At 37.9% G+C, this 126,495-nt stretch overlaps 3 protein-coding genes and 1 non-coding gene across 5 annotated transcripts in view; 3 read left to right on the top strand and 1 right to left on the bottom strand.

Moving 5' to 3' along the window:
* The window catches only part of SLC39A6 (solute carrier family 39 member 6), a 22,873-nt gene extending 14,085 nt beyond the window's left edge, over positions 1 to 8,788 (top strand). The window contains exons 7-10 of the mRNA XM_077753797.1: positions 3,325 to 3,702; positions 4,887 to 4,967; positions 6,243 to 6,433; positions 7,591 to 8,788. Of these exons, the coding sequence (XP_077609923.1) occupies positions 3,325 to 3,702; positions 4,887 to 4,967; positions 6,243 to 6,433; positions 7,591 to 7,743 (803 nt within the window). The 3' untranslated portion in view covers positions 7,744 to 8,788. The remainder of the gene's footprint in view (positions 1 to 3,324; positions 3,703 to 4,886; positions 4,968 to 6,242; positions 6,434 to 7,590) is intronic.
* Positions 8,789 to 32,450: 23,662 nt separating this feature from the next.
* RPRD1A (regulation of nuclear pre-mRNA domain containing 1A) lies at positions 32,451 to 105,378 on the top strand. Its single transcript, XM_077753798.1, has 7 exons — positions 32,451 to 32,770; positions 60,645 to 60,774; positions 63,886 to 63,992; positions 64,072 to 64,169; positions 67,095 to 67,221; positions 67,330 to 67,505; positions 101,875 to 105,378. Exons 1-7 carry the CDS (start codon positions 32,620 to 32,622, stop codon positions 102,022 to 102,024), a joined length of 939 nt encoding a protein of 312 aa, XP_077609924.1. The 5' UTR covers positions 32,451 to 32,619; the 3' UTR covers positions 102,025 to 105,378.
* Positions 105,379 to 109,860: 4,482 nt separating this feature from the next.
* On the bottom strand, positions 109,861 to 120,911 carry RMP24 (ribonuclease MRP subunit p24). 2 transcript variants are annotated; one of them, XM_077753800.1, is made up of 5 exons: positions 120,727 to 120,911; positions 120,620 to 120,642; positions 117,789 to 117,985; positions 116,636 to 116,832; positions 109,861 to 110,569 (listed from the first exon to the last, which is right to left on the bottom strand). In XM_077753800.1, exons 1-5 carry the CDS (start codon positions 120,801 to 120,803, stop codon positions 110,467 to 110,469), a joined length of 597 nt encoding a protein of 198 aa, XP_077609926.1. In that variant the 5' UTR covers positions 120,804 to 120,911; the 3' UTR covers positions 109,861 to 110,466. The 2 variants fall into 2 exon arrangements, with proteins under 2 accessions (XP_077609926.1, XP_077609925.1); XM_077753799.1 differs by lacking the exon at positions 109,861 to 110,569 and adding an exon at positions 114,528 to 114,732.
* A 2,911-nt stretch (positions 120,912 to 123,822) lies between these two features.
* Positions 123,823 to 123,930, top strand: LOC144223170 (U6 spliceosomal RNA). The gene has a single exon (XR_013332600.1). It is a non-coding gene; the product is annotated as a U6 spliceosomal RNA (small nuclear RNA).
* The last annotated feature ends 2,565 nt before the right edge of the window (positions 123,931 to 126,495 follow it).

Below are 126,495 nucleotides of genomic sequence, written 5' to 3' on the forward strand. Positions count from 1 at the left end.
TTGACTGTTAGCTTGTCATTTCTTGTTGGAAAGATTGAGTTAAGAGTAAGTTTTTAAGCCAGACTCCTTGCCGTGACCTTCATGGTCTGACCTTGCTGTCAACTCTCATTGTTCATTGTGTCCAGTTTCACTGGCCGCCTTTTCATTCTGTGAGCACACCAGGTTTATCTCAGAGCCTTGCATCCACTGTTTCTGCTTGGAAGCCTCCTTTCAGATCTTCACACAAATTCCTGCTCCTATCATTTGGGGTCAGAGGCCTTCCTTCAAAAGTCTCCCAGTCACTGTCCTTCACATTTTTTGTCCTTCATGTTTTTGTCCTTCACTTTTCTGGGTTTTTTGCATGCTTTCTGGTGCCTTAAATGACCTTATTTATACATGTGTTTTCCTTATCAAATATGGCTGTCACCCCACAAGAACAGAACTTCCTTGAAGTTAGGGACTTTGTCATACTCCATCCCCAGTGCCCAGCAGAGTACCTGGCCAGGGTAGGTGCTCACTACATAGCTGCCAACTGACAAGGGAGAGAAAACTACTTTTTTGCTACTGTCTGCTTATAAGGTTTCCTGCCCACCCTTTGTTTTTTCACATGGTTTTTTCTCTAAAGAGTAACTGAAATGTTCTTGCTCTTTTTCTTAAGTCGCTTCTCTCTTCAACCTTTTAATGGAGTCCAGTGAAATATATAGCGTTGAGTGGAAATAGCTGCCCTACAGTTGGACCACAATGTCAGGAATGTTCCCAAGAAAAGTGTTTATCAGTGGACAGGACAAAGGGAAAAAAACAAAACTTTATTGTTGCAATTTACTTCTCTTCGCACAAGTAGATAGTAAATGGTCCTTGGTGATCATTGTATTTCGAATCGAGTACTTGTTTTTCCTTGAACTTTGCCCTCAAAACAGAAGAAATTGGATGATAGGATTAAAAGTATGTGGTGCTTTTATAAACAGGAAAACAGTCATCTTTCAAAAATGTAAGAAGGCAGATATTGCACTGTATGGTAACTAACTGGAATTTAAATGAAAGCTTGAAAAAGAAAAAACAAATGTAAGGAGGCAGAAGAAATCAAGGGAGACTCTGGGCAGTTGTTATTGAAGGCTGAAGTTTAAAATTCATTCTTAATCTATGTGGCCATTTAATTTCTTAAAATTCATTGACATCTGTTATTGTCTATCTTGCTTTCTTAATTTACATCCAAGTTAGTTAGCATATAATACAATTCTATGTTTTGCTTCCCTTCCCTTATGTTCATCTGTTTTGTGCCTTAAATTCCACATCTGAGTGAAGTCATACAGTATTTGTCTTTTTCTGAATGGCTAATTTCACTTAGCATAATACCCTCCAGTTCCATCCACATAGTTGCAAATGGCAACTATGAAAAGATTTCATTCTTTTTGATTGCCAAGAAATATTCCATATATTTTATAATATGTGTATACGCGCGCGCGCGCACACACACACACACACACACACACACACACTGCATCTTTATCCATTCATCTGTCAATGGATATTTGGGCTCTTTCCATACTTTGGGTCTTGTTGATAGTGCTGCTATAAACATTGGGGTGCATGTGCCCCCTTTGAAACAGCTTCCTGTATCCCTTGGATAAATACCTAGTAGTGCAATTGCTGGGTCATAAGGTAGTTCCACTTTTAATTTTTTGAGGAACCTGGCTATTCCAGTTTGCATTCCCACTAGCAGTACAAAAGGGTTCCTCTTTCTCTGCATCCTCACCAACATCTGTCATTGCCCGAGTTGTTAATATTAGCCATTCTGACTGGTGTGAGGTGGTATCTCATTGTGGTCCCTGATGATGAGTGATGTTGAGCATCTTTTCATGTGTCAGCCATCTGTATATCTTTTTTCTAAAAGTATCTATTCATGTCTTTTGCCCATTTCTTCACTGGATTATATGCTTTTTGGGTGTTGAGTTTGGTAAGTTCTTAGTCTTTTATCCATTTTGAGGTTTTTTTTTGTGTATGATGTAAGAAAGTGGTGCAGGTTCATTCTTCTGCATGTCGCTATAAAGCCTGTTGATGTTTTTCATCAACAGCACTCTGTGTAGTACTTGCCATGCTCTAAGATCTTTTTTGACTTTGTCAGTGGGACTGTTTGAAATGTGATGAATGAAACAGTGTTAATGAAACAGCACATTAGCAAAGCTTTCTGACTCTGTCCCAATGTCCTTTGTGTTTGTACCTAGGGCCTGAAGGCTATTTACGAGCAGACTCACAGGAGCCCTCCCACTTTGATTCTCAACAACCAGCAATCTTGGAAGAAGAAGAGGTCATGATAGCTCATGCTCATCCTCAAGAAGTCTATAATGAATACGTACCCCGAGGGTGCAAGAATAAATGCCATTCACATTTCCATGATACGCTTGGCCAGTCAGACGATCTCATTCACCACCATCATGACTACCATCATATTCTCCACCACCACCACCACCAAAACCACCACCCCCACAGCCACAGTCAGCGTTACTCTCGGGAGGAGCTGAAAGATGCTGGCATTGCCACATTGGCCTGGATGGTGATAATGGGCGACGGCCTGCACAATTTCAGCGANGCACACACACACACACACACACACACACACACTGCATCTTTATCCATTCATCTGTCAATGGATATTTGGGCTCTTTCCATACTTTGGGTCTTGTTGATAGTGCTGCTATAAACATTGGGGTGCATGTGCCCCCTTTGAAACAGCTTCCTGTATCCCTTGGATAAATACCTAGTAGTGCAATTGCTGGGTCATAAGGTAGTTCCACTTTTAATTTTTTGAGGAACCTGGCTATTCCAGTTTGCATTCCCACTAGCAGTACAAAAGGGTTCCTCTTTCTCTGCATCCTCACCAACATCTGTCATTGCCCGAGTTGTTAATATTAGCCATTCTGACTGGTGTGAGGTGGTATCTCATTGTGGTCCCTGATGATGAGTGATGTTGAGCATCTTTTCATGTGTCAGCCATCTGTATATCTTTTTTCGAAAAGTATCTATTCATGTCTTTTGCCCATTTCTTCACTGGATTATATGCTTTTTGGGTGTTGAGTTTGGTAAGTTCTTAGTCTTTTATCCATTTTGAGGTTTTTTTTTGTGTATGATGTAAGAAAGTGGTGCAGGTTCATTCTTCTGCATGTCGCTATAAAGCCTGTTGATGTTTTTCATCAACAGCACTCTGTGTAGTACTTGCCATGCTCTAAGATCTTTTTTGACTTTGTCAGTGGGACTGTTTGAAATGTGATGAATGAAACAGTGTTAATGAAACAGCACATTAGCAAAGCTTTCTGACTCTGTCCCAATGTCCTTTGTGTTTGTACCTAGGGCCTGAAGGCTATTTACGAGCAGACTCACAGGAGCCCTCCCACTTTGATTCTCAACAACCAGCAATCTTGGAAGAAGAAGAGGTCATGATAGCTCATGCTCATCCTCAAGAAGTCTATAATGAATACGTACCCCGAGGGTGCAAGAATAAATGCCATTCACATTTCCATGATACGCTTGGCCAGTCAGACGATCTCATTCACCACCATCATGACTACCATCATATTCTCCACCACCACCACCACCAAAACCACCACCCCCACAGCCACAGTCAGCGTTACTCTCGGGAGGAGCTGAAAGATGCTGGCATTGCCACATTGGCCTGGATGGTGATAATGGGCGACGGCCTGCACAATTTCAGCGACGGCCTCGCAATTGGTACGCATCTGTACATTTACTTGTTACTGGTTGACTCCGGAAACATCACATTAAATACCAGTCCAATTTTAACAAAGAATAGGTTGATTTTGATACTGCTGTCAACTTCTAAAATTATCAAAATGTTATTTCTTCTGTAGCTACTTTGACAATGAAGTTCCAATAAATGTTCAGTAAGGTTAAGTGCTACAGACTGCCTAGCCCATTACCTAACTTATAACTATCAAAAGTTATTTTAATTTGCAGTCTTAAGATCAAGGTCTAACGTGTACAGAGCATGTGTTTTTGTTTTTGTTTTACGTTTAAGTTCCCTTATCTATACAATAAACCGTATTAAGGGAAGAGAATCTTCATCATCTTTTATACCAAAATCATCATGGCATATCATAAATTCAGTTACCAATCTTTATCCAAAAAACTAGAGTTTTTGCTATTAAATTGTTATGTCACAATTAGAGATACTAGAATACTTACGAATTTTAGTAACTTGATGCTGGAAGGAGTGATGGAAACAAGTACGCGTTAGGCATCTGGGGCCTGGCAGTGCAAACCGCATGACCCAGGAAGCAGTGCGGTTCTGTAGCCAGGCAGAGATGAGCCCTGGCCTTTGCCCCCTGGAAGCCTGGTGCTCTTCCTCCTATATGTCCTGTGCACGCAGCAAAGAAGGACGTGCAGGTGCTCAGTCACACTTTATAAGCAGTCAGTTACATGTAGTGTTAGCTTTTAAAATGGTGGGAGCTCTTTGTGTTAGATTGTCCTTGGTAGACAAAAAAGGATGAATGTAAACAAGTCTAATTCCATAGTGAATTCTTCTGAGACCAGTGAAACATATCTGTACTCTTGACTGCTGTGTTTTCTTTTAAACCTTTTAAATCAGTTTATTTCTTACATAAATGTTTTATGTGGTTGCAGTTACTTCTCAGGTCTGTGAGAAGATCCTGTAATCACTGTGAGGCATAGTGGAACTTTCCCTTCTCTAGCGTACCTGCTTATGTTCCCCTGGGAAACTTACACCTAATTGAATGTAGTCTAACATTACTTGTAAAGGAGACATGGAGTGCAGCTGAGAAAGTTCTGTTTATTCACAACCAGAATATAGTTCAGATCTTTTACCTCATTCTGTAAGCTGGTAATTAAAAAAAAAAAAAAATAATGTGGCCAAACTTTCTCTGATTTTTACCCAGGGGCTGCTTTTACTGAAGGTTTATCGAGTGGCTTAAGCACATCTGTTGCTGTGTTTTGTCACGAGTTGCCTCATGAATTAGGTAAGAGAACCACATCAATGGCATTTTCCAGCAGGGTAAAGCATCCTCGTGTCGCTAGCTTTTGCTGTTGAGTGTTTCGGCAAGCTTCCTTCTAACTTTGATGCCTTCTTAGAAGTCCGCTGACCTGGCTAGCTTTCTCCTCTTACTGAGTACTAGTTTGTTTCCAGCCAAAACTCTGGCCCTACAAGTATAATTACACACTTGTCCATTTGGGGTTGCCGGAGAGAAACCTGGGCCTCCTCTCATGTCCCCTTTCCCTACCAGCATACTGGTGACATCAGTGATCATTATCTTCATACCTACAATATGAATAAGACCACAGGAATCAAAACAGTCATCTTCTGTTCACAGAGATAAGTTGCCAAAGAGACTCGTTGGAGCTGAAGAAAAAGGAAGTTGATGACTTTTGTTTTGAATATTTTTCTATTCTGTCACCAGGACTTAAAACCTTCCCACAGTTGTTCTGGATCCCGGTTCATGTGCTTGTTTTTCTTTTTATAGACACGTATTTGCACACACCTGTGATGCCATTTTCACTTTCGTTCCTTGGCATGCGTTCTGCCATTCACAAGGCCTCCCATCTGCCTACTCAGTGCTTGTAATCCTCAGCATCTGGTTTATGTTCCACATTCTAGATCCTTCATGCTTTTTGAAGCCTCTCTCAGCTATTCCTATCTTAATTTGTTTTTTTCTCCTTTTATAATGATAACATTAGACACTTTAGCTCTTAATTATAAGTTGCCTTTATCATATGCTCATCATTTCATGTGTGTTATCCACCCTCCTCTTCTTGGTGGCCAGTAACAAGCTTATTGAAGACAGTGCAAGAGCACAGATAGTAGGCTCATGGTATTTATCATTCATCAATGAAGTGAAAGCCATAACAAAAACAGGAAAAAATAATTTAGGGGGCCTGGGTGGCTCAGTCGGTTAAGCATCCAACTCTTAATTTCAGCTCAGGTCACGATCTCATAGTTTGTGAGTTTGAGCCCAGCATTGGGCTCTGTGCCGACAGTGTGGAGCCTGCTTGGGATTCTCTCTCCTTCCCTCTCTGCTCGCTCACTCACTCTCTCTCGCTCTCTAAATAAATATTCATTTATAGAGCTGTTAGGATGATTTATACTAACACTGTTACCCCTGGGTAATTCTTCAGTTTGCTGCTTTTTCTTTTCCCCTCAAAAAAAATTAGAGAATTTCATAAATTGGGAAGTTTCTTGGGTTTGTGTCTTAAAAGTCACTTTTCATTACTTAGTCCCTTTTTGTTTTCTATTAAAGGTGACTTTGCTGTTTTACTCAAGGCTGGCATGACTGTTAAGCAGGCTGTTCTTTATAATGCTTTGTCAGCCATGCTGGCGTATCTTGGAATGGCAACGGGAATCTTCATTGGTCATTATGCCGAAAATGTTTCTATGTGGATATTTGCACTTACTGCTGGCTTATTCATGTATGTGGCTCTGGTTGATATGGTAAGTTTTTAAGAAGTTTAATGACAGTGTTGATGAATGATAAAATAGAGAAAGTGTTCAGTGAAACTTCATTTTTATAAAGGCTTTAGATCAGGGGGTGTCTGGGTGGCTCAGTCAGTAGAGCATGTGACTCGATCTCAGGGTTGTGAGTTCAAGCCTCACATTGGGCATAGAGCTTACTTTTAAAATAAATAAATAAAATTAATAGAAATGCTTTAGATTAAATGCAGTAGTGGTAAGGGAGTCTATATTTTAGTAGGTAACATAGAAAATGCAGGCTTTTTAGAGTTTATCTTTTCGGATTGTTGCTCATAAACACATTCATCCTGCCTAATATGTATGAGAATACACAGAAATATCTACCCCTTTCTGATGTGTCTTCTTGAAAGTAGAATCTCAGTAATCAGGTATTGAGCCATGCATAGATTTGTAGGAAACCCAGCCTGTGCCACATTTTGTTGGCATATACCTCAGAATGCTCATGAGTTCCTTATTAATGGACAAAGGAGTTACCTTTTTTTTTTTGTCACCAAAATCCACATAACAATCCCAATTAATCTGATTGCTGAACTTTTAGATAATGTAAAATTCCCAGATCTCTGAACTTAGGTAAGCTACATGTCATGTACAGTTTAGCTACACACAGTAACTGAGGCAGAGTAATCAGTATAGTTCTTCATTTTAATAGTGGAGCAAACTGGACTGATACAGATTGTGGCTTGTTGAGCTTACTGTGAATAATCATTATTAATTAAACTGCTGGGAGGGGCGCCTGAGTGGCTCAGTTGGTAAAGCATCTGACTCCTTGATTTCAGGTCAAATCATGATCTCATGGTTCATGGGATCAAGCCCTACATTGGGTTCTGTGTGATAGTGCGAGGCTTCCTTGGTATTCTCTCTCTCCCTCTCTCTCCCTTCCCTGCTCACGTACGCACGCGGTCTCTCTCTCAAATAAACTTTGAAAAAGATAAACTGCTGAGGAATGCTATGTGGCATTGTTAGCTAGAGTCAACACATCCTGTTTTAAGGAGTTTCAGGAGTCAACTCAGTATATATCCAGCTACATCTACAGCTAATATTACTGCCCTATAAGTCATATAAAAACAACTCTGTGGTTCTGAAAACTTAAACGTTGCTCTTTTTTTCCCCCCTTTAAGGTACCTGAGATGCTGCATAATGATGCTAGTGACCATGGATGTAGCCGCTGGGGATATTTCTTTTTACAGAATGCTGGGATACTTTTGGGTTTTGGAATTATGTTGCTTATTTCCATATTTGAACATAAAATTGTGTTTCGTATAAATTTCTAATTAGGGCATAAATGCTAGAGTAGCTTAAAAAATATTGCTGTCTAGTTTGAATAGGTCATAGGGAGATGAGAGTTCATATGCTGTGATATGCAGACTTTAAGGTTAGTGGATTTTGTGATTTTTTTTTTTAATTGACTATTTCCATTTGTTGTGCTTATAAGGTCAACTTTGGTGGTAACATAAAGGTACGTTTTAATATTTAAGTTATTCTATTTTGGGAATATGAGCTATATGTGCAATTTACCAGTTTTACCAGTTTATTGTATAAACAAGAGATTTGGCATGATGTATTCTATATATTTCAGGAGAAATGTCTTGAACCCTTTTTCTAGAACTAATTTAACACAGTAAGCCCCGTGCTAAGGGTTAGGCCTTTGAAGAACTGGTGTTGAGAGCAAGGACACACGCAAAGCCTAAGATACCAATAAAGCTTGTACTGAATTTAAGCTAAGGAATAAAGAGAAGAATATAAAAATAAGGAAGGAATGGATTTCTTACCCATAAAAGTCATAAAACTGGTTATAAAAGAGAAGGAAATCTTTGAATTAAAAAAAGCAGTATTAGAATAAAATACACATTCATAAACATTTTTGTCAGACTAAAATAAACCACAGTGAGCACTTTTTACTAATTTAGCTGTACATTTAACTTTGTATAATAGAGAAGTCTAAGTATATTTAATGAACTCATGCATATATAGCTTAACCAAGAAATTGGAATCTTAAAATATTTGTAGGAGATATGCTGGATGAGTATGAGGAAGTTCATGTGTGGCCAGAAAACTTGGCCATCGACTGTTCTGGTTATCTGGTTTGCCAAATGTCAGCATATTAAAACTTGGAGATTGGGAAGGACATGAAAACCATTCTGAGTATAATTTGACTGCGTGGATTCAGAAAGTACTTTGGTATCTTTCAGTGCTTCAGTGTTGTCATTTTGAGCAATTATCATGTTTATATGTAGTACTTTAGACCTACTAGGGCTGTCTGTGGCATTCTCTAGATGTTGCTTTTCTACAAAATAAATTCCCCATGTCAGCTTGGTATCAGAGATCTGATTTTCTTTTCTTTTACCATCGTAAGCATTTGTAAGTATACAGTTTATTAGTTTTCAATATATTCACACTGTTATGCAGAGGGTCTCCAGAGCTTTTTCATCTTGCAGAAGTGGATCTCTGTACCCATTAGGTAACAGCTCCTCGTTTCCTCCTCCCACAGCCCCTGGTAACCACCATCCTACTTTCATCTCTATGAATTTTAGAGGTCTGATTTTAAGTACAATCTGAATTATACTATACCTATCAACTCATTTATATTATTAGGTGGCCTTAATCAGTTTGAAATTCTTTTCCACAAAGACACTTCAAAAAATAATGATCCACAGTCTGTTCCAAGCTGCCCTTAGTTTTTCTTTTATAACAACCAGAGCCTTAAGTTTGAGAAGAAGCATTGATACCCTACATTCTAGAGAATCAGAAGAAAACTGGACAAGACCCTATGACCTACTGAGAGTCCATTGGACCATCATTTCTATTCCCCAAACCAAGTGTAAGGGATGGATATGGGTGACCAGAGAATGATCTGGATTGAAGGTGCCTCCAAGGATGACATGAGGCATCTCCTCTTGCTCAGTGAATTCTTCAGAATTCTGTCCACAGACCTACCTTACTGCTACTGCTAAATCAGTGCAAGATGTGGACGTTCTGGAAAAGCTGGAAATGTTCCTCAAGTTTGGGCAACACAGACTTTTGATAGATTCTGAAGGTGGAAGGTGTGCAGAACCAGCCACAAAACAATGAACTGGAAAGAATTCCTACTCCAGGTTGAATTCCTAAGTAGATATGTGGAAGATTTAAGTTGTTTCCATGGCTCCACAGAATGGAGATTAGAAGAAAATGTAGGAGCTATAGAATAAGGAACAAAAGCTGATCAGACAGGGGGGAAGGGGTGGGGAAGAAAAAAACTTAAAAGACTGATAGAAAAAGACACAAGTAATACCTTGAATGAAAAAAGCCTAGAGTAGATTATGTATACCTGAGAACTTTATGGATTAATTTTCTGGAAAAATATAAATGGTCACCCAAGAAAACAGTCAATTACTGTTAAAATAATCCTATCCCCCCTTCCTCCTCCCAAACAAGGCATTTTTTTGCTTTGAATTTTATCAAAACTTCAAGCAGCACATAAATGCCTAACTTATTTAAATAATTTCTGGGATTAGAAAAAAGAATGTTCATCATGTTAATTGAGGGTACTATAAGCTTGAAATAAAACCATGCTGGGAAAGGCAATCTACCTGGGACCCTAAGACTCCCTACATTCTTGCTAGCTAGGTCAAGAATGGAGGGCCCTGGCCACTCTGCTCGGGCCATTTCTCTGAACAACATTGCAGGATGAGGTCAGAGACGAAGATCAGGCTTGTACACGAGGTGAATTCCCCAGGCTTCGCCACTGCACAGATTTACAACATGTGCAGCATCCACCAGAGACCTTTCACTTTCCTACTGTGGGATCTAGGGTCAAGAGGTACCAATGCAGATGCTGCTCATGCCACTTGCTATGCTGTGAGCAGTAAAATCCTTTGTGTCCGGGAGTCTCATGTCTTCAGCCATTATCCCTGAGACATCACAGGCTTGCTTGTGGCTTCTAAATTGGATAAAATTTCAGACCCTCACAAAACCATAGAATCATGTAGAAAAAGAAATGAATACAGGTACATGAATCCTAAATAGCAAATCAAAGTTGGTTTATAACATCAGGTAAGAGGATCTAAGGAATGTAGGCATGGTTCATCAGAAAACCTGTTGCTATCATCTATTATGTTAAAGAGAGAAAAGAAAAATATACAGTCATAACTGGATCAGAAATTGAATAATTCAGGGACACCTGGGGGGCTCATTTGGTTGAGCGTCTGACTTCGGCTTAGGTCATGATCTCGCAGTTCATGGGTTTGAGCCGTGCATCAGGCTCTGTGCTAACAGCTCAGAGTCTGGAGCCTACTTCGGATTCTGTGTCTCCCTCTCCTGCTTGTACGCCCTCTCCCTCTCCCTCTCCCTCTCTCAAAAATAAAGACTAAAAAAAAATTGAATAATTAAGGGGGCACCTGGGTGGCTCAGTTGGTTAAGCATCTGACTTGAGCTCAGGTCATGTTCTCATGGTTTGTGAACTCGAGCCCCACATCAGGCTCTGTGCTGACAGCTCAGAGCCTAGAGCCTGCTTCAGATTCTGTACCTCCCTCTCCCTCTCCCTCTCTCAACCCCTCCTCTACTCGTGTTCTCTTTCAAAAATAAACATTAAAACAATTTTTTAAAGAAATTGAATAATTCAGGATTAAAGGAAAATATTTTAGCATATTAAGAGTACAAAAATGTTTTGGAATTCAGGAAGTCTTTTAAAAACTTGTCTCCTTTTTAGTATCCCCATCCTATGAAGTCAAGGTCTTGAGAAAGAAGAGGAGAGGGCCACCTGGCTGGCTCAGTTGGTTAAGCATCTGACTCATTTCAGCTCAGGTCATGATCTTAAGGTTCACTTCGTGAGATCGGGCCCCACATCAGGGCTGTCAGCACAGAGCCTGCTTGGGATTCTCTCCTCTCTCCCCACCCCCCCACTCGTGCACATGCACCCACATGCTCTCTCTCAAAATAAAAATAAATATTTTTGTAAAACAAAGAGGGGAGGGGAAATGTGCAAAGAAGGAGGAACTAATGTAGACCAAAAAGAGAGAAACTACAATTCCAAAAACAGTGGACTGTTGGAAGCTTGAACTTCCTATATAAAGTATACAAAGTATAGTGAAAAAGGAAGTAGCAAATTACCACAATTTCACAGCTGTCATCATAAGCACTATGCTGTTGATAACTATAGAGAATTTTTCCTTTTAAAATACTTCTGGTTAAATAAACATAACATAAAATTTACTATTTTAGGAGTACCTGGGTGGCTTAGTCGGTTAAGTGTCCAACTTCAGCCTCAGGTCATGATCTCACGGCTTGTGAGTTCAAGCCCTGTGTCAGGCTCTGCCGACAGCTCAGAGCCTGGAGCCTGCTTCAGATTCTGTGTCTCCCTCTCTCTGCCCCTTCCCCAGCTCACACTCTGCCTTTCTTTCTAAAAAGTAAACATTAAAAAAACTAAAATAAATTTACTACTTTAACCATTTTTAAAGGTTAACAGTTCAGTGACATCACCTATCTTTATGTGTTGTGCAGCCATCACCATCATCCATCTCCAGAACTTTCTCATCATCCTGTACTGAAACTCTGTAGCTTTTAAACAGTAATTCTACATTCTCCTCTCCAGCCCCTGGTAACTACTATCCAACTTTTTTTTAAATCTCGATGTATCTGACTATTTAGGTATACCATATAAGTGAAATCCTACAATTTGTCCTTGTGAGTCTAGCTTATTTTGCTTAGTATGTCTTCAAGTATCATCCTTGTTGTAGCATGTGCCAGAATTTCCTTGTTAAGGTTGAATCTTATTTCATTGTATGTATGTACTACATTTTGTTAGTCCATTTATCCATTGATGGGCATTTGAGTTATTTCCACCTTTTAGCTATTGCAAGTATGTTGCAGGGAACAGGGGTACAAATATCTTGTTTCCCTACTTTCAGTTCTTTCAGAGTATATGCCCAGAAGTGGAATTGCTGGTTGTATGGGAATTCCAGGTCTCGTTTTCTGAGGAACTGCCATACCATTTTCCGTAACAACTGCACAATTTCACATTCTCCCTATCAGTGCACAAGGGTTCCAATTTCTCCACATCCTCACCAACGTTTGTTTTCTGGTTTATTTGTTAGTTTCTGGTAATAGCCATCCTAATGGATGTGAAGTGGTGTCTCATTGTGGATTTGATTTGCATTTCCCTTATGACTAATCATACGCATCTTTTCATGTGCTTGTTGGCTATTGGTCTATCTTTGGAGAATTGTCTATTCAAGTTCTTTGCCTATGTTTTAGTTGGGCTGTTTGGGTTTTGCTCATGTTGAGTTGCAGGAGTTCTTCACATATTCTGAATATTAACCCTTTATCAGATATGTACTTTACAAATATTTCCCCCCATTCTACGAGATTTTTACTCTGTTAAATTGTCCTACAGTGCACAAAGATACTCAATTTTGATTAAGTCCATTTTGTTTATTGTTGTTGTTGTTGTCTGTACCTTTGGTATCATATCTAAGAAACCAGTGACAAATCCAGTGTCACAAGGCTTTTCCTCTCTGCCTTCTTCTAAGAGTTTCATAGTTTTAGCTCTTATTTCTTTGATCCAGTTTGAGTTAATTTTTGTATATGGTGTTAGGTAAGTGTACAACTTCATTCTTTTGAATGTGGATATCCAGTTTCCTAGCACCATTTGTTAAAAAGACTGTCCTGTCCCTATTGAATAGTCTTGACCCTTGTTGAAAATAATTTGACCATATACACAAAATCTCTATTCCATTGGTCTGTTTATCTGTCTTTATGCAGTACCACACTGTTTTGCCTATTGTAACTTTCTGGCTATATTTATTTGAATCTGTTACTGAAGTTTCTATTCTGTCTTGATTACTGAATTTTTTTAATTTAAAATAAATTTTTTTTAGAGAGCACACGAGAGCGAAGGAGAGGGCAGAGGAGGAGAGAGAGGGAATCTCAAACAGGCTCCATGCAGCATGGAGCCTGTTGCAAGGCTTTATTCTATGATCCTGGGATCATGACCTGAGATGAAATCAAGAGTCAGATGTTCAACTGACTGAGCCACCCAGACGCCCCTTGAATTGTTTTTAAGTTTATTTATTTAAGTAATCTCTACACCCAATGTGGGGCTCAAACCTATGACCCTGAGATCAAGAGTCACATGCTCTAATGACTGAGCCAACCAGGTGTCCCTAAATTTTCATAAATTTGAAATCATGTCTTGAAATCCTGACAAATCCAATTTTGTTTACTTTTTTTCAAAAATGTTTATGATTAAAAGTGTTTAGGATATTCTAGTCCTCATTTTCCCATAAAGATTTTAGAATCACTTTTTGAATATTCAAAAATATTCTGCTTGGATTTTGACTAGGATCAGGTTAAAACTATAGATAAACTCAGGAAGAATTAACAGCTTAACAATATTGAGTTTTCTAATCAATGAAGAACCATGATTATCCATTTCTTTAGGTCCTTAAAAATTTTTTTTCATCAATGTGTAGTGTTTAGCATGCATAACCCTCCACACATTTTGCTAGATTTATACCTAAGTATTTCATGTTTTGGGTACCATTATAAATCATTCTGGTTTTTATTTTATTTCTAATTTATTTTCTAGTATACAGAAATAAAATTTTTTTCTGTGTGTTAACCTTATATCCTGCAACCTTCCTAAACTCATTTATTCTACGAGATTTTTAAAGATTTTTTTTTATCTCCAAATTCAACTACACCCAACATGGGGCTCACACTCACAACCCTGAGATCAAGAGTCACATGTTCCACTGACCAAGCCAGCCAGGTACCCCTATTCTAAGAGATTTTTGTAGATAGTTTGGGATTTTCTGTGCAGTAATGTCAGCTATGAGGAGATCTTACTATATTCCTTTCTTTCCAATCTGTATGCCTTTTATTTATTTTCCTTTAATTATGACACTACATTACACTAGGACTTCTCTATGAGGTTGAATAGGGATGGTGAAAATGGACATCTTTGCTTTGTTCTCATCTTGGAGAGGCATTCAGTATTTCACCATCAGATAAAGTGTTAGCTGCAATTTTTTTGTAGATGTCCTTTACCAAATTGAGGAAATCCATTCTAGTTGGCCAAGAATTTTTATAAATGAATGTTGAATCTTGTCAAATGCTTTTTTGGTATCAGTTGATATTATAACATAGTTTTAATCGGGTCGATTAAATTAACTAATTTTTAAATGAACCAGCCTTGCAGTCTTAAACTAAATCCCGTTGAACATGATATGTTCTCTCTCTCTTTTTTTTTTTTTTTGTGAATTGCTGAGATCACTGTGCAAATATTTTATTGAGTATTTCGTTCTGTATTCATGATGGATATTGGTCTGTAGTTTTCTCTCACTGTCCTTGTTTGGTGCCAGTGTTAGAATAATGCTGGCTGCATAAAATGAATAGGAAAGTGTTTTCTCCTTTTTATTTGCTGGAAGTGTTTGTAGAAATGGTATTGGTATTTCCTCCTTAAAATATTTGTTAGAATTCACTGCTGAAATAATCTGACCCTGGAGTTTTTGACCTGTGTATTCAATTAATTTAATCGATACAAAAATATTCAGATTATTTATTTCATCTTGAGTTTTGGTACTTTGTGTCTTTTGAGGGATTAGTCCATTTCCCCTAAGTTGCAAATTTATAGGCATAGCGTTTTTCATAGTATTCCCTTCTCCTCCTAATAACAGCAGGAAGTTATGTAGTGATACCATTGCTGCTATTGATAATGTGTCTCTTTTCTCTTTTCTTCTTGATGAGTCTGATGACAGGTTTGTCAATCAATCTTTGTGATTTTCACAAAGAATACACTTTTTGATTTTATTGATCATCTCTATTGTTTATCAGTCTTCAGTTGCATTAATTTCGGCATTTATTTTTGTATAAGTTTTGGGTTTGTTTTGTTTCATAATTTATGTGGAAGGTTAGTTTATTGATTTGAAATCTTTCTACTTATCTTCATTTAATATTATAAATTTCTCTAAATACTGTTTTAGCTGCAACCTACACATTTTAATATGTTGCATTTTCATTTTTAGTTTAAAATAAAAGGATCAGGGAAAACTATATTCACAAAAATTTGGCAACTTACAGCAGATGGACCAATTCCTAAAAATCTACAAATTACCAAAATTCACCCAAGATGAATAAGCAACCTAAATAGTACCATAACTGTTAAAGAAGTTGAATTTGTAATTAAAACCTTCTGAAAACAAATATTCCAGGCTGAGATCATTTCAGTGGTGAATTCTCCCAAATATTTAAAGAAGAATAATACCAACAGGAAATGATCTCCCTTAGAAAATAGGAGGGAACACTTCCCAACTCATTTTATGAATTCAACATTACTCTGATACTAAAGCCAAGAAAACTACAAGAAAGGAATGATCATATCAACTGATGCAGAAGTGATATTTGACAAAGGTTAACAACCATTTATGATTAAGAAAAAAATTAAATGATAGCTCACATCATACTTATTAGTCAAAGAATGAATGCTTTTCCCCTAAAACTGGTTATTAGGCAAGATGTCCACTCTCAGCACTCATTTTCAACATCTTGCTCTAAATCCTCGCCAGTACAATAAGGCAAGAAAAAAATTAAAATGCATATGGATTGTAACAGAAGAGATAAAATTTTTTCTAATCACAGGTGACATTATCTGCATACAAAATTCCAAGAAATCTACAAAAACACTTTCTAGAACTAATAAGCAGTTTCAGCAAGGTATACAGTGTCAACAAATAAAAGTTAACTATATCTCTATTTTTGGCAATGAACAACTGGAAACTGAAATTTAAAAATGAAATTCCACTTACAATAGCTCCCCTCAAAACGCAACCCTGGGGCGCCTGGGTGGCTAAGTCAGTTAAGCAACTGACTTCAGTTTGGGTCATGATCTCAAGGTCCATGGGCCTGAGCCCCATGTCAGGCTGTGTGCTGGTGGCTCGGAGCCTGGAGCCTGCTTTGGATTCTGTGTGTGTTTCTCTCTCTCTGCCCCTTCCCTGCTCTTTTTCTGTTTCTCAAAAATAAATAAATGCTAAAAATTTAAAAAAAAACACACACACACACAACCCTTAGTGACAAATCTAACAAAATATGCTGAAAACTAGAAAATGCTGAAAAGAAAAAACTAAGAAACATACCATTTTCATGGATTGGAAAGTTCTACATAAAAGTAAGTCCATTTCCATCAAAATCCCAGCAGTATCTTTTTAGGTAGACAAGCCGATTCTAAAATGTATTTAGAGGACCACCTGGGTGGCTTAGTCGTTTAAGTATCTGACTCTTGATTTGGGCTCAGGTCATAATCTTCGTGGTTCATGAGATCATGCCCCATGTCAGGCTCTGCATTGACAGAACAGAGCCTGCTTGGGATTCTCTATATGCCCTTCCCCCACTCATGGGTGAGTGTTCTCTCTCTCTCTCTCTCAAAATAAGTAAACATTAAAAAATGAAATAAAATTTATTCAGAAAGGCAAAGGAACTAGAATAACCAAAATAATTTTGAAGAAGAATAAAGTTGATGGAATTATACTATCCGACTTTATGACTTACTGTAAACCTACTATAATCAATACTCTGATATTGACCTATGGATAAACACATAAATTAATGAAATAGAATGGAGAGTCCAGAAATAGACCCATACAAAGATGGCCACTTACTGTTTACAAGAGTGAAAAGACAATTCAATGGAGAATTCAGTAGTCTTTTCAACAAATTGTTTAGGAACATTTGAGGTAAAAATAAATAAACATCTACCTAAACCTCACAGCCTTCACTAAAATTATCCCAAATGGGTAATAGATATAAACTATTGAAACTTTTAGAAGAAAATACGGAAGAAAATCTTCATGACCTGAATTTAGGCAGTGTTCTTAGACATGACACCAAAGCACATACATACATGCATATATGTGTGTGTGTGTGTAACAGATTATTTGAACTTTATAAATATTGAAAAATTTTGTTTGTGACAATCCAAAGAAACTTACTGGGAGAAAACTTACTGGGAGAAACTTACTGGGAGAAAAATATTTGCAAATCACATGTTCAAAAAGGTACTTGAATTTGGATTGTGTAAAGACCTCTCATAATATAAATGGGGGGAAACACAATTTTTTAAAGTGGATAGAAGACTCGAACAGATATTTTATCAAAGAGGATGTATGGTGGCAAATAAGGGCATGAAAAGATGTTGAACATCATTAATCATTAGGAAAATACAAATTGAAACCATAAGTAAAAACCAGTGAAAGAGAAAATAGATGAATAATAGATAAAATGAATAAAACCGAAAGCTGTTTTTTGAAATTTTTTATTTTAGAATGAGTGAGCAGGGGATGGGACAGAGGGAGAGAGAGAGAGAGAGAGAGAGAGAGAGAGAGAGAATCTCAAGCAGGCTCCACACTCACTACAGAGCCCAACTCAGGGCTCCAGCCCATGACCCTAGGATCATGACCTCAACTGAAATCAAGAGTCAGATGCTCAGCCAACTGAGCCACCCAAGCACCCTAAAAGATCTTTCTTTGTAAAGATCAATTAAATTGATAAGCTCCCTAGGCAAACTGATCAAGGAAAAAAAAAGATGACAGAAATTTCCGATGTCATAAATTAAAGAAAGGATAGATCCTATGGACGTCAAAGGGGTAAGAGAATGTTATAAGCAAAATTATGGCAATAAATTAGACAATTTACATAAAATAAGGAAATAGTATAGAGGTTCTCCAACAGCCCAACAGTAATGTGTCACATTGTTGCTATTAGTTAAGAGGCTTTGTACAAGTAACATCTTTCCAATGATAGTTAATCTAAAGTAACTTACTTTTAAAAAATAAATTGGGAGAGGATTTACAGCCAACCCTATAACATTATGAAATTACATTTAGTAATTTATGTACATACAGCACTGGGAAGGATTAGAAGTTATAGTCTATCTTACTTAATGTCTCTGATACTACTTCGGAGTGTGTCCCACACTCATCCTTCTGTCATGGGTGGTAGCAAAAAATAATGTTCAAATATCTCCCAACTGTGGAAGTATCATATACAAATTAGTAAATCATGTCAGGGGCAGAACAAATTTTTTGAAATGTTATTGGTGGTTTTGGAAGAAGTTCTACGGAGGTTTAAAACCAGTAGCATATTTCTAGTGGCAAGGCTTAAGAAATGCCAAGTTTTTGTATCTATAAAAAACTAGAAATACAACGTAAATGCTGTATACTAAGTTGAAAGGGTAATGCTAGCCTCTAAGAAAAATTTCCTCCTCTGCAGTTTTCTGGAACAGTTATTGTAGATTTTGTATTATGTCTTTTTTATTAATGTTTTTTAAACATTTCTTTATTTCTGAGAGACAGCGCAAGCAAAGGAGAGGCAGAGAGAGGGAGACAAGAATCCCAAGCAGGCTCCGCACTGTCAGTAGAGAGCCCAACATGGGGCTCAAACTTTGAAACTGCGAGATTATGACCTGAGCAGAAACCAAGAGTCAGACACATAGCCAATGAGCCAGGCCACCCAAGAAAAATTATTTCTTATCAAAATATTACCTTTGAAGATCCATGGCACACAACTTAAAAAAATGATTTTTAAGGGGGCCTTGGTGGCTCAATTGAGCGTCTGACTTTGGCTTAGCTTATGATCTCATGGTTCATGAGTTCAAGCCCTGCACTGGGCTCTGTGCTGACAGCTCAGAGCCTGGAGCCTGCTTCAGATTCTGTGTCTCCCCGTCTCTCTGCCCCTCCCCTGCTTGCACTCCGTCTCTCTCTCTCTCAAAAATAAATAAACATTAAAAAAAAATTAAAAACAAAAAGTGATTTTTAAAACCCATGGTGAGATATCACTACTCACCTACTAGAATGGCTAAAATAAAAAGTACTGGCAGGACACCTACGTGGTTGAGTTGACTCTTGATCACAGGGTCGCACATTTGAGCCCCACGTGTGGTGTAGAGTTCACAATAAATAAATAAAAAGCAATTACTGGCAAGGATATAAAACAACTGGAACTTTCATACATTGCTGGTGGGTATGCAAAGTGGTATGAGCCACTATGGAAAACCCTTTGGCAATTTCTTATGAAAGTATACACGCACCCACTCTATGACCCAACAATCCCTGTCCTGTGTATTTACCCTAGAGTAATTGAAACATATTTACATAAAAAACTATATAGCAGTTCTATTCATAACTGCAGGAAACTGGAAACCACCCAAATATCCCTCAGGTGTTGAATGAATAAACAAAACTGTGGTGTATTTGTTCAATGCAATACTGGTCGGTAATAAAAAGAATGAACAATTGATATAGGCAACAACGTCCAAGAATATGAAAGGCATAGTGCTAAGCAGAAAAAGAGATACAGAAGGTTACATATTGGATGTTACCATTTACATAACATTCTGGAAAAGACAATAAGATAGGGAGAATATATCAGTAGTTTCCTGAGGTTAGTGTTCAGGGGGAAAGTATGACTGTGAATTGGTAGCACAAAGAATTTTTTGAAGTGACAGAACCATTCTGTATCCTGATTCTTGTGGTAGTTACACAAATCTATATGTGTATTAAAATTAATAGAACTCTGAGAATTTTTAAAGTAAATTGTCCTGTATGTTTAACTTATTTTGCAGGAGGAGGGGGAGAGGGGGATGGTGCCTGGGTGGCTCAGTCCTTTAAGTGTCTGACTTTTGATTTCAGCTCAAGTCATGATCTCACCATTTGTGAGATAGGGCTTGAGTCAGACTCTATGCTGATAGCACAGAGCCTGCTTGGGACTCTGACTCTCCATCTGTCTCTGCCCTAGCCCTTTCTCTCTTTCTCTCTCTCAAAATAAAAAGATAAACTTAAAAAAAACAAAACAAAACAAAAAAATTTTAAAGACTTTATTTTTAAGTAATCTCTACACCCAGTGTGGGGCTCAAGCCTACAATCCTAAGATCAAGATTCACACGCTCCACTGACTGAACCTGCCAGGTGGCTCAAACTCCCCCCCCCAAAACAAGGATGAGGTAGATTTTTCTATCTTGATCTAGTTATACAATTTAAAATATCAAGTTATCAGGGCACCTGGGTGGCTCAGTCAGTTAAGCATCCAACTCTTGTTTTGGGTTCAGGTCATGCTCTCATGGTTCATGGAACTGAGCCTCATATTGGGCTCATGCTAGCATGGAGGGATTGGGATTCTCTCTCTCCCTCTCTCTCTGCCCTCCCTCACTTGGGTGTGCACTCTCTCTCTCAAAATAAATACATTTATATATAAAGTTATTTACACTATATATATGTATATATCATGTATATATTTTATATGATATACATGATATACATATACAAAATGTATATGATATACATTTTGTATGATATACATATATATATCAAGTTATTTACACAAGGGTGCAGATTTGTGCTTATAGATTTTGGAAGCACATATAGTAAAGTAGGAGTTTTAGTATTCTTTATAAAATCCTCTACTTGAATTTAATTTTCTTTACCATGTCTTTTTAATTGTGGTAAAATATACATAACATAAATTATACCACTTCATCCTCTTTTAGATTTAAAAAAATTTTTTATTTTTTTAGAAAGAGAGAGCAAGCAGGGGAGAGAGGCAGAGGGAGAGAAAGAGAGAGGGAGGGAGAGAATCCCAAGTAGGCTCCACCCTTAGCATGAAGCCCGATGTGAGGCTTGATCCCACAGTCCTGGGATCATGACCTGAACTGAAATCAAAGGCTGGTTGCTCAACCCATCCAATGAGCCACCCAGGTGCACCCATTTTTAAGTGGACAGTTTAATGGCATTAAGTATATTCACACTGTTGTGCAAATGTCACCACCATCCATCTCCAGAACTTTTTCATCTTCCCATACTGGATGTATTCATTAAACAATAATTCCCAATTCACCCTAACCCCAGCCGTTGGCAACCACTATCCTACTTTGTCTCTATGTATTTAACTACTCAAGATATGCCATATAAAGGGAAATCATGCAATGTTTGCCATTTTGAGTCTGGCTTATTTCACTTAGTATAATGTCTTTAAATTCCTTCCATGTTGTAGCATGTGTCATAATCTCCTTTTTTAAGGCTAAAAAATATTCTGTTGTATCTATACAGCACATTCTATTCATTCATTCATTCATTCATTCATTCATTCATTCACATAGAAGGGTTACTTCCGCATTTTGACTATTGTGAATAATGCTGCTGTAAACATGAGTGTGTTTGAGTCTCTGCCTCACTCCTTTTCACAATTCCCACCCAGAAGTGGAATTGCTGAATCATGTCATTATATGTTCAGGGTTTTTAAAAAAAAATTTTAATGTTTGTTTATTTTTAAGAGAGAGAGAGAGTATGTGTGTGTAAGCAGGAAGAACAGAGGGAGAGGGAGACACAGAATCTGAAGCAGGCTCCAGGCTCCGAGCTGTCATCATAGAGCCCCACATGGGGCTCGAACCCACAAATTGTGAGATCATGACCTGAGCTGAGTTTGGACACTTAACTGACTGAGCCACCCAGGCATCCCTGCCATAGTTTTTTAAAACCAAAGATAAAGATATTTGCACTTGAGTAAAATTACATTATTAAATAATTTCCTATGTTTGGTATAAATGTAAAGTTCTATGATTCTATTACAACTAATTGAGTGGTAAAACTTGTCAACTAGCTTTGTAAAGTTGTTTCTGGGAGAAAATATCTTTATAGATTTTCTATGTTGGCTTAAAAATTTGTTTTATACTTGGGGATGCCAATATTGGAAATATCTAGAATGTATTTAAAATCAGTGCAATGAGCCCAATTTAATGGAATCAGTCTGCCACCTTGCGGAATTTTAATGCATCTAAAATTGTACAAATTGAGAGGATGACTAGGATTTATAAATGATGCTGTCTGTGTTCAACTTTTAGGTTTTTCTCCTGTGTTAATTTAAAGAACCAGTTTTATTTAACGTTATCTGTCCAAGATCTATGGGAAGATAAAATGCTGCTAATGGACACAAATATTTGAATAAACATAAAGGTATTTCCTGTTCTTGGCTAGAAGGAAGTCACAAATGACATGAATCATAGGGTCATGGGAAAGGTTCAAATCACTCTTCATAGTATAAAAAATTACATATTGCAACGTATCAGTTAAAGGGCTAGTGTCCAAAATCTATAAGGAACTCATTAAACTCCACACCCGAAAAACAAATAATCCAGTGAAGAAATGGGCAGAAGACATGAACAGGCACTTCTCCAAAGAGGACATCCAGATGGCCAACAGACACATGAGACGATGCTCAGTGTCCATCATCATCAGGGAAATACAAATCAAAACCACACTGAGATAACACCTCACGCCGGTCAGAGTGACTAAAATGAACAAATCAGGAGACTCTAGATGCTGGCAAGGATGTGGAGAAACGGGCACCCTCCTACACTGTTGGTGGGAATGTAAACTAACGCAGCCCCTCTGGAAAACAGTGTGGAGGTTCCTCAAGAAATTAACAATAGAACTCCCCGATGACCCAGCAATAGCACTGCTAGGTATTTACCCAAGGGATACAGCAGTGCTGATGCATAGGGGCACATGTACCCCAATGTTCATAGCAGCACTTTCAACCATAGCCAAATCATGGAAAGAGCCTAAGTGTCCATCAACTGATGAATGAACCAAAAAGATGTGGTTTATCTATACAGCGGAATACTACATGGCAATGAGAAAGAATGAAAACTGGCCATTTGTAGCAATGTGGATGGAACTCGAGGGTGTTATGCTGAGCAAAATAAGTCAGGCAGAGAAAGACAGATACCATATGTTTTCACTTATAAGTGGATCAGGAGAAACTTAACAGAGTACCATGGGGGAGGAGAAGGGGAGAAAATAGTTGGGGACAGGGAAGGAGACAAACCATGAGAGACTCTTGAATACTGAGAACAAACTGAGGGCTGATGAGGGTAGGTAGGGGAGAGGGGAAGTGGGTGATGGGCATGGAGGATGGCACTTATTGGGATGAACACTGGGTGTTATTTGGAAACCAACTTGACAATAAACTATGAAAAAAAATTACATATTGCAAAATTACTCATGAGAAAAAATACAACTCAATTTAATTGTCTACAATACGGATGAACGATAATGAACACATTATGCAAATTGAAATAAGCCAGACAGAAAAGGACACATATTGTATTTGTCCTTTTTTATTGTATTATGTTACTGAAAAAAAATAATAAGCTCTCTATTTCTACTTTATCATAGCTGAAAACACTTGACAAGTGGGAAGGGTTATGAAGTAAAAATGATAGTATTTATTAAAGTCTATTGTAGGCTTATACATAATCCTCCCAATCTTTATGACAACCCTGCAGTATAGACCTGATTAGTTACAAGTCGCAGATGAAGAAAATGAAGTTCGGTTAAATTCATTGGTTTGACAGAAGTCCCAACGCCACTTGATGCCACAGAAGAGGCTTAAGCTCCTATTAGTCTCAAAAGCTGAAAAATGTGGGAGTTCAGGTTGGGCAACCCTGTCTTAAAAGAGATTCTCCCATCTGGTGTCCCAATGTCTTTTTCCTCTGAAACATGTGATTCCATTATTAGAGATGAGGCACATATCCTGTGGGTTTGGCTGGCTATGAGTTTGTTTTTCTTCAGTTCAGTGGAAGTACATGGTGCCAGGTAGGGAGGCCTGAAGTAGCAAGGCGACTGTCTGCCAGACAGGCTGAGCTTGCTGGGCTGCGCTATAAAATGCTGGGCTATAAACACAGGAGAACCATCCTTGTATTTTAGGACTTATCTAGAACATATTCTAATAGTTTCAGAGAACATTGCCAAACAAGCATGTTCATAAAAGTCAGACCAATATAATGATGGATCTGAAAACCATTCATTCAACTAATACTTATTGAGCTCCTACTATGACCAGATGCTGTTCTACGCAATACTTTGTTATTTAGAAAAAATAGATAAAAATTCCTGCCCTAGTGTTTATTTTATTATTCTAGCAAGAACAGACAAACAATAAGATAAATAGGCAACTTATGTTGTGTATTAGAAAGTGATATTTGGGGGCACCCGTCTGGCTTAGTTGGTGGAGCATGTGACTCTTGATCTTGGGGTCATGAGTTTAAGCCCCACATGGGGCACAGAACTTACTTTTTAAAAAAGTGATATTTTACAAAAAAAAAAGGGGGGGGATAATGGAATAAAATATTCTCCTGAAAAGTCCCAAGGAAGATATTACTAAATCTAACAGTCAACTCTCATCCTTAACCTTGGTCTATTAGCAACACTTGACACTTGATCATTCCCTCTTTCAAATGCCTTCTTCCGGGGTTTCACATTACCAGCTTCTTATCTCAATGGTCATTCTTTTGGATATATTTAGCTTCATTCTTTGCCTTTCCCCAACATCTAAATCCTGGAGTGCCCTGAGTTCAATCCTTGACTTTCTCTGTCAGTCTGCACTCCCTGCTTGCTGCCCTCATGCAGTCTCAGGACTTTAAATACTGTCCATCACCAAACTCAGAAGTTTTAACTCCAACCCAGACCCCTCTTCTGGATTGTAGGCTCTTCAGTTGCCTGCCCAACATCTCTGCGGGTGATTGCAAATGTTATGTGAATTCCTATTCTTTCCTCCTAAAACAACTCCTGTCCCACCATCTTCCTTGTCTCAGTCAACGGTGGCTACCTGCCTTCCAGTTTTAGCTCTTCTCTCTTTCACTCCTACCCCCCTACCAGTAAATCTGGCCTGTTCTACTTTCCAAATAGATCCAGAATCTGTCAGCTTTTCATGCCCTGTGTTTCTAGCCTGGTGCAAATAAGCATCATCTCTCACTGGGTTATTACACATACCTGGTCTCCCCGCTTGCCGCCACCCCCTCACCCAGTGACTCTTCAACCTAGCAGCTAGAGTGGTTTTTGTTTTTCAATAAAATGTAAATATAAGGGTGAGGACCACTCTTATATTCAGTCACTAAGTTATTCAAACGTATACATACTTGAACAAGAAAAAAGCCTCACTTCCTTGAAACCTACCCCAAATCACCTAAGAGTCTGAACGCTTTAAGCTCATTAACTGAGCCGCTCCATGGTTCCCTCTAGTGTACATTCTCCCTCATTGCAGTAGCTCAAAACCCAACTTGATGAGCTACCCGTTGGGTTCTTCATGGACTTTGGCTGGAGGACATTGAGCTATGGAACACCTAATAGAAGCCAGGCACTGCGGATACAGCAGTGAATAAAACAGACAAAATCTCTGCCTCTCATAGAGCTTACGTGGTGGTAAAGAATGAGCCATGCATGTAAATGTAATATGAGGCACGGTGGGGTAAGTGCCATGAACAAAAGTAAATGGGGGGGAGGGGGGAGGTAGTTTATGTTAGAATTTCATTAATTTATTTATTATTTTAAATATTTTTTAGGGGCTCCTGGGTGACTCAGTCGGTTGAGAGTCCAACTTTGGCTCAGGTCATGATCTCACGGTTCATGGGTTCAAGCCCTGCATCTGGCTCTGTGCTGACAGCTCAGAGCCTGGACCCCGCTGCAGATTCTGTGTGTGTGTCTCTCTCTGTCCCTCCCCTGCTTGCACTCTATCTCTCTCCCTCTGTCTCTCTCTCTCTCAAAAATAAAGAAACGTTAAAAAAAATTTTAATACAATAAAACAAAATGTAAGTAAGATCATGTTATATTTCTGTTCAACACTTTCCGACAACTGAGAGTAAAAGCTGAAGTCCCTGCAGTGGTCTACAGGGTGCTGTATGCTCGTTCTTCCCCCCCTGGACTTCATCGTACTCGCTGTCTCCTCTTACTCTCCTCTCTGGTCACCCCCTCCAACCCCAGGACTTCTGCTTGCTGTTTCTTGAGCCACACCAGGCACACTCCTGTCCTAGGGCCTTTGCAGTTGCTGCTCCCTCTGCTGGAACACTCTGAAATAGTTGCATGGCCTGTGCTTTCTCTCCTTCAGATCTCAAAATATCATCTTATTAAGGATTTTCCTGGCTAAGCAATTTAAAAATTCTCACACACGATTTAAATTTTTTTAATTTTTAAAAAATTTTTAAGATTTATTTCTGAGAGACAGAGAGAGAGAGAGAGAGAGAGAGAGAGAGAGAGAGCAGGGAGGGCCAGCAGGGAGGGAGACACAGAATCTGAAACAGGCTTCAGGCTCTGAGCTGTTAGCATAGAGCCCAATGCTGGGCTCAAACCCATGAACCGTGAGATCATGACCTGAGCCAAAGTTGGACTCTCAACCGACTGAGCCACCCAGGAGCCCCTAAATTTTTTTAAAATAATAAATAAATTAATGAAATTCTAACATAAACTACCTCCTCCCCCCTCCCCCCCATTTACTTTTGTTCATGGCACTTACCCCACCGTGCCTCATATTAAACTTACATGCATGGCTCATTCTTTACCACCACGTAAGCTCTATGAGAGGCAGAGATTTTGTCTGTTTTATTCACTGCTGTATCCGCAGTGCCTGGCTTCTATTAGGTGTTCCATAGCTCAATGTCCTCCAGCCAAAGTCCATGAAGAACCCAACGGGTAGCTCATCAAGTTGTTTTGAGCTACTGCAATGAGGGAGAATGTACACTAGAGGGAACCATGGAGCGGCTCAGTTAATGAGCTTAAAGCGTTCAGACTCTTATTAGGTGATTTGGGGTAGGTTTCAAAGAAGTGAGGCTTTTTTCTTGTTCAAGTATGTATACGTTTGAATAATTTAGTGACTGAATATAAAAGTGGTCTTCATATACCTGAATGGCTGTCATATGAACCTGACTGAAATTAGGTTCATTTTATAAGAATTCAGAGGGCGGAGTTGAGACAATGGGTAAGTAACAGAGTGAGCGAGATTCCACTTACCCTAAGAGTTTTAACAAAATGAGCCCCTCTGCAGGAAGACGAATCCCAATGACTTGACTTCTCAAGAGAGGCTGGAGGAATAATGGACTAGGATATTGTAGAAGTAACTAAAGCTAGATCTAATAGTTTCAGATTTTTGTGAAGTTCTGTGAAGATCTACCAAAGCTCACTTGGCCTCCCAGCTTTCTTCCTATGAAGTTCCCAGTAAGAATCAGACACTGGTGACATTAAGATGAAGCAGCAGCTCTGTATGTCATTAAGGATTTCACAGTCTATAAGTGAAGACAGACATGAAACAAACCAAGGCAGTGTAGTTTTTTCTTTTTTTATACATGCCCTCCTCAACTCCCATCACCCATTTCCCCCCTCCATAGCCTCCACCCCATCAACTCTTAGTTTGTTCTCTGTATTTAAGAGTCTCTTATGGTTTGCCTCCCTCTCTGTTTGAAACTATTTTTCCCCTTTCCCTTCCCCCATGGTCTTCTGTTAAGTTTCTCAAGTTCCACATATGAGTGAAGACATATGATTTCTGTCTTTCTCCGACTTATTTCACTTAGCATAATAACCCCAAGTTCCATCTACATTGTTGCAAATGGCGGGATCTTATTCTTTCTCATTGCCAAGTAGTATTCCATTGTATATATAAACCACATCTTCTTTGTCCATTCATCAGTTGATGGACATTGGGCTTTTTCCATGATTTGGCTATTGTTGAAAGTGCTGCTATAAACATTGGGGTAGTAAATTCCTAGCAGTGCTGTTGCTGGGTCATCGGGGAGTTCTACTGTTAATTTTTTGAGGAACCTCCACACTGTTTTCCAGAGGGGCTGCACCAGTTTACATTCCCACCAATTGTGTCATTATTTAAAGTACTTCTTCCAACATTCTCTTATATACCGTATCCACCTTCTTTTTCTTTTCCTTTTTGTTTTATTCTGCTGTTGTCATCAACAAGAGAATTCCTAATATGTTTTGGTTTCAATGCTGGTGCACAGGGAGTGGGGGTTTGTAAGTAGATGGGCCTTCTGCTCTGCATAGGCACGGCCCCCTGTGGCACACTCAGATGTTAAAGGTGGAAATGTTTGTGCCACAGTCAGCACTTAGCAAAATGTATCACTATTTGCAGCTATAATCTTTTTCTTTTTAATTTACATCCAAGTGATTTAGCATGCAGTGCAACAATGATTTCAGGAGTAGATTCCAGTGATTCATCCCCTATGTATAATACCCAGTGTTCATCCCAATAAGTGTCTCCCTTAATGCCCCTCGACCATTTAACCCATTCCACCTCCCACAATCGCTCCAACAACCCAGTTTGTTCTCTATGTTTAAGAATCTCTTATGATTTGTCTCCATTCCTGTTTTTATATTATTTTTGCTTCCGTTTCCTTATCTTCATCTGTTTTGTATCTTAAAGTCCTCATATGAATGAAATCATATGATATATGTCTTTTTTGACTGATTAATTTCACTTAGCATAATTCCCTCTAGTTCTATCCACATTGTTGCAAATGGCATGATTTCATTCTTTTTGATTGCTGAGTAATGCTCCATTGTACACATACCACTTCTTCTTTATCCATTCATCCATCGATGGACATTTCGGCTCTTTCCATACTTTGGCTATTGTCAATAGCACTACTATAAACATTGGTGACATGTGCCCCTTTGGAACAGCACATTTGTATTCCCTGGATAAATAACTAGTAGTGCAATTACTTGGTCATAGGGTAGTTCTATTTTTAATTTTTTGATAGTGTATTTCTTCAGGGCAGTTCTCAAGAAGTTGTTCTCACTGGGGGCAATTTTGCTTTCCCATGGGACATTTGGCAATTGTCTGGAAACATTTTTGGTTGTCATAAAGGGGAGGAGGGTGCTACTTGTATCTAGAAGTAGAGGCTATAGGGCGCCTGGTGGCTCAGGCGGTTGAGCTGTCAGCCCAGAGCCCAATGTGGGGCTCGAACTCGCAAACCATGAGATCATGACCTGAGCCGAGTCGAATGCTTAACTGACTGAGCCACCCAGGTGCCCCAAGAAATAAGTTATTTTAGAGGAACTGTCTAAAATATTTATTGATAAAATATTATGTTTATGACTCACTGCAAAATCATTCAGTGTGTGTATGATGGGTAGAGGGTATGAGAAAGGGTAGAAGTTTTTTTAAAGTTGAAGGAGCACATCTCTTTGTTACTTAGTGGCCATTCCAGGAAAGCCAAAGATAGGTTGTTTTTTTGTAAATTTTTTAAAAGTTTATTCATTTTTGAGAGAGAGAGACAGAGCACGAGTGGGGAGGGGCAGAGAGAGGGAGACACAGAATCTGAAGCAGGCTCCAGGCTCTGAGCTGTCAGCACAGAGCCTGACGTGGGGCTTGAACTCACAAAGTGCAAGATCATGACCAGAGCCAAAGTCAGATGCTTAATGGATAAAGCCACCCAGGTGCCCCAAGCCAAAGTTAGTTTACAGGAAAAATGCATTATTCTGATTTAAATTTTTTTAAATTTATTTTTGAGAGAGAGAGAAAGAGACAGACAGACAGAGGATCTGAAGCAGGCTCTGCTCTGACAGCAGTGAGCCTAATGTGGGGCTCCAACTCACAAACCTTGAGATCATGACCTGAGCCCAAGCTGGACGTTTAACCACTGAGCCGTCCAGGTGCCCCAACATTATTCTGCATTTGAGGCCTGTATTTGGAAAGACAAAATCAAGAAGTATAGTCAGAGGAAGAGCACCTCAGTGGCTCAGTCAGTTAAGCATCTGACTTTGGCTCAGGTCATGATTTTTCAGCTTGTGAGTTTGAGCCCTACATAGGGCTCTCTTCTGCCAGCACAGAGCCTGCTTCAGATCCTCTGGCCACCCCCTCTCTGCCTTTTCCCTGCTTATGCTCTATCTCTCTCAAAATACATAAATAAGCTTAATAAAAATGAAAGTGACATAATTTGAAGGTTTTTTTTTTAAAAGAAGTATAGTTAGAGTATATTATGAAAATAAGTTATAATTATCTAAGGGCATATGCAGTTACAGCCAATATTTTGAAAACACAGCAATAAGTACCAATGACAATAAATATAGAACTAACAGCTTGGTGTGGCAAGCCATGTCACATACATGCACAGAATACTGTGGAAGTTCAGAGCAGGAACAGCCAAATCAGACAAAGGACTAAGGCAGATAGAAGAGTTGGTGCTTTGTCTGGGTCACTGAGAGCAAAACCTAGTTGGAGAGAGAACAGATAAACTATATAATTATACATAACATAGATTAGTAGTGTAAGGGCTAAATAAGGCATTCAAATCAGTAAATGACACAGGAAGGAACTTTTTACATGCATTGAACTGGCTGGGAAAGAAAAGAAGGTGGAATTTAAGATGGTCTTTAAACTTCAGGCAGAATTGATTTAGAGAAGGAGGGAGTGGGAAGAATTGGAATCTTAGGTAAAGACATAATTTGGGATATGATATGTAGCAATTCTAGTAGCTGGAAGAGAAAAGTGTTGAGGATACACTGAGGCCTCAGAAGACAGATAAACTTGAACAAAGTGGAGGCTAAAAACTAGACTAAGTAGATTGGAAAAACAAAAGGATGTACAATAGGGAAAGAGAAGAGTTTAGAGACAGGAATAGACCTAGGAGTAAGAGGAAGAGAAAGGAGAGTTACTTCACCTCCTGCGGTATCACAATACCTCAAGCCGTAGTAATGTTAAAAATGGGGGGGGGGGGCCCTGGGTGGCTCAGTTGGTTGAGCATATGTCTTAGGTTCAGGTCATGATTTCAGGGTTGATGGGTTCAAGTCCTGCATCGGGCTCTATGCTGACAGCTCAGAGCCTGGAGCCTGCCTCAGATTCTCTCTCTCTCTCTCTCTCTCTCTCTCTCTCTCTGCCCCTTCCCTGCTTGTGCTCTGTCTCTGTCTCTCAAAAATAAGTAAATGTTAAAAAAATGTTTTTAATGGGAAAGATAAACTATACTTATGATCAAGCAAACAAAAAACATATTTGATGCCCACTTGGTGCAAAGAAAGTTCTTGAACACTGCTTCTCAAAAGATAAGAATTCCTGTGGTTTTTATGTGTCTTTCCTGAAGTTTGTATTAATATTTAGAATGTGACAGTATCTATTTCTTTTGTGAACTATCAGTACTATGTCAAAACGTATGGATTTGTCCATATCATGTCATGTGTCAAAATGCTAGATTAATTATGGGATTTCTGAAATTAATTTTTAATTATATAAGGAATATGTGAAGCCATTCTTGTAAAAAAATGAAAACAATAGAGACATAGCTTAAGGGCTCTGATTCTGATCCTCTCTCTGACACCACTGTTACAGTAGTGTGTATTCTTCCAGACTTTTTGCCATGCATTTAAATACTTATGAATATGGCACCTGGGTGGCTCAGTCGGTTAAGCAGCCAACTTCAGCTCAGGTCATGATCTCACGGTTTGTGGATTCGAGCCCCGCATCGGGCTCTGTGCTGACAGCCTGGAGCCTGCTTCAGACTCTGTGTCTCCTTCTCTCTCTGTCCCTCCCCTGCTCATGCTCTATCTCTCTTTCAAAAATAAATAAACATTAAAAATTTAAAAAAAACAGTTAAATACTTATGAATTCATATAAAGTATACACTTTCATATTAAAAAAACAAATGTTATACTGTATTTTTCCCTCTTGAACTTAAAAAAAAAACCTTTCTGATCCAACACTGGATTTATTAATCTTTTGAACTGCTGAATGTACTCTGTAATATGCAGTATTACAATATTTAGCCATTTAACTGTTGTGAATATATCATCTCTTTAGGGTTAGTGAGCCAGAGAAAAAAACCTAGCATACAGGTCCTTGGGCAAGCACGCGATTTCCCTAGCACTGATGGCAATTAGTGAAAGTGCAAGGTCACATGTAAGTTGTAATTTTAAAATATAATTTATCACGCCAAATAGTCTTCCAAATTGGTGTACCAACTCACACGCCTATGTAGAGATTTTTAATCATTCCTTTCTTGGCAGAAACTTTTACCCTAGTAGGGTTCCACACAGGGTAAACCCCACTCCTTCCCAGGACCTGGCCCAAGCGCACGTGCCCACGTGCCTCCCTTGCGCCAGTTTTGGCCCCGCCCTTCCGCTCAGAGGTCCGGCCGCTCGGCCTCGCCTCTTCCGAGGGCGGGGCGTAGATCGGCCGTGACGTCACTGCCGGCCGGGCGCCATCTTGCTGGTCTGCGGCCGGCCTTGGATGTGGCGGCAGCAGTGGTGAGGGCGTGGGGAAGGGTGGGGTGAGGGGGCGAGGCCGCGGTGCGGGCGGCGAAACTCTCCTCCCCTCAGCCCCACCGCGTGGGACGGCGTGAACGCGGTGTCGGAGGGATGTCAGCCTTCTCTGAGGCGGCGCTGGAGAAGAAGCTGTCGGAGTTGAGCAACTCGCAGCAGAGCGTGCAGACCTTGTCCCTGTGGCTCATCCACCACCGCAAGCACTCCCGGCCCATCGTCACCGTGTGGGAGCGGGAGCTGCGTAAAGGTGAGTCGCCTCGCCACCCGGCCTGTTCCCTGGTGCCGCCGGGACTCCCTCCCCGCGAGCCCCGCTTCCCCGGCGACCCCAGCTCCCCGCCGCCCGGCACCGCCCTGCCCTGCGTGCCGGGCTTCCTGGCGTCCGCCGGCTAGGCGTGCGCTGCGCTTCGCGCAGAATCTACGGTTAGTAGGTATTGTTGCATAAGGAATGAAGGATTAAAACAGAACGGAACAGAACCCCTTCTGATTTAACACAGGCAGTAACCAGGAGCTCAGGACCTTGCCTCTAATTAGGGCCAGACATTCAGGCAGTCAGATGTTTTTTTCATTCTGTAGGTTGTAATGGAGAGTAAGGGTGAAAAAAGGTGGAGTGGAAAGGAAAAGATTGGTGTGCGGATGGGAGTTAATTCCATCATTTCTCTGACACATCAGCTCAATCTTGAAAAATTAATAGAGGAGTCAGAATGTTAGAATTGGGGAATCTAAAATTTCCTCCATGCCTGATGCAGTGAAGGAACCCTGAATTTGTAGATTTTAGAGGACTAGCATTCGGCGAATTTATTAATTTCTAGTTTGCGGTTGCCTCACCTGAAAATAAGGGAGTTACATTGCGTGACCTGAAGTCTTCTTGCTCTATGATTCTGTACATTTAGGGCAACGTGTTTGTTTTCCAAAACAGGAGCCCTGTAAATGAAGTTAACTTTTTTGAGCAGTAATCTGCTCTCGCTGAAATATTTCAGAGTCATTTCACTTCTGCAGAGCAACTTTATCTGTAAGAACTGATTGTATGTCAGTGACACTAAGAATAAAAAAATTCATTTGCTTAGAGTCTGGGTTTGCACCGTAATTCTTAATTCATTGCGTAGAAAGAACTGTGCACTTTTCGTTATTGCTTCAGACATTCTTGTGCATCGATATGATGGTTATTTATTAATTAGGGATTCTAACAGCCTTTATTAATCAAAATGGATGTTTGTTTACCGACCCATATGAAAGCTGTACGATGTGATGTATTAATATGAGAGCCAGAATGTGGCGTTGGCTATAGAGCATGGAAACGAGCTGTCCTTTTCTTGTGTATTTGTGTATTTGCTTGTGGTAACTCTCTTAGGAGAAATGGACCTTAGGGCCAGGTTTTTCAGTACATGTGGTGTGTATGTATTGGCACTCAGGGAGGAATTCACCTTCTGTGAGTGGCCAGAAAGGTTTGAGAAACATAGACGTAAAGGTCTGGAAAATAGCTGAACTGTGAGAAGGAAGTAGTTGTCTTTGTTCCTGTACTTTACTAGATTTCAAAATAAGCAAAAAGGCTTATACTTTTTTGGGGGTTAGAGGAGAGTATTAGAAACACATATAATCAATAAAGGATTGGTACCCAGACTATCTTAAGAACTACCAAAAATCAGTAGAAAAATGGCAGTACTACTAAATGTGTTCACATGACTGGAAACCTGAAAGGCCAATAAATAATACTTAATCTCACTCATCAGGAAAGAATAAACCAATGAGGTACCACTTTATACCCTTCAGTTTGCAAGAATTGGTGAAGATGACGAGGAACAGGAACTCTCCTACATTGCTGGTTGAAGTATAAAAAGGAGATAAACTCCATGGCTTCCTAATGAGGTTGAAGGTATATTATTCTTTGACCAGCAGTTCTCCTTCTAGGAATGTATTTTAGAAACTAATGCCTGTGCTCAAGGAATTATGTTTATTGTAGCTTCTTAGTAACAAACAGCTGAAACATCTCATTAGAGTATGGACAAATAATACTGAAATATTCACGGGATATAATACTGACCAGCAGTTTTCATGAATGGACTAGAGCTCCATGAAACAACATCATTGAATGAAAAAACAACAGACAAGCAAATTGTTGAGCCAAGAAAGAAGGTGCAGACCAATATCCCATTTGGTAAAGTTTGAAAATATGCAAAAGTAATTCTCTGCTTCATTCACAGATACTTGTTGTTACAGTTAGAAAAACATGCATAGTAATGATTAACATCACATTGCAAGATAGTGGTTACCGTAAGGGAGAGAGGAAGTGAAAATGGATCTGTGCTATCTTATACTAAATATATTTTTTTAAACATTTGATACATGTGGGAAAATGATTTGGGGTTGTTTCCATATGTTTAAATGCTTCATAATTAGAAAAAAATTAAAGGCCTATAAATAACTGTAGGAGGAGAGTGGTGTTGGGTGATGATGGTGATGGCAGTAATGGTGGTAGTAGTGGTGGTGATCATGCTGCTGCAGCTACAGTTTTGTTTGGTCTTGGATTATCTGCCAAAAGTTTCCTTTCCTTGAGCTGACTGTACCATTGTAAGGCAGAGCCTTTATGTACCTCCAGCTTTGCAGTGTTTTGCCATCAACTTTTTTTTTTTTTTAGTGTTTATTTTTGAGAGAGAGAGCACGTGTGCCTGTGTGCAAGTCGGGGAGGGGCAGAGAGAGAAAGATTTCGAAACCTTCCTTCCCCAGGCTCGAAGGAGGGCTCGAACTCATGAAGTGGGAAATCAAGACCTGAACCGAAGTCGGACTCTTGACTGACTGAGCCACCTCAGCCCCCCTCCTTGTCAACTTTAGCATCCTCCATGGCCTGTAGCATAATGATAATAAGAATCATTGACTGTCAGCGTTGTTTTAGCCATCTTACTGTAATATCTTGAATCCTCACATAATCTCTACAAAATAAATATTTATCAAAGGAATTGGCCAAATTTGAAGTAAAGAAGTCAATAAATAAAAACAGAACATTTTGTATTATGCTTGGCATTTTTTAGTTTCTTGAAGTGTTTAAAGAAGACAGATGTAACATTAGTAGGAAAAATTACTGTTCAAAATATAAGAATCAGGTAAAATGGTAATGTCACACATGGTAATTATTCAGTTATGAAGATTTCCTTTCTTGTTCTGCCTTCCTTATTTTTACCTCTTTTAAAGAAAGAATTTCGGGGGTGGGGCTAAAAAGAATTTCTGTTTGAAAGTATATATCCCAAGGCTTTTATGAAGACTATAAAGTAGCCATGTTTTTCCTGAGAAATGTGATAGAGTGTAACCAAAAAATGTAAGTGAGGATTTTGTTTTGTAACAGCTTTATTGAGATATAATTGACATGTCATACAATTCATTCATTTAAAGTGTACAGTTCAGTGGTTCTTAGTGTATCATAAAGTTGTGAGACCACCACCACAATCAATTTTAGAACATTTTCATCACCTAAAAAGAAACTCTATGCCTTTTAGCCTTTATACTCCAACTCTCCACTTTCCCCAGCCTCCCGCAACCATTAATTTATTTTGTCTCTATAGATTTGCCTGTTAGTATTTCGCTTAATGGAAGTGTACAACATGTCATCTTTTGTGATTGATTTCCTTTGATTGTTTTACAGGCTCATCCATGTTGTAGCATTTTTCATTCTTTTTTATGGCCAAATAATAATCCATTATGTGGATTTACCCATTCATCAGTTGATAAGACATTTTGGTTATTTCCACTTTTTGCTATCATGAGTAATATTGCTGTGAACATTTGCAGACAGATTTTTGTGTGGATGTGTTTTCATATTTTTCAATACATACCTAGGGGTATAATTGCTAGGTCATACAGAAATTCTGTTTAACCTTCTGAGGAACTGCCAGTCTTTTCCACAGTGACTGCTTCATACACTCCTACCAGAAGGGTATGGGGATCCAATTTTTCTACATCTCTGCCAACACTTGTATTACCTGTCTTTTTTATAGCCAACCTATTGGGTGTAAAGTGGTGTATGATTGTGGTTTTCATATGCATTTCCCTGATGGCTAAGGATATTGAGCGTATTTACATGTGCTTATGGCTATTTATATGTTCTCTTTGGAGAAATATTCGCTCAGATCTTTGCCCATTTTTACATTTTTTTTAAATGTTTATTTTTGAGAGAGGAGGGGAAGGGCAGAGAGAGAGGGAAACACAGAATCTGAAGCAGGCTCCAGGCTCTGAGCTGTCAGCACAGTCCAACATGGGGCTCCAACTCACAAGCTGCGAGATGGTGACCTGAGCTGAAATTGGACACTTAACCAACTGAGTTGGACACTTAACCAACTGAGCCACCTAGGAGTCCCAAATTGATTTCATGTTAATGTAAAATAAAATAACATTTGGTAAAAGATAACGATCTCCTAAAAATATTAGGGATTGGAATGATTTACATTTTTGCATATCTTTATATCTGTCTTAATTGAAATCAGCTGGATCCTCATGTCTGCCTTTGCATTTAGTCTTGCCATATTGTATATCACATGATCTGGAATACACTACACATGTGAGAGAACTAGGCTGAAAAAGGCAAATAATGTCAAAGAAGAAAAAGGGTAAATAATGTCTTGGTATTATTGAGAAAATAGTTCTGACTTAATAGACTCCGTGAAAACATCTTGAGGACCCCCAGAGATCCACAGACATATACGGAGAATAGTCCCGTAAATTGGTAGTTGGATCAAGAGGCTAGGACACATTGCTTTGCCTTAAGCAGACATGTTCCTTCCAAAATATTAATTCCTGTACTACTCAGTGTAAACTTTAACTGAATTTATGAAATTTTCCTTTGTCTTTTAATTTTTTTAGGTTCTTTTTCCTGTGACATAGCTTTTTAAAGAAATTGTTCATTTGGTATTTTTGCTGTGGCAAAATTTTGTTTAAGCAAATTACCTTTAAGTTTCTAATAAAAATAAAGGTGTGCTTCTAGATTAAGCAAATAAAATGTAATCCATAGTTTTCTGTCGTGCTTTTGGATAAAATGATTTTTCATTTGAAATTGTCATTAAGTTAATTTGGTTGGTTTCCCTTATTTCCTAAATACCTTTTAAGGGAGCTTCTGCTCTGTTGCCAAATAAGGAGGGTACAGCAGGTAAGAGACACATAGCTCTCTTCATGGAGCTTACATATTAGTCAGGGAAATGGACTCTACTAAATTAGTAACTCCACTGTGATACAAAGAAAAACTGTAACTGGGAAACTAATCTAGGCAGTCAGGGAAAGTTTCTTTGACTTGAGATTTGAAATATGAGTAGAATGTAGTAGGAAATATACAAACTATATGGACAATTTTAACTGTTGCTTTAATTATTTGTGGTTTTATGTAGAACAAATGTTATTCGACATTGTAACAAGTCGACATTGTAACATAAATTACCATTTATGTAATTAAAAATTGTAAATTTTTAATGTTTTATGTTTACAAAGAACTTTGATTTAAGATACATATATACACACACATACATATGTATATATTTATGTTTTTATTTTGGAGAGAGAGAGAGAAAGCATGACTGGGGAAGGGACAAAGAGAGGGGGAGACACAGAATCCGAAGGAGGCTCCAGACTGAGCTGTCAGCACAGAGTGCTACACCAGGCTTGCACCTGTGAACATTGAGATCATGACTTGAGCTGAAGTAACCAACTGAGCCACCAGGGCACCCCTAAGATATATATTTTTTAGTGTTTATTTTGAGAGAGAGAATGTCAAGCAGGCTCCATGCTCAGTGTGGAGCAGGATTCGCTGCTTGATCTCACAGACTGTGAGATCATGACCTGAGATGAAATCAAGAGTTGGACACTTAACTGACTGAGCCACCCATGCGCCCCTCAGATATTTAAAAATTTTTATGCTTATAAATGCATTAAGAGGATTATAATGATGACTTTTTAGTTACCTTGCTGTCATCTAAGTCTTTTGGTCATTTTGGGTTCTGTAGCATAACTCTTGGCTGCTGTCAGGTACCTATAATTTTCTTTCACAGTTTTTTCTCAGTCCCTTCTTTAATAACTGAGAAATTAAGTAAAAACTTTACTGTGCTTACGTTAGATGCTTGGACTTTGCTGGTGTATTAAAAAATACACAGATATATCTTAGTAATAACATGCACATAATGTAAAATTGAAAAGGGAAAAAAGGTTATCAAGAGGGGTAAGACTCCTTCCCATTATTCTTCTCCATTACCCACAGATTTTCCCCACCTGGAATCAATTTAACAATTTATATATTTTTCCAGAATTTTCTATGTATATACAGTCATATATAATTTTTTCTTTCTTGTTTAGACAAATGATAGAGTATTACATAGACCAACATAGAGACTTTGCTTTGCTTTTTTTCCCTTTTAATATATTTTTCAGATTGTTGCATATTTGTAAAAATGGTGTTGTCTCATTAAAGGAAGTTACTGCGTTGTATTCTGTTTTTTTGGATGCACCAAAATTTATAACTGTTTCTTTATTGATGAACATTTAGGATGGGTCTGTTTTTTAAGCTTAATATATTTTAAAGATTAATTTATGTTACTAAATATTCTAGTTTTTTTCTTAATGGTTTCTGCTGACTTAAGAGACCATGATAGAAATGGTTAGGCATCAGTGTATTGCACCATTTTTTTAAGTTCATTTTTATCCCTATCTGTTTGATATGTCTTTTATCATAAATTAAGTTTTTATGTGTATTTGGTATATTTCTAGACTGTCATTCTGTTTCATTTATGTGTCTACCTATGTACCACTATACTGCTGTCTATGTTTTCATATCTGCTAGGACATTTCCCCATCCCACTTCTTCCTACTCTGCCCCCTGCAAATTGGTCTTTTAACTCTAGAATCAACTTGTCATTTACAGGGGAAAAAAACATTTTGGTGTTTTTGGAGCTACATTTCAGTTTATACATTCGCTTAAAGAGAATTCACATCTTTTTATTTATTTATTTATTTTGCCGAATTCACACCTTTTTAATGGCAAATCATCTTAAGCTGAGAACCATGCAATCTTACTCTAAATGTATTTATTATAATTCTTTAAATAAGTGGTTTTTAAATTTGTTTAAATATCAGTTCTTGATATTTTATAAGGGTTTATGAAGACTATTGTGCAATGCACACTTAAAATAACTTCATGCTAATTGTATCTTGTTTAATTCTAGTACAGACTAATAGAAGGATGTGTCAAAGGATTAAGCTACATTTTGCAAAAAGACTTAAAACTGAAAAAATATTTTTTGTGAATTGAGAAAATGGCTTGCCTTGGTTGATTTTTGTGATGGCATGCTTTGGTCTAGGTCAAGGAACATCATTCTCCTTCAGGAGTGTGGCTTAAAATCCTGATCTCTCCAGCAGTCTTTGATTCAATAGTATTTGCACAAATCGTATTATGTCCTGTATTCTGTTTTATATATTATTTTTTAAAATTTTTTAATGTTTTATTTATTTCTAGGAGAGAGAGAGACAGCGTGAGCAGGGGAGGGTCAGAGAGAGAGGGAGTCACAGACTCTGAAACAGGCTCCAGGCTCTGAGCTGGCAGTCAGCACAGAGCCCGACGCGGGGCTCGAACCCACGAACCGCGAGATCATGACCTAAGCGAAAGTCGGACGCTTAACCGACTAAGCCACCCAGGTGCCCCATATACATTATTTTTTAAAATAAATGAAACCCAGGCGCCCCATATATATTATTTTTTAAAATAAATGAAACCCAGGTGCCCCATATATATTATTTTTTAAAATAAATGAAATTTGGGGCGCCTGGGTGGCTTAGTCGGTTAAGCGTCCGACTTTCGCTTAGGTCATGATCTCGCGGTTCGTGGGTTCGAGCCCCGCGTCGGGCTCTGTGCTGACTGCCAGCTCAGAGCCTGGAGCCTGTTTCAGAGTCTGTGACTCCCTCTCTCTCTGACCCTCCCCTGCTCACGCTGTCTCTCTCTCTCTCTCTCTCCTAGAAATAAATAAAACATTTTTAAAAAATTTAAAATAAAGGAAATTTATTTAGGTAGTCAAGGACTTTATTTTTGCTGATCAGAAAATTCAGTTTTCTTAGCAGAGTATCATGAATTATATTGTCTTGAACAACACTTAATGATGATTAATTTTATGTGTCACGCTGACTGGGCCTTGAGGCAGCTAGATATGGGTCTTACAGTATGTTTGTGAAGTAGTTTCTGGAAATTGAACATTTGAATGTGTAGACTGAGTAAAGCAGATTGCCCTCCTTCAATGTGAGTTGACCTCCATCAGTTGGAGGCCTGAATAGAACAAAAATGCTGACCATCCTGTGAGTAAGAGAGAACTCGTCCTGCCTGACCATTCTTCCTTGCCTTTGGACTCACACTGAAACACGGACTGGACTCTTTCTGCGTCTGGAGCTGCTTTCAGGCCTGAACCACACCATCAGCTCTCATGGGTCTCCAGCTTGCTGACTACAGGTCTTGGGACTTGTCAGCTTCCATAATCTTATAAACTACTGCCTTTTAATATTAGAATCTCTTTATATGTATATACACACACATTTTGTTGGTTACGTTTCTCTGGAGAACCCTCAGTAATATGGCAACTTTATCTGGATTTACTACGATTTAGTTAGTAATACTGTCAACTATATTAATTGTGGATTTAATCCAAGTAAGTCACTGTTTGAGAATTTTAAAAAAAGCAGTTGATGTGCTATAACTAGAACATAGTTATAGCACATAGAAAATTCTTAATGACTAAAAATAATTTCATTTTATGTGTTTCTGATTTGGTGCTTGAGATGTTAAGTGTATTTTTCTACCATCAATATGCTGATGACTCAGTGATCCCTTTTTTTTAGCTCCTGTTTCAGTGTTACTGAATAGTATTTCTTGAGCACTACAAACTCACCTTGCACAAAGCAACCCTTTATGTCATTTTTCCCCACTCTCATCCTACTGTTGCTCTTTTTGGCTTTCCTGTCCCAGTGAAAGACATTACTGGCCACCAGTTGCCTAAGCTCAGAACTTTACTACCTTTGGATTGGCCCCTGGCCATACATGCCTCACCTTCAGCTATTTTGTTGCTATTTTAGCATTCTCTGCTAACACCTTTGCAGAAGCCTCCCATCTGATTTCTTTGTATTTAGCCTCTTCAACCATTCACTTGTCTTCCTTACTAATGTTAACATAGAATTAATTACCATATCATCCAGTAATTCCACTTGTAAGTGTATGTTCAAAAGAGTTGAAATATTCAAGGATTCAAACATAGTATTTTACGAGAATGCTTATAGCAGTGCTATTCACAGTAACCTAAAGGTGGAACAGCCTGAATGTCTGTCAATGGATGAATCAATTTATGTGGTGAAATGAAATTCATGCAATAGAATAATATTCAGCAATTAAGTAAAAGGAATGAAAAACTAATTCTGCCATAATGTGAATGAACTGCAAAAACATGTGAAGTGAAAGAAACCAGACACAAACGGTAACATTTTATGATTCTATTCATATGAAATATCCTGAGTGGTTAAATCCACAGAGATAGAAAGTGGTTGTCAGGAGCTGAATGGAGACAGCTGACAACTTGGTTGGCAGGGGAGGAATGGAGAACGGATGACTGTTTAATGTGTATGAGGTCGTCTGGGGGCATGACAGAAATGTTTTGGAACTAAATACTGTATAGGTGATGGTTGTGGAACTTGATGAGTGCAGTAACTGCTGCTGAATTAGACACTTTAACATGGTTAATTTTGTTATGTAATTTCTCCTCAAAAAAAAAAAAAGCTATAAACATCTTGCATCTTTATGTGTCTTTGTGCTTTTATTCTGCCCTGTCTCCTAGCCTCCAGGCTCTGGTGTCTGCTCCTCTCTGCAGCTTCCCCTAGTCTCCAGGAAGAGTTAATTATACATCTGTAGTCCCTAATCCTTTATTGGGGGTGAGGTTTTTTGGGAATAAAAATTCCAGTTAATATCCTAAATTTATAATAGTCTAGTTTGAATTATTACCAACTTTTCTTCAATAGCATACAAAAACTGTTCCTATACAACTCTCTTCTCCTTTTATGTTATTACTGTCACAAGTTACATCTTATAAGTTGTGTGCCCATCAAAAGACTTAATTACTGTTTTATGTATTTGTTTAAGTCATATAGGAAACAAAAAGAGTGTTACAGATCAAAACATAAGTTAATACTGGCTTTTATATTTAATTATGTAGTTAACCTTTACTATCATCTTTGTTTATATGGCTTCTAGTTACTCTCTAACATCCTTTCATTTCAGCATGCAGTAGTCTCTTTAGCATTTCTTGTAGGACTGATGTACCAGCGACAAAATCCTTCAGCTTTTGTTTAGGTTAATATGTCTTATTTTCTCCTTTAGTACTGAAAGATACTTTTGCCATATTTTCAGCATTTTTTTAACATGGCATCTTTTGGCCTCCGTAGTTTCTGATAAATTGGCTTTCCTTATTACTCAGTCTTATAGAGTCTCCTTTGTACATGAAAGTGAGTCATTTCTTGCATTTTTCAAAATTCTTTGTCTTAAAGTTTGATTATGTGTCTCAGTGTGGGTCTCTTTGGGTTTATCCTACTTAAAGATCGTTGAGATCCTTGGATTTGTAGATTCATGTCTTTCCTAGATTTGGGGGCATTTTTGTTTCTTCAGATATTCACTATGTACCCTCCTCTCTTTTTCTGGGATTACTGTAATGTGAATGTTTGTTGTATTGATGGTGTGCCACAAAACCCTTAGGTTCTGTTCATTTATCTTCATTCTTTTTCTTTCTGTTCTCCAGACTCCCATTTCAATGGACTTCTCTTCAAATTTGTTGGGTCTCCTAACTCTGACATCAAGTGCTTGCAACTGCTTTTCTTATAGTACTTATTGTACTGTATTTTAATGGTTCTGTATTGAGTTTCCTATTACTAGAGGACTGAGCCTATTTCTTTGTTGCCTCAGAATCTAGCATGAAGTAGTCAGTAAGTACGTGATGAGTTAATGAATGTCGGAAAGTATGTAGAATCTGAGATTTTTAGAGCTCGGAAGGACTATTAAAGAGTGTTTTGCTTTTAAACAGTTTCTTTTGAAGATAGTGCCTGATTTAGGAACTTCCAATATTTTAATACAAATAATGAGTTCCAGTTACGAACTCTTACTGAGAAAGACTTGGAAAACTTCCAGCATTTTCAGTCTGTCATACTGTGCTGCTTTCCCCATATTTGTCAGTTCTTAGAGTAGTGGTTCTTAAAGTGTGGTCAGTGGATCACCAAGACCGTTTTTAGGGAATGTATGAGTCTACAAGATAAAAGTTACTTTCAAAATACTTCTAAGATATATTCCCTCTTTTGGCTGTGTTGGCATTTGCTGTGATAGTGTAAAAAGCAGGTGTGAGTGAAAAGGGGTAGTGCCTAAATATTAATCAAGGCAAAGGGACCACTCTATTAACATTAATTGTACGTTTCACATCACATTCACAGCTAAAAAATATATCACATTCCTGACTGCTTAGCAAAGCAGCACACATTAGTAATTTTGTTATATCTTGACCCTTGAGTGTATGACTCTATGTGTATGCACACACGTGCACATTTCTTTATTGTGGTAAAGTATATGTAACAAAATTTAATGTTTAAAAAAAACTTTTTTAATGTTTATTTTATTTTTGAGAGAGACACAGAGCCTGAGTGGGGAAGGGACACACAGAGCAGGAGACATAGAATCTGAAGCAGGCTCCAGGCTCTGAGCTGTCAGCACATAGCCCGGTGCGGGGCTCTAACTCACAAACCACAAGATCATGATCTGAGCCGAAGTTGGACGCTTAACCGACAGAGCCACCCAGGCACCCCAGAATTTAATATCTTAATGTTTTTTCTTGGTCTTTTTGTGGTAGTCAATGCATAATATACATTTACCATTTTAACCATTTTTTTAAATGTGCAGTTCAGTGGCATTATGTACTTTCACATTGTTTTGCAGCTGGCATCACCATCCATTCCAGACCTTTTTTCATTTTCCCAAACTTAAACTCCAAACCATTTAAAAAATAACTCCCTATTCTCTCCTCTTGCAGCCCCTGGCAACCACCCTTCTATACTGTCTATAAATTTGGCTATTGTAGGCTCCTCATATAAATGAAATCATGTAGTGTGTGTGTGTGTGTGTGTGTGTGTGTGTGTGTGTGTGGCTTATTTAACTTAGCATAACCTCATGGTTCATCCATGTTGTAGCATATGTCATAATTTCTAAACTGTTTCAGGCTGAATAGTATTCTGTTGTATGTATATACCATATTTTATTTGTTCAGCTATTGATGACACTAGAGTGGCTCCCACCTGGCGGCTATTGTGTATAATGCTGTTGTGAACATGAGTGTACAAATATCTGTTCGAATTACTTCATTTCTTTTTAGTATGTACCCAGAAGTGTTATTGTTAGGTCATAATGATAATTCTATGTTTAATTGTTTGAGGAACCACTATACTGTTTTCCATGGTGGTTGCACCATTTTACGTTTCCACTTGCTGTGTGTACCATGGTTCTAATTTCTGCACATCTTTGCCAGTGCTTGTTATTTTTTGTGTTTATTTAGTTGTTTTTTGGTTTTGTTTTTTTAAAATAATCCTAATGAACGTGGAGTGGTATCTGCTTGTGGTTTTAATTTGTATTTCCATAATGACTAGTGATGACTCCCTATATAAGGATTTATTCTGGGCTAGTATTTTGTTCCATTCATCTCTATGCCTGTCCTTATGCCTACTACCATACTGTTCCAATTTCTGTAGCTTTCTAGTGAGTTTTTCAGTCAGGATGTGGGTTTTCCAGTTTTAATTTACTTTCTAAGATTCTTTTAGTTTTTTGGGATCACTTGAAAATCTATATGAATTTTAGGATGGGTCTACTTCCGCAAAAATTTAATTAGGGGTTTAATACGGTTTGCATTTAATCTGTAGGTCTCTTTGAGTAGTATTATCTTTACAATGTTAAGTATTCCAACCCATGGCCATGGGATATGTTTTAATTTATTTATGTCTTCTTTCATTTCTTTCAGCAGTATTTTGTAGTGTTCAGTGTACGAATCTTACACCTGCTTGTTTAAATTTATTTCTAAGTATTGTTTTTATCTGATTATAAATGGAATTGTTGTCTTTAGTTTCCTTTTTGGGTTGTTTATTGTAATTTATAAGAACTGAGTTTTGAGTGCTGATTTTGTATGCTGTAATTTCGCTAAATTTATTAGGTTTGTTTTTATGGAATCTTTAGGGTTTTCTACAAGTAAATCATATCTCTGAATAAGATATTTGGGGAACTTGCAAGTGTCACCTTGAGCCTGGCAACTTCCTGGTACTTTTATATACTTTTCCAGTGAAACCAATAATGATAATTACAAATGTGACTTTTGATACTGCCTAATGAAATGTTTCAACACTTGGAATGTCTGTGTAACTCTGAATCCGTATTTTTCAGAAGACCAGTGCATGATGTTACAAAATTATGTAATTTGTTGGGTTTTGTTGTAGTTTCAAAAAAGAATGTCCACAATTATCTGTAAGAGCTATTAAAATACTCTCACCACTGATAATGTGGGAGGAATGCTTCTTTTCATTATTTCCACCGAAAACTGTGTTATCACAGTCTATTTAATAGAGAGCAGTTAGGAGAATCCAGCTGTATTCTCTTGAGCTGGACCTTTGCAAAAATGTAAAACGGGACTCTTTTCACTTTAAGTTTTAGAAGTACATTTTTAAACATGTTATATTAACTTGTAATATTTTATGTATAAATAAACTGATACATATTTTAAAGTTCTTCTGTTTTAATTTCTAATAAGGTAAGTATTGGTAGGTATAAGCTATGTGAACGCTGTGTAAACAAAATCTATTTGGTGGTGTCCTCAATAATTTGTAAGAGTATGAAGGGGTCCTGACCAGAAAGGTTGAAAATTGCTCTCAGATTAATAGAGACCATGAGTGTTTTATGTTAGTTTTGTTTTATTTAATTTTAATCTTGTCTGATTTAACATAGTAATTTTTTAAATTTTTAACACTTTAGGTTTTCAGATCCTTTTGGGGTTAAATCAGTGAAATTGCTATTAATGTCTATAAATATGTACATAAATACTGTCTGAAGTTTCTTCCAGTTACCCTCTTTTGGAAGTTAGCCTTGAAACTAGAGGAATTAATGTGAATTAAAAAAAATATTGTTTGTTTTTAGGTAATTATAGATTCATATTCAGATGTAAGAAATAATACAGAGAGATCCTGTGTAGCCTTTGCCGGCTTCCCCCAGTGGTAACACCATGCAGAACTAGTTTTTTATAATTTCAAAACGTATATCTAAAATGTTCATATAATTTTACATTTAGTCCATGATGCCTTTGGAGTTGATTTTTGTATAAGGGGTGAAATTTAGGTCAAGGTTCAGTTTTTGCATATGGATATTCAGAATCTCCAGTACAATTTGTTCAAAGGCTGACTTTTTTTTCATTGAATTCCCTCTGCACCTTTGTTAAAATTGACTTGGATTTATTTGTAGGAGTCTTTTTCTGGGTTCTGTATTCTATTGATCCATGTGTCTTTCCCTCTCCCAATAAATACCACACATAGTCCTTATTATAACTATAATAAATCTTGAAATTGAGTAAAGTTATTCCTTCTATATTTTTCAAAATTATTTTAGCTATTCTAGTTCCTTTGTTCTTTTATATAGACTTTAGAATATTCTTGTCTATATCAATAAAAATTATTTTGATGGGATTTTGATAAGGATTCTTTAATGTTGTATATGACTGTAGGGAGAATAGATACGTTTATTACTTTGAGTCTTCCAGTCCCTAAACATAACATACCTTCCCATTTCTTTACCAACTGCCCAGAGCCTGCTTGGGACTCTCTTTCTCTGACTCTCCCCCACTTGTGTGTTTGCTCTTTCTCTCTTTCTAAAAAATAAATAAGCTTTTAAAAAAGTATTTATTTTATGTGACCTTGCTGAACATACTTATTAGTTGTAGGAGTTTTTTGGTAGGTTTCTCTGGGATTTTCTGTGTAGACATTCATGTCGTCTGCAGATGGGGATGGTTTTAGTTTTTCATCTTTGACCTCTGCGGTTTTCCTTTTTCTTACCTTGTTGAACTTGCTAGCATGTCAAGCACTGTGTTGAATAAGAATGATGAGTGGACATCCTTGTCTTTTTCCTTAGTGTCTTTTTTTGCAGTGTTTCGCCATTACATACAGTGTTAGCTGTAGTTTTATTTATTTCATTTTTTAATATCTTATTTATTTTTGAGAGAGAGAGAGAGCATAAGCAGGGGAGGGCCAGAGAGAGAGGGAGATACAGTATCTGAAGCAGGCTCCAGGCTCTGAGCTGTCAACACAGAGCCCGATGCGGGGCTCGAACCCATGAGCTGCGAGATCACATCCTGAGCCGAAGTCAGATGCTTAACCGACTGAGCCACCCAGGCGCCCCCGTAGTTTTATTTTTAGATTCTGTATCAAGTTGAGGAACTTCCTCTATTCCTGGGTTTTGAAAGATATTAAAATGTTGATGAACTTTGTGAAAAGCCTTTTTTGCATCAATTGATCTTGTAATTTTTTTTCCTTTAGCATGTTAATATGGTGTATTATGTTGATTAGTTTTCAGATCTTTTTTTAAATTTTTTAATGTTTTACTTATTTCTGAGAGACAAGAGAGAGACAGCGTGAGCAGGGGAGGGTCAGAGAGGGAGATACAGAATCTGAAGCAGGCTCCAGGCTCTGAGCTGTCAGCACAGAGCCTGATGCGGGACTCGAACCCATGAGCTGTAAGATCATGACGTCAGCTGAAGTTGGACGCCCAACTGACTGAGCCAACCAGGCGCCCTGATCAGTTTTCAAATCTTGAACCAGCTGTGTATCCCTACAATAAATCCCACTTGTTTGTGGTTGTGAATTCTTTTTATATATACATACATACACACCCATATATACATACATATACACACATACAAATATACATAGCTGAATTCTATTTGCTTATATTTTGTTAAGGTTATTTACATCTGTATATCTGTATTTATGAGGACTGTTGGTCTGTAGTGGGTGTGTGTTTGTTTTGTGTGCATGTGCACAATTGTGTGCCTTGTTTTGAAATCAGAGTAGCACTGACTTCATAAAATGAATTGAGATTTGTTCCCCTATTTTCTGGAAGAGATGTAGAATTTTTAAAAATTTTCTTTAAATGTTTGATAGAATTATTTGGCAGAGAAACCATCTGGATCTGGAGATTTCTTTTTTTGGGAATTTAAAAATTGCATATTCAATTTTATTGTTATAGAGCTATTTTGGTTTTCTGTATTATATTGGGTGAGTATGCAGTGGTTTGTGTATTTTTTGAGGAACAAGAGTCCATTTTGTCTAAGTTGTCAATTTATGTGTCCGGGGTTGTTCATTGTATGCCCTTATTATCTTTATTGTCCTTTTAATGTCCACAGATTCTATACAGGTATTCCTGGTATTGAAAATTTGTGTTTTCCTTTTTTTCCCTTGTCATTCTTGGTAGAAGTTTATCAGTTGAATCCATATTTTCAAAGAAGCAACTCTGATGCTCAACATTATTAATCATTAGGAAAATGCAAATCAAAACCACAATGAGATAACATCATCCACCTGTTAGAATGGCCATCATCAAAATGAGAAGAGATAAATGATGGAGAGGATGTGGACAAAGGGAACCCTTGTGCACTGTTGGTGGGATTATAATCTGGTACAGTTACTACGAAATTAAAAATAAACTAAAAAGTTAAAATTGGAGGGTTCCCTGGGTGGCTCTGTTGGTTAAGAGTCCGACTTCAGCTCAGGTCATGATCTCACTACTTGTGAATTCAAGCCTTGTGTTGGGCTTTGTGCTGACAGCTCAGAGCCTGGAGCCTGCTTTGGATTCTGTGTCTCCCTCTGTGTCTCTGCTCCTCTCCCGCTCACGCCGTCTCTTTTTCTCAAAAATTGGGGCGCCTGGGTGGCTTAGTCGGTTAAGCGTCCGACTTTTCGCTTAGGTCATGATCTCGCGGTTCGTGGGTTCGAGCCCNGCAAAAATACATAAAACATTAAAAAAATTAAAAACAAAAAATTTTTAAATTGAAATTAAAATGGATTTAAAAATTAAAAATAAAGCTATCATATGACACAGCAGTTCCACTTCTGGAATATATCTAAAGGAAATGAAAATGCCAACTTGAAAAGATATCTGCACCCCCATATTAATAATATCAGCATTACTTACAATCGCCATACATAGAAACTACCTAAATGTTTATCATTAGATGAATAGATAAAGAAATTGTTTTATATATACACAGTGGAATACTATTCATCCATAAAAAATGAGGAAATGCTACCATTAACATGAATGGACCTGGATGGCATTATGCTAAGTGAAATAAGTCAGAGAAAGATAAATACTGTATGATCTTATTTGTATGTTAATAAACAAACAAACCGAAACTCCGCAAAAAGAGATCAATCCTTGCATGGTTACCAGAGGTGGGAATGGTGGGAAGGGTATTGTAAGGAGATGATCAAGGGGTACAAACTTCCAGTTAGAAGGTAAATAAGTACTAGCGATGTAATATACAACATGGTGACTGTAATTTACCTTCCTGTGTTACATAAATCGAAGTTACTAAGAGTAAATCCTAAGAGTTCTCATCCTAAGGAAAAAAAATTTTTTTTTTGCATCTGTATGTGATAATGGATATTAAAACTTACTGTAGTATGCATTTCACAATATAAGTCAAAACATTGTGCTACACACCTTAAACTTGATGTACAGTGATTATGTCAATTAAGTCTCAGTAAAACTGGTGGAGAAAATAGCTCTCTGTTTCATTGATTTTTTCCCCCTATTTTTGTTTTCATTTTCATTAATTTCTGCCTTTTTTAATCTCCTCATTCTGTTTCTTTGGGCTAATTTTGGTCTTACTATTCTTGTGTTTTTGACGTGGGAGTCTATTGTATTTTTTTTTTTTAATGTTTTATTTATTTCTGAAAGAGAGAGAGACAACGTGAACAGGGGAGGGTCAGAGAGAGAAGGAGACACAGAATGTGAAGCAGGCTCCAGGCTCTGAGCTGTCAGCACAGAGCCCGATGCGGGGCTCGAACCCATAAACCGTGAGATCATGACCTGAGCCAAAGTTGGATGCTTAACCGACTGAGCCACCCAGGCGCCCCTGGGAGTTTAGATTATTGATTTGGGACTTGTTCATTTTTTCCGATTTATGTATTTAGTGCTAACGTTTCTCAGCCCTGCCTCAGCTTTAGCCTACCAATTTTGATATGATATCTTTTCAGTTTATTTACATCCATTACTTGAAGTGTTCCTATGATGGCTTCCTTAAAATATTTGTCAGATAATTCTCATACCTCTGTCATTGTAGCGTTAGCGTCTATTGATTGTCCTTTTTCATTCAGTTTGAGATCCCTCTGGTTCTTGGTATAATGAGTGATATTTGATTGATTCATATTTTCTTTTTGAGAGAGAGCGTGTGTGTGTGTGTGTGTGTGTGTGTGTGTGTGTGCAAATGGGAGGTGTGGAGGGAGAGAGGGAGAATCTCAAGCAGGCTCCACGCCCAACTTGGAGCCCAGCACAGGGCTGGATCTCACAAGTGTGAGATCATGACCTGAGTCAAAATCAAGAGTTGGACCCTTAACTGACGGAGCCACCTGGGTGCCCCTTATTCATAATTTTTTGTATGTATTATATTTTAAAACTTTGGACTTTATTTAATCCTGTTTTATCTGGATTTCTATGTTACTAACCCATCAGGGGAAGAAAGTACTCTTTGTTACCTTTGAGTGCCAGTGAGAGTTTGGCTGACACCAAACAGAATAAGAGGTTAAGAATGTGTGGCCTTAGTATTGCTGGGCCATGGTGAAAGTCCCCACTCTTCACCGGCCTTCTGTGACACCATCCCAGGGGGAGTGCCTCCTTACCGCTGGGTAGGGCTGGAAATCCAGGCCTTTCTAACTTTGCCTTCTCTGACACCACTCTGGAGAGGTGTTAGTCTCTGCATCACAACCTGGTTTCCGACTTAGCCTTTGCTGGTATGGATGTGAGTGGGGCACAGTTTTGTGTTTTGTTTTGTGTTTTTGTTTTTCCCCTGTCATGTTTGGCTGGGGTAGATTGATTATTGCCTAAAAGTCTTCTATCTTTCTAGTCTGTCCTTTTCTTGATCCTTTGGATAAAATGAGGTTTGTGTTGGAACTCTTTACGTCAGCATCCGTTAGGATTTCGGGGTTGCTGACTTTTTCAACTCCCAATCTAAGATAAAGGCAAAAAGAAAACCCCAAGAGCTCATTTTGTATTCTTCTTTGGGTTGCAGGGTCCCTAGCCTGTCTGCTGCCTTTACGTTTGTTTTACTTATAATGTCCAAGATTTATAGTTGTACTTTGTAAGAGAAATATGGAAAACTACATCTGCTCTTTTATCTTCCTAGAAGCAGAAGTTCCCTACAAAACTGGCCTTTATATATATATTGGAATTGGGACATATCCTTTTTCCTGGTATTTTTACTAGCATGTTTTTTGTCTGAGATATTACAAGTTACTTTCTGGTTTGCATCTTGTATTAGTATTTTAACAAGCTTATTTTAATATAACTGCTAAATGCTTTTACTTTTTATTGTTTTAAAATACACACTTGTAAAATTTAAAACAGCACAGTAGCATGTAAAATTGTTAAGTAAGAATTTATTACAAAGAGGCCAATTATCTGCAGATTAATTTGTAAATTCAGTGCAGTTTATAAGAAATGTGTTCTTTTACAAGACTTTTAAAGCTAAATCTAGAGGTCAGTTGGGAAAAGTAAATGTAGAGGAGGAGCCAGAGCAGTTTTTAATTTTTATTTTGTGAATTTTGACAATTTTGAAGGGAAAACAGTAATGAATGTATTGTGCACAGACTGTAAAGGCAGTGAAGTTAGAATTCTGAGTATGATGTTGATACAGAAATAAAAATATATATAGAAGGAAAAGAGTAGAGATTTATGAGGAAATCCATTTTATGAAGTAATTTGGTAATTACTAATTTGGTAAAATAGGCACTTTAAATTCATGAGGAAAAGGCTGGAATATTAACAACTGATTCTTAGATCTGTACTTGATACCATGTATAAAATTTAAAGCTACAATGAAAAAAAGATCAACTGTGGAATCTTGTAAGGAAAACATGTTTATAGTTATTTCTAGTCTTGCACTGTGAAAAGATTTTCTAAATAAGATACAAGAGGTCTTGTAGGAAATAGATTTGGTTAATAAAATTATAAAATCATTGACCATAGAAAATATCAAGTTTTAGTACGTAGTTATAAGAAAATAGTCAATATGTATTTTTTAATTCAAATATAATTAACATACATCGTTATTTTAGGCTTCCAGTATAATGATTCAACAGTTATATATATTTCTTCATGCTCATCATAGTAAGTGTACTCTTAAACCCTTTTATCTATTTCATCTACCCATCCACCCTCCTCTCCCCTGGCAGTCACTGGTTTGTTCTCTGTATTTAAGAGTTTGAGTTTATATTTGTCTCTCTTTTTCTTTGTTTTGTTTCTTAAATTCCACATAAGCGCGAAATCATATGGTATTTTTCTTTCTCTGACTTATTTAATTTAGGATTATACCCTCTGAGTCCATCTGTGTTGCAAATGGCAAGATTTTATTCCATAGTGTATCCATCATCTTTATCCATTCATCCACCATTGAACACTTAGGTTGCTCCCATATCTTGGCTATTGTAAATAATGCTGCAGTAAACATAGGGGTGCATAGGTCTTTTTGAATTAGTGCTTTTGTTTTCTTGGGTAAATACCTACTAGTGGAATTACTACATAATATGGTAATTCTATTTTTTTATTTTTTGAGGAACCTCCATGGTAATTCTACTTTTTATTTTTTGAGGAACCTCCATATTGCTTTCCACAGTGGCTGTGGGAATTCCACAGTATTATTTTTAAAATGTTATTCTTAAAGGAGCAAAAAAAATTTTAGTCCCAATCCTACTATAGTAGCATAAGGTGAACAAACCATATGGTGTGTATTCTAACAGAACTCTTACAGTTGACAGTGTCTTTTATAGTGATCCGATGGTTCAGGATGAAGTTTGATCTTTTTAAGATTTTAAAAATTCATTTGTTGCATATATCAAAATAAAAAAATTTAAAGTTATTTCAGGAACTTGAATTGATTTTAACCTATTAGACTGGGAAAGATGTCCATTTGCTTGGGTCTAGATGGAGGTGTGTTTGTTCGTTTGTTTTTACCAAACATTGAAATAGGAGAGACCGTGGTTAAATGCATGTACAGGACAAAGTCATATTGGTGGAACACCAAATCAACACCACCCAAAAGGCCTTTTCAGCATGTAGTTCAAATTAACTGTTTAATATATAAATCATGTATTTTCCTTTAATTACTTAATTCTTTGTTGGTAACTCTCGACCCACACGCCTCCCCAAATTATTTCTTGGTTTTCCTTCAAAGTAGGTCCATCTATTGTGTTCGTGTTTGTGTGAATATATATAACTTAACACTATGTCTGAGACGTCTGTTGAAATATCTTTCCATATCGGTATATAAATCTGTCTCGTTTTTGAACAGTTGTAGAAGTATTGGATTATATGGATATACCATGATTTATTTTGTCATTTCTTGTTGTTGTCATGAGTATCCTTAATGATTTCTGTGTGCATTTATGAGAATGTATCCATAGGGTAAATTCCTAGACATGAAATTTGCAGGGTCAGGGGGTTTGTGTGTCTACATTTTTCATCGATATTGCCAAATTATTTTTCTGAGAGGTTGCACTGATTTATTAACCACCAATGTCTGAAGGTGTCTAAAGGCAATAATCTTACTCATACTTTTGGAGACTTTAGTATCAGACTTTCATCTTGATCATTCTAATAGGTGAAAAATGAAGATTGGTTTTAATTGCTTAGTATTTGTGTTTCTTTGACCTTTCCATTCATACTACCCCATTTTTCTATAGGTGGTTGATTTGTGAGAACCCTACAATGAAGGGGGAGATAAAAAAAAATTTGAATTCAATACATTTAAAATAAGCAAGATTAGCCGAATCTGTAAGAAAGTTTGTCTTTCATAGTCTGAATTTGAAGTTGAGGTTTTTGAGAGCACTGTGATTTAATTAACATTTGTTTCCCCTTCTGTTGTGCTGGGCGAGGTAAAGACCAGGAACCAACTTAGTAGAGCAGATAAAGGCACAGGTCTAGGACAAAAGTTATTTACTAATAACTGAACAAGTTTTGTTTTTTGTTTTTTAATTTTTAAATCCTTTTATTTGTTTTTGAGAGAGAGAGAGAGACACAGCATGAGCAGGGGAGGGTCAGAGAGAGAGGGAGACACAGAATCTGAAGACAGGCTCCAGACTCTCAGCTAGCTGTCAGCACAGAGCCCGACGCGGGGCTCAAACCCACGAACCGTGAGATCATGACCTGAGCCGAAGTCGGACGCTTAACTGACTGAGCCACGCAGGTGCCCCGAGAACAAAGTTTGAAACAACTGCTGGGCTTGATTCCTTAGGATGACCGTGACAGTTGTTGCTTTCGATGGAACTTAGTTTTGTTGGGAAGCATTAGATTAAATAAAAATATCATTGGAGGGGCGCTTGGATGGCTCAGTCACTTAAGCATCCGACTTCAGCTCAGGTCATGATCTCATGTCAGGCTCTGCACTGACGGCCAGCTCAGAGCCTGGAGCCTGTTTCAGGTTCTGTGTCTCCCTCTCTCTGACCCTCCCCTGCTCGCTCGCTCGCGCTCTCTCTCTCTCTCTCTCAGAAGTAAATAAAACATTTTAAAAAATTAAAAAATATGTTTCATTGGAGTAAGTGCTCCATAGGAAACTATGGGGTACTCCAAGAGCATATCAGCATTGCCTAACCAGTATGTACTAGGTGGTCTAGGAAAACCAAAGAACCTATTAGCTGAGGTCTAAAGAATGGGCAGGAGTTGGGGAAGTTAGAGGAGGAGTTCTTTTGGGCATGACGAGTAGTATAGAGGGCAGAGACAAACATTTTTGGGCCTTTGGTTCATATTAAGGACTTAAAATATTATCTGGAGAACAGTAGAAAATCTTTGAAGGATTTTAAAGCAAGGAATGGGCTGCCAAAAGTGTGTGAGGCATTGTGGTAGTGGTGCAGGAATACACTGGCCTTATTTATCCACCTCGTTTTTCACCCACCTCAGCTATTAAGCAGCCAGCTGCATCTGACTGAACTTGTGGTCCTGTTTGGGACAGGTAGAATCCATTCAGGAATCCCTGTGGATTATACAGTTTCTGTGGCAAAGACAATTAGTTTCTGCCATATAACCACCTATTTATCTATATGAACATGCCTTCTAGTCTGTAGTGATAATTAGTTTACCAGGGAAATAAATGAGGCTGTCCAACAGTGGGTAGTAAGTCTTTAATAGAATTTTATTTCAAAATAATGGCTTTTCTTCTGATTTCTTTCTGTAAGACCTATAGTGATGCTCATTGTTGTGTGTGTGTGTGTGTGTGTGTGTGTGTGTGTGTGTATATGTATTCNATGAACATGTCTTCTAGTCTGTAGTGATAATTAGTTTACCAGGGAAATAAATGAGGCTGTCCAACAGTGGGTAGTAAGTCTTTAATAGAATTTTATTTCAAAATAATGGCTTTTCTTCTGATTTCTTTCTGTAAGACCTATAGTGATGCTCATTGTTGTGTGTGTGTGTGTGTGTGTGTGTGTGTGTGTGTGTATATGTATTCAGTTATTTTGTTTAGAAAGAAAACACAAGAGCAGGGGAGGGTCAGAGGGAGAGAGAATCTTAAGCAGGCTCCATGCTCAGTGTAATGCCCAGTGTGACCCCACAACCGTGGGAATATGGCTTGAGGCAAAGTCAAGTCTGATGTTCCACCCACTGGGCCACCCAGGCGTCCCTGTTTATTCAGGGTGTTTTTTTTTTGCTGCTTCTCCCATTTAGAAGTCTGTCTCTGTGAAGAGTATTCTTGTGTTAATAGGTAACACAGTAAAATTTTAGCTTTTTGTTGTAATTATTGACATTGTCATCTATGATTTTAAATTTCAATCCCCGTAAAAACATGGGTGATTAAATAGATTATTCTATTCTGCATTATATCAAAATGAACAGGTATATGGCTTGTACAGTATAAGAAAATAAGTGATCTTATTGGTTTCTGATTATGAATTAAGTAAAACTAAATTCTGAACTGATCATGAATTAGTGAAAGTAAGTGGAATTTATGTAGTCCTTTGACTAGTTAAATTTGTTTCATATTGTTTATCTAATCGCCCATACTCTTCTTTTTGAAGCTTTATAGTTGATCTTTCTTTTATTTGAATTATTTGAATTATTATGTAAGTCTTTCTTACTTGTGTGATGAACTGAACTTGTATTGCCCTTTAGCAGATACGCTTAACATTTTAGGTAATATTATGTCCTCATATATTGGCCATATTTTATTATTATAATGTATTTGTTTTGATGTACCTGTTTACATACAAGGTCCAAGGAAAAGGGGCTATACTTAATAACCACAATAGCTTAAAATTTATAGTTCAGACAGGTGAGATACAAGAAAATGATTCCTCACAATATAAATATTGATCGGTCCTTAATTGCTTATACTTTATTGGTGCAAATATAGCAATACAGGCACATAGAGATACACTGGGATATAATATTGTATTTAAGATTGTTTCCAGTGTTGGTGTGATACATTATCAGAGAGAAGGAAGAGAACTTACATTTTTAGTGATGTGACCTATCATGTTCCAGTTTATACAGAACTTAGAAGCTCTTGATTGAATAGGAAAGGTTATTTTTGATCCATGCCCAGCATGGGACACTATTTAAATTGAATGGAAGATTTGGAAAATAGGTGTTTTTATAAGGAACCCTGTGACAGTAAAAATAAAGGCAGTAACTAGGTCAGACTTGGTTGTAAGCCTTATTGCCAACAGTTTTTCTTTAAGGAATTATGAAATGGTTTGTTTGCTCTTCCTGTTAAATTTGTATACTTTAATAACAATTTATGACTCTGTTATTTTCAAGTTATCAAAATTCACTTGAAAATCATTTTTGTTATTTTCCTCTGGAATTGCTTATTTTGATTAGTTCCTTTATTATTTGCTCTTTCATTTAAATGAAAGTAAATATTTTACTGAGAACTTGGAGAAGAGTATACGTTATAGCACTTTCTAGGTATGTCTCATATTTTAGACTGGGTTCCACAAGGGGGAAAAAATAAAAGTAGTGTCCTGATATTTGTACCCCATACCAAATCCATGGTCCTCGTATAGTTTGTTTTTGGAATACACTGGGAACTACAGTTTGGAATGTTGTGAATGTTTGCTTTAATGTATATTGTAGAAACTTTTCTGAATTAACTTTAAGAGGTGGTAGCCCATGGATTTAAAAAAAAAATACTGTAAATTGCATAGTAAATAAACTACACATAACAGAATTTACCATTGTAACCATTTCTGAGTGTTTGGTTTATTGGTATTAAGAATATTTACACTGTTATGAAACCATCATCACCATCCATTTCCAAAACTGGAACTTTCATCTTACAAAGGGGAAACTCTATACCCATTAAACAATAACCCTCTATGCCTTTCTTCCCCCAGCCCCTGGCAATCACCATTGTACTCTCTGTTTCTGAATTTAACTATTCTAGGTCCTTCATAGAGCTGGGCCATATAGTATTTGTCTTTTTGTGACTGGCTTGTTTCACTTAGCATAATATCCTCTAGGTTCATTCATGTTGTAGCCTGTGTCAGGATGTCCTTTGTTTTTTTAGGGCTGAGTAGTGAGTATTCCATTTGTATGGATGTACCACATTTTGTTCATTTATCTGTCAGTGGATACTTGGGTTGCTTCTACCCTTTGCTATTGTGAATAATGCTGCTAACATTTTAAAATATTTTGATAGAGTTGCTACTTGATCTTTTCCAAAGGTAACATTCTCTTCCGTTTATAACTTAGTCATGAGAGACATAGTCCCAGTTATTAAGAGGGAGTGCTTAGGTTTGGACTTTGGGTTCAATTCCTGGCTGATCCCTTCTTGGATATTTCACTGTGGGCAGTTAACTCTTTTGATGCCTATTTGTTAAACTGCCAAATGCAGGTAATAATGGTACCTCACATTCCTTGGATTAAATTAGGTATTAAATGTAAAGTATATGTTAAGTGCCTAGAGTAGTATGTAACACATTGTAAAAGTTTGATGATGTTACTGTTATTTAGGAAAAGGAGCCCATTGGTTCAGGTACCCATTCAGAGTACTGCATATGGTCTCTCAATTAGGTAATAACAAATTTGAGTTTCTAAACTCATTTTGATGCTGAGAAGGCAGATACTTGGATTCAGTAATATTAACCTGTCCTTAGGGTGAGATTTTCTTTGGACAGGATTAGGTAAAAAAGAGAGAGGGTTGATTATTGGGAAAGTTGACGTTATTGTCATCTTCATGGGGAAAGGTTCTAGTATCTTAACCAGTTATACTGTATGGTTTATCTAACCAGACAAGCCAAAAAAAAAAATCAGAAGTTGGTCTTTGTTATTGTCATCTCTTCCATATCCCTGTTCTCGTCCAAGACTTTCAAAAGCATAAAAAGTGGTAGGGCCACATCTTTAGATAGGCAAACAGGATTCTCCGGATAGCATAGATTTGTAAAGTCTGCTCATCTCTGACTCAGTATTTTAGTTTCTCGTAAGAAGGTTGTGTCACTAGTTTCCCCTCAAGAAAGATGTGAACTCAGAAGTGGTTTTTAGTACATTGAATGCTTAAACTGAATACTCAGATCTAGAGGACCATATATAGCCTGCCTGTTTTGTCTTAAATCCAGAAAGTGGTCCACATTAATGGTGCACTGGATTATCAGTCCTGACCAGAAGTTTCCTCCATCGTTGAGTGTGGATGCCACAAAGTACAGTTACTGAATATGACAGTACAACTTTGAATAATTTAGATTTAATTCTAATAAAATTATATTATGAAAATAGCCAGTACAAAAGATTATGTTCAACTAACTAAATTTTACCCATATGTAAAACTCTTATTTGAGTCATATTCAATAATATCCCCTTAACCTTGTAACCAGGTTCTTTTTAGAAGTATGACTGCTCTTACAGAATATAGTGAGTAGGGACGTATTTTTGTCAAGATGAATTCAGTAATTTAAGGCCATGTAATCCAAAGCAGGAGAAAATCTAAACTGTCCATTTAGTCTCCCTAACATTTACTCCATTAGCTTGAGAAATATTTATAAACAAAAAATCCATAGTTAATTGAAGTGATGTTTCTTTTTAGCCTTTTACTTTTTATACTCTTGTTTCACAATAACTTAATGATCAACTTAAAGTCAGCATGGGTATTAAAACAGTCAAATTCAAGATTTAGGATACCATTTTAATGGTACCAGTCATCATCTTATTTTATTTTATATTTTAAAAAATGTTTATTCTTGAGTGAGAGGGAGACAGAGCATGAGTGGGGGAGGGTCAGAGTGAGGGAGACAGAATCTGAAGCAGACCCCAGGCTCCGAGCTTGTCACCAAGAGCCCAACGTTGGGCTCGAATCCACGTATAATGAGATAATGCCTGAGCTGAAGTCAGATGCTTAAAGGACTGAGCCACCCAGGTGCCCCATCTTACTTTAAATAAGCTTTATTTCAGGTAGTGTTTAATAGTTTTAGCAAAATTTAGTACAGATAGAGTTACAGAGATGCATTTTTACAGAGATGAGGATTTAGTGTATAAAACTATTAATTTGGGAATCGTGATAAGACTAGACATCAAGGGTCAGTATTTTGGGCAGTTTGGTAAAAGTGCAAGGAAACAGATTAATTATTGACTATCTCTGCCTCTTGAGTCCTTTTTTCCTCACATGATTTGTCTCCAGAAATTACAGAAACCTAGTGAGTTAAAGAATTGTGACTTGGTAAGTCTGGTAGTAGAATAAGAAGCTAGAGTTGAACATGATACCTAAAGGTTGGTAGGCATGTTGTAGTTCTCAAACTGCTTCGTTCAGATATTGAGAATGTTTAAGTTAAATGAGGATATTTTAAGTAGATTTTTAAATTGTCTTATTTTTCAGCCAAACCAAACAGGAAGCTTACTTTTCTCTACCTAGCCAATGATGTCATTCAGAACAGCAAAAGGAAGGGGCCGGAGTTTACAAAAGATTTTGCACCAGTTATAGTGGAGGCTTTCAAACATGTTTCAAGGTATGGTGATTGTTTCGGGTACTAGGTAATGTTTTAAATGAATAGTATGTCCTTTTGTTAAAATTTGCTGTAAGCCATTCAAACAAAAAAAGGATGTATTTCTTTGAAATTTTTATTTGAAAAGACCGCTATAAATGGCATTTGTAAATGTGTTAAATACTTTCTATAAAGGAAAATGTTTGAACTGTCACAGATTGGTGGGCTTTTGGAGTATTTGAATTAACAACATTCCTTTAAATGACCAAAAAAAGCAACTGCCTTTTAGAATGGACTTCATTAAGAATGATTGAGTATTGAATTGAAAATTTGTGTGCTTATAAAGCTATCCATTTTCCAACTAATATTTCTGGATAAACGTTGTACCCTTTACTTTCATATTGCATATAATTTGAGGGTTTTTTAGTGTTTGGGTATATATCATGATACTTTAAAGTGCTTTGGAAGTGTAGAATATTTATTTAGAATAATTATAAGCCTGAAGGTAAATGTTGGTGCTTTGGCTTATGCCCTTTTATAAAAATGCTTATTTCTAAACTTATGCAAATATTTGGTAGATTTCTGGCTAAACATTATTGGGGTAGATTGTTAAATCCATCTAAATTATAGAATTCAGTAGTAAGTGAAGATCTGTGTTGAATGATTTAAGGATGAAAATATGCTCACCACATGCCCAGAAACTTTAGTCATAGTGGATGCATTAAAAAAAATTACAGTGTATGAAATACTGCCATATGTTACTTTCTTAAACGAATATTATTTATCCTTCAATTTAGGTACTGTCTTTTACCGTCTTTTCAGATGTTGATGTTTTTTATGACTTCAGTCCAAGGCTCTCTTCCTATGGTCATGTTCTTCACTTGACCTCTGGGTGATTTCATACACCGCATGTATTTAGTTATTACACACCCTAATAACTCTCGGTCTTACACTCCAGTCCAGATGTGTTTTGTTTTATTTATTTTTTGAGTTTATTTAGTTTTGAGAGAGAGAGAAAGAGACAGAGAGCTATCAGGGTGGGGACAGAAGGAGACACAGAATCTGAAGCAGGATCCAGGCTCTGAGCTGTCAGCACAGAGCTCGATGTGGGGCTCAAACTCATGAACTGTGAGATCTAGACCAGAGCCAAAATTGGACACTTAACTGACTGAGCCACCCAGGAGCCACTGGATGTGTTTTGTTTTAGACCTGTATGTCTAAATTGCCTAATGAATTTCTAGTTATATGCCTCCAGACATCTCAAGTGCACTGTCTCATATTGAATTCATGTCATTGCTCCCTGTCAGACTTGCTTCTCCTCCAGGCTTCACTCTCCCAGTGGATGGCAACTCCATTTATTTGGATGCCCACATGAGAAACTAGGTGTCATCTTTAACTTTCTTTGATAGAATGATTTCTAGTGTATCACATTCTCCTTTCTCTTTCATTCTCCTTATCCATGTAGTTTATATAGTTCCCACAGTTCTTTAGATTGTTTCCATTCTTATTTCTATAACGTCATTTCTGTATAATTGCAAGAACCTCTAGTATTGTGTACTCCATTTAGGAAACTAGCCGTAGTTGCAGAGCTGATCATAACACTCCCTTGCCTTTGAGTTCTCGAAATAACTTGATCCCAGAGATCAAGTCTGAAGTCCTTAGCAGGACTTAAGGTGATGCTTCATGGCCCTGTCTATATCTTCAGACACCTGTCTCACATTACTTCCACCCATACACTTTATAGTCCACAGTTTAAGCTAACTGAACGTCTTTTAGTTCTTTCTACCTTAAGGCTTTATATATGTTGCCTCTCCCAAGGAATTCAATAAAATATTTTTTGACTGCCTACTCTGTGCTAGGCCCTGAGGATACGGTAGTGAACAACATAAAGTTGTGTCCTAATGGAGCTTACATTTCAGTGGATGATAAAAGTAATAACTATGGATGGATGAGTATATATTATGCCAGCAGATAAGTATTGTGAAGAAGCAAATTAAGGATTGAATTAGAGAGTATGACGGTGCTCATGAGAACTGTATCTCATGAGATAAAAAATGACTATTTTGGAGGGGTGGCATTTGAAAGAGAGGATGAAATGAGCCACCTGAGCATCTAGAAGGCAAGGATTCTAGGTAGAGGGAATACTTGGCAGAGATAATGATACAGATGTGTGCTGGGCATGTTTGAGCATCAGCAAGGAGATCTGTATGGCAGAAGATGTTTGGGGAATGTGGACTGAGAAGTAGTCAGAAAGCAGAACATGTCTGCCTTGTGGTCCCAGATAAGGATTTTGGTTTTATTCTTGGTATGATTGATATCTCTTAACGGATTGAAGAGCATTATCATTTGATTTACAATCGTAGAGCATAGAGTGAAGAGTAAGAGCCAAGGAGACCAATGAGAAGACTTTAAAAATCCAGGAAAGAGGTAATAGCAGCTCAGTCTACAGTGGTAGTGTTGAAGGCAGTAGGAAGTGGTTGGGAGTAGTCTGTTTGCCACTTCCCCTGTTGTTCCAGTCAACAGATCTCAAATATCACTTGCTCACATACCTTTTCTAATCTCTCGAACTGGGCCAGATCTCTGCATTATGCTTCTCTTTAATACTTTGTTCTTTTTTGTGGCACTGCCATAAAAGCTCCATTTGTATCTCCAGTGTCAAAGATAGTGCCTTGATCAATAAATATTTGTTAAATAAATTTAAAAATCACCCATTTGAAATCTTCTTAGCCTCATATTCAGTCCCCATTAGGTTAGGAGCATCTGCTCTGTAAATACCTGATAGCCAGTATAAGAACTTTTTTTGTAATTTTTTGTTTAATAAGATGTCCAGGCATGCCTAACTGGCTTAGTTGGCAAAACATGTGACTGTTGATCTCAGGGTTGTAAGTTTGAGCCCTATGTTGGGTGTAGAGATTAGTTAAAAATGAAATCTTAAAAACATGTCTGTAAGCTTTTAAAGGAACCTGGGAATATGCCTGTCTTGATTACTTCACCCCAGAACTTCTGGTCACATAGTCGTGCTCAGTAAAAATTTGGACAGCTTTTTCTTAGGGAATGAAAGTCTGACTGTATTTTAAATCACCATTACCTTTTCAGTAGCGCTATTAATTGTTAATATTTTTATTTTTTCTTTAGTGAGACTGATGAAAGTTGTAAGAAGCACCTTGGAAGGGTATTATCTATTTGGGAAGAAAGGTCTGTTTATGAGAATGATGTATTAGAACAACTTAAGCAAGCCCTGTGTAAGTGTGTAATCTTTTATCATGATCTCTCCATTAAAATGTTTTCTTTCCTTAAAACTTGGATGTTCTTTTAATTCAGATGGCGATAAGAAGCCTAGGAAGCGAACTTATGAACAGATAAAGGTGGATGAAAATGAAAACTGTTCCTCTCTGGGATCTCCGAGTGAACCACCACAGGTAGAAGTTTTTCTCTTTTAAGAGAGTTGTGTTGCTGTTACTTCATGTGGCCACTGAGCTTTATTAATTTTGATGTTTTACTAATATAAATGGATTTTTATTATAATTGTGAGGCAAGAAAGAAACTGAATATCTCTTATTTTCTGATTAACAAATTGTTTATGTTTAATGTAGTATATGTTTTATATTAGGTAGTTATATTTTACATCAAAAGAGGATATCTGATTGCTAAGTATGAATAGGTCTGGTGAGATATCCGCCACTTAAATAGTTTCCTTTTAAAAAAATAAAACATTGTATGATAAGACCATTTTGTATGATTTAAGTACACTGAAAATGCCATTCTTAAACACTGCCCTTTGAGTATTTTTGCTTTCAAACATGTAAAAATAAGTGTTATAATAACAAGCATGTATTCATACAGTTCTGTGTAACTATATAGAACCACAGTTCCATGGTAAAATAAGATAGATTAGAGTTATTATCATAATACCCCATGTCCTCCCAGGTTGGTACAGTATAGCATTCCTTAGCCATCAAATGATTCCAGAAAAACATTTTTAACTTTTAATTATGTGGGCATTGAGTGTTAAAGCTTCCTCCTTCTATGTTTCAAACATATAGGAGGGACAGATAAAATTTTAAAGGAGAAAATGAAGACATAGCCATACTCATAAAACAAGGTAAATATCTTCGTGGGCTAGAAATGGTACAGAAGCACAATTCAATATGTGGGCCAGAGTCTGGTTCTTGCTGAGCTTTGGTCAGGAAACAGACATGGCTTTCCAGAAATAAGTATTCTGTAGGGTAGTAAGAACTCACAGTGCTCCCTGGGAGTTGGAGGACTGGACCTGAATTCACTGCATGAAACAAGAGGCTGGTTGAAATTCTTTCCCCAATGAAAGGAACTTGAAAGAAAGATAAAACCAATCACTGCCTAGAACTTTGGGTGTATATTCATATTAGTACTGGGGAGGCAGAAAGAATCTGACCAAGGTGCTCAGCTAGGAACTGAACGAAACTACCTTTTCACTCATTGACACGAGGTGCTGCAGCCCATATGATCACCAGGGACAAGAGCTTGAATAAAAAAGTAGTAAGAACATAATGTTTTAAACAACCAAATGTTAAGGTTTATGTTTCTTGCTATTTGGTAATAATTCAAGACAAAGCACTTTGTGCTAAAAGGGCTTTTTATGATTCCATGAATATTATTTTATCTGAGTTTTAGATACAGGGTCTGATCCTCTTATTCTCCCTGATGACAGAGTAACCCCAGTTGTACTTCTTAGGACTATCTAGTATTTAAATAAACCGCTGTTGCTTTTCATTTTATGATGACTATGTTCAGATTAGTTGTACTGCTTAATTCTCAGTGGTTCAGCTTTGTAGTTACCATTTTATTTATGTCATTCTTTATAAGAATGGCTAAAATTTCTCTTTGTAGGATCCACTTGAACTCATTTCATTCTCTTCTATTAGAAAGTTGTAGGCTAGTGTTGTTTTCAGACAACTTTCCTTTTTTATCTGATCCTTGACCCAGCACTAGAAACTTAGAATAAATTCATGTGGGGATGTGAACATGAGATGAAAGCATGCATCAGGACCATAAAGCCAGATGACTTTTCAGAACTTCAGAAAGTTTTAGAACTTCTAGAACTGATTAAGAAATGACAATATAAACATTAATTGGGGCACCATGAGAAAAAAGCTTCATGATACTCATCATTGCTCTTAAGCTTACTTTTATTTGTAGGGGGGATGTATCTTAAAACAAAATTATTTTGTAAAATATTAGAATTTTAAAAACATAGTAATAAATTAAAATCTTATGTGGATAATATATTTCTTATTAGGTTCCATTCATTGTTATCATGTTGGATCACTTACCATGTATGTGCTAGATACCAGTGATAACAGTTTTTTGGTCAGCAACTATATGTCAGTGTCATCTTAATGTATTCACAAAATTGGTTATGTCCTGTATTTTTCAAATATGTGTGTAATTTTCTACTGTTCCAGGAACTAGTCTTAGAGATTTGAAAAAAATAAAAATAAAAAAAATAAAAAAGTAAAATAAGAAGGTGGGTGGGGATGGAGACCAGTAAAAATAAAATTTTTCGTTTTTCTTTGGAATAAATTTATAAACATTATGAATTGTGAAATTACCAGCAAATACTTGCCCTTTCCTCCTAATAGTATCTGATATGTAATCAAGTAATACATTTTAATGATAAAATATTTTAATGATAACATAATTTTTACCTTGGTTAAGTGTTATAGAAGTATTAGATAGTCATCAGATATATGGAATTTTGTGATCTCTTAATGATCTTATTAACACACTGTAGAATAGTTGAAGATAACCATATTTGAACATATTCCAAAACTACATTGCTCTTGTGCTTCAATTACATCATTTAGAAATAGAATCTGTGAGACTCTTCTCTGTTGTAGTAGAACATGATTTGTATCTCCCTTCCCCCAGTATCCAATTTACTATTAAAAATTCTCGTGTATAATGATAATATAATGAATATGTCATATGTAAAACTTATATTGTTTAGGTTGAAGTTAGAGCATGCTTTCCCTTCTTCCACTGCATGTATTTGGCATATAAATCAACTCTGTCACTTTCAGAGCCCAATAATGATTTTTACACTGTCTCTGGCACTTGAGTATGACTTCCTCAAAGCTGAAGGCCATGTCTTATTTTAGTTTCCAATTTATATATTCCCAGTACCTAACAAAGTATAGTTTCTTTTCCTTAATAAATAAAAGAAATGGACTATCTTTAAAAGCAGTTTATATTTGAAACTTAGAACAAGTATATAGCCCATAAAGATAAAGGAATATGAAATAAAATTTAGGTCTTTTGTATTTAAGTTTCATTTATTTTGGTTCTAAAGCTGTGTAACTTTTTAGACTCTAGATCTTGTTAGAGCATTACAAGATCTAGAGAATGCAGCTTCAGGTGATGCAGCAGTTCATCAGAGGATAGCGTCTTTGCCTGTTGAAGTCCAAGAAGTATCCCTACTAGATAAAATAACAGGTAAGAAAAGAAAATGTGATCTAGAACTTTTTGGAAGTCAGGGTGAGGGAATGGCATATGGCATTGTTTTTGTTGTGTAGTAATTCTATTATTCTGTACTTTTCTTAGATAAAGAATCTGGAGAAAGGCTTTCTAAAATGGTAGAGGATGCTTGTATGTTGCTGGCAGATTACAATGGCAGATTGGCGGCTGAAATAGATGATAGGAAGCAGCTAACTCGAATGTTAGCAGATTTTCTTCGTTGTCAAAAGGAAGCCCTTGCAGAGAAAGAGCATAAATTGGAAGTGCGTAACCTTTTCCTTCTTTAGTCCTTATTTGTTTAATTTAGTTTTGGGTAGGAATTTCAAAATATTTCTGTTTCCATACATTTTGCATTTTTTAAAGACAGTGGCCCACGTAAGCTACTCCTTGCAGGAATGAGCTTCTTTCTACTTGAACCAAATCAACCTGAGTAAACTTAGAAATGTGGAATTACGGAAACTGGATGCTTTTTAAAATTATTCATGTGAAATCCCAGTAATAGTAATCCATCATAAGAATTTAAACTCTTATCTTCAGGAACAAAACTAATGGGAAAGTAGCAGTTAGTATAAAGCCTGATGTCATCTACAGTAAATTATGGTTGGATTTATTGAATTCCTGTTCTGAGTACATGCAGGCTTAGGTATACAATTAAGAAATAAAAACAGTTTTTTGGCATAGAATTTGTTGGGGGTATGCTAGTCCCCCTCTCCCAGTCCCTGAACAGTTCATCAGTTTTGTTCAAGAAGTCAGTCTTCAAGTTACTATTTTGTTCCATCCCTGATTCTGATGCTTAAAATATTCCCACCTCACTACTGGCTCATATACACCCTTAAGTAGAAAGTCATTGCTCCTTTAAATTAATTGGTGGTTGATAACTATTGATGAATCTGGAGGTGCAGCTTGAAGAAAGAAACATTCTCATATTTTCTTTGAGCAGAGTAGCTGTTGTCGGGTAGATGGGCCAGATTTGTTTTTGTTTTGTTTTTTGTTTTTAAGAATCTTTGACTAGTTCTTGTTTAAATTGTTTATTGCTGTAGCAATTTCTTATTCTAATACAATGTAATAGAATTTCTAACTTGTTTGGATCCCTTTATTTAAACAGTTCTCTGTAAATTTGTAGGTCTGTTAGGATACTGCCTCAGTTAAGTTGCTTTTAATAGTGTTTAGTTCTTGTTTTAGCAGTCTTTATGCCAAAGAGGATTGATTGTCCCTTCTGCTTGTGAGACCTGCTGTTTGATCAAGAGCTCTCCCACTCCAAATTCTCAGCTCTTAGTTAGCATTAGCCCTTTTCAATTTGGAGCAAAGTTGTTGGCACCATGCTCTATCTTTAGAAAAGTTTCCCAACTGTATATGGTAAGGAAAAGGTAAAAAATTTTGAAAAGATATATATGATATTTAACTTGCCAGTTTTGATCTTGTGATGCAATTTCAGTCATAAACATATTTTTACTTGTTTTATTGTTAGCAGAATTAAGGGTAAGTAATGTTATGCAATTCTTGTCTTTAGTCTTTTGGTATGGTTTCTTTAACTTCTATTGAGCTTCTGTTGCAGGTATTGGACATGGGCGTATCTTCTAACGATGTCATCATCATTAGCATATTCTTCCTGCTAAAAATAAATATCAAACACCAAAGCCTGTATTGTCTCATGTTTTTGAAGATTGAAGATTGAAACTTGGTTTTTCTACTGTATGCTACTTTTTCACTTAAGTTGGTTATTTATTACTGGTTACAAAAATAGAATTTATGTTTGAAATGTAAGTGTAGGAATAGATCATATGTCACCCTCCAGTTCCCTCTTTTCCCAATTCTTTTCAGCTAGATTGCATAGTTAGTTATAGGTTTCAATGAGGATGATGATAGTAATAATAACATTTATTGTGTGTCAGGTACTATTGTAAACATGTCACATCTGTCAGTTCATTTAATCCTACATAGCAGGAAGAATTATCCCCATTTTACAGGTTAAGAAACTGAGGCACAGGGAAATTACATAACTTGCCCAAGGTCACAGAGAGGTAGTAAATTGTTAAGAACCTGGGGACTCTGCCTCCAAAAGACACATTTGCTTCCAGGTTTTACTTAAAGAAGTGTAAGATCACAGCAAAAGCTAAAACCCTATCGAATTCTTTCTGCTTCCTCCCTTCTCAGATGTAATTACTGTCTTAAAGTGTTCCAGGAACATTTTTGTTTTCCAGCATGGATATTATCGTACTAAAAAGAGACGACCTAAATTATGCTAAACATTTTTCTATAAGTAAAAAAAATTTAGATTTCTAATAAATCAGGAAGTCATTCCACCGAACTCTTTGTAAATTATCATCTATAACTAAGTAATTCCCTTCTTAAAAGATTATGGAAGTGATTTTAGATATTTAGACATTTTTTGTATCAAGTAGGTGGCATCACTTTGAAGTTGAGACAGAGAGGTCAAGATTTATACTTGCCATGTAAACTGTGATATCATCAAATAGTTTTCATTTATCTGCATCTTAGAACATCAACTGTCATTGACCAGGTATTGATGAGTTACGGGTTTTGGGGTTTTTTTTTTATTTAAATAGAACAAAAAATTTAAAGTATCAGTTCAAGGATTGTCAATTTCGTATTTTTTAAGGGGGTTGCTATATAAAAGCATTTGTAATGAAAACATGAAGTGTTTTTTAAAATTTTGGAAATTTATGAATCATTTTTGAAACTTGTGACTGACTATAGCTGGTTATTAAGCAGATAACTGTCTAAATGGACTATTAATCTAACTTGTATTTATAAAATCCATGCCTTAGATTGCCGTAGAACTCATATTTCACCATTTAGAAGTTGAAATTATTGCATAAACTTTTGTTCACCTAGCTTATTTTGGAAGGCATTCATGGATAGGGAACTTAAAGTGACATTTTTATTTTGATACTGTTGAAGAGAGAAAAATACAGAGATCAGAAATTCTTTCACATTCAGTAAGGTAATGTCTTTGATGCTCAATTTTGGATACTTTAGTAATACAGTCCATGTAAGACAACATGCTTTTATCAAATCCCTATCTGTGTTATTGTACACTGACAGTATGCTAGGATTCTATAGAAAATTAATTGTCTAGCTTATGGAGTAGTTTCACTAGAAAATTGGAAATCACAATTTGATGGCTCTTATAGTCCTGAGGTCTAGAAGTCAGGATGGGAAAACTGTCATAAAGGACTGTGTTTATCTTTTGCAGTCTTATATCAGTATATTCATAGTTAGGTCATTTTTTTAAATGAGGCATAATATTGTATGAATGTTGTTTGGTTTATTTAAGTCTGTTCCTCTTCTCATGGCATCATATTGCAGCCACTGAGTTGCTTTTATTAGTTTTGTGCATTATACGTAGTGCTGCAGAGAACATCCTGGTGATACAGGCTTGTATAGTTGTGCATGTATATCTGTGGGATTGATTCTCAGAAGCAGAGTAAACTATCTGGGTCCAAGGGAATGTATGTTTAAGTGTGGACAGTATACTCAAGCCTACCAAAGGGTTCTCACTTTTTATTTTTATTTTTTAAATTTTTATTTTTTGTGCTACATCTGTGTTTGTGTGTGTGTGTGTGTGTGAGAGAGAGAGAGTATAGTTGATGCACTGTGTGTGTGTTAGTTTCAGGTGTAAAGATTTTGCCTTTTTTATTTTAATGTTTGTTTATTTTTGAGAGAGAGAGAAAGACAGTGTGAGTTGGGGAAGGGCAGACAGAGGGGGAGACAGTTCGAAGCCAACTTCAGGCTCTGAGCTGTCACCACAGAGCTGGATGTGGGGCATGAACTTGTGAACCGGGAGATCATGACCTGAGCTGAAGTCGGATGCTTAACCACCTGAGTCATCCAGGTGCTCCAGGTTCTGCCTTTTTAAACTCTGTATGAGTACGTCTTTCCTGTGTAACCTTGCCCTTACTGAATATCAGTAATCTTTTAAATTTTTGCATATCTGATACTTTAAACATTATATTTTTGTTCACTCAGATTGGTCATCTTTTAAAAATATTTATTGTCCTGGTGCCTGGGTGGCTTAGTTGGATGAGCGCCTGACTCCTGATTTCAGGATCATGAGTTCAAGTCCCACAGTGGGCATTAAGGTGTGTTGGACATGAAGTCTACTTAAAAAAAATTACTAGCTCTTTTCTTTCTTTTTTTTTTTAATATTTTATTTATTTTTGAGAGAGAGAGAGAGACAGCATGAGCAGGGGAGCGTCATAGAGAGAGGGAGACACAGAATCCAAAGCAGACTCCAGGCCCTGAGCTAGCTGTCAGCACAGAGCCCGATGTGGGGCTCGAACCCATGAACTGTGAGATCATGACCTGAGCTGAAGTCGGACGCTCAACCGACTGAGCCACCCAGGTGCCCCTAGCTCTTTTATTTCTATTTCAATTCCCTATATCCTTTGACTACTTTTCTCATTCGTTCTAAGTTTATATGTTAACATTTGTCTTTATAGATTTTGGGCTTTCTGGATATAGTTAAGGTGGTCTTCTCAATTTATTACTTACTATAAAAATACTGTGCTATTTTTGTTTTTTTCCCTAATATTTTTATCCATTAGGATTTTTTATTTATGATGTGACCTTGGGACCTAATTGGAAGTGATAGTAAATGTCCCTTGTCATGTATTGATGATTAATCAATGACTGTCTTTATTATGTTATGAAGAGCCATTTCTGTTATACTTAATTCCTGTATATGTGTGTGTACACATGGGAATGTAGTCCCTTTTTTATTCTACTGGCCCATTTGTCTTACCCACCTTTAATTATGCAGATTTTTGTTTGTATTATTTTTCATATTATTTGTGTCTGCAATTTGAATAATGATTATTGTATGTATAAATTTTTACTTCCCACCTTATACATATTTAATAGCTTTCATACTTGATATTTCTCATGACATTTTGCTAACTAGATTATTTCTTTATTTGGACTTTTCCGTGTGTCTGAATGTACTGTTTACTTTTGTTGTCTATCCCCTCTATCTGCTAGATGGTATTTTCCTGGATTTTCAAATGTATTTAATTTCATAAAACTTTATTTTCTCAGGCACCTAGGTGACTCAGTTGGTTAAGTGTCTGACTCTTGATTTTGGCTCAGGTCATGATCTCAAGGTTTGTAGGATGAGCCCCTGATGCTTAACTGACTGAACCACCCAGGTGCCCCTAATTTTTTTTTTTTTTTAACTTTTTAATGTGTTATTTATTTCTGAGAGAGAGAGGGAGACACAGCATGAGCAGGGGAGGGTCAGAGAGAGAGGGAGATACAGAATCCGAAGCAGGCTCCAGGCTCTGAGCTAGCTGTCAGCACAGAGCCCGATGCGGGGCTCGAACCCACGAATCGTGAGATCATGACCTGAGCCGAAGTCAGACGCTTTACTGACTGAGCCACCCAGGTCCCCCCCTAATTTTCATTTTTAAAATGCATAAGATAAATTTTGTTTTACCTGAGATCTTTATTATTTGTTTGTTTGTTTATTTTGAGAAAGAGAGTGAGCAGGTGGAGGGGCCGAGAGAGGGAGAATCCCAAGCAGTCTCCGCATTGTCGGCACAGACCCCAGTGTAGGGCTCAAATTTCATGAACTGTGAGATCATAACCTAAGCCAAAATTAAGAGTCGGACACTTAAGCAACTGAGCCATGAGCCACCCAGGTGCCCTTTCCTTAGACATTTAATGATTAGAAATTTCTAATATCACCTCTCTCACTATAAAATAGTACTGAAAATTTTTAAATAATTTTGCTGGAGGTGTTATCTGCATGAGCTTTTTGATGGTTATCAAATTTCAAATATTATTAAGGGTATAGTGGTAAGAATATGGAGAAATGAGGAATCTTTCATTTGTAGCTCAGTTATTTCCTACATTTTATTCTTTTTCCATTGAACTACTGACTTAGTTAAAATTTAGGAGTAATTTGATAAGATGGAGCTATATGGCTTTTTCAAAGAAGCAGACATTACTAATTCCTTAATGGTTTCTTATATTATTTTTTGAGATCTACTAAGTGTAAGCTTTTTATGGTTAATTTATCTGTTTTTCAAGAATCATAAATGTAACCATTTTTTTGTTGATGATGTAAGTAATCTATTTTCATCATAGGAAAAAAGCTATGTGAGCAAAAGGCTTAGCTCTGTGTTTTAGCTCCATGTAGTTTGCATACTGTTCTTTTCATGTAATCTGTATATGATTTATGCCACTGTTTGCTTTTTTAATGAATGGGTGTATTATAATTTAACCGCTACATGTTGACTATTTAAGTGTTTCAGTTGCGTTGATACTGTTATAAACAGTATTGCAGTGAACATCTCTTAGTATATTCTACTCCTGCATATTGTCTTCTGTGATAAAGTCCTAAAGATGAAATTGCTGATTCATGCTAAAGACTTGGCACACGGTATCAGTCTTTTAGTAAGGTTGTATTAGATCATTGTCTATGATGATCCCCAAATATTATCTATGGGTCTTCTCTTCTGGACCACTCATTTTCTCTAGAAAAAAATATATCAAATTTACTGGGTAGATAACATAGGGCATCTGTTTTCAGAACAATGCCTTACTTGTATCTGTGATTTGCATCGTTAAGTGCAGATTTTGGCTTGGTTTCTCCCTCCCGTCTTTTGGCTCTATGGGGCAAGAGTTTTAACAGACATGATGTAAAGATTTTCAGTTAACCTTTACTGTCAACCTTAAAACTCACCATTACATTTCAAGGAGCTTGGTTCCACAAAGTCCTGAGCCTCTCTAAAAGTTCCTCAGGATGAATTATATCACTGTTGGTCATTATTCCTTGTTCTAGTTTTTTCTATCTTCCAAAAGTTTCTTGACAGCTGTATACTATGGTTCCCTTTTCTCTGTTCCTGTGGATTTCTGCCTTTATAAATTGTTTTATTATTTTAGTGGCTTTCTGGGAGGGAGTAGAGATAAATACAAGTTCAGTTTATTACAAAAATGGAAGACCTTTGTGTTGTTAAATAGAACTATGATATGCGTGTTTTGTAACTTTTGCCTAACTTCCTTTCTCTGAGTGTTACAGTACATTGCCTAGACTGTTAACTGATCTTGTTCCTTCACTTAATGTCCTACTCTACTGCAGCTGGCTTACCTTTTAAGAAGAAATCAGATATTCTCATACCCCTGTTTAAAATTCCAGTACTTCCCATTATACTTTTAGATGTTATTTTAAACTCCATACATGGATTGTGCGATCACTAGTCTTGAGTTTCCATTTAACCTCATCTTGGACCATCTCAGCAACATCCATTTTACTCTTAAATTAGGTGAAGAATTTTCTCACATCAGGGTTTCTGCCTTGCTAATTGCTAACAGAGTAACTGGAATACTCTACCAGTTCTTACTTAACTGGTTCCCTTTTTCATTTAGATTTATGTTCCTCTGATGCCTTCCGGAGTGAGTCCTTCACTGTTCCTTTCATTTGATTCCACCTACCCTTTCTCCTGTCTTTTTCCCCATCCACTTTATTACACTGTCTTTTCTTTTGGCTTTATTTTTTATTTTTCCTTCGTGGTACATATCACTGTTTGAAAATGTAAAACTTTGTATATGTGCTTTAGTTATCATCTATACCTGCCATTAGAATGTGAGCTCTGTGAGAGGAGGAACTTTGTTTTTCATTTTTATTGCCATATCCTAAGTGCTTGGAGTAGTACCTTTCTCCTGGTAGGCACTGAGGTGTTTTTGTTGAATGAGTAGTAAATGATTCAAATGAGGAATGATTGGATACATTACACAAATGTAATTTGCAAGAAGTATGTAAATCTTTATATTTTAAATTGGTTATTTTGTAATTAAATCAGAAAAGAATGATGCTTTAATAAAAATGATTAAAGAGGGGCGCCTGGGTGGCTTAGTCAGTTAAGCGTCCGACTTTCGCTTAGGTCATGATCTCGCGGTTCGTGGGTTCGAGCCCTGCGTCGGGCTCTGTGCTGACCACTAGCTCAGAGCCTGGAGCCTGTTTCAGAGTCTGTGACTCCCTCTCTCTCTGACCCTCCCCTGCTCACGCTGTCTCTCTCTCTCTCCTAGAAATAAATTAAAAAAATTTAAAAAATGATTAAAGATATTTGAGGTTTTTGAAGAAAATTCTATCTAGCATAGTAGATTACCCAGTTTTTAAGTCACATTAGTATAGTCCAATGCTTTTTAAAAAGTGGGCAGTTGGGGGCACCTGAGTGGCTCAGTCCGTCTAGCGTCCAACTTCATTCAGCTCCGGTCATGATCTCACCATTAGTGGGTTCAATCCCCATGTCGGGCTCTGTGCTGACAGCTAGCTCAAAACCTGGAGCCTGCTTCAGATTCTGTATCTCCCTCTCTCTCTGATCCTTCCTTGCTCACGCGGTCTCTGTCTCTCAGAAATAAATAAAACATTTAAAAAAATTTTTTTAAATAAAAATAAAAAGTGGACAGTGTGTTCAGGGACCGTACCTTCTAGAACCGCAGCTGAGCATTTGGAACAAAGGAATGAATGGCCATTTTGAAATTGTAAAATTATTTAACCAACTTGCCCTTTTTTCCCTTCATTTGACTAACATGTTAACAGTATGTTAGAAAGCATAAGAAATGACCAATTCTCAGCAGCAAATAAGCACTGAATTTATGAGTTACAGTGCCACCTGTGGAAGAACTGGAACCACAAATGAAATCAGAGTCCTTAAGCCAGTGTTCTTTGTTTTTACATGAAAAAGAAAGGCTTCAAGCTGTAATTGCCTTCTGCTTGTTCAGTCATTAAAGGAATAGAACTGATAATAATAATACCCTTTGAGAGGCATTGCGATTAAAGAATTTATGCCTAGAAAGCAATTAGCACCCGGCCTGAAAGCAAAGTAAATGCTACTTAACTGATAAATTCTACTGTTACTGAAGCTGCTGAGAATTATTAGGAGAGAGGTGAAAAGTAGGCTGGAACCAAATTATGGACAGCATTGAAGGTCAGGTTGAGCTGATGGTTGTAACAGTAAAGGATGGAGAGGAGTGGTGGCATTGGCAGGGTTTGAAAGCCTGATGGAAGTTGCTGAGTGGATTACAATGGGGAGAAATTTGCAATATGGAAACCAGATAGAGCATAATTAAAAAGTTTTATATTGTGGATAATGCAGTCCTGAACCATACTTGGTGATGGCACTGAGAAAATAAAGGGATGGGCAGTCATGGGAACAATTGAATCATAATTTGTTAATTGGGTCTGAGGGTAGAGAGGTAGACGGAATCAGTGATAAATTAAATTTTGAATACCATGGGGCAGTTGACTCTGGCATTGACTAAAAATACTAAAAGTAAGGGACTAGTTTTGGTGGAGAGGAGGATTTGTTTTATGTAGGTTAAATTTTTTAACTTTTTCACTTATTTTTATTGTGCAGTGAAGTACATTATTTTTATTTTTTGCTTTTTGTTTTTAATGTTTTATTTATTTCTGAGAGAGAGAAAGACAGCATGATCAGGGGAGGGTCAGAGAGAGAGGGAGATACAGAATCTGAAGCAGGCTCCAGGCTCTGAGCTAGCTGTCAGCCCAGAGCCCGACATGGGGCTCGAGCCCACTAACCGTGAGATGATGACCAGAGCCAGAGTCAGACGTTTCACTGTCTGAGCCACCCAGGCTCCTCTCCCCAGCTTTATTGAGGTAACTTGACATATGAGTGAATTAAGGGTTTGTGGGTTTTTTTTCTTTTTTAAAAAATTGAAATATAGTTGACAGTTTTTCTAATTGTAAAAGTAGTACGTGTTCCTCATAGTTTAGAAACCATAAGCACACACAGATACCACCTAAAATCTTAATACCTCCTAAAGAACCATTGAAAAGATTTGGGAGATGGAATCAAAATATATGTATGCTACTTTACACATTGTCTTTTTTACACATTTACAGTAAACATTTCCTCATGATTATATTCTCACTTTAGTATCTAAAATGAAGTATTTCTTTAACCAGCTATTTATTGTTTAGCATTTGTTTTTTCCAGTTTCTTGTTATTGAAAACCATTGTTTTAAATAACCTTTTAGGTAAATCCTTGCTTATTTGTGACAATTTTTTTCTTTTTTTTAACGTTTATTTATTTTTGACAAACAGAAAGAGAGCATGACTGGGGGAGGGGCAGAGAGAAAGGGAGACAGAATCCAAAGCAGGCTCCTGGCTCTGAGCTGTCAGCACAGAGCCGAACGCAGGACTCAAACCCATGAACCATGAGTTGATGGCCTGAGCTGAAGTTGGATCCTTAACCTACTGAGCCACCCAGGTGCCACGATAATTTTTTCATCAATTCCTTGATGTAGGGGGAAAAAGTGAAAGTAGTGAGGTAAAGTGGTTTTCATGCTCAGTCTATTAGAATTTAAGAAAACAAAATGGTTACAAAGGGAGGTGGAAGTGGAGATACCTCAACTGTGTATTATTGATATAAATTCATAATGACACAACCTGTGTGAAGACAGTTGGTAATAAGTATCAGAAACCCGTATTTTAATGAGCACTGGGTGTTACATGGAAACCAACTTGACAAACTATTAAAAAAAATAAATGGCACATTATAGAACTAGGAAAAAAAACCAGTATTTTATATAATGATTTTTTTTCTGCTCTTTTCCCTTTATCAGATCATTTAAATTGCATAATGCTCTAAAAGTATCTACTTAGGGCAAATTCTGGGAGCCATTAAAGTGATGGTATATTTTTTGTTTTTGTGTTTTAACAGATTGTGGTTTGGGCGCCGAGGTGGCTCAGTTGTTTAAGTGTCTGATTCTTCAGCTCTGGTCATGATCTCGTGGTTCCTGAATTTGAGCTTAGCTCTAACAGTGTCTCCCCCTGTCTCTGCTCCTCTCTATCTCAAAATAAATTTAAAAACTTAAATTGTAAAATACACATAAAACTGACCATCTTAACTATTTGAGAAAAATTTTAAGTTTTATTTTTTGAGAGAGAGTGTGTAGAGGGAGGGAGAGAAAGATCTTCAGCAAGCTACCATGCCCTGGGGGAAGCCTGATGGTGGAGCTTGATGTCATGACTGTGAGGTCTTGACCTGAGCCAAAATCAAGAGTCAAGGATGTTTAACCCACCGAACCATCCAGGTGCTGTGACCGTCTTACCCATTTTCAAGTGTATGCTTCAGTAGTGTATAGAACATTCTCGGTGCTGTGCAACCCATCTCCAGAACTCTTTCATCTTGCAAACTAAAACTCCATACCCATTAAGCAACTCCTCATTCCCTCCTGTGCCCAGTCCTGACAACCACCATTCTTTCTGACTGAATTTCACTAGGTACCTAATATAAGTAGAATCACACACTGTCTTTTTGTGATTGGCTTACGTCACTGAGCATAATGCACTCAAGGTTTATTAGTGTGGTAATTTGTGCCAAAATGTTCTTCCTTTTTAAGGCTGAATAATACTCCATGGTTGTATATACCACGTTTTGTTTTCCCATGTGTCTGTTGGATACTTGGGTTAATTCCACTTTATTGCTGTTTTGAATAATGCTGCTGTGAACATGGGTTTCTAGCACATAATCTATTTTGAGTCCTTGTTTTCAAGTCTTTTGGGTTTATACCCAGAAATGGGATTGCTGGATTATATGGCAGTTAATCCTATTTTCAGATATTTTGAGAAACTGATGTACCATAACATACCATCCATAACAGCTATACCATTTTATGTTCCTACCAAAAATGCACCAGGCTCTAATTTCCTCACATCCTTGACCACACTTTTTACTTTTGTTTTTGTCAATGTAGCTATCCTAATTGGTTGGCTATTTGTTTTTCATCTTTGAGAAATGTCTGTTCCAAGTCCTTTGTCTATTTTTTATTTTATTTTATTTTTCCTTTGTTCTCTAACTGGACTGTTTCATTGTTGTTATAAATAGAGGAGATATATATATATAGTGTAAGGTTGACGATACTTGTTATTAGAGTTTGGAGATTATTTAATCCACCAGTGCTAGAAATTATTCTAGAACATTTTCCAAAACATACTCTCTACTTGAATGTTTCTGATGTAAAGGAAACACACTATTTTGAGAGCAGTCTTTTCCATTTTCGGGAAGACTGCTAGAACATACATACTTTTTATTTTAACATTTTCACTAATGTATTTGCTCAAATATATATATGTGTTTGTGTGTACGTACACACACATTTATGCATTGGGGAAAATGGAAAATACAAAAATCCAGAATGGAAGATAAAAACCAAAATCTGCTATTGATACTGAAAATGCATAATTAAATGCCCCTTATTCTCTTCTCTTTTTATAGATCCAGTTTTGTTAATAGGATCTTAGATCTTTTTATTGGTGTGTAAGGAATCCTATTTTTTAGTGTTACTGCCATTATTCATGTATTATTTGTCTTTAAAAATTTACATGAAGTTATTTCAGTCAACTATGTCAAAATAAAGGACAGGGTATAGCAGTTGTGAAGAGTAACATAGAGTCCTTGCATGTCTGAGAATGGCTTTTCCTTTCTGCTCACCCATCGGTGACTGCTTGGCTGAATGTAGAATTCTTGGATCATGTCTTTGCTTTTTTTCTTTTGGCCTAGTTAATGAATTTTTCTTTCCTCTTTCACATTTAACACTTTACCTACACATATATAGGATATTGATCTGTTGTTAATTTTGACTGCTGTTTGAGGAGTGCCTGGGTGGCTCAGTTGGTTGGGCATCCTGCTTTGGCTCAGGTCATGATCTCAAAGTTCATGAGTTCAAGCCCCACATCAGGCTTTTGCTTCAGATTCTCTTGTCTCCATCTCTCTGCCCCCCCATAAATAAACATTAAAAAATTTAATTTTGCTTGATGTTCCGTTTAATTGCAAAGATTTAAGTTGCCTTTTATTTTTGCTTCTGAATTTTTTATGGTTTTTCCTTTTTTTTAAATTGAAAAAAATTTTTTTTAATGTTTATTTTTGAGAGAAGGGGAGTGGGGGATAGGCAGAGAGAGAGAGAGAGGGAGATACAGGATCCGAAGCAGGCTCCAGGCTCGGAGCTGTCAGCACAGAGCTCAATGTGGGGCTTGAACCCATGAACTCTGAGAACCCATGAACCTGAGCCGAAGTTGGATGCCCAAATGAATGAGCCACCCAGGTGCCCCTCTCCTTAACTTATGTGTATATTGACTATTCTGAATTTTGACTTCATGTTTATCTTTTCTTATTTTTCCTCCTGTCTATAATCTTCCCTTAATATTTTTCTTGAGTGTTTAAAACAATGATTTTTTTTTTTTTTTTTTTTTTTTTTTTTTTTTTTTTTGTGGTGTGGTGTCACTTCANTTTTTTAGTGTTTATTTTTGAGAGAGAGACACACACACACAGAGTACAAGTAGGGGAGGGTCAGAGAGTGGGATATACAGAATCTGAAGCGGGCTCCAGGCTCTGAGCCATCAGCAGAGAGCCTGACACAGGCTCAAACTCACAAACAGTGAGATCAGACCTGAGCCAAAGTCAGATGCTTAACCAACTGAGCCATTCAGGTGCCCCATGCCTTGTGTTTTTTTAAAAAGTTCATTTTTGAGAGAGGGAGCAAGTGCATGTGTGCAAGCTTGGGAGGGACAGAGAGAGAGAGAGAGAGGATCTGAAGCTTACTCTGCACAGACAGCTCAGAGCCTCATGCTGGGCTCAAGCTCACAAATAGTGAGGTTATAACCTGAGCCAAAGTCAGATACTTAACTGACTGAGCCACTCAGAAGCTCCAAACTTTTATTTTGATGGGGGCGGGGGGCGGGGGCGGGTAGGCAGAGGAAGAGAGAGAGAGACTCCTAAGCAGGCTCCACGCTCAGTGCAGAGCCTGATGTGGGGCTTGATCCCATGACCCCAGGATCACAAGCTGAGCCAAAATAAGAATTGTGAACTCAACTGACTGAGCCACGCAGGTGCCCCTTTCCTTGATTTTTTTGTTGTATTCTTACAGCCTGCTTGTCTGATGTTGAGAGTGGACATTGTTTTCTCATTTTTATGGGACTCTTGAAACAAAGGGATTTGTTACAGCTTTTATTTGGACAGCTTACAGATTCTCCAGTTCTGGGACAAGTCAAAAGGAAATCAGTCAGAGGAGATGGTAGTTCCAGTTTTGAGTTTGACAAGTCAGCCCAGATCTGGCTGAAACCCTGCCTCTGTTTTGCCAGGACACCAACTGCAGCATTCAGTGCTGATTTGGTTATTGCGGTCCCTGAATCGTCGTGGTACTATGAGTCCCAGCAGGCACAGGTGCCCACAGTGTTGAAGTGACCCACAGGAGAGTCAAGTATGATTTCCTAACGACTGTAGAATAGTTATGCCTCCAATAGCTAGATACAATCTGCAGTAATGTTTGCACCTATTTAATGTAAATGTAAAGTATTGTTTAATTAGAAACTAGTTTTCATAAACCTTAAATGTGGTTTTTGTTGTTGTTTATCTTTTTTTTTTCTGCAATAAGTGCTTAAAGCATTTGCTCTCCCTGGTTTTACATTACTTTTTCTAATCCATGGGTTTAGGAATCATGCAAGTTAATATTTGAATGTGTTTGATGAATGTAATGAGCTCTGAGAAAGAATCTAAGCATCATTTCAGTAAACAACATATGTAACTACAGTTAAGACCTATAATGTGTCTTTATATATTTTATTTTTAAAATAAAGAATATTTGGGGTGTGTGGGTGGCTCAGTCAGTTAAGCGTCCAACTTCGGCTCAGGTCACGATCTTGCAGTTCGTGGGTTCGAGCCCCGCGTCGGGTTCTGTGCTGGCAGCTCAGAGCCTATAGCCTGTTTCAGTTTCTGTGTCCCCCTCCCCCCTCACCCACCTCACCCTGCTCATGCTCTGTCTCTCTCTGTCTCAAAAATAAACTATAAAAAAATTAAAAATAAAATAAAGAATACTTAAGTAAGGTCCAGTAAATAGTTTTTTTTTTACTATAGCATAAACTATGGTATTTATTTCTGCTGTGTGTAAGCTTTACTTCTAAGCTCTAATTTTTTTTATGAAGTGTAATATTTTTGACAATGTAGCATTGGCATTTTTTGATCATGTTAATTTGGGGACTACTTCAAACCTCTTTATTTTCTTTTAAGTTTATTTTGAAAGAGAGGTGGGGAGAGGGGCAGAGAGAATTCCAAGCAGGGTCTGTGCTGTTAGTATAGAGTCTGATGCAGAGTTCCATCCCACAAACTGTGAGATCATGACCCAAGCCAAAGTCAAGAGTTTTTGGATGGCTTAAACCGACTGAGCCTCAACTTAGGAACCCCCAAACCTGTTTATTTTTTTTTTAAATATCAGCTATTCTTGAAGCTGTTCATCAGATTCTTGTAAAATTATTTTTTAAAATGTGTCTACTGAGTCAGTGTTTCAGCTTACAGAATTTAAAAAAAATTTTTTTAATGTTTAATTTCGAAAGAGACAGAGTGCGAGCGGGGGAGGGGCAGAGAGAGAGAGGGAGACAGAATCCCAAGNATAGCCTGTTTCAGTTTCTGTGTCCCCCTCCCCCCTCACCCACCTCACCCTGCTCATGCTCTGTCTCTCTCTGTCTCAAAAATAAACTATAAAAAAATTAAAAATAAAATAAAGAATACTTAAGTAAGGTCCAGTAAATAGTTTTTTTTTTACTATAGCATAAACTATGGTATTTATTTCTGCTGTGTGTAAGCTTTACTTCTAAGCTCTAATTTTTTTTATGAAGTGTAATATTTTTGACAATGTAGCATTGGCATTTTTTGATCATGTTAATTTGGGGACTACTTCAAACCTCTTTATTTTCTTTTAAGTTTATTTTGAAAGAGAGGTGGGGAGAGGGGCAGAGAGAATTCCAAGCAGGGTCTGTGCTGTTAGTATAGAGTCTGATGCAGAGTTCCATCCCACAAACTGTGAGATCATGACCCAAGCCAAAGTCAAGAGTTTTTGGATGGCTTAAACCGACTGAGCCTCAACTTAGGAACCCCCAAACCTGTTTATTTTTTTTTTAAATATCAGCTATTCTTGAAGCTGTTCATCAGATTCTTGTAAAATTATTTTTTAAAATGTGTCTACTGAGTCAGTGTTTCAGCTTACAGAATTTAAAAAAAATTTTTTTAATGTTTAATTTCGAAAGAGACAGAGTGCGAGCGGGGGAGGGGCAGAGAGAGAGAGGGAGACAGAATCCCAAGCAGGCTCTAGGCTCCAAGCTATCAGCACAGAGCCCGACGCGGGGCTCAAACCCACAAGCTGTGAGATCATGACCTGAGCTGAAGTTGGAGGCTGAGCCACTCAGGCGCCCCTCAGCTTATAGAATTTCTTAAAAAGTTGACTTGTCGTGTCTTATTTTGGCTTTCTTTTGCAGATTTCTTAAGGATGTATTTTGAGTTAAAGATTAAAATGTTTTTATGTACGGCCAGAACATAGGTCTGTGGTTAGAAATTTTTCTTAGTTGACTTTGGTCTTAGATCAGCGAACACTTTGGAAAATACTTCAGCTTTGTGATGATGAGTGGAGAGTCTGGAACTGGATTATAGGAGCTTAAATTCTGGCTTCACTACTACTAACTCAGTGACATTCAGCAAAGCATTTGACCTCTTTGTGTATCAGTTTCCTTGTCTGTAAAATAGGGATGATACTTATTACCTGCTTTATATGTTTATTATGGGATTTACATGAATCGGGTGCTTAAAACTGCCCAGCTTATAGTGACTACCTCAGAAGTTCCAGCCCAAACAAGAAAACTTGGAAGTTTTCTGGCTAGCCTATCTATGTCTTGTCTTATTATCTGTAGTTCCTCTCAAAAAAGGAAGTGTTTATATTGTTAGTTATATTCTTAAATTCAAGGATTGTGCCTGGATTCCTAAACTCTTTTAGGTACCAAAAATTAATAAAATTAGGTACAGTATTTGCAATACTGTAATAATTTGCAAAATTAGGTACAGTTCACCCATTTGGTTATTTTTGACAATTTCTTAAAAGTAATTGTCTCAGAAATTAAGTTGGTCTAAAATGTTTTCTATATTTCACCCCAGTGTTTTGGAATGTAATTGATTTTGTTAAGAGACTTGGAATCAAATAAAGTGTCACATGATTTCCTTGATGATTTAGATTTTTCATTCTATTCCATAGAAAAAACAAAAGCAGGATAGTTTAGGCATTCTACCCATAACTTCTACTTAAAGATGTTAGAATAAATATATAAAACTTAGTGTAACTAATAAAGATATATATAAAGATACCTTATATGTTACATTACATATTGCATAAATACGAAATGAAAAGACAGATACAACGAAAAGAGGGAAGTGAGGGGAGAGAAATATGGAAAGAGATGAAATGGAGGAGTTGAGGTGAAGTATAGAGTTAGCTGCATGCACTGTTCAGTAGGCCACTCGCCATATGTGCTTTTTAAATTAGTTAAAATTAGGGGCACCTGGGTGGCTCATTCAGCTAAACGTCTCTTGATTTCAGTTCAGGTCATGATTTCAGTTTGTGGGTTTGAGCCCTGCATCAGACTCTGCACTGATGGTGTGGAGCCTGCTTGGGATTCTCTCTGCTCGTGTGCTCGCTCTCTCTCTCTCTGTCCTCTCTCTCTCCTCTCCCCTCTCTGTCTCTCCAAATAAATAAACTAAAAAAAATTAGAATTGAATAAAACAAAGTTTAAATCCTCCCCACTAGCCGGATTTCAGATGCACAGTAGTAGCTACAGGTGGCTTCTGGCTACTTTGTTGGATAGTGTAGATACAGAACATTTTCATTGTCACAGAAGGTTCTGTTCATAATTATTGGTCAAGGTTGCTTAAAAGATAGGTATAGATAAAATGGAGAAGTAGATGTATGGAAAGTGAAGAAATTTTATTTACTGTACATGAAATGTGTAATAGCTCTGCTCTAAGAGAAGAAATGCAGTATCCTTAGAAGGTAGATACTGAGTAGGAATTAAATTTTTAAGAGAGGAACAGCATCTTGGCATTCACTCTTCTTCAGGTGGGACCGCTTACACAAAGGCTCTATGCCCCAGATTGAGTACCTGGAAGCAGGAGGTTGGAACTAAGGGTGGTCCAGTGGAAACAGTCAGGAGGGTCAGCTTCTGTGCATCTCCTTTCTTGGACCAGATTGCGGTGGTGGGGAATCTGTATGGGAGCTTGGAGCAGAGGAAGAGAGCAGTGTCCTTTCTGCCTGCTGTGAGGCTCAGGAGTGATGGTGATCACCTGTATCTGGAAAACCGATCGCTGCTATAATCCATGTTGGATCTTGTCCTCTTTACTGACAATCCAGGCAGGTTGTACATACAGTGTATAGTTACATAAAGATAATAACATCACCAGAATCCCCAAGCATCTTCAGAAAGACAATACATAGAGTCAGAGGGAAGAAATTTCCCCTAGAAAATAGTTAATAGAAACCTCTCTCTTGCTCTCCCTCTCTCTCTCGCTCTCCCCCTCCCCTTCTTTTTCTCTCCACCTCCTCCTCCCTCTCTCTCCCTTTCCCCCTCAAAATAAGTAAACTTAAGGAAAAAAAGGATGTGCCTGGTGGCACAGCCAGTTAAATGGCCAACTCTTGATTTCAGCTCAGGTCATGATCTCCTGGTTCATGGGACCAAGCCCTGTGTTGGGCACTGTGCTGACCATGTAGCCTGCTTGGGATTTTTCTGTCTTCCTGTCCCCCTGCCACTCCTCTCAGCCCCAGTCTCCCTCAAAATAAATAAATAAATTTTAGAAGAAAACCCAGCACTGTGATGTGCTGAAAATGCTTAACACCTGGAGATCCCTGCCCACCCCTAATTAGTATCCATCAGCAGATAGCGTTTCCTCACAGCCATGTTAGGAAAAGCTCTGTACTTTTTAAATTCTTATCAAGAAAGGAATGGTTGGGAATTCTAGGCAAGTAAGCAAGGAAACTAAAAGCAATAGTATTAAAGCCATAATGGCTGTAAAATGAGAGCATAAGAAAACAGTGGAACAAGTGAGCTACTTTGTGAGATTCTGGAAAAATGAAGCTGCTGAAGTTTAAGCTTGGTGTAGTAAATCAGTGTTCCATCTTTGCATGTAATGCATTCCTAAAAATGTCAATGAAAGTAAATTATATTACATTTTAGCAACAAAATTATGCATTTTCCCCCAGATTTTTTTAAATTACAAAAATTCCTTACTATAATTTTTTTCAGCCCTTACATATGTTATTTGAGATGTAAAATTAGAGCATAGATTAATTATTAAATATAAGTGCGGGACACCTGGGTGGCTCATTTGGTCGAATGTCTGACTTTGGCTAAGGTCATGATCTCGCAATTCTTGAGTTTGACCGCTCACATCAGGCCTGCTGCCCATACCCAGCTTCACATCCTCTGTTCCCCTCTCTCTGCCCATCCCCAACTTGCGTTCTCCCCAAAATAAATAAATATTTAAAAACCATTAAATAGTACAATTTAAAAATAATATATCATTCTCTTGGCTAAATAGGAATAACATTTGGTAGTTAGGAAAAGCTAATCTTTGAGTTGAAAAGAAGGATTAGTTTTTTCATGCCTTGAATTAGAACCACGATGTTGATTTTGGCCATGGTCCCATCAGCTTTCCTTCAATCTGTAAAGCAAAAGATGCATAACAATTTGCCATATTTTCTTGCCTTTTCATGAAATGTAAAGAAGCATTATCCTTGTCTCTGGATTCATAAAATTCCCCTTGCATTTGGACCACTGGAATCTTTTTATGTTGAATACCAATTCAGAATTAGAGAAAATTCTGTTCTTCTTTAATATGGAACATGCAGCCAAGCAGCTGAAGTCCAGGGAGTATCTGAATGGACCTGAATATTTGCCACCTTTAGCATGTCTTTCTATCATTGTTTCTGATCACAAATATTAGTACCACATAAGTCCTCAGACTCCTGTACAAAACTGAAATTGCTGTAGCACAATTATGAGGTAGCGTTGAGCTGCTTGCTAACTATAGTGTGAAAATCTGAATTTGGTGTCCAAGCTATTTAGGATTATCTATATGTTGTATATATACATAGTGTACATTAAGCATATTAGTATATAAGTTGGAGAAGCCCCATATGTAATGCAGAACTGAAAATTCTCATAGTTATAAATGGTGACAGTGTTAGAATTTCCTTTGACAGTCAAACACAGGATGGGGGAAGGGAACAAAAGCAAAAGAGAACAAAGATGAAGGACAGAAGGAAAACTGGCAAAGAAGGAAGATAGGAACAAAGAGTAGAGCTTTCTTTATGCCTGCCAGAATTTAGTGTTGTGTCCCTACCCAACACCTGGTATTGTGTATGCCAGGTGACCCTTTTTCCTCAACTCACTACCTACACCTGATTTAGAACTTACAATCTACAGGGAGGAGTGGACCATCTGGATGATTAATGCTAGTGAGTTTGAATCCTAGGTTGTCAATCTGGGCTCTGTGTGCTGGATTGCATTCTATCTTCAATCCTGTATTGTCCCTTTCTGAGTAATCAGTGAGCACCAGTGCCCTTTGTTTGAGCTTGTACACTCCTAATGTAAAAAACAAAACAAAACAAAACACCCCGCATTTATTTATCAAGAAATTCTGCTCTTGAAGTCTCTAGTAGCTTATTCGTTTTCAGATACTCAGCCTCTTAAATGACTCTGCCAATAGTGCATAAAGGATGTTTCCATGAAATATGTGAATGAAAAATTATTAGTGTGTTTGTACCTCGCCTGAAACTCTACTGTTGCACTCTGTTACTGTTGTAGCAGAGATAATAATTTAAAATTGAAAATTTTATCATAAAATGAGTAATCGCATTTACCCTGTGCCAAGGTACTGTTCTAAGTATTGATCCAATTTTTATTTGTAACTCTGAGGTAGATAACTTTAGTTACACATTTTACAAATGAGAACACTGAGACCCAGAAATATTAATATGTTCCAGGGAAATTTGGAAAATCCACTTAAATGAATATATTGAAACCACTTAGCACCTGAGAACATTTTCATATGTTTTCCTTTTGTCTTAGGAAAATCATAGATTTGAAACATCATTGTAAACTGTAATAAAAAATTTGGGGGGAGCACCTGGGTGGCTCAGTCAGTTAAGTGTCCAACTCGTGATCTCAACTCCGGTCATAATCTCATGGTTTCATGACAGTGTGGAGGTTGTTTGGGATTCTGTCTCTCCCTCCCTCTGTCCCTCCTCTACTCGCATGTGCACTCTCTCAAAATAAAAAAAAAAAAATTTTTCTTTGAAAAACAGTTAATAGCCATACTGTATGTACACATTTACATTCTACTTGGATATCGTAGTATTCAGTGGATATAGAATATGGATTTAGAACAATGAACTGAGAACTTAAGGGTAATGGGTTCTACTGTTTACTATGTGAACTTGAAGAAATTGTATAATTCCAAACCTGTTCTTTTTTCAACCTTAAAATGTAGATCTGTTATAAGTTCTATTAAAGTTCTTTTTTTTTTTTTTTAATGTTTTTATTTATTTCTGAGAGAGAGAGACAGCATGAGCAGGGGAGGGTCAGAGAGAGAGGGAGATACAGAATCTGAAACAGGCTCCAGGCTCTGAGCTCGCTGTCAGCACAGAGCCCGACGTGGGGCTCGAACCCACGAACCGTGAGATCATGACCTGAGCCAAAGTCAGACGTTTAACCGACTGAGCCACCCAGGAGCCCCAAGTTCTATTAAAGTTCTAAAGTTTAGTGCTCTTGACTTTTCCCCTATTCCTTATGTCACACTTGGGAACTTCTAAGTACTTTAGCTTAATTCAACTTATAAAGGCAATATGCCATTTTTTCCCTAAAACAGTCTCCCACCATAAAAACAATACATGTTTGTTATAGAAAATAGGGACACCTGGCTGGCTCAGTTGGTAGAGCATGTGACTCTTCATCTCAGGGTTGTGAGTTTAAGCCCCACATTAGGCATGGAGCCTACTTAAAAAAAAAAGAAAAAAAAAATCCAGAAAATACTGAGAAAGAAATACAAAAAAACACGAGTTTACATGAACCAGTGAAAACATTTATTAATATTTTGATGTACTTGTTCCACCCTCTTAATGTGGATAAATGGTCTTTTTTTCCCCCCTTAAAGCTCCACTCCTATTTGAAATAAAGGAAACAAAAAATAAATACTGTCCAGCAGCTGTAAACGTTAGGTTTAGAAAATCACTTGCACAGTTTGTAAAAAATGAAACAATATGCACAACAACTTAAAAACAAGAGTGTATGTTACAGGTGACAAGATGCCATCTGCATCTACAGCAAACAGCCCAGCTCCTGGCCAGAGTAAGGTAAAAACCTCACAGTAAAGACTAATTACCTCAATTCCTGATACTCAAGTTCAGCTTTTGAATAAATTACAGGGCATGTCAGGGGTCAAGAAACGGTCTGAAGAGACAGAAAAGACTCCTGTAGGACACAGCTTTTGGAGCTATCAGACCAGGGGTTTAAAATAACTGATTAATATGTTAATAACTCTAATGGAAGAGTAGATACCACACTAGAAATGAAAAACACAGATGAAGAGTGCCTTTGATGGGATCTGGGTAGATTGGACATTGCTGGGGAAAATATCAGTGAGCTTGTTCAATAGATACTTAACCTGGGATGCAAAAAGAAAAGGAGGGAAAAGCCCAACACAGAACACTTAAGAATTGTGGGGTCATTTTGGAAAGATGTCATGCACATACTTGGAACACCAGGAGAATAACTGAAGCAGAAGAAATATTTGAAGACGTAATGACCAAGAATTTTCAGAATTAATGACTGACATCAAACCACTGATCTAGGAAATTCCAAGACCAAATACTAGGCAGGGTACAAAAAAAAACACCCCACAGTCTACACTTAGACGTCTCTTACTCAAACTGTGGAAAACCAAGACAAAACCTTGAAAGAACTGGGGGGCAAGAAAGACCTATTACCTATAGGATGAGACTTACAGTGGATTTCTCAGCCGAACCACTCGAGAAAGAAGGGAGGAGAGATGAGAAGTATTGAAAGAAAACAGCACCAACCTAGAATTCTATATCAAATGAAACTATTCTTTTAGAGTGAAAATTAAAGTAGTGCTTTTGCTGTTGGAAGTTGTCAAGAAGAGGTTGAATGACAAGGACAAGAGAAATGTTGGGTCTCTTGTTTGCTAATATATAAACTATTAGCCCTGGGAGATGGTAGGGTGTATACATCAAAAATGTGTTTCAGTGATTTTGAGGAATGTTACAAAGTAGATTCTGTTCTTGGAGCTTCGCTCTGGACATGAGCATATTAAGAGTTGGAGCAGGGATGTAGCAAAGGAACTATTTTTTGCTTCAAAACAGCTCAGAATCTCTGATTTATGGTCTGCCTGTTAAAACCTTGTGCAACAGCATTCCATGAGAAACCCCAGATTAGTTGACCTTTATGACCCTGAGATAAGAGTCATTCTTTAGTAACTGGATAATACATGTTAAGGGGCGAGGCTGAAAACTCAGACAGGAAAAGGAGAATAAAGATAGCGTGACTAAGTCTCCTTCCTCATTTAAACTTCAGTATAAATAGAAAAAATTAACTTGATTGTTACAGCTCATTTACCTAAATTCCTTCTCCTCACTTGATTTTTTAAATTTCATTGGAGAGAGCGTGAGCAGGGAAGGGGCAGACAATCCCAAGTAGTCTCCACATTGTGCAGAGCTTGATACCTAGAACTGTGAGATCGTGACCTGATCCAAAACTCAAAAGAGTTGGACACTTAAACTGACTGCCACCCAGGCACTCCTTACTTGATTTTTAAGCTGTTTAATAAGCAGAATCAACCTAAGTTATATGCCATTAATTCCTGGGTAGCCTCTACCCCACCAAAGTCAAAACTGGTAATTATATCAGCAGGTTCTGCTTTCCTGGAATATTGGTCATCACTCCTGGTTGGACTACCGCCTTGTGTCTTTTCCCTTGTGTCTTCTGTTATTGCTGCTGCCTATTGGTCTCTCTTGTGTTTAAAAACATTACTCTTAACGCCCATATGCTATAATTCATAAGAAAAGGACAACCTTCTATTATTGGGAATTCCAGAGATTTTTTTTTTAATGTCAGTTTGTTTTTCAGAGACTGAGTGAGCAGGGGAGGGCCAGACAGAGAGGGAAAGACGCAGAGTCTGAAGCAGATGAGAGCAGAATCTGAGCTGTCAGCGGAGTCCAGTGTGGGGCTCAAACTCAGGAGTCAAGAGATTGTGGTCTGAGCTGGAGTCGGATGCTTAACCAACTGAGCCACAAAGAGCCCCCTGCAGAGATGTTTTAATAGCAGAATTAGACTACCTGATACAAGTCACAATTTGTTTACTTGTAGGATGTTTATGGATATGTTTATGGACATGAATTAGTACTGTCACTGTGGTGATCCTGTATTTGATACTAGGCAGCTTTCAGTTATATAACTACTTGAGAATACCCATCCCATTAGTAATTTCAAGCTTTGAAAGGCAGGGTAGTGTAATGATTAAGCATGAAGACTCTGAACCCAGACTGTCTAGGTTTGAATTCCTTTTTGCTCCTTAATCTGTTGACTTTGAGGAAGTTTCTTAATCAGTGGTTGATTGTGCTTTAGTTTAAGTGTATGTAATACATGGTTAATAATAGTTTTTACCTGTGAAGATTAAATGGATCACTTAGAACAATGGTTGGCATTTAGTAAGCACATTAAAGTTTTAATTAGGGTCATAGTATGCTAGATTACATCTAGAAAGGTATAAACTTATTTAAACAGTATCTACCCTCATTACAACTTAGTAATGATTTTCCAAAACTCACTTGCTAGCCAGGTGGGCATTGGGTTCCTTGCAGAAAAATTAGTCCTTGAGAAAACTGTCTTTTCCACTTGTTTGCTAACAATTTAAAAGACCAATGAACCCTTGCAGTAATAGAATAGAAAATTACTAACGGGAATTGCTCATTTCAAGGATATTTTTAAAGTAAAATCTGCCTTTAGAAAATTTACTTAAGAGAATGATTAAACCTTCAAAGGATGTCAGAGGGTGTGTAGGGGTTATTCATTTCCCTAATTATTTCCCACTAAATGGCAAAGCTTCTACACACAGTCAAGGGGAAATGGCCCCATCAGAGAGGACTGGGATGTGAGAAGAAATGAGAAAGGATAGCTGTGTTTTATATTTTTAAAAAATTACCAAGAGCAGGATTGGATCCCAAACTAAATTTGGGCATTTGTTTTTATTAAAAAATTAGTTTAGTGTTTCTTTATTTTGAGAGAGAGTGTGAGTGGAGGAAGGTTAGAGAGAGGGAGACACAGATTCCAAAGCAGGTTCCAGGCTCTGAGCTATTAGCACAGAGCCTGACGCAGGGCTCAAACTCACGAATTGTGAGATCATTACCTGAGCCGAAGTTGGATGCTCAACTAAGCCACTCAGGTGCTCCTGGGTATTTGTTTTTAGAAGAAAAGTTAGAGCAAACCACTGAGATCTTCCTTCTTTCTCTAGCTAGAGGTGGCAACCAGCTTGACTAATCAGTCTCAGAAAGCCCCCAACATCATGGGATTTTTTTTTGCCTTAGGAACTGCCCTTTTGTGGGGCACCTAGGTGGCTCAGTTGGTTAAGCGTCTGACTTTGGCTCAGGTCATGATCTCACAGTTCGTGGGTTCGAGCCGCATGTCAGGCCCTCTGCTGACAGCTAGCTTGGAGCCTGAAGCCTGTTTCAGATTCTGTGTCTCCCTCTCTTTCTGACCCTCCCCTGTTCATGTTGTATCTCTCAGAAATAAATAAAACAAAAAACATTATAAAGAACTGCCCTTTTGTGGGTTTTTATTAATTTTTCCTATCCTAGTAAAGAGACTCAATTTGAGGGTAACCAAAATGAAGTAAATTCTAGTGGATCCTGAAAAATGAGAATCAAAGCTAATAGTTTTATTGAAGTGTGAGAAGCTTAAGAAAAATGTGTGTTAACTTTTAAGAGAGGCAAAAAACATAACGAAATATCAGAACAAAACCATTTAGGAGTCTGCAAGAGAACAAATACACAAGGCAGATTACATCTCATAATTCATTAATGTTGAAGTACTTGGTGGTACAGTTTTCAGGCCTTGGGATGGAGAAAGATAGGTGTGTGTCTATAAATGGAAAAACACAGAGATAGTTTCAGCAAATTAAAGGCAGAAATACGAGCCTTGTTAAATGAAGGAAGTAGGAAATGTAGATGACTTATGTAAACAGTTGACAGGAGTGAGGTGTAAAGCATTGGTTCCCAAAGTGATACTTCTGCAGTGCTGCTGTCTGAGAACATTTATTCTAGTAGTTAGTTTATTTCAGTGTGTAAGTTAAATCCAAAGTGGCACAACAAAGCTGTGATTAAAAGTTGGGAGAGGTGGTATGAGGAAGCCTGGGGTTGTGAAAAAAATCTATCTCTTGATGTAGAGTTGTGGATACATAATATATACACTAGTTACAGTGTATACTTAATAGTTCTGGACTTACGGGGGCACCCAACTAGCTCAGTCACTGGAGTGTGTGACTCTTGATCTTGAGGTCATGAGTTCAAGCCCCACATTGGTTGTAGAGACTGCTTCTAAAAAATAGTTCTGGAGTTGTGTCTCATTTAAAATATTGTAGGGGGCATGTGGGTGGCTCAGTTAGTTAAGCATCTGACTCTTGTTCGGTTCAGGTCATGATCACAGTTAGTGAGTTTGAGCCCCACCGTGGGCTCCATGTTGACAGTGCAGAGCGTACATGGGATTCTCTGTCTCCCTCTCTCTCTCTGCTCCTCTGCTGGCTCTCCATCTCTCTCTCTCAAAATTAAATAAAATATCCTAAATAGCTATTGGCTAAACAGAGGTGGCTATGATGAAAAAGAGCAGAATTTCTAGAGGAAAAAGATGCAAAGTATGTTCTCTGGTTAATTTAAATATCTTATTTGTTCCTAGTAGAAAAGCACTGAGGTAGATTTTTTTTTAATTTATATCCTCAAAAAGTATTTAAAGGATGTAACTCAACCATTATATGAAGAAAAGATCTGTATTTTCTTGCTTAGGAATATTGCATTTCTTAAGAAACATCTGTGTATATATGTATGTGAAAAGGCTTTAGCCATTCAGATAATTCGAATTTTTTTTCTATAATTTTTTTGTGTTCTCATTATTTGTTAACTTTTTAAGGGTATCCTATGTGTACTATGTGAATAGTTAGTAGGATGTCAAAACAGGACATTGTTGAGTGGTCAACAAGTAGTGAATGTTCAGTGTGAGAAGTAATCAGGGAAGGTTCAGTGGAAAGGCTTGATGGATAAAAATGGAATGAGGATCCTGGACAGGTAAAAGAGGAATAATTTGGACAGAAGATTCTAAAGATGTATTATTTTTGTCTTCACAAAAATTTTGTATTCAGATCAGGCTTAATACTATAGAATTCCTCATTTTTATTAGTAAATTTATTATATTGCTTTAATATGTTATTTGGAATCTGAAATTGCAGATGATTTTGCAATATTCTTAGCAAATCTGCATCAGAATGTGGATAATAACAAATGGTATTCTACAAAACATCTTGAGTCATTTTTGATTATAGCATCCTTTTGAATGGCGATTGTAGTAGCATTTGACCAAGAATAACTAAGATCTATTAGTTGCTTATTCATTAATTTTGATGAATGTTATTAAATAAAATGTGTGGCTCACTTCTGGCATTTATAACTCAAGCAATTTATGCTTAGTCTTCTAAATCTCAGTTTTTTCATCCATAAAACAAGGATAGTGATACCTCTTGCAGGATTTTTGTGAAAATTAAGAATGTATGTAAAGTGGCTTTGGTAATCTGAAATTTGTAATTTGTCCATTAGACTTCTTTTTAAATTTTATTTTAGGCAGTTTAAAAGGCTGTGAAGATAGTACAGAGAGTTCTCATATAGCCAATATCCAATTTTCCTTACTGTTTTTAAAAAATTTTTTTAATGTTTATTTTTTGAGAGTGAGAGAGAGAGAGCATGAGCAGGGGAGGGGCAGAGAAAGAGGGAGACACAGAATCTGAAGCAGGATCTAGGCTCTGAGGTGTTAGCACAGAACCCCATGCGGGGCTTGAACTCACAAACCGTGAGATCGTAACCTGCGCTGAAGTCAGACTCTTAACCAACTGAGCCACCCAGGTGCCGCTCCCTTATTGTTAATATTTTATATTAATATGGTACATTTGTCACAGTTGGTGAACCAATGTAAATATATTTTATTAACTAAATTCCATATTCGCTCAAATTTTGAAAAATTTTACCTAATTTCCTTTTTATGTTCCAGAATCCTGTCTGGGTTATCACATTACATATAATTGTCATGTCTCCTTAGACTCTTCTTAGACCTCCCTTGTGTTAGATGACCTTGGTAGTTTGTGGGGAATATTGCTCAGGGATTTTTAGCATGTCCCTCAATTGGGAATTGTCTGATGTTTTTCTCAAAGTTTGACTGGAATTAATGCATTTTGGAAAGGAGGAGCACAGACATAAATTGTCATTTTCGTTACATTTTATCAAGGGCATTTTATTTTCAAATGACTAATCAGTGTTGATATGCCCTTGGTTGCCTGCCTGAGGCACTATTTGTCAGGCTTCTTCATTGTAAATTTAGTTGATATTTTCCCTTTTCATATGCTGCTCTTCAAAAATAAGTTACCATGTGCAGCTCACACTTAAGCAGTGGCAATCCATTAAACTTTTCAAGTATGAAATGCTTTAAGTGGACCTTTTTGAAATCTCAAATTACAACCAATTTGAATTGAATTCTCATAGGAACTTGGAGAGCAGATATTCTGAGTTGGTTAAGGATGATTGCTGAGTTCTTCAGATAATGGATATAAATAGTATATTGTTCTTCTGAGGGTTGGATACTAGTCTCAGTACCCCAAAGCACGTGTTGGGAAAAAAATTCAAACCTTTCCATGTATATGCTTTCCTGATTAACTGCTTTTTTCATTTCTTTTTAATACTGGGAACATTTCTGCCTTCTCTTGTCAGCCTACCTCTCTTCTTGTGTGCCTGATTCCCAACCAAGGATGGGAGGGGACAAGCCATATTCTTGGTGCACATTAGAATTGTAGGATGTAGTATGGTATGGTGGATAATTCAGGAGATTAGGTTCATACACATTTATTTTTTCTGAAACCACAAAAAGCAGAGTTTGACAAAAATCTTAACTAATGGTAGATATGGAGAAGATAGAGTGGGGTAAGGGTGAGGCAAAATGGTTTAAAGTGACTCAGAAACATTTCTGTATACACTCATGTAGGCTTAATGGGCTCCTGCATGTCTCATTGTTTATAGCCTTTTTTTGCTGCTGCCCAAGCCCAAATCTGACTTCCAGCTCAGAATGCTAGAATCACATTTCCATTTCCAAGTGCCTACTACCAGAAGTCCCAAGGATAACTTAGACTTTACATGCTGGAAACTGTACTGTTTATCTTCCCCAAAGGAGTGTCTACCTGTATTTGCTATCTCAGGTAATAGCACCCCTGTCTAGCCACTGATCAAGCCTGAAACCTCTTCCTCACATTAGAACTACAACCAGTGCTACTGAGTTTTCTTACTACATGTTTTTGTCTTCTGAATGAAGGTATTATGTGCAAACTGTGGTGTGTAAAGTGCATTGCTGCTTGATGTATGGTGTAATTTGCGCAGTGCTCTACCACTACTGGCTTGGTTCAGGCCCTAGCCTTTCCTTTCTGTTTTAGACGTTTGCTGTCAGCTCCAATTGGGATTCTTCTTCAGGTTCATCCTCTTCTATATTGTATCCAGACTAATTCTGTCACAACTTAAATGTGACTGTATTTGGTAATGAAATTAATTTCTTCACTTTGCACCATGCACAGTGTGATAGTGACTTGCCATACTCCTGTCATGCTCTTTATCCTTTCTGCCCCATTATCTTGCCATGCCCGTGTCCTGTTGTGTTCTCTTCACCTCTCCTTAATTCTGAGAACATTCCTGAACTCCGCAGAATGGTGAAGTCCTCCATCCTCCAGTTCTTGTATGGCATAGAAAGTGGTTTTCGCCTCTGATGGAATGCATTATACTTTATTGTTATCACTCATTTGTTTGCGTGCCCATTAAATTGTATGTTCTTCTAGGTAAGGATTATGATTCCCAGGATAGTGACTGGCACCTTCTGTAGTAGATGCTCAAGAAATGTTTGTTGAGCCAAAGTATGGAGTAGATCACTGGAGACCTTCGAATTCAGTATCAAACAACAGAATGATGTATTTGTTTGAAAAATGCAAATAATATGTAGTAAGAGCTAGAATCTCAAGTCAGAAGACTGCCAAACTACGTCTAAAATGTTATATAAATCAGTAGGTGTTAGAAATTACGGGTGACATATAAAAAACAGTTATTATAAATGATATCTGTTTATTTTGTATGGAGTTGCTTTTGTTTGACCCTTTGGACCATGAACATCACTCATGTTCATCACTGGGTTTTATATAATATTTGCATTAACAGATTGGTATTTCCAAGAAGTCAGGTTGGAATTTGGTGGAGAGTATATTGTATGAGCTTGGCATTTACTGCACCTAGAATAACCAGCTCACATTTAATTTATCCATGAATTGTTTAAAAAAATTTTTTTTAACATTTATTCATTTTTTTTAAAGTTTATTTTTGAAAGAGAGAGTGTTAAGTTGGGGGAGAGAGAGAGGGTGATACAGAATCCAAAGTAGGCTCCAAGCCCCGAGCTGTCAGCAGAGCTTGACAAGGGGCCTGAACTCCCCAGTAGTGAGATCATGACCTGAGCTGAAACCTCCTACTAGGGGGTCGAATCTCCTAATTGCCTTTGACTGTAGCTTCCACTGTTCTTGACAGTACCCTTAGGCTTGAACTTCTTGCTTTGCTGTAACTAAAATCAGTTCCTTTGTGAAGAGAGAAGGTTCCGTTTTACTGCCTGCTCCTTATGTCAAGCAAACATCTTTTGTGTTGGGTCTGTAACTAGGGGTGGGGACCATGGTAAACTTTTCTTTCGGGTTACCACTGCTATAGGAGCTGAGCTCTTAGTGAAAGTGAGGAGTGGTGCAGCAGCCTGTGTTCATCTTAGCTTTTCCCTTTTTGTTTAGAATGTCACCTCCTGAGTCAGAGGCAAGGGTTGTGGGTGCCCCGACAACCTCAGCTTGCCACATTCATGGTCAAGCCTTTTTATCACCAGTGGGGGCTGAGTAGAAGGGAGCCCCAGGCCTTTCTAAACTATACTTTCTTTTTTTTTTTAATATTTTTTTTATTTATTTCTAGGAGAGAAAGAGAGAGATAGTGTGAGCAGGAGAGGGTCAGAGAGAGAGGGAGATACAGACTCTGAAATAGGCTCCAGGCTCTGAGCTGGCAGTCAGCACAGAGCCCGACGCGGGGCTCAAACCCACGAACCGCGAGATCATGACCTAAGCGAAAGTCGTAAACTATACTTTCTAAACTCAGCCTGAGCAAAGGTAGTTGGGGGTAGGATGACATGCTGATGGCCTAGCCTTCTCAGGAAGAAAGCCCTCTGATGGGAGCTGTCAGGGAGTGATCCTTGGGTTCCCAGCTGCAGCAGTCTGAGGGGACTCTGCCTTACTGAGCTGGGAGTAGGGAGGGAAGAAACATCTTGGTTTATATACCACAGACCCTTGCCTTTCTTAATGGGTTTTCTGGAATAGATGTTTCTTCATATGTCATTTGCCTTTAGGATCGTTGCCAAAGGCTTTAAATGGCTAGTAGGGTTTTTATAAATAGTTCTCACCAGGGAGTGGGGCCTTTGAGCTCATCACGGTGTCATGCTGGAAGTCCATCCCCTCTACATCGAGTGGTTCTGAAACTTAACATTTTGACTCTTTAATCCTCTCTTAACTCTTCCCAGTATTGCTCCATCTTATTCTTCTTTTGTCCAACTCTACTTTCTTCATTATATTTATACCTGAAATAATATTTTTATGTTTCTATGTCTCCTTCCTTCTGAAATGTTAGGTTTGTGGAGGCAGGACTCCTCATCTGTTTTGCTTAGTGCTGTATCTCCAGTACTCAATAAATGTATATATACTTGCCCTATGGCAGGACTGCGGGGATAGCGGAGGAGAGTACATTCACGGTGCTGTGATGATTCTGGTCTGAGAGAAGTACTGTCATTGTTGTACCTCAGAACACATCCTGCTGAAGCATTGTTGCCCTAGGAAACCAACCTGTGGAATCTTGGAGCTTCTTTCTAGATCACCTCATCAAGCAGTTAAAAGCTTTTAGGACTATGGCCTGGTTCCTGTAATTGAGTAGTTACAAGGTTTCATCCAGTTTCTTTTCGAGGCTCACATCAGACAGCTTGCCACAGTTCCTTAGATCTTCTGGGTAGGAGAGCCTGCCTGTGGCAATAGCAGAAAGCTTTGGGAAAGTATGACTTGACTTGCTTATGAACGATAATCACTTCTCTCATGAGATTATTGAGAGGATTAAATGAGTTCATATTTTAATGCCTGGCATATAATGGAGATTCAAAAAGTGATAGCTTTTGTTTTTATTTACCAATTTTTTGTTTGCAGTATATACCAATTGGCAGAAGGCTTTTAGTTGCCAATATCATTTGAATGAAATCTTAATTGAAGAAAACCTATCTGGATGCTAGACACTAAAAATCTGTGTGAGCAGTAATGACCACTAAAGGCACAGAATGTTTCTGAAAACATTCTCTAGCAGAGAATAATTGCTTTTGAGCATGTTTGAACAATATCTAAATATGTCATGCTGACCCCAAAGTGCTTTATGTCTTATGTATTCAAGAATGATTCAGCTAAGAACAGTGGGACAGAGGGAGACAAGTGTTTGTCTCCATACCAGTGTGTTTTGAGGAAGAAACGTGCTGAATGTGGACATGTGTTACGAGATCCCACTGAGAAGTAGGCATCTAGAATGTGAAGTATTCTGTTGCTCATCTTTTGTATGCCACTCTGAGCTGCTGTGCTGGTGTGTGTGACTGGTATAGGGGATGGGGAAGAAGAAAATCATACCTTGAGATCACAGATTTCTATTAAACTCTTTTACTCCATCTTAATCTTCAGGACAAATTAGAATTGCAGGGACCTGTAGACATGGCAAGAATTGACACCTCTCTTATGTGCCCAAAGCCGTGCTTGAACTTCTCCAGCATTCACCCTTACCTGCTTTGCCAGGCACTGTGCCTAGTCCCCCATGCTTCCAAGTCCCCTTTGCCCCTTCCTTTAGAACAGTGGAATTTCAGTAATTCTGACAAATCCCTTTCCCCACATGTGGTTATTCTTTAAAGGAGGAGGTTCAGTCATACAAAGAAACCCCACTAGTTGATTTCATTTTAGGTAGTAAAACTAAAAAAGTGGCTCACAACTCTGTGCATAATCATCCTTTTGTGGACTTGTATAAAATCAATGAACTCTGGACCCACTTCTAGACATTATTTTCATTTAATTGATATGTAGGAAGACAGGTTCTCCTGAAAAATTTGTGTGTTCAAAAATGTCTTAGCTGATTCTGATGTATAGAGCTGAGAAACACTAAAGAAGAGCTCTTTGTGGATCGGCTTTCTACCCAGAATGAAAGCTTATCACTCACCTGTTCTTTCTTTGGGAGACCAGCCTTGGTCATAGGGAGGAAGTTCTAGTCTTTTCTTGAAGGAAGAAAACCCATATTCTAGATTACCTTCTTCATATCCCACCTCCACTATGTAATGAAGTATAGGAGGATCCTGTCTCTCCATGTGGAAGCCTGGAAACTTCCATTAAAAGGAGATATTCCCAGTAGAGACAATGGACTTTTTCCCTCTAAGCCAAACATGATCTTGATTGGTTTCCAGTTATGAGTCTTTGGGCCACTGTTTGCAGGGTTTCCTAACCTTTTTTGGGGCCATTGAAATCCGTTAGTCATCTGGTGAAGCTTTGGACCCCTTCTCAAGTTCAGTAAAAATTTTTAAAAATGTTTATTTGTTATTGAGAGAGAGAGAGGGAGATACAGAATCTGAAGGAGGTTCCAGGCCCTGAACTGTCAGCACAGAGCCTGATGCGGGGCTGGAACTCATGCATCGTGAGATCATGACCTGAGCTGAAGTCAGACACTCAGCTGATTGGGTCACCCAAGTGCACCTCAAGTTCAGTATTTTAATGTAGAAAGTAAAATGCTTAGCATCCCAAAGGAAACAAGTTATGTTAAAGTACAGCTGTTGACATAGTATTTGTACAATAATATATGCTTCTTTATTGACACATTAAATAACATTTAGTGCTTGGTCTAATAACTACCATAATTTCAAAGTCGATAAATGTAAACAGTTCAAGATAGCTTTAAAAAACTGTGATGTAATATCATAGCAGCCTGTTTCTATTGAAGACAAACTCACAGGTACTGATAATACTGCTGATTGTTGCTAGCATTCACAATTAAAAACAGTGCTAAATTTCATTTTAGGTTCGTAAAAAGTATGTGGTTTTTGTTAACCAAACTCAAGGACACCTGAAAATCTTACATGTTGAGGTTAACTGTATTGATATGTTAGTCTTCCTTTCACAGGTGTGTGATAGCTGTTTAAGATTGTGGTTTTTCCTAATAATAGAGTTTACCTAGTAGTATATTTCCAAAGTCCCTCCTTTGATCCTAATGCTAACCTTGTAATTATCCTTTTTTACTTAGCATTAACTGAGTGTAATACCAGATTTTATTCAGACCATTAACTAGATAGCTCTTCTCTCAACTCCCAGAACGCTAATGAAAGTGGTTTGATGTTATAGGAATACAAGCGCAAGTTAGCCAGAGTTTCCCTGGTGCGCAAAGAACTCAGGTCCCGGATCCAGAGCCTGCCAGACTTATCCCGATTACCCAACGTCACTGGAAGCCACATGCACCTGCCCTTTGCAGGGGACATCTACAGTGAAGACTGATGACCAGTCTCTTTCCAGGGCCCAGGACTTTGCAAGAGATGGAGACAGGTTAGGTGGACAGTCCTGTAGCATTATTTTTGTATATGGTTGAGAGAATGACTAACGAAAGAAGTGACAAGTAATTTATAAAATTGTTTAAAATGTTGGTTTGTTTACTATTTTATTGGTAAGTTAACATGACTTAGTTTAAACAAAGTGATGATCTCTGTGTATTAATAGGTTCACAAATAGTGATTATTTTCAAAAGATCTTTTTGTAAATTTTTTTGATCCAGGGCCTTGTGAGAAATTCCATGTTTCTATTTCTTCGTGTATTTTGAAGTATTTTTCTTTATTTTCTTCAGTATCTAATCACTGTATAGTATGTAATTCCTAAGGATGAGAACTAATCAGGAGTTGTTAGAAACTTTATTATGGTATAGTTAGGACTTGATTGTAGAAGGGACTAAATGTTCCAACTTAAACTTCACCCTTCTCCCTGACCAAAATAGCAGTTCTGTGCCTCTTAATGCCTTTGATTCCTTATTCCCTAGAGGTCAGGAATTTAACACTAAACTGAGGGTCAGATCAAAGCTTAGAGAACTTTTCCACAATAGTACTGTCGGGGTTCCATTCCAGCTGCCAGTGTAGAATAAAAGGAGTATTAAATAAGGACCCCCTTGATTAAACTATTTAGAATTATTTGGGTAAGTTAATATGAAAATGCTTTGGAAATGTTGTAAAGTTTGGCCTTCTACCAAGAGGACAACTTTGATTCTGGAACTGATTGCTATTTTCAAATCAGTCTCCTTTTAACATAATTGATCCCTTTAACATAAAGCCATCTACGGGATTAAAAGAAACGTAAAATAATGATACTTTTATTATTTGCTTAGCCGTTTAACTTTAAAAACAATAGTATTTTTAGCTCTAATATCTCAACACAATATTCCTTACAGTTCAGTAAAATAGCCTGGAACATTTTTAATGTTTCCTTAAGGTTTTTGAATGACTGTATATTTGGAAACTAAGCAGTGCTACACTACAGGGTAGATCTGGCAAATATTATATTTGTATATTTAGAATTACCAAAACAAATGTACTTTTACCTTTTATTTCTAACCCTGTGTGTTAGAGCAGTTGCATGCTCTCCTGCTTTCTTTTTAAATCACATTGTAAAGCTGTGGATTTATACTCAATAATGACTTAGGATAGACATTTTTTTAATCATTACATATTAGACATTTTTCTTTTCCTTGTAAGCAGATTCAAATTAGATAGTCAATAAAACATCTTTTAAGTCCCACAAGCCAATTATGTCTCTCTAGTCTGAATGGCTTCACTCTTTTTTTTTCTCAGTATTAGAAATTATAGCTAAAATGAATTTATATGTGAAGGAGAAGGCAAGTATTTATTTTCGGTAGCCAAAAGTTCTGGAAACAGTGCTTTTAACAGTTTGACCTCTGTCCAGAACATAGACACATATTAGTAGTCCCCATCCATATATGACTTATATTCCAAAGTCTTTTAGTCAACTTTTGGGACTCTGGGCACATTTTCTCACAGAAAGAACAGTAGTTAGGTTTCCTATAAACATGACCACACAAAGGTCACCAGGGAACCTAATCCATTAACCATGAATGTACTTAACTTGTAATGTGGTTGACAGATTACTGACAGATCCTGATCAGCATTTGTAACATCACTCTAACTAAAGAAATGGTGTGCAGCAGCCAGACTCACACATTGGGGTGTCTGTCTGTCTGTTTTGTGTACCTCTGTCCCTAGGTGTAGATGATATAAAAAGAAGATTCAGCGTGGGAGTGGTGGGGTAACAAATACAGTTATAAAAACCTAGTTATACCTGTTCTAAAAGTATACCATGTAAGTTTTTGTTGTTAAAGTGAAAGCAAAAACTTGTATATTAATTTATTTTCAGCGTCTTCACCTTATTTATGACCTGCTAAAGTGGTGGTTTATCCATTCAAAATATATTTTTTTTTCCATTTAAAACTAATTTATAAACTATGTACTCCTGGGAAGATTTGAATTCTTTGAAGTTTGTTGGAATATTTTCACCGTTTAAGACAGACTTCTGACTTAGATACTGATTTTAATGCCAGTATCTGTTCTAAATATTTATGATAAAAATGCATTATTTTTTTAAAGAGCTCGATGCAATTTGTGATAAGTGATAGTACTCAACCTGAATCCTGCCCCCAGCCCCACCCTTTGACCAATCCTCCACAAACCTTTAGCTGTTGGTTAATTCACTAACTGTAACCACAAATGATAAGGTCTGGTTTAGAAGTTATCTTTTCAGCCTTACGTTAACATGGTAAGCCTTAGCAGTGAATGGTCTTCCTTTCTAAAAGGCCGACTTACATTTTCTCAAGAAATTGGGTAAGGTGGGGGTACTGTAATAGTATATTTGAAATCATGAGCGTTTTCTCCACTGTGTATGAACATGGGGCAAGTCATGCATCTTTGAGTGCAGTTTGGCCAGGCCCCTCGAGAGAAGCGTGTCCCCACACTTGCCGTAGGGGTACTGTGTGTGGTTTGAATGGATCCCATCACTCTTTTCTCCACAAACAGTGCAGAGAGCTGTCTGGAGTGGCAGTTTGAACAGATTCTCTGGAGTTCCCTCTGCTCCTTCCATCACTACAGTAAGTAAAAGAACCACATGAGGGAACCCGGCAGTCTGAGAAAACTCAGCTGTGCTCAGTAGCCAACCTCCCCCTCTAGGAAAACCAGTCCAGATGCAGCTATTTTGGTACCTCTTTTCACATGCACTCTGAATCAGGGCTTTTCTATAAGAATTCCTTCAGAATCAGCAAAAGCTGGCATGACCTGGTTATCCTGATTTGCAAAATTAAAAGAACAAAATTAGGTTGTCGGTGGTCACTGTAGATGAGCATGTCATCTATTATTAAGCTGGTTCTGAGAAATCTTTAGAAAGAAAAACTTAAAAGTACACATCAATTGGGAAAGTCAGAATGCCCTTTCTGAATTTTACATTCTACAAATTTGTATTATATGAAATAACATAAAGCTACAAAACTGCTTTGTATTCTATTAAGAAATAGCTCCTAAAGATGTAGTCTTGTTTCATAGTTGTTGCACTATATCAGAGCTTTTTAAAGTGTAAACCCAGTTCTTCTCTGTATAGAAAGGGAGCATTGTGTTATGTACTGAATTTATTTATACAGAGCATTTGTTGCCATCTGTAATTCCAGCCATCCGCACAGGAGTCTGTTCTCAGGTGGCAATAGCACATGGGAACATGAAGTTTCCCTGTTAATTTACCCCTTTTTCTTTGGCTGTATCTGATGACAATATAAGATGTTCTTAATAAAGTTTTATGTTGTTTTTGAAATGTGTAGATTATTTTTGTGAATCAGATTGATTGAATATGAGGTGGGAGGGGAGAGATGAATAGACTGGGAAGGAAGCAAGGTGTTCAGCGACTTTATGGCAGAGAAACCGCTGAAGGAGATTCCTTTTGCATGGTCTGTGCTTCCCAAACTTGAGTGAGCACCAGAATCACCTGGAGGGCTGTTAAACTCCTGATTGCTGGGCCCCACTCGCAGAGCTGCTGGGATCGGCCTGATCGTTTATCTTTTTAACAATTTGGTGCCGATGCCGTAAGTTTAGGGACGGTGTTTTTGACAACCAGTACTCTCAACCAACTTTGAAATCCATGACTTGCTTCACAATTTGCAATTCCAGGTAATCCGATAATAAAGTATGGGTTTTACAGCTCATTCTATAGCAAGTTTCTTATGCGGGGAGAACAAGATCACCTCTTCTGTGACCTACTGCACAGTGATGCTGAAGTGCTTCTGAGTGAACAGATTCGTTTGGGACTTTGAACTTCCGGAGCACAGGCCCTCACCACATCTTGAATTAGTAGCAGAATTGAGAAATACTAAAAATCTGTGGGAATCTCCAGGGCAGAATTTGCCAAACTTCTGTGATAAGACTCACTTGGGACATTTTCATAAAGGGCATCTATCTACTAAGTCAGATTTTTCTGTGATTCTTACCATCTAGAGAGTTTGGGAAATATCCTCTGACCACTATTCCTGGTTCTCCATTCCCAGAAGGCCCTCTGGTTGCTTTATCTGAATCCAGGTGCTTCCCATTCCCACTCCAGTTTTCCACCTTTGCAGTAGCAGATTTTATACAGTGGAACCTATATCCAAAGACGCTGGTTCAGAAGATTGGGGATCTAGAAGTCTGCATTTTCAGCAAGGTATCCAGATGATTTTGATGCATGTCCTTCATAGACTGCACTTTGAGAAACAATGCTCTTCAAAGCAAATTGTAGTCTATCATATATAATAATAGTGGTTCACATATATGGTACTTAATGTGCATCAGGACCTATTTTAAGCCTTTCATACGTCCTTTACTCTGATTATTCTACTTCTACATATGAGGAAACTAAGACACAGTGTCACTTCTGTGTGCCTCTGAACGGGTCAAATGGTGAAGCTGGGATTCACATCCAGCTCCCAGTTTGGCTCTGTGCTTGTGCTTCTTAACCACTACATGATGGTGCCTGAGACACTGATAGCAGCTCCACAGCACCAAATCCATGTTTTACATAACGTGTCAAGCTATAGTGAAATTGTAACATTATGCAAGTGAAAAACCAACATCTTAGCTACAAGCACTACTGGAGGGGGCTTGGAAAAAAATGTTAAACCCAGGTAGCTTTTTGTTTTGTTTTTATGTAACAAGAAATTTACCATTTTTAAGTGTACTCTGGCATTAAGTACATTGACGATTCACACTGTTGTGCAGCCGTCACCATCATCAATCTTCAGAACTTTTTCATCTTCCCCAAGTGAAATTCTACCCATTAAACAACTCGGTATCCCTCCAGCCCCTGGCAACCACTGTTCTGTCTCTGTGGATTTGACTTCTCTAAGTATAAGTGGAATTAAAAATATTTGACCTTTTGTGACCGGCTTATTTCACTCAGCATAGTGTCCTCTAGGTTCATCCATGTGGTAGCATGTAAGTCTGAATAGTAATCCATTATATGAATGTGCTACATTCATACAAATTGATAAAAATACAATACAAATTGATAAAAATTTGTCAGCTGACACTTGGATTGCTTCTACATTTTGACTGTTGTGAACGATACTGCTAATGAACATGGGTGTACAAATATCTGCAAGTTCCTGCTTTGATTTCCATTTGTTTTTTTCAAAGGAGTTACTTACATGCACATCAACAAAGTAGAGTTAGAATGAACCATCGATAAGGATATTCTAGATAACATTTAATGAATGTCATCATTATTGGCATGCTGTTAACATCTTTTTGAGACAGAGATTATGCAACTGTATGTCTGCTCTCAAAGTTTACAATCTAGTGGGAATGAAATACAGTGACAACTTAAACCTGCTTCAGATTCTGTCTCCCTCTCTCTGCCCCTTCCCCACGCATGCACACACGCTCTTCTCTCAGCCTCTCTCTTTCTGTGTCTCAAAATAAATATTTTAAAAATTCAGTTCTGTTCCTTTACCATGATGCATGAATTCAAATGTGAAAGGCAGGCTCCAGGCTCTGAGCTGTCAGCATAGAGCCTGATGCGAGGCTCAAACCCATGAACCGTGAGATCATGACCTGAGCTGAAGTGAGATGCTTAACCGGCTGAGCCACCCAGGCTCCTAAAACTGAAATTTCAATGTAAGAGAAATCGTTAGAGTCATTAGCTTATTCTGGTAGTCTAGAAAAATTCATTTGTATTGTTTGGTTAAGTTTTTCGTCCTATTCAGGAAAGAAAATTTCATTTTACTTATGGAAGTACAAGTTTAATGAGAGATTTTAAGAGGTTTAAATTGTACATTAGTACATTAGTATTTATTGTCTTCTTTTCCAACTCTTGATATTTGTTACAAAATCTTGTAGTACTTTCCTGAGATCAAGTTAATAGCAGAGCACTACTGATGATGTTGGAACTCTTGTTACCATCTCTTTGTGTGATTCAGTTATAACTCCCCTCAGGTGGGAATTGGTGCCTTGGTTATAGACAGCAGTTGGAATGTGCCTAATGGAGGGAAATTAAACTGTTTTCATGCTTCTTTTTGAGCTGGTATTGGAGCGGAACAGGATCTCAGGTGAGGTTGATGCCCACTTCCTTTTCCGGTAGCTCATCGCTTTAGATAGTCAAGCCTGAGGCATCTCTAGCCTGAGGCAAATGTCGTTATTTGTGCTTAACATTCTCCCTGTTTGAATTGCTTGTCTCTCCTCTTGGCAAGCTGTGATGAAGAAATACCTACTTCCTTTATCTTTGGTTTCTTGCTTTTATATCCGTTGATGGACAGAACAGTTAGGATTGTGAAATTTTATGTCAACAGCATTAAGTTCTTATTCCAGTTGGGCATAATTTTCCTCACCATGAACCAATAAAAGGTAATTGCTAAGGACTGAGCTTCTTGACTTCTTAAAGTAGAATTTTTTCTTAGCCAGCAGTTGCAACCTGACATAGAGGAGGGCTTTTTTTTTTTTAAGGCTAATATCTCTTTCAAAGCAGATGACTTGAAAATAATATTAAACAGAAAACCTATCTTCTTGTAAGTTTTTTTTTTTTTTTAATTTATTTTGAGAGAAAGAGAATCCCAAGCTGTCGGCGCAGAGCCCAACGTGGGGCTCAAGCTTACGAACAACCCGTGAGAACCTGACCTGAGCCGAAATCAAGAGTTGGGTGCTTAACTGATCGAGCCACCCAGGGGCACCTTTTTTTATACACAATTTTTTTGACCAGAAAACCTATCTTTTTAAATATAAAGTGTTTTAGTGTGAATTTTTTGAAAGGTCTATATTGTTTAAATTAGTCAGAAAATCCATGTGGTTCTACAATGAAACAACTGCTAGTTAACTCAGGGCAATAAGTATACGNAATTTATTTTGAGAGAGAGAAAGAGAATCCCAAGCTGTCGGCGCAGAGCCCAACGTGGGGCTCAAGCTTACGAACAACCCGTGAGAACCTGACCTGAGCCGAAATCAAGAGTTGGGTGCTTAACTGATCGAGCCACCCAGGGGCACCTTTTTTTATACACAATTTTTTTGACCAGAAAACCTATCTTTTTAAATATAAAGTGTTTTAGTGTGAATTTTTTGAAAGGTCTATATTGTTTAAATTAGAAAATCCATGTGTTCTACAATGAAACAACTGCTAGTTAACTCAGGGCAATAAGTATACGATTTTATTTTCAGATGTTACTTAGTCATAGTAATATTTGAAATACAAAAGTCCCTAGATATTTTTTTGGCAGCTTAATAATTACCTTTGAATACTTCAATGAGGTTAGATACAATAAGGAGATTGATTAAGTGCTTGTTGGCTGTTATTTTACAAATTCTAAATAGTTACTTTTATTATAAAAATCAGCACCAGTAATAAGCATCATTTGGTTAAAATATTCCTGTTTCATTTTTACTTCTGAGCTTTGATTTGGTTTCTATTTTTGTTAGATTAGTCAGTGCATCATACGGATGTGACAGCATTCTGTAGGCATGTTAAAACCTCTTTACTGTACTAGAAATCTCATTTGTTATTAAAATACAGTGTTAAGGATGTACAGACTTCTTTCATTGTGTATGCTACTTAATGAAATGGTAATTTGTATTTTATGTTCTCTAGGAATGCTTCTGCACAATGAACTTTTGTTTCCTAAAGGAAAAAACTGAAACCTGATTTCAGCAATTCTCAGAGGTCATGAGATTAAAAAAGAGTCTCACTTTCTAGAAAGACATACCATCTAAAGTAGTCTATAGTGTTAGACCACCTTTTCCAAAGGAGAATCACCGAGGACAAAGCCCACAAAACACAAAAGGAGTTGGTTATTCAGGTTTATTTTAGTTGGCCGGACGACCCCTCCCGAGCACCCGAAGAGTCCTCGGAAGAGCGCCCCACCAGCCATAGCTCAGGGTTTATATAGGGAGAGAGGTGAAGCCGGTGTACGGAAGCGAGAATTTTGCAGTTAGAGGCGGGGGTTGCTTAACAGTGGCTTGAAGAACATTTTGACCGTTCTAATCACAATGATCACTAAAGATTTACATCTCAGGGGCTTGCTGCAGCCAGGAGGAGCTAGGTTGCTCAACCCTTGACCTTTTACCCGAATAGTTTGAGATCAAACAATGGTTGGTATCCTCATTTGCAAGCCCTTCACCTTTTGGCCCAAGGGAGTTTTTACAATAGGAGCCAGCAAAATTTAGTTGTAAACTCAAAATTGTATCATTTTCCATTCTCTGATCCTTGAAGATAATTTATCAAAGAACTCTGCAAGGATTCATTGTGTTTGAACCCATGTCACGTTTTCTTTAGAGCAGGGGTGACGATGTCATACATGCCCATTTCCCAATAAGAAGTTTCTTTCTCTTGCTTATGGCATACATCTCTCATTCAGTAAAGCCCCGTCAAAATCAGAGCTTCATGTAGCCATCACCTGTTGACTGGAGTTGGAATGGGAATCCAAATGTATTTCTTTGCTGTCCAGGTGAAAATTTTGATGAGTTCTTCAGTTTCCACAATGGTGCCAACTGTACTGTAGTAACCAATAATAAGAGGTGTATGTTCTCAGTTTGTACTTTCACAAGAATACCTTGTCCATAGCTCTTCCTCAGCTTTAAGATTTTATGGGCCTAAGTTGTCAGAAGGCCAATTAATACATCTAAATATAAATGCCCCTTTTCCATTTAATAAAACAAATGTAATTTCCGTGGATTTTGAATGAATGTGTTATGTTGAGCCTTTGGTATGTGGCAAATACTATACCAGAAGCTTGGAGAATTGAAACATGAGGAAGATACAGCTTTGCCTTTATAGAACTCAGAATTTAATGTGGGAGACACACACTGACTATATTAAAATATCATAAGTTCTACACCATGGTGTGAAAAAATGTTATAGAAAAGGTGAATGGCATTTGAATTCATCTCTGAAAGTTGGTTAACTGACATGGGTTGAGAACATAATTAAAAAGATATTTTCTTATTTTTAAAAATATTTTAAAGTTTATTTATTTTGAGAGAGAGAGAGCGCACCAGTGGGGGAGGGGCATGGAGAGGGAGACAGAGAGAATCCCAAGCTGACTCTGCATTGTCAGTGCAGAGCCTGATGCAGGGCTTGATCTCACTAACCATGAGATCATGACCTGAGCCAAAATCTAGAGTCAGATGCTTAACCAACTGGGCCATCCAGGTGCCCCTATATATATATATATTTTTTAATGTGTTCTTCACCTGGTGTCTGAACAATACTCATGAATTAATGAAAAACCAAATGGAATAGTATATATAAACAGATTTTTGCTCAATGGAAACCTGAAGGCATTAACTTTTACTTATGTTGAATAAAATGGCTAAGTTTAGAGTAGGTCTGTTGGACAGAAGAGTAAGGTTTTAAAGAACAATGAATGTACTTTTCTAATTTCAAGCATGTTCTCTTGTGTCAAACAACACAAGCTGTCTTTAAAATTGTTTCCTTGGGGCACCTGGGTGGCTCAGTCAGTTAAGCGTCTGACTGCAGCTCAGGTCATGATCTCGCGGTTCGTGGGTTCCAGCCCCACATTGGGCTCTATGCTGACAGCTAGCTCAGAGCCTGGAGCCTGCTTTTGATTCTGTGTCTCCCTCTCTCTCTGACCCTTCCCTGCTCATGCTCTCTTGCTCTCTCTCAGAAATAAATAAAAAAACATTAAAAACTTTCTAAAAAATAAAATTGTTTCCTGTGGCCCCCAGCCCCCAAGCCACAGCTGTGTATTTATTTTTCTCTTCTCTGTGGCTTAAAAGCTGTGGCATACATTTTGTCCATGTAGTATGAAATGCTGTGATGGCTAGAACATGACTCCATTATCTGAAATCAGTTGCAATAATTGTTATAGTACTGACCAGTAAAAGAAAGACCCTCACAGATGAAAATGAAATATGATGGGCAATCTATTTCACTATACTGTTGCCATGGCTGGGATAGATTGTATTTGACAAAAGGAAAGTGGGACAGACTGTCTTAACTGTAGACCAAGGACCCTACCACTTGTTCTTCTTGCTAAAATGACTAGATTTACTCTTGGGTGAACACATCTAAGTTTGTCTAATCACATAATTTGAGGAATGCCATTTGTGACTGTGTAAAGTATATGAAGCAACAGCCAGAACTATGTACTGAACTAAAGTAATTTGAATTCTCCTAGAAGAGCATCTCTCACCCAGCTTTGGCTGTCTCTCAGACTTGGACCTTTACTGTAGAGACTTGAGTGAGGGTTCTGTTTATAGTTTTAACTTAAAGACTGACTAGTTTAACCTAAGGACCAAGAATGTATTCTCCTGCTTTTATTAAAGTTAGTAACCCCTCTGCAAGCCTAAAGGCTCACATGTTAAGTGAGGTTATCAAATTCCCCCAGGTAAAACTAAGACTGACTATGAGTGTTTTTCTTTAACTGCAATGACATCCAATATATCTATTTTTTTCTTTTGTTGTTTGTGCTTGATGTCATAACTAAGAAATCATTGCTTAATCCAAAGCTATGAAGATTTAGTCTAGGTTTTCTTCTAAAGTTTTATGTTCACAGTATAATTTTAATATTCTCTTTAGATATGCCCAAAGACCCTTCTACCAAACACAGAAGAAAGTCAAGAATCTATGGTGTTTTTCATTTGCAACGGAGGTAAACCTCCCCACCTAGAAGTTCCTGTTTTTACTACTTTTTAAACAAATTTTAATATTTATTCATTTTTGAGAAACAGTGTTAGCAGAGGAGCGGCAGAGAGAGAGGGGAACACAGAATCCAAAGTAGGCTCCAGGCTCCAAGCTGTCAGCAGTGAGCCCAATGTGGGTCTCAAACCCATGAACCATGAGATCATGACCTGAGCTGAAACCAAGAGTCTGACACAACTGAGCCCACCCAGGCGCCCCTACTTTTACTACTTCTTATCCATTTCCCAGACGTGTGATTGAAAAGACCTTAGTTCTAAACCTCGTAAAGAATTCAAATGTAAATGTAGTGGCTCAGGGATATTTGGGAAGCTTGTGCTGTGGGCTGGGAGCAAATCAAATGAGATCACCCAGGCCTGTAAAGAGCTCATAGGCAGTAGGGACACAATCAGAAACAGGAACAGGGCAAACAGGAACAGGGTCAGCACTTTGGTAAGAGTGGCCCCTCATAACGCAGTGGGGTTGGAGTGAAGGACAGAATGCAAAACCATGCCAAGGCCCAAAGCTGACAGGAAAATATTTCCAAGAACTACAAAGAGCTCATTATGGGGGATCAGGAAGGGCGGTAAGCAAGTGAGAACAAGAGAAACAGATGTTCCAGTGAGCTTTTAGCCGGAAAGGTGAAGTACCATGACCAAAATATAGTGCTAGGTGCCCTGGACACAAAGGGAAGGCCCAGCCTCCCTATGGCTAAAGAAGTTTAGAATGATGACGTCTCCCATCCTTCTCTGATGCTGGCACTAGTTAGTATACTTTCACTTCATAGAAGACCAACTCATTAACAACCTTGGCCTTTCAGTTTGCCAAGTGCTCAGGGGAGAAATTTAAGTTTAAATTTTTAAGCAGCAGAGAGGCTTGGAAACAGTTTATAGTTTAAAGTATCTAAATTGCTTATTTAAAGAATTTTTTAAAAAATTTTTAATGTTTATTTTTGAGAGAGAGACAGAGACAGAGTGCGAGCAGGGGAGGAGCAGAGAGAGAGGAAGACACAGAAACAAGCAGGCTCCAGGCTCTGAGCTGTCAGCACAGAGCCCGATGCGGGGCTCAAATCCACGAACAGTGAGATCATGACCTGAGTCGAAGTCAGACGGTTAACCAACTGAGCCACCCAGGCGCCCCTAAAGAATTTTTAAAAGACAGATTGAATACAACCCCAGCCTATAATTTTGGTATATCTATGTTCCAGAAAAGGTTTAAGATAAGCTAAATGTTACTATGTTATAGTCTGTAAATTTTAGGCACAGAAATAAGTCTTCACCGGAGCAAATGATAATGCCACTTATGATAAAATATTGCTAGGAACAGAAAGTTGTGAAGATGAAATTTTGTGTAGCTGAATGATTTACAATCAAGAATGTTTACTTTTGCATACAAAAGAGGAATCATGTTCAGCTTTTCTAATACAGTTATACAGATAATTGTGGAAAAACAAGGACACTTGATCCTTTTCCTGAATTAGCAATAGTAGACACCTAGAAAGGAGTGAGTAGGTCCTCTCATAAAGGTCTCAATTTCCTTACGAAAGAAAATGACATAATGAAAACTGCTAATTAAGGGAAGAGAAACTAATAATATAACCACTCAGTGTCCATAATACCTTTGCTGTTTACAAAGGAACTTCCATACAGTTTTGATCCTCACAACCACCCTGTGAGGCAGACGGGTTTCAGTTATTCATTTTAATGAAGTGTTTCCTCCATCAGCACTGAAAAATGCCCAGAGAAGTTTGCTCTTAGACCCCAGTTTCCATGTATTTATATAATCAAAGTTTTTAAAAAAGATGTTTTTTCTGACTAACTTTAGTTTCAGAGCAGCATTAAACATTTATTTTCACAACCTATCCTTTACAAAGACAGTAAGAAATTTCTGAAGTCTACTTTTGAATTCTTTTGGGATTCACTCTGACTAAGCAACATTTTTAATTTAGAGAAGTGTTTCTTAGTTTTGCTCGTGCTCTTTGAGGAGCAAGTGGGTGTTGACTGTCCAGATGTCGGTGTCCTGAAAACAAACATAAAACCACACTTAGGTGTACTAATAAGTTAGTTTTAAAAGTGTTTTTCGTGCTTAGCCTAGATTATTACTCCTGGAATCTTTTTCTACTCTTGTATATAATAGCCATATACGAGCAGTGGCTGGACCCAGCATTCATTCCCATTTTGTTAAAAACTTCCTCACTACAAAGGCTCTAGGCAATATTCAGGAGCTATGCTGGGTGGTTCTGGAAGGTGCCATCAAACCTGAAAAAGGCTAAAGGTAAAGTGTCATCAGGTCAGAGTTCCCTTTAAGTCTGACATCAAGATTCATGACAATTCTAAAGACTTTAAAAACCCATTTCTTCACAGCTCAAGATCACTTCCTTTCTCAAAAGGGAAGAACCTCAACCTCCAGATGCAGGTACCACTCCATCGTATCTCCCCACCTATGTGAGCTCCACAGGGTGGACTCTGTACTACTAGTTGTGTATCCCACCGCTTCTTAATGGAGTCAGGCACAGAAGGGGTCCTCTAAAAATATTCCAGCTACTGTGTGTGCATTTCTGTTTCCTTCTATTTCATGCCCTGTAGTTGTGTCCCACAACCACAAACCCTTATCGGGGTTTATCAATCTGATCCCTCTTCTGCTTCCCATCTGTAGGATAAATGTGAAACATCTTTCCCATTTCTGCATATATCTAAAAAGTGGTCTGGTCTAAATGCAAGTTATTTTAAATATGCCAAATTCTCTTTTATCTACATTTGTCCAAAAAAGTAGAAACTTCTATGATGAATTCCTATCAGCCAAATACTGAAATAATTAAATCAAAATATAGAGAAAACTGGACTTGAACTTTTAATTCTTACCCAATTTGATAAATGTCAAAACCAATATTAAACACTCAATTCAGTAAACAGAGATAATTTAGTCTTTGCTGAATTATTTATATTTAAGAAACTACCAGACTGTTTCTCTTTTGGCACAAAATGTTCAAAAATTCCTTTCCCAGTTTCTATGAAACTAAATTTACTGACTATCAAAGTGAATATAGTACTGTGAACTACAAAAATAAGACATGTGCTCAGTCATACAGTTAACTTAGTAGCATGTGACAAATCCCTATCCAGTGAGATTTCCAAAGGAATTCTGACAGAAAATCTGAGGAGATACCAAGAACAAAGGTTTAGAGTAGGAAAGTAAATTGAGTGGTTTAGTTTTGCTGACACGTAAGATGAATTAAGACAAAGTAAAACAGGCAGACGGATTGGTGCCACGTAGTAAGGGCTGGGAAGCCAGGCTGGAACATCTGACCTACACGCCACAGAGTGAAGTATGAAAGGCTTCTAATCACAGCTGTGCATTAGGGAAATAATCAGGCTAGAAGGGTCTGAAACTAGAAGCAGGAAATTACTGTAGTAATCCCAGCAAAAGGTGGAATTTTTTCCACCTGAACACAGCAGAAGGAAAAAAAAAAAGAACAGGAGTAAACACCATGGAGATAAGACAGATGGAAACCGGCAACTGGACAAGGGCCAAGGGAGTAGGAGCTGTCAACTCCACTCCCCACGTCAGGTCAGAATGTCAAGGGCATGCTCACTGACAGAATAAGGAACTTAGGAGGATGGAGAGTTTGTAGTAGTCAGCTGTGGGGACATGTTGGGGGGATAAAGTAGATGTATTTAGCAGGCAGCTGGGAACAGGGCCAGGAGAAATTGGAAGTAGAAGAATATAACTGGAAGTTACAAGCAAAGAGGAGAATGAAAGACACGGGAGCAAAAGACATTAGAAAAGAAAAGGGTATGGATGGAAAAAAGGGGGTCAAGGCCTGAACTGCGTGGCAAATTTAGGGAGTGTATACTAAACAAAGGAAATCAGAAGAAATAAGAGTTAACATCAGCAATTCAAATAGCTTGATGAATTCAGATACCTGAATACAAAGGCTGGGCTCTTGCCTTTGGAACCACACATATGATTTAGGTTTGTAGAACTTGGAGTCCTTCTCTCTGGTGTCTTCGGGCCGAGTTTAGTCATAGGAGTGGTAGGACTGCTCTTCAGTGAAGATAAAAAGCTTCTGCTTTTACCATGATGTTTAACTGTTCTGTTGCATGTTTTACAAGTAATCAACTACCATAAAAAAAAAAAAAAAGAAAGAAAGAAAAAGAAATACTGGGCCTGGTTACTCTTATAATTTAATCCAATAAACTACATGTTCATTAAATTCGTGTACATAAGGGACGACACCAGGTAATACTGGTAACAGGGGCTCCCCTGAGGGAGTTTATAATCTAGTGGCAGCAATCAGACAAGATACAAATTTAAAATGAGAAAATATTCAATAAAAAGTTACTGGCTAAGCATCTGTATTTAATTTAAAACACCTTTTTATTTTTTATTTGCTGATTTTTAAAGAGTTTACTTTTAAGTGATCTCTACACTCAAGATGGGGGCTTGATCTCACAACCCTGAGATCAATGAGCCAGCCAGGTTCCCCTAAAACACCTTTTTAAAGATAACAAAGCCTCTACTTTCTCAAGGTAAAACCATGTTTGGGGGGAATGGAGGAGACTGTGATTGATACCCTTTTAACATCTGGAAGGATGTTCTTTATAACCGTAGTTGACATTTAACATTTGTTGCGGACCAGTTCCAAGTGGTTTTCCAGTAAGACATGGCAAACTATCACTGAAAATTTAAGTGACTCCTGCAAATTCTTAGGCATTCAGTAAATATAGGTCTAAATCAATTTATAAAATCAATCAAATGAATTCTCACATTCTCACACATCTTCACTCCATTAGCTCCAGAGGCTGACTTACCATAGTAGGAATTTCATAATGTAATGGTCAAATCGCTATGTGCAAACTTGAAACTAACATGTAAACTATACTTCAATCACAAATTTTTTAAAAACAAGTTTTACTCTTGATGAAACATCACTAGAAGAGAAATGTATGTATATATTGACAATCTAAATGTACTATCACAAACTTCTGAGTTATATGTAGCCTGATCTTAATCCATTTCAATGTAAGTAAAAGAAAATTCTAGTTTATTTATACATACTGGAATTGAAATCTTACCAATACACTTTTGGAGTCTTTGTATCTTTTCACAATTTTTGCTTCTTTAAAACTGAGTGTACAATTTCTTGCCTCTTGGTTAAGAAGTTTCTGTATTTTGGGTGTCAGTTTGGATTTGGGTTTGAGGCGCACTCGAGAGTTATCGAAGACCAGCAACTGGAAACAGTATGGACATGTTCCTTCAAAAGTGTCATTATCTGAAATGATACAAATCAAACTCAAGATTCAGTTCATCAGAATATTTTGTTACCTCAAGCCAATATTATGTGGAAAAGTGTATTATTTAAAATGAACAGATACATATTTCCCTTAAGCAAACTCAAAGTAGGAGAACTTACAAAAATATATATTGGCAATAATTTATTCTGCAAAACACTGTAATTCTATCCATTCATTCCTTTTAGCGACAGGTTCAGTCCCCACTCTTTGCATGTTACTCATTACTTGTTACTAAGTAAAAAAGACTATCTCACCAATTTTACATATTTATCATAAAGCAATGTTATACTGTGATGGTTTCTTTTTTACACAATTAGCATAATTTTGTGATTTGTGGACCAGGCTTTCTGCAGATAACTCTCAGTGCAAGGTAACAGGACAACAGACTTGCCCAGACTGTTTATGCAATCAAGAGAGCCATCTACTACACTGGGCTAGGGAGACATAAATATGGAGTATAAGAGTTGCTATCTCTTTTTTTTTGTTAATAGTTTATTCATTTTTAAGACAGAGAGAGACCACGAGCAGGGGAGGGCAAGAGAGAGAGGGAGACACAGAATCTGAAGCAGGCTCCAGGCTCTGAGCTGTCAGCACAGAGCCCAATGTGGGGCTCAAACCCACAAACCGGGAGATCATGACCTGAGCTGATGTCGGACGCTTAACCAACTGAGCCACCCAAGCAGCCAAGAGTTGCTATCTTTAAAGAACTCACATTCTGGGAGGGCCCTAAGCAAAAAAATACACTTCTGGTAAGAACTATAACAGAATGTAAGTAAAATGCCCTGGAAATTATTAAACTCTGTATGGACCAGCCAGAAACACTACAAAGAAGTGGCCTAAGGTCAAATGCTTGTATTTAGAGGGCATCTATTATTAGGAAAGGGCTTACAGGCAGAAGTACAGTGAAAAAGAAAGCATGGCTATTAGGGAAAGGTGAGGTTGTGGAAGTGATGCAGTTGAAAAGGAAGATGGGCACACCATCGATTTATTCAATAAATATTTGTTGATGAGCACTCTACATATACAGTTAAGACCTTGCTTGTACTCAGCTCTGCCAAATGTTAAATTCATTCACATTTATTAGTGACTGTAAAGTGCCAGGCAGAGTTCTGGGTGCAAGAGATAGAACAGTGAATAAAGGACAATTCATAGAGAGAGAAAGTAAATATAGCAACACCAAATGTCAAGTGCTGGGAAGATAAAAGGGGAATAAGGAGTGGCAATAGAGGTGCTGAAGTCTTTTTCTTTTTAGTTTATTTTTACTTATTTTGAGAGACAGAAAATGAGTGGGGGATGGGCAGAGAAAGAGAGAGGGGCACCTAGATGGCTCAGTCAGTTAAGAGTCTGACTTCAGCTCAGGTCATGATCTCCAGGGTTTTGAGTCCGAGCCCTGCGATGGGCTCTGTTTTGACAGCTCAGAGCCTTGAGCCTGCTTCGGATTCTGTGTCTTCCTCTCTCTCTTAAAAATAAATAAACATTAAGAAAGAAAAAAGAAAAAAAAAGGGAGAGAGGATTCCGAGGAGGCTCTCTGCTGTCAGCACAGAGCCCAACTCTGGGCTCAAACTCATGAACTCTGAGATCATGACCTGGGCCAAAATCAAGAGTCAGATGCTTAACCAACTGAGCCATCCACGTGCCCATAGAGCTGCTGTAGTCTTACATAAGGCAGCCACGGAAAGTTCTGTGGAATGATATCTGTAGAAAGCAGAAGGAGCGAGAATGGAATCCAGGAAGATACATGAGGTAAGAATTCCAGGTAGAAGGAAGGACAGTGGGAAAGGCTGCGGAAGGGCAAGGAAGCCCAACAGTGGTTGAAGTTGAGTAAACAAAAAAAAGAGCAGGTTGGGGAGGTGACTTTGGCCTTTGATGTAGGTGCCTGTAGTACTTTTAAAAGATTTTCACTTTTACTCGGAGATGGGAAGTCATTTGAGAGTTTGTAGCAAAGAACATGATCTAGCTTAGGTTTCTACGGGCTCACTCTGGCTGCTCAATTCGGAATGGACTGTAGATACGCAGGAGAGATGGCAACTGGTCCAGGATGGTAAGGTGATAAGTGATGGTGATAAGTGGCTAGATTCTGCATATATTTTAAAGCCAAGAGGATTTGCTGGCATTTTGGCTTGGGGAGGAAGGCTGTTAGGGAGTCAACAATGGCCCCAGGGTTTGGGGGCTGAATAACTCTAAGGATGGAATTACCACTGACTTAATTGGTAACAACTGGCGGAGGGCTGGGTTGGAGGGTAAAACTCGACTTTTGGCCTAAGAGACACTCAAAAGAAGTTGTCAAGAAGGCATGTGGATAGGAGTCTAGAATGATTAGTCCTGGTTGGGGGTGTAAGTATGGAAGTCTTCAGCATACAGAATTTAAAAGCCATGAGACTGGATGAAAAACTATCACAAAGGAAGTGCGGTTAAATAGAAAAGAGGTCCAAGGAAATTGGATTTTTCACGAAACAGAAGCTTCGCGGCGGGGGAGGGGACAGTGCAGGGAGGCGGTTAAGAGGGAAGTGGGTTGATGAGATTTCTCTTTGGGGTCATCCTGAGCGCTGTGCGGAATGAAGGCGAGCGGGGCGACGAGCGCCTGACCCACAACCGTCGGACGTCCTCCCTACCGTGTGACGAACTGTAGGCCCAGCTGTAAAGGAGAAGGAGAGTCGTGAGCGAAGAGGGAAGGCCCCGCCGCCGCCGCCGCCCGCATCCCCTCCTGCCCCTTTCTTACAGAAGATAGCGGGCCTGGCCCGGACAGCTCTCGTGCAGTTGCCGCGCCGCAGCCTCAATGTAGTGCTTCTGCCTCATCCCTACCGCCTCCCCCACCCGGCTAAGCCTGGGAGACGATAGGAGACTCCGGAAGCCGGCTTCCCAGCGCGCCCGGCTCCGACCTCGGAATCCACGCTCCCTCCGGAAACAGGGGCCCGCAGCAGAGGAGTTCCGGTCTCCCTCGAGTCCCGCCCCGCGCGCAGGCCGACCCTCTTCCCCGCCCTTGGCCCTGCCCCCAGGCTCCGCCCCGTCCCCGCGGGCCGGCGCGGGTCCGCCTCAGACCAGCGCTTGCGCGGAGCGGCGAGACGCCGTGTGGTTCGGGGCGTTGGAAGCGAGTGTCCGGCCCCCCTCACTTTGGCTCCTTGTGGCGTCCATTGCGGTGCCTCTGTGGTGGTTTCCTCAGCCCACGCCGCCTTCTAGATTCTCCATCGAGAGTGTTGACTTGGGCCCGCAAGGAGGCCACCGGGGTAAGCGCGGCACGGGCCAGCCCGCTCTCAGTGCACGAGCGAGCTTACCTTCAACCCGGTTAATTGAAGTGACCTACACGTAGGAAAGTGTTGGCAATTCAGTACATTTTCAGTGTTGCGCAAACACCATGGTTACCTAGTTTGGAAACATTTCTATCACCCTAAAGGAAACCCTTTCCCTTTTAGCAGTTGCTTCCCATTCTTCCATCCCTCCAGCCCCTGGCGACAACTGGTCTGCTTTCTGAATCTGGGTTTATTCTCGTCATTTCTTTTTTTTTTTTTTAATATTTATTTATTTCTAGGAGAGAGAGAGACAGCGTGAGCAGGGGAGGGTNCATTTCTTATAAGTGGAATCATACCTGTCGTGTTTTGTGTCCGGCCTCTTCCACTTAGTATATGTTTATGATGTTCATTCACCATATATTTATATGCATATAAATATATTATTATATATGATATAATATTAAGTCTATATTATATATTGTGATATGACATGTAATATGTTATTAAATATATATTAAAACATAAATATATAATACATAAAAATGTATATAATGTTTATGATCATTCACCTTGTAGCTTATATCAAAACTTCATTCCCTTTCATGACTGAATATTACATCGTATGTATACCAAGTAGTGTTTATTCATTCATCAACGATAGACAGTTGGATTATTTCCTTTTGGCTGCTGTGGATAGTGCCGCTGTGAACATGAATGCTTTCTATTTTTTTGGATAAATACCTAGGAGTGAAAATGCTGGGTCATATGGTAATTCCATGTTTAACAAGGATTCCAATTTCTCCACATCCTCACCAACCCTCATTTTCCACCTTGGTTTTTGTTTTGTGGTGTTGTGTTTCTAGTGTAACCATCCAGTGAGTGTGAAGTGGCTTCTCACTGTGGTTTTGATTTGCATTCCCTAATGAATAATGATGTCAAGTATCCTTTCATGTATTTGTTGACAACTTGTATACTTTCTTTGGAGAAATGTCTATTCAAGTCTTTCTCCCATTTTAAAATTCGGTTGTTTGCCTTTTGTTGTTGAGTTGTTAGAGTTTTAAAAGATATATTCTGCAGACTAGACCCTTATTTATCCTTCATTTTCAATATCTGAAAGGACTCAAATTGAGATAGGAAAACTGAAAGGATTCCATTTTTAGAAAGGCTCCATCTCTGCTGTTTTTCTGCAAGGCCCCATTGACTCATGTTCTATATTTCACCTTGCATCTGAATAAACCAAATAAGCTATGTTCCCACTCCAAGAAGGAGGCAAGAAAGTTAATCATTCTTTGAGTTTTGTCCTGGGCCTCCAAATACCTGATGACATCTAAGAAGAACTGGATTCCAAACATGTTCCAGGACATGAGCTTCAAACAAACCTAACCCACTGCTGGCATCAATACCCCCTGCCTTCGATGATTTATGAAATAACAACTATTACTCAACCTGTCACTCACCCTTGAATCCAACTCTACCCTGGATTCCTGGAGGAACACATACCCCAGACCCTTTCCAATATGAGTCCTTAACCCCAAGTGGTAAAGAGGCTCACTCTCTTTTCCTTTCTGAGTTTCCCAGCCACTCTGTCTGCTATACTTTGTCCCTTACACTGTTCAGTAAACTCTGCTTTCACTTCCCGATTTCTGTCCTGCACAAAGCCAAGGACCCTCTTGGCTTGTCCTGTGGGACCTCTTCTGCGTTCTTGGGCCTGGCTTGTCTACGTCAAAATAATAACAGAAGTTTGTAAAGAGAAAGTATATATTTACATCTGTGTAGACAAATTTTAATTTTTCAAAAGAAAAGTTATACATCTGCTCTTGCCACCTTTTCATCCTACTTCTCTGACTCATGAACATTTAGCAGATGGGTATCTTCTCCTCTATGTCCACACATATATAAGTGGATGAGTGTATAAACATCCCCTCTAACCACTACCATGAACACACACACACACACACACACACACACACACACTAAAAAAACAAAACATACATTAAGAAGCGAAATGAAAATTAGAAAGTTAGTCCCTTACTGCATCACTTGCCTTATTCCTTAACCACAGACCACAGACATCTTTCCAGGTCGGTACATATATTTTTGCAACAGCAAAAAATCTTGTATTAACTGGTGCTTTTTATTTCTTTTGTCTGAATTCCTAAAAGAGAAGTTACTGAGTGGAATGATGTGTGCATTTGTATTTGTCAGATCATCCAAAACAGGTTGTAGCAATTTGCACTCTCGGCGTCAATAAATATGAGAAAGCTGGGTTCGACTGGATGGGTGAAAATGTGAAAGCCATTGGTTCTCCTAAATACAAGTGAGATAAAGTCTCTTTTCATATGTTCCTTGATGCTTTGCATTTTCTCTTGTGAAGAGAAATCATCTGTTGAGTTGTTTATCAGTTTCTAGATCTTTGTGTTTTGGGGGAAATTATCCTCTGCTTGTCATATATAATGCAATACTTTCTTACTTACCTCTTTTGTTTAGCATGGTTTATAGCATTTTTGCCATATAGGATTTTGTATGTGGTCAAATGTTTTTCATTATTGAGTCTGGGTTTCCTGTATAGCTTTAAAAAGCCTTATTTAGTGCTTCCTTCCTCAGCACATATACTAAAATTGGAAGGATACGGAGATTAGCATGGCCCCTCCCTGTGCAAGGATGACATGCAAATTTGTGAAGCATTAAAAATAAAATAAAATAAAATAAAATAAAATGGTCTCATTTTTGCCAAGGCTAGACAACCAACTATCCATCCAAATGTTTTTCTCATACTTTTCTAGTTTGATTTCTTCCATGCACATCTTCAATCGACATGAAATGTATTTCTACTTAAGTATAGGGTAGAGCATCTAACTGACATTTTTTCCAGATGGTTAGCAAGTTATGTGAATAACTCTTAGTAGGTAAATTACTCTTTTTCTATTGAAATTGAAGTTTAAACAATGCAGTGAACACTGAATGTGTGCCAGGCACTTCTAAGCATCTTTCTTGTGACTCATATAATCCTCATACCCCCATGGCATAGGTAAAATGCCAGTTTATCACATATAAGTTTTTTAACATAGTTGCATCTGTTTCTAGATTCTTTATCTGCTTCACTAACCAATACAGCAGAAAAGAGACATGCACTGTGTGCGCACGAACACCTACTTCCCCTGCCCCCCAGCACACTTTCCTTCAGTTCTCTCGCCTCTGAACACCACACTCCTATTTCCAGATGCCTCCTCAGCATCTCTGCTTGCATTGCAACTTGTCTTCTCAGACATAGTGCAGCCCAGATGGCACACTTGACTTCCCCCACGCACCTGCCCAGCCACCCCGTCTTCCCTCATGTCAGCCCCACCAAGCACCATTGCTACTTCCTCTTCCCACACCTTGTAGCCAGTCCACTCTGGGGTGCAGCTCCCCACAAAGATCAGATGAGGAATCTGCTCACTTCTCTGCACACTTCGGCCACCCTCTCCTTTTGCCTGCACCCCTAGCATGGCCCCCTACATTCTTTTCCTGCATCCTCCTTCCCAGTCCATTCTTCACAGGGCATAGTGGCCTTCTTAAAATGTAAATCATTTTTTTGGACACGGAATGCCCTTGCTCAGAGTCTCCAGACTCCGCATTGCACCTGGAACAAAATTGCTTGCTGTGTTCTGCAGACCTCTGTTTCTCTTTCTGCCTCCTGCCAGTTGGCCAAAGATGGGAGCAGTCACAGAGGTGCACAATGATGGAGTACCTTTCTAGCTCCAGCTTTCTGGTCATAGAGCCAGAAGGGGGCATTGAAGAAAAGAGAAATTATGGAGAGAGAAGAGCTCTGTCTTAACTTTATGGGAAAATCCCACTAAGTTGTGTAAGAACTTCCAGGCTCACTCCTGAGTTGTGCCTGCATGGATCTGATCAGTATACCAGTGACTTTGAGAACTGAACTAACAGACCATTGACCAAGCTCTGGATGACCACTGAGTAGAACATATTTAGGATCTATCCAAATTGTACTGCAAAGGCTTTGAAAGCAAATGTGAACCACAACTCACAAAAGGCAGGCTGAGCTTGTGAACCCAAGCAGGTCTATTATCTAAAACAAAAATATGTACATTCTGCATAGGATTTAAGCAAGACCTAGGGTCTCATTATAAAATATAGTTTCCAGGAGAAAGTTGGCAGAATTCTTGCCATATGAAAAACCAAGAGAATCTCAACTCACATGGGACAACAACAATCAACAGACATCAGCAGTAAAATTGACACAAATGTTGGAATCATCTGGTAAAGACTTCCAAACAACTGTTGTGCAATTGTTCCACCCAACAGTCACACCCTTGAAAACAAACTTTTCCCGTGAAGGGCTTGGTAGTCAGTATTCGAGGCAAGACCTGTGGTTTTCTGTTGCGTCCCCTCAGCTCTGTGAAAGCAGCCACAGATAGCCACCCACAATCCAGAAACAGGTAAATGTGGCTGTTTTCCAGTAAAACTTTGTTCATGGGGTTTGGCCCGTAGACCATAGTTCACCAATTCCTGAACTATAGTGGGTTTTTTTTAGACATTCTATTGAATTTTTTGTGTGTATTTACTTGTCCTATATATTATCAAGAGCAGGGTGTTAACTGATAAATTAGTTTTAAAAGTGTTTTTCCTTGGCCTAGATAATTACTCCTAGAATCCTTTTCTACTGTTGTATATTATAGCCACATACTGTTGAGGTATAGATCTTTAGAATGAGTTCATATTGTTGAACTGAAACTGTATACCCTGAAACATTAGTATACCCTCCTTCTCACCCTCCCCAGCACTTGGAAACCACTTTTCTACATTCTATTTCTATGATTTTGACTACTTTAGATACTTCATATTAGTGGAATCATACAGATTTTGTCCTTTTGTGACTGGCTGATTTCACTTAGCATAATGTCTTTAAGGTTCATCCATGGTGTAGCATATGGCAGATTTCGTCATTTTATTTATTTATTTATTTATTTGTTATTTAAAAATTCTAATAAAATTTCTTTGTTTTTTAAATTTAATATAATTTATTGTCAAATTGGCTTCCATATAACACCCAGTGCTTATCCCAACAAGTGCCCTCCTCCATGCCCATCACCCACTTTCTCCTTTCCCCCACCCCCCCATCAACCCTCAGTTTGTTCTCAGCATTTAAGAGTCTCTTCTGGTTTGCCTCCCTCCCTCTCTGTTTGTAATTTTTTTCCCCTTCCCCTTCCTGCATGGTCTTCTGTTAAGTGTCTCAAGATGCACATATGAGTGAAAACATA

The sequence above is a fragment of the Crocuta crocuta genome, unplaced genomic scaffold (genome assembly GCF_008692635.1).
Source record: "Crocuta crocuta isolate KB4526 unplaced genomic scaffold, BGI_CrCroc_1.0 scaffold231, whole genome shotgun sequence".
NCBI classification, from domain to species: domain Eukaryota; kingdom Metazoa; phylum Chordata; class Mammalia; order Carnivora; family Hyaenidae; genus Crocuta; species Crocuta crocuta.

What these genes read in the sequence shown, in the direction of transcription:
- RMP24 (XM_077753799.1), bottom strand. Translation starts at nt 120,803, where the DNA reads ATGAGGCAGAAGCACTACATTGAGGCTGCGGCGCGGCAACTGCACGAG. An exon ending in GGCCAGGCCCGCTATCTTCT is followed by an intron (nt 120,643 to 120,726) that starts GTAAGAAAGGGG and finishes TCTCCTTTACAG; the next exon opens with CTGGGCCTACAGTTCGTCAC. An exon ending in AGCCCAGCCTTTGTATTCAG is followed by an intron (nt 114,733 to 116,635) that starts GTATCTGAATTC and finishes GTTTGTTTTCAG; the next exon opens with GACACCGACATCTGGACAGT.
- RPRD1A (XM_077753798.1), top strand. Translation starts at nt 32,620, where the DNA reads ATGTCAGCCTTCTCTGAGGCGGCGCTGGAGAAGAAGCTGTCGGAGTTG. An exon ending in ACAACTTAAGCAAGCCCTGT is followed by an intron (nt 63,993 to 64,071) that starts GTAAGTGTGTAA and finishes CTTTTAATTCAG; the next exon opens with ATGGCGATAAGAAGCCTAGG. An exon ending in CTCCGAGTGAACCACCACAG is followed by an intron (nt 64,170 to 67,094) that starts GTAGAAGTTTTT and finishes GTAACTTTTTAG; the next exon opens with ACTCTAGATCTTGTTAGAGC.